Genomic DNA, 117,416 nt, shown 5'->3' with positions numbered 1-117,416 from the left:
AAATGCTGTTAAGTGTGCCAGCGGACTACCTGGCGAAGTAGTTACCATCAGGGACAAATGCAAATATTTGCAGCATACATAAATGGACAGAATTGTGTAAATGAGGGGAAAAAAAAAATGTTCTACACAAAATTTCAATTTCTTCCATATTTCCTATACGTGCATTTGTTATCCTCGCACTTGAGACTCTTGAGGTCTCATATTCTTGGGCTTGTTTCTCGTTAAGCCACGTTTTTCATATCTGTGTTTTTGTTGTGCTGTAGGTCACATTGTGATGGAGGGTCTGTGCTTATAAATGTACCTATACTATTTTTTTATTGAGAGTGGTTATCTTAAGTATCACTTGCTTCAGAGGAGTTTCAAAGGTGGTGTTGGTGAATATGCCTTTTTATGCATAATAGCTTTAAAATGAGGCCTTGCCTGTCTCATGTAAAATAACGTAACGTAGAAGGTACATATCCAAGAACATACCTGAAAAGGCCTACTCCTTTAGTTCAGGATTTTGCAATCTGAATTATCTGGGCAAAGAGATTGCTACAGCTTTCCCAATTATTAGACCTGCCATATTACACCAAAGAAACAAAACACAAACCCTTCACAGTCGAATCACTCACTAATACGCCGGAGCAACAGTTGCCTTAGCTGCAGCATTCACAAATGCTTTTGAAGCCCCAGAAGGTCAAAATGTTGTGGCATTCAGTTCTGGACTGTAGACGAGTGATTCAGCGATATAGACATGTAGACAGTTTAACCTACAGTCTGAAGCTTTGCTCAAGTTGTAAAGTTTGTTCAATAGATGAGAGTCTTTGGAATTTTTCCATCTAACAAATTTTGATTGAGTCTCAAAACTGAAGCTGTTAATAACACACCCTCGCGTGTGTTTATGCTCTGTTGGGGGGGGGGGGGGGGGGGGGGGGGGGGGGGGGGGGGGTGTTCGTGTGTGTATATGAATAGTGCTTTCAAAAACTGAGAATCCAGTAGTGGTTTAAAGTGGTTGCTCAATCAGTGTTTCGACTGCGTAACCCTTGACTTCTCATTGTTGCTGCGATGAACTATATGTATTTTTGTAAGAGCAAGCACTTAAAGTTGTATGTTTAACAAACAAGATGCTGCTTAGAATAATCTATTTTTCAGTGTAAACTGCCTGATACCATTCCTATGGAGAGTAGACATGCAGATACTGTATGCATGTTATTCTATGTGTAATCCACTGGTAAATGCATACAAATCACAAGAATTGTCTTTGTGGTGTGATTTGGATTCTAAACACTAAACTTTTTATCATTCAATGAAAGCCAGCCACGAGAACTGAAGAATTAGTCACACTTTATCATGCCATTTTCTTCTGGACTGGGCATTTGGTAGCACAGCTCCTGCCCTGGGCAGTGTTAGCCCTCAGCTGTATAATCCATGACTCTTCAATGACAGCCACATCTAAATCTGCAGCCCTGCAGTGTGCGTGGTGTTGCGGGCCTACAGCTCGGCCTCATATTTTCTCTGTGATTTCATCTGTAATTCATCTGCCAAGGATAGAGTTTCTCCTCAGCTGAATTTACATTTCAAGTCCTTCTGCTGCCTCTGCTTTTAGTGAGTGGGGGAAAGCTGCCAAAAAGTCATCTATTGGAATGGCAGTTCACACACACACATGCACACACACAGATGCTTTTTTGGAAGTTAGTCTAGGGTGGGAATAAGGGGATATAGCTGTGTATCTGCCTCTGTTCGTACTTTTCTGATGGGAAGGTCACACAGTCCGCAGCACACAAAGGAACGGCCTTCCAAAATGAGGTTCTCAATGTTGTAGGTCAGCTTTGCCTTCCTTGTGTTAATCCTCTGAAAGCAGCACTGCTCTTCGAGACGGACCTTATCCAGGCCCTGTGCTCGTAAAAATCGGGTTTCCACCACCGTCAGGACAGCGAAGACAATGTCTACGCTTCTGACCTTCAACTCAGCACCTCCAGTCCAAAGACAGTCACTTTTTCCTAAGGCGCACACCACTGTCTCACTGCTGCAAAGTGCCGGGAGAAATGACTCCTGACCCGTGCCAAATTTATTTTCCATCTGGACCAAAGGAGTCTGGAGCTTTTCTTCATCAGTACTCTCTCTCTCTCTCTCTCTCTCTCTCTCTCTCTCTCTCTCTCTCTCTCTCTCTCTCTCTCTAACTCTCTCAATCATCTTTTCTCTCTGCCGTTAAATGAACAGTGGCTCCAAGGCTCCACTGTTAGGTGGAACGGGGAGGAGAGGCCTGCATGCGTGTGCCATGCAGGCTGTGCTATGTCTCACATTGCTCCTTTGCTCAGCACACTGCAGATGTTGAGTCCAACGCAAGTCACTTCAACTGAGACTCCTGAAGCGCCTGACACCACTGCACAAACCTGTCAGATCCAGCACCTCTTAGAGGTGTCCTCAGTGTGGTCAATTAGGGCGCCTGCCAGAGTTTGTTAATAACACACCCTCACGTGTGTTTGTGCTCTGTACGCAGGGCATGTGTTTGTCGCCCAGGGATTTTGTGGTATCAGCTCAGCTGTATGCATGTTTCCGTATGACGGCAGCAGTGCTGTTTAAATGACTGGCCAAACTTTGTCGCTGACATGCCAGTGTGTACACAGAGTGCTGCTCTTTTACCCACAGCTGTGACCCTCAAACATGAATGGCCATTTGGAAATGCCGGAGTCAGGAATGAAAGTGCTCACATTTCAGCGGTGCTGACAGCTTCTCACAGGTTACTTTTTTCACTGAGAAATGAAAGATTCATGGACAGATTATTTGCCTGATGTTTGACATTCTTTACACAGCTCTGCAGCAACTCCTCTCTCTCTAATGATGTCTTCATAGCTTTTGACACCGCACCGTGCCACGCAGGCCTGTCACGTGATAAGGAAAGTGAATTCCAAAACGCTCACAGATATGTTAGTGTGTACAAAATACATCACCCCTTCTGCCCTCCGGCTGGACATGAATACACAGGCTCAGGAAGGCATGGGAAACGTCTGGAATGGCGATGGCAGCCTGTGCAGACAACGAACTTCCCAGTACAGAGCAGTAGCAGCAACACAAGAGGGATGCACCTTTTAATCAGCAGCAGAAGACTCGAACTGGGTGATAAGCTGAGGTTACTACCCTCTCTCTGTCCCTCAGATGATACCTCGTGTTAGAATTGATTTCCCCAAGGGCCTATGGGTAGAATTCTGAGAGATCAACATTACAACATTACACATCAAGCACAAGAAAGGGTGATCTACTGTTAAGTAGTTTATGTCAATGCACAGCACCATGTGATCTTCTGTATTACCTGAAATCCAAAGCAAACATTTGTTTCTGGTTCTGGTTCTACTTTAAGACAGGAGCTGAGCGAACCCAGGGATCTGTGTTCTATACACTTATAATGAGGTTATCTGCAGTTTTATACATTCTGACCTGACAAAAACAAATCTAGCCACTGCACAGACTTCATTGTCTTCCTGGGATTTCTGGATTTCTGATGTTTCTGAAAGGCTTGGGTATTGGCAGTTGTTCAGGATCACACCCACATTCACTGCAATGCTTTTTGGAATGCAAATGACCTTCTGATGATCACTGGGAGACCCCAAAGATTCCACAGACCAGCCACCACCATAGTTTAGCTGTGATTCAGACTCACTAATTCTGAGCTGAAATAATACTGATGGGTTAGGTTTACAGCATCCATTAAAGATGTACATAAATGTTAAGGGGGATATTAGCATATACATTTACCACGCAATGTAAATGTATCTGCACCTACTGATTAGTGAATGAATGAATGAATGAATGAATGAATGAATGAATGAATGAATTAATTAATTAATTAATTAATTAATTAACGAATTGTTTTCACCATTAATAAATATATTGTAAGTTGATGTTATATTGAAAATGTGTTATATTGAAAATGTTGAGACTGCTTAATAATTGAATATTATAAACTAACTGCAGGAAAGCAATGTTTAGATGTCCAAAAACCCCATATGTGTTGTTCCTGTATTCTTCCTAAACACTAAAGGAGATTAGTTATACAGTGCATTCAGCTGCTCAGGCTGTGTGGTCTGGCCAAGGCAATGAAACGTCCTGTGATTGGGACCTTACCACACACAAACACACGCACACGTACGCAGACACATTTTGGCCAAGACTAAGCTGACTGGAGCGTAGCCTGTCAAAGGACTCTTTATTCTGCTCAAATGATAACCCAACAGTGTCAGGAGTGACAGTTAGCAGGTTCTCAATGATATCAGAGTTTAATAGGGATTCTGTGGCAAAAACATAGTACATCATTCTGACCGACTGATACGCTTCTAAATTACATTAGCTGACCGTGACTGATTTACCACCAGTGGTGATTATAAAAAGGAAACTGTCCAAATTCTCAGTATTCCAAAACATGATTCAATTAATCCACCCATTCTGATTAGATTAAACAGATCTCATGACCAAGATCATGAATGGAAACTTTGAAGGAAGATTGGCATCATTTCAGGTAAACAACATCTGGTCACCCTGTGCTTGCCAATGACATCACTACCTGTGGACAATTTGTAGCTGACAAAAATGCACATGTGTGGTCAGCATTCTGCAGGTCCTGAGCAGCCAAGCCCAGGCCCAGCAAGTGCAGAAAAATGGCAGCTTGCCAGTCTAAAGACAAGCGAGTGCTCAGCTCATTCAGAAAAGGCGTGAGATTCCTCACGCGATATGATTAACCTCAGGAGGTGATAAATGCATCTAATTGGTCACTCCTCCCGGTGACCTCAAATCACATTTTCTAAGACTGCTTGTGAGCCAATGGCATGAAACAGATGGCCTATGTCCAGTACATTAATGTGGCTGAAATGCTGTCTGTTGACCTTGACCTGTTCCAGGTACTTTTCAGGAATTGAGATACTCCGTTTTTCAGTACTGTGCTTTGATCTTATTGCCAGATGTAAAGGTTCATAATCATGTATTTAAAAACTTCGAGTTAGATGTAATGGTATGAATTTTCCCCAAAAGGGGGTGGTGGGTTAGAGATGTCTACTATTTATAGATCACAATGTTGTTGCTAAGCTAAGTGAATCAGAATTGACATCACGCTGAGGGAAAGCTAGAGAGCCAGTCTTGAGTCGGCTGGCCAGAGAGTGCTGCACAAAGACTTCTCCTTTACCAGTGCCAGATCAAGGCCAGAGTGATCTATCGTACTTGCATTCTCAGATTCATTATCAAATGTATTCTCGGGCTGCCTAGCAATGGGAAGCAGTTTTTGTTGCTATGAGACAATGTGTCCAGCTGACATTATGTTTCAGAGCTGACGGGTTATTTATAGAGCCTAGAGGGACAGAGAGGAGAGTTTAAATGAAGAGGCTTAAACACTAGTGCATGAGAATGGCTATCTGGTATTCCAGGAGCAATGAAAAAGGCTGAAGACAGCTGCTTATAGCGCAAATGTTTCTGCCATTATTGGATCTCCTCTGGTAACAGGGCTGAGAAAGCACATTTGAAGCCTGGCTAATTAGCAGAAATCTTATTCATCAATTTCTCTAGGTTCTTAGTGAACTACACTGAATGTCCTCTCTAAACTGCGTCATTACATTTGAATATTTCACAACTGATGCAAGTTGTGTTTTCCCAAGACTATGTTCAGAAGATGTGAGATCACATGACCTTGAGGTAGAAAATTTAAGAGACATCTAAATCTTACAGTGACCAATATGATTACATAATTGCCTCCAAAACAAGCTTATGTATGGATATTACATCATGAGCATACAATGTCTGGGAGAGTGCCATCCCTGAGGTCATGTGTGGTCAGAAATGATCCCGATCCTTTCAAATTATTGCTGGAAACTCTTCATTATTAGAGGTACAGTAGGAAAACTCCATCATTAGAGGTACGGTAAGAAGTGAAAACTCTTCATCATTAGAGGTACAGTAGGAAAACAGTAGGAAGTAGTTCTCATAATGGCACAAGTTTAACTGAATGCTGATATTAAAGTCTTTATGCTATGATATTTTTAAAAATTACCTTTGTAGAAAATTAGAGTGGGACTAAGAACTGCTGATCATTATTGTTCTAGTTTACTATATTGAAATCAGACAAAAATATACAAACAAGAAACATGAAAAATGAATTATCATTATAATACATTGATACAAATTACATTATTATTTAATGAACTTTGAACAATAATATTTTCATTATAAGAAGTAACAATATCCTGTATGTTGGGCCATATTGTTGGAAATATTTTTTAAATATAGCCATGCCTCTTATAATAACAGTAAGATCATATTGTAAACGTGTTAATTTTTAGCCTCAGCTAGTATGTGTTAGGAAAGAAACAGGGTGAGATGCTCCCAAGAAGAACATGAAGTAACTTTCTCCTGTTTCAGTTTGCTCAAGACCCCCAGACTTTCATTCTCCCTCGGTCGATTCGGCAACCAATCTGGGGATCTCGCACCTCTCGTTTGTCTTTTATTTTCAGACGTTCATTCTCTCGCATCATTCGTCGGGTTGGCCTATGACTGTCGCCTTTTCTCCCGTCTCACATGAGACTTGTCGGGACAAATGCCTCGTTTGCAGATCGCCGCAGCCAAGAACAGTGCAGTGCTGGTGGTGTCCCGATACTGTACAGTTTAGCCCCATTAAAACAGGATGTCTGGGCAAAAGTGGCTGACAACAGCCTGGAATGGAAACACGGGAAAGCTTGTTCCAATTAAGTAGCAAAGCTAAATGTGAGTCTCTGTGGAGAGAGCTAGGCTATATTGCGAGAGGCATATATGTAACAAGGGAAAAACCAACTGCACAGTGTTGCCAACACCATCTGAGCCATGGGTCTTGGTCATACACGCCAAGGTGCAGGCTTGAATGGAGCTACTTACGTTACCACACCACTCTCTGCCCAGTAGTGACAAATGTGTAAACAGGCAATACCGCTGTACCAAATACTTTCATATCGATGAAACACCCACTACCGCGCTGCGTCCATGTCTGCGTCACTGCAATATGCTGAGAATTTGGTGATATGGACCCAAATAACATCCAGTCAACAGTGGTCCTATGGTCAGAATATGACAAGTGAGTTACGCGACTGATAAGCTGTGCATGGGAAACAGATGAGCTATAGTCTGAAACTGTACATCCATAAGACACACCTATTAGATGAACCTTAGAAACACTCTAACAAAACCCCGGCTTGCACATTAATCACCATATACTCTAATTATTGTTAATTACCATGCATTCTAAACATATTATGTGTGTTACATGTCTTTGCTGGGCTGCATGTGTGCCTCCTGCCTGATGTGATATCAGCAAAAGGTCCTGAAGTGATTCGTGGCCGTGTTCCTTCGTGCCTGATGGGATGCTAGCTCACAATCCCAAATATTTGCTCTGGTGCCTATTAAACAGGAAATAAGACAAAAAAGGCTACAAAATATGACAGTCAAATGAATGATTAAACCTGCAGTTTCCTACACTCCCAGTTTGCCTCTGAGGCTGGAGAACATGACTCCGTACTCCCTCAGCTTTCTTACTTTTCTTATTTCCTTTTTGCACCTTTATTAAAAATGTGTAACATGAGTAGTTAAGAGGTGGGAAATAAAGTTTATTTTTTTAACCTTGTTTTTTCTGTGTTCCTGGTTCCTGTGTATTATGCACAGTACCCATCTGTCAAACAGCATTCCAGGACCATCACCATAAATGTAGGGTGACCTGACATTTTCAAAATACTTTACTCATGGATGAATGTGTTCCTTATTCTCCACACTTCCTAATGCCATTAAATCTCACACACAGTACATGCACGGAGCTTTTCACGCCACCACCTGCCTTCATTGGAAGAACTTTATTATTTTTATTTATAATTCTCACTGCATCTAACCTTAAGGGGTAGAAAACATATGAGACCAACAGACAAATGGGAAATGCATATAGAATATTTTTAAGTATTAGCCACCTGCACCATTACGGGATTGATGAGTGTGTGTGTGTGTGTGTGTGTGTGTGTGTGTGTGTGTGTGTGTGTGTGTGTGTGTGTGTGTGTGTGTGTGTGTGTGTACGTATGTATATGGGTATGTGCGAGTGTGAATATGTCTTACTGCATATGCACACATACTAGATTGGGATATTTCTAGTTTATGGATTGGGTCTGCATAGTTTTATCAAAGACATCCCGTCTAGGTTAGTGGTTCTGTTACTGATTAATTCAGAGAGTTTTTCCATCAATATGTAGATTTTTCCCATGGTGATACTAATATTATTTTTAGTTTTCCAATTCATAAGTATGTTTTTTTTGGTAATTATTAAGCTTATATACAGTATCCTGTTTTTTCTATTGTCATATTGGTTGATGATTTGTTTCCTTTTATGCACATATTAACTGTTCTTACTAACTGATTTCTGCTCTTGAGGGTCACCAGTGGTTCGCTGTCATCTTGAAGCAGTGGGATAAGTTTAATTTCAACTTTGGGGGAGACACCACTCATACCATCCGTCCTAACACGTTAATATGAATAGTATGAGCAGGAAATATTGGAGGCACACATTCCCCCGTCCCAAAAGCTACGCCTGAAGTCATGCTGGTATACATGATTATTCACGATAGTCTATAACACACCTGAACATTCATGTTTTGTCTTTGCCACTCTTTGATTTTTCCTGATTTTTAATTAATTAATTTACTTATTTATTGATCCCATGGCCTGCTTTATTGATGCTGACACATTTCAGGTCAGCAAGCAACAGAAACAAGCCCCAAATGGAATATGAGACATCTATGAACAACTCTTGTGTTTTATTTCTTGTGTAGTGATGCAGAGCTAGCCAACAAATGCATGAGCAACTGGTTGGCCAATTATTTATGGTCCCTATAAATAAGAGACTATTAAAAAGCACAGTAGTTCCTACATGGTTTCCCCAGTTTAGATGTAAATCACTGACAATTTGCACATTTAGTCTTATAACAATTCCTTCATTTCAAATCTAATTTGCTGGATTACAGAATCAAAATCACAAAATTTAAATATACCAATTAAAGTAATTTCACTCTTATTTTACCTAACCTATAAGCATTTGTGTTTCTGTGAAAACAACTGTGTGTAGCTGCCATTTGTAACAGAGAAGTAACTGGGGGCTTGAGAGGCTTTTGCAAGTGCTTTTGCATAACAGTACAGTACATTGTTAGACTGCCTGCCCTCTGCTGGCTTCCGGGTTTGAATGCGATCCGTCGCGCTAAGGGCTCTCTCGCCACCTGCTGGTTGACTTTGTAAAGCAGCTATGGTGCATGGCAGACTATAAGCCTGCTACACCCGAATTGCTGATGCAGAACTGTTTTATTTTGCACGCTTTCCCCATGACGGTATAACGTGCATAGTTTTACTCGGCTCAGAGAGCCGCATGTGGATCCACTGTTGTAAAAAGGCACAATTAAAAATTCTTTTTCAAAGCAGCACAAGCATTTCCTTTGTTCCCCTCCCTTTATCTCCATCTGTATTCCTGTTTTTGGCTCTTCAGTTTTCAGTTTCTTGGTTTCATGATTCTTATTTATTCATTTGGCTCTGGTACACGAGCCATAGGACTGTACCATGTTGTCCTTTCCCCTAATAAATCAAGAGTTCTTAAGCTTCAACATACAAAGATAAGGTTAAAAAAATAACCTAACAAAAGAGAGAAACATCAGAAAGACCAAATCTACCACGGACATATTGTAGTTAATGGAGGTGTTGGTGCAGGGAGGTTTATGATGCACGTTACTGAGTTTGTCTCGCATACACTTAGAGATTTTAGCTTTTTAATTTGACGCACCATGTCCTCTAAGCAGGCGTGTTGGCCTGGTGCTTTGAGAGGTAGGAAGGGTATGAGATCACACTCAGTGTCTTGCAGCTTTGCGTATTTAATGCATCTCATGCCTCAGTCTGTTCATTGTTGGTGGTGTGTGTGTGTGTGTGTGTGTGTGTGTGTGTGTGTGTGTGTGTGTGTGTGTGTGTGTGTGTGAACTAGCTGAGGGTATAATGATAGCAATAGCAATAATAATAATAAAACCAAATTGTAATCTGATTTAATACACACACACACACACACACACACACACACACACGCACGCACACACACTGTATTACTTACAGATGTTACACTCGCCCTCAGTTGTAACGAGTAATTTTTATCTTTCGTTATTTTGTGAATTTGGACTAAACAAGTATGTTAGAGCATAAACATATCTGAGCTCTACATCTGGGGACAGCATGTAAGGATACCGCTCTGTTATATTACAAGTTACTGAACCATAATTGTTGCAGTTTTTCATTATGCCAGCTCTTGAAATATCTGAATATAGATACCTCAAAGATTTAGGTTGCTCGTATTTCATCCATAAACAGCAATTCTGTCCTGCGAATACGGCAACCTCGCTATCTATCTCTGAAACAATGTCGACAACAACATTATAGCATATTACAGTTCAGCGTATAAAACGCTGCAGAGCCGCAGCGGAGCTCTCGTTACGGGCGCGCAGCAGGTCTGACTCAGCACGTGGCGCAGCGCTTACGTCGCGTCCGCGGCCGTTTCCAAGTCCGTGAGTGCCAGCCTCATCCCCAGCAACATGGCGCCAGCGTGCAGCAGGAGAGCACACAGACCCCAGCGCTCCCCTAACGCAGCGTGACCCAGCGCGGCTTTGCGCTTCCTGCTGGCGTTTGTTTCGGTACCTACAGCTTGGCGGTCGTCTGCAACGCTCACCTGCTTCGCAGAAGGAACGGAGCGTACCGGAGTCATCCTGCCAGGACCGTTACGTTTGTTTACCGCAATCTGAAGTGAAACTTCGAGTAGAGGAGACGGAGCTTCTGCGTAACTTGGAAACGGGTTTTGTCCGCAGCTGAACGAGCCATGTGACTGTGTCCGAAAGTGTTCTTGAGCGAGAAGAACATGCATCTAAATATGAGCGAGAGTAACTCGCTCGAAGACAGGGACAGGGACAGACTTCCTCCCATCCTAAATCACGTAAGACGCTTCTGGCTTTCTCCCGGTTTACAGATGAAACTCTGTATTTGTTTGTTCGTTTGATCAACAGCTACATCATTAGTATTTTTACCCAAATCATTATGTTGTTCTTTTCAGTGTGAGGTTTCTTTATGAACTAATTACACTGATGGAGTATTGGACGTTGATGTAAATCCCTGCGTCCTCCAAATCTGACATAGTTGTTTAAACCGTCCATAGGTCGCTTAGAAGCTCATTTTCTTTGGTGTAATACCTCTAGGTAATATAAAGACATATTGTAATGAACTATACCAAACTTTGGGTCATTTTGCTCAGGGTTTAGATTCTTGTATGCACATATGCATGGATTTATTTATTTTATTGTTCAAATGTATTTGATAAATTAACTATCGCATATCATTAAACATTCGAAATACAATACCTGATTAAAGTATATAATATATAACCTATTAAACTCTTGTTTTTGTTGCCGAAAATGTAAAATTACTGATTAAACCAAAGGTGGGAACATCTGGCTAACACTTTGTCCTGTTTTGTGAGGCACCCTCCATATATTTGCTTTTCATGAAAGCAAATCAAAGAAAAGATTTTACGTTTTCACGCTTCACTGTGTCTGCCTCAAGGCTTGCGCTGTGTGTCAGACGCGATGAATAGTGACGCTGAGATTAGAGGCCTTTGAACTGGTTAAACCGCTGCTGGTCCGGCTCCACGTCTCACTCGCAGCGCTTCGCCTTTCTCAGGCTAAGAGGTGGTCCTCTGTCGCAGCTTTAAACCCCACTGAATCGTGTTCAGGGTTCTACTCCGGGGCCCGTATATTTTCGTCCATATTCGGCCGTACTGTCTCAGGTTGTCGATGTATATAACGTACATGGGGCTCGTTCCCTTTGACAGAGTTTGGATCGCGGACCAAAGATACCGTTCTCCTCATATGGCAGCTTCCTCTCCACTCTGAACCATAAAAGAGAGTCAAGCAGCCCAGGCCTGTCGACACAGCTCCTGATACCTGCAGCCCGACAAGGTCAGACCACACACCTCCCTAAACTTCTGTCAGATGTCTCAGCATTCGTTACTCATAAACGGACAACCGGCTTGGCGGATGTTGAGGTTTAAGCGCATAGCGTGATTTGGCCCTTTGTATCCTCCAAATGAGATATAGAAGTTCCCACTAATTCTCAGCTCTTTAGTAGACCGCATTTTTTATTGTTGCCAAAAAACAAAAACAACAACAACAATTACCTGAAGGATCGCTTTGAGCACAGATGATACCCTCATGCAGCTTAAACGTGAATGTCATTAAACGCAGATATCAGACAAGTGGGGGAAAATGATATATTTTTTAATGATAAAATTACATTTACATATCAAAGTGGTCCCTTAGGCTGCTTTGAATTAACAAACAATTTGGCACTCCAGGCACATGTGCTTTTCTTTCTTTGTCCCTGAGATCAAAGGTGTCGCGGGAGACTTGGGGATCAATGCATCACGCAGACGAATCAGAGAGGTAATGAGGTGCGGCCTGCTCCTCTGGGCCTGCGGCTCGAGGTGAGCCGGAGGAGAGCCGTGTGGAGCTAGCCGTGGAGGCCAAAATGGCCCAGTCTGCCCACCAAGCGTTCCCACTTATCCTCCGGGTTTATAGGGAAACTTCATATAGTTGTTCCCGCTTATGGTTGCACAATATCTGATGGAGTCCAAAGTCCTCTGTGTGGTTTTTGATGGGTTCCATCATTTCATTTTGCTTCACAGCAGTGTTCTGGTTAGCTGTGACTGAGCACAGTGATGAAAACCGTTCAGCGTGTTCAGAGATTTTTTTTTTTGTTTCCCAAATCTGTGTCCTTTAACTGTTCTTTAATAACACTTTTAAAATATCTTTTGTCATTTGTTTTTGGTAGGCCTGAAAAAGTTACCACATATTTTGTAAAGAAAATACATACAAAATACACAGGTAAAATACAGGAAATTTTGTTGACAGATCATTTGTAACCAAAATACATCATATACTATTAATACAGATACTATGAGAGCATTCTTTTATGTAATGTTTTCAAAATATTTCTCCTATGAGGCTCTAATTTTATGCAAAGGGTTATTTGCCTAAATAGGACTCCAGTCTGTTCTTATTGATGTGGAAGGGCACTTTGTTTGCACCATAGTCTGTTGCAGACCCTGTCACATACTCCATCTGCCTCGGTTTGGGTTGTGGGACTTTGTCATGTTGATTAATGAGATGATTTTTTCTTTTGGCACTGAGGTTAGTGGCAGGACTGTCTCCTATCTTGTTTTCTCGTCTTTGAGTGTGGAGGTGGAGGATCATGTGGGGAAGCTTGAGGATCTACTGCTAAAACAGGCAAACTTAGCTGGTTATCACCAAGGCAACGATTCCTGACAGGAGAAGTCGTGTCCTCCACACACACTGAAAGCACCTCGTGCTTACACAGCACAATATTTTACGAGATGGAAACGTTTTGTCTGGTGTGAAATTCAGATTGTTGTAACAGATGACGGGTCATGGTGTGGGGTGTTGTTGTTTTTTGTTTGTTTGTTTTTTTGAGGTCATGTTTTGTGTGTGTTGAGAAAAGTGGGTGTGGGTGTTCATATGTGTCTGTGCTGTACACCTGTGTTTGTCTTTTTGTCTACAGTGCGCGAGCTTCCCCCAATTTGTCCAGACGTGAGACAGAAACAGAGAATCTCTATTGACATTTTGCCTCCGGAGGTTAGAGCTCGCTTCACCTCAGACCCCGTCATTCCCATCCGGACCAAAACTGCCAAAGAGTTTCAGTACGGACTCTCCCTCCACCCTGATGACTCACGGTTTCGTTCTGTCAGGCCACTGGTCACTCCTGTGAGAGCACACTTCACTGTGTTTGTTTGTCTGAACGTAGGGAGGACATGGAGAAGGCCACTATCTCAGGTGACTGGAAGCAAGTCCATGAATTCTACTTGACCACGTTTGACTCCTTTTTGGAACTCAATGCTGCCTTTAAGGTGTGTTACAGTGTAGTTAAGTTGTTTCAGTAGTAATACTCAGATAATGGATTTTCATTCAAGCTATGTAATAAGTATTACAATGGATTTGTTTCATATTATTTTTTCTTTTTAAACTCACCCTTACATTAACTTGAACCACATATAATATTTTAGCTGTTATTTTCCAGCATACACTAATTTGTATATACATAAATGGGTAGTTCCACAGAAAGACAGTGTGGTCTTAGCAGAAGGTAGAATGTTAAGTCTCAGGACTAAGTCCAGGGCTGCTGGAATTTGGTCATGTGAAACAGTAACAGTGCAAACTGAGAAAAGGGGAAACCCAAACGTTGCTTTTTGGTCTCCAGGTGAATGAATGAGCTCATTCAGAGAGGTTAAAAAAGAGCACCTGCTTAAGGTTTCTGTAGAGAGTGCTGCCTATATGAGACCTTTAATCCTCCATTTGATAGATTTATTATGGCATTTATAACAACTGAGCAAAAGTTCATGCAGTATGTAATTAAAGTGTTTTTGCGCTCATATTTTAGGCAATAATATCTATTTTTTTTGGACACCTAATGCCTTAGTTATGAAACTGACAGTTTTGCTTTCCTCAGAAAGAAGCAAATGCTCCATTCAACACCACTGAAGACTCAGGAATAAACACCAAATTTGTCAACGCTGTTTATGATGCCTTACTTCACACGGTGCGTAGCGAAAACACAAAGTTTTGTAAAAGCGTAAAGTTTTGTGTTATTGGGATACGTGTTGCACTGTTGTGTGTGTTTTCATTGCTGTTTACTTCTTTGCTTCCTTGGGGAATTTTGTCCTTTTCAATCTTCCCAATTCCCAGCCCCCTGACACCCAGAAATCAGTACTGAAGGGAATCATTAATAGCTTATTAAGGGAGTGGAAAGGGTGAGTGCTGTTTTGTTTTCACTCACTGAACCTTCACAAGAGGACGTTAAACCTGCTGAGAGCTGCATTTTAACGCGGAGTACTTCAGCTGCAGGTTTGTCTTTTAGGCCCAGGACAAAGGATGACCTGCGGGCGTATTTCATCCTTGTGCAGGTAATGCGCTTTCTTTCTTCAGATTTTCACACTTTCTGATGTATCATGAAATGCTGTTATTAAAAAAAAAAAAAATCATAATGTTGTCCTTTGTTTATAAACTTCCCCCTTGAGGGTTCTCCATGCTGAGCTCGCCAAAGGCCAGAAGCATGCAATGAATAGAAAACTACCTCCATTTTATAAGCCGAAGACATGTGGTGCTTTTCAGTAATAGCTATAATTTCCTCCAAGACGGCTATTTGCACGCACTTATAGTTGTGCCTGTGAGCGATGCCGTGGAGCCGATTTGGCCTAAACTCGGCTCGTGTGACGGTGGCCACGTCAAGCAAGACGCAGGCCTAGTGCAGGACCAGACGAGGTGTGGTGGGCTCTGCTCTCACCACATGGACCATTGACTCCAGCCATAGCTGCAGTCAGAGCGGCTGGGCTCGGCTGCCGGTATATTGTGAGCTAAGTGTTTACTTCACACATGACCAGCATAGACTGGTTCTGGGCTGTCCAAATAAGGCCACATCCATCGACTTAAGGTCTGGGAAAGACTGGCAAGCCTTACAGAGAGGGGTGGGGGAGGGAGAGAGAGAGAGAATATGTTTAAAGAATTGTTGATTTGCTAGATCTTGGAAGAATTTTGGAACATTTTGTTTTGATTGTTCCATTTATGGCATAGGATATTTTGCATTTTATCCTGTGTAAATGTACAATTTGGTCAGGATGTTGTAGTCATGGGAGTTGATCATTTTCATATCCTGAGGTTGATCTAGTCTAAAATTAGCTTCTGATGATAGCAGTTCTCAGGCTGCCGATGGGTACCCTGACCTACATATCTCTTAAAGATGCAGTGAAATTGAAAGGCAAGAGCAATTACTGGGCAGATCTGTCTGCCGCCACTGTGCAGCAGCGTCTGCTGTTATTTGCTTTTGCGCTGTGCCGGAGGAACCGATGAGATCATGCTGGAGCGGGAAGCACTGGTTTCCGCTGCAGTGCCACTCTTTATTAAAAGCCAGACTTCTTCCTCGGCTCCCAGACGAGAAGCTGTTTCCTTTTTGAAGTGCGCTGAAAGAGCTTCCTCTTTGTTGCAGAACCCTCAGTATGCCAGCACAGCCACATATGTCATCTACGCACATTTACTGAGGCAGATAGCCGCACTGGCTGAAGCAGACCACCATTTCCTGATGCACTGGTTTAAGAAGTGAGTCTGAAACGTTCCTTTCTGTCACTGACATTTGCAGTCTGGGCTGCTTAAGGGAGCAATTCACAAAGTACAGCCATAACAAGGAAAGGCCTGCATTATGAAGACCTGGTTTACAAAGCAATCTTTATAGGCGTGTTTACATTTGTCTGCATAATCAACTCCAGATACTGTTTATGTAATTAAAAATAATTCTCAATATGCGCAAAGTTTTACATTTTACATTTAGATTTTATTTTAATGGTAGAAATGTGTCAGGGACTTTGGAAATTCGAGTAGTCTTGAGGAGTTTTGTTAAGGTGTGGTCAGAGATCCAACGCTCTGTAAGTCAGCTGCCTTAACAGCAACTGGATCTTTTAAGGCCACACAGCATTAAGCCCTAGGTTTTTGGCTGCTGTGTGTGTGTGTGTGTGTGTGGGTGTGATCTCACAGACTGTCTCAGAAGCGTTTCAAGCAGCTGGTGGAACGCCTGCAGCTCTTCATAACCACGCGCTTGTTCCCAGCCAAACCGGAGGAGCTGCCGCCCATGGCCAAATGCTCATGGTGGATCCCATCAGCCACCAAGGTCCTCTCCCTGCTCAGTGAGTAACAGCACGTTCGGAACACCGGCGCAGGGCCGAAGGATGACACACGACTCCAAACTCTGCACAGCCCGCTCTAGCTCGGCCTTCTCGAGCGATCCAACCTCATGTCTTTCTCTCTTGACAGATGGAGCAAACAGCATTTCCACTCCTCCAATCCTCCCCTTTGCAGACTTCTACAATCTCACACTGGACCACATTGACTTCATGGAGGACTACCAGACATGGCAAGCTAATGGAAATTCCAACAGGTGTGGCATGAAAATATAGTTTGGCATGAAAATATGCTTCCACCGCAGGTGTTTTCTTAGTCTTTAGTCTTTTAGGAAATGCACTAGAATAGGAAGTCCAGCTTGTTTGCCTTCAGCACTGGAGCGTTACTTACAAGTGCTGGAAATTCATGCCAAAGCAGCTGATTGTTTTTTCTCCCTCCCCACACACACAGCGAGACACAGATAAGATACAGTGTCTGTCACATTGGGCATAATTTTATAGTCACAGGGAAACACTTTCACTAGTGCAGAGGTGACCTTTGAACCTCTGTGGTCTGACCTGACTTCCCTCCTCTCTCCTCTCATCTGCTCAGGTTCACATTCTGCCAGTTTCCCTTCATCCTGTCCACGGTGGTGAAGAAGGCCGTCATACAGAGGGACTCGGAGCAGCAGATGATCAGCATGGCCAGGGTGAGCGCTCCACCGCTCCGCCACCAGTCTCTCCAGAGGCAGTGGTGCTGCCAAGCCCCCGGATTGAGCCGGGAACGTTGCCATGCAAACTGTCTATACAGCTGTCTTCAGACTTGAGCTGTTCATTTAAGAACTTCAGCACTCGTAGACTCCTCCATGAGGTCACGTGATACACCCGACCACACATTTTCCTCTACACTTAAAAAAAAAAAACAAGGCTTCAGGCCTAAAGAAAGTGAGGCCTGTTAGTAACCCCAAATCCAAGCCTCACCGATGGGACAAACCGCTGTATCTACTGAAAAATGAACGCTGGATGGGGTTTTTTCCCGATAACCGTCTTGTGAAGGGTGGGGCTGCATCAGCGAGCTGCAGCTTTTTTCCGGTGGAATTCTAAGCTTTCCCCAAACAGCTGTGCGAGCAGAGGACAAAGCTGAACAGACGCACTGCCGTCTGCATCTCAGCGTGGTGGGAATCTCCCCAGCTGTGTGCTTAAGAGCACCATGGGAGCCCACGCTCTGACCCGCGGCAACGCCGAAGTGGCCGACACGCTAACGCAGACCAAAACATCGCCACCGTTCACCAGAAGCCAACATTAATCCGTTAAAAAGAAAGCGATGAGACAGCAGGCTTAAGTGAACAGGCTTGCTGACTGACTAAACATATGGCTTTGTGTTTCGGCCACAGCAAACCCTGGTGGATAAGGTCTCTCGCAGACAGAGGGTGGATATGAGTCTCCTCTTCCTCAACATTAAAGTGAGGCGTCAGCAACTGGTCAGTGACTCACTGGATGAGGTAATCACACTTGCTCCAGCTATGTGAACCCAGAGCGCAGACAGCATCTGCCTGTTTCTTCCGCCCGCTGCTGCTAGCCCCGAGTCCCTGAGAAATGTGCAGCGCTGTAAGAATAATGTAGCGGCATTTGTACATATTTAGAGTTGGTTTTTTGCAAAGCGGCAGTGCGTTCTACTTTATATTTTCTCGAAACAGAGAGAGAGTGTACTTTTGGCCAAGAGCAAGTATAGTCTGGTCTGGAAAATTTTAAGTCTGGCTATGGCTTAATTTGGAAAAATGGCCCCATCATACATGTGTTCTTTTTTCCGTTCTTTTTTAAAAAATAGCTTTCGAGAAAGAGAGCAGACTTGAAGAAAAAGCTGAAAGTGACATTCGTTGGGGAAGCAGGCTTGGACATGGGCGGACTCACAAAGGAGTGGTTTCTTCTCCTGATTCGACAGATTTTTCACACTGACTACGGTGAGATGGTCCGGAAAAATGGCGCGGCTCTCGCAGCCGTCCGCCAGGATACACTCACTCTGCTACTGCTGTGCATGTTCTTGGCCATGATTTGTGATCATTTAGGTAGCCAAGATATCTGCCGTACGTGCTGAGGCCATGCTCACTCTTATACAGTAGAACAGATTTCCCTCTTATAAAAACCAGAGGGATTCAATTTCCTATCGTTTTGCCACATTGTATTCTTGCTCGGGGAACGTGTGATTCAGACCACATGACCAACTCAGTTTGGACTGGGAGAACCTATGACTCGTGCCCTGACTTAAGATAGAAAGTGATGACAAAACAATTATAACCAGACATCATATTTAGTGGGTTTTTTTCTTGTTTATGTATGTGTATGTGTGTGAATTGTTCTTATTCTGCAGACGCAAGCCTGCAGCTATCTTACAACTCAGAGTAACATGAGTCAGAAATGAATTTCTCAGCCATTTCTAATTTAGAAATGTGGTAAGTCTGGGACTGATTAAACAGAGACACATTGCCAAAGTGCTCTAAATGTTCATGCAATATATTACATTTACTCTTATATAAATAAAATTATTGTTCTCTTAAAGAGAAAAATAATTTAATAACCTTTTAAAACTTGTGATATATTACGTGTAATGTGAAATTAAGGAATGGATGAGAGCCTGTTGATTTAAATAAGAGTTTTTTATGCCGTTTTTTTTTTTTATGCCATTCGCTTTTGAAGATTTAATCTCATCGTTATATTTACAGGTACCTTCTTACAATCTGGAATTGGGCATAATTCCATAATACTGTTTATTGATCCACATTGTTTGTGCATTGTTCGGCGTCACTGAAGCGCGATGCTGTGTGTCTTTGGCAGGCATGTTCATGTACGTGAAGGACTTGCACTGTCACTGGTTCAGCAGCTGGAAGTGTGACAACTGTTCAGAGTTCCGGCTGGTGGGAGCTGTATCCTTTCATACGCTGCACATGCGACTATGCTGGGAGCCCCAGCGCAGCCTCGTAAACATCAGGTCTGCGTCCGCCTAGAGGGGCCCACCCACCGCTTAACGCCGCAAGTGTGTCGAGAGGCTCGCTGGCATTGATAAGTGCTTATCTTCATCAGCGGCTCGCCGTTTGAGCCGCCACCAAGGAGAAGACTGATCAGCGGGGTTTGAACATTTCAGGGCCTGTTAACGACATGCTAAAAAATGCATAATTATACCAAGCGTAGTTCATGGCCCTAATGAGAGCACCCAGCGAGATGGGGGTGAGTGTGTGGAAGCAGGCCACGCTGGGGGTGAGTGTGTGGAAGCAGGCCACGCTGGGGGTGAGTGTGTGGAAGCAGGCCATGCTGGGGTGAGTGTGTGGAAGCAGGCCACGCTGAGGGTGAGTGTGTGGAAGCAGGCCACGCTGGGGGTGAGTGTGTGGAAGCAGGCCACGCTGGGGGTGAGTGTGTGGAAGCAGGCCACGCTGGGGGTGAGTGTGTGGAAGCAGGCCACGCTGAGGGTGAGTGTGTGGAAACAGGCCACGCTGGGGGTGAGTGTGTGGAAGCAGGCCACGCTGGGGGTGAGTGTGTGGAAGCAGGCCACGCTGAGGGTGAGTGTGTGGAAACAGGCCACGCTGGGGGTAAGTGTGTGGAAGCAGACCACGCTGGGGGTGAGTGTGTGGAAACAGGCCACGCTGGGGGTGAGTGTGTGGAAGCAGGCCACGCTGGGGGTGAGTGTGTGGAAGCAGGCCACGCTGGGGGTGAGTGTGTGGAAGCAGGCCACGCTGGGGGTGAGTGTGTGGAAGCAGGCCACGCTGGGGGTGAGTGTGTGGAAGCAGGCCACGCTGGGGGTGAGTGTGTGGAAGCAGGCCACGCTGGGGGTGAGTGTGTGGAAGCAGACGAGGTAGCAAGACCTACCGAGTCCCACCAACAGTCTTCTAATTGTTTTGTCCAGGCCGGGGCAACTAACTACACACACTCACACACACTCTCCCACACACACACACACACACACACACACACACACACACAAGTGGGACCAAAGCCTAGAAGTGCTGTGTCACGTCAGGTCACTGTGATGAAAGAAGCGTCTTTTGTCTTTTTGTTTTGTCTTGCTCAGAGAGGCCCGGGGGCTGGCCTTGCGTTGCCTTGATGCTCAAGCCATCACGGAAAAAATTTAAACTCCTTCTGCTAAAATCCTGCCCTTTTCTCTTTCCCTCCTCCTCTCTCACCCCCTCATTTTCTGTCTTTCGCTCTCACTGTATGTCTCTTTTTCTTTCCACTCTTTCTCTTTTGTTCATCCTGTGTGCATGTGGGGAGCACATGGTCCTGGGCTGTCAGCTGGAAGCACTCAGGGCCAGCCTCTTCACATTCTCCACTAAATGTATTCTACACCTGTTGGGCATTCTCTCCGCCTTTCTGAGAGTGCTGATAGTGTAACGCTCACATGAGCAGCTTAGCAGCCGTTTGTCTCAGTTATCACGCATTCACAGAGTAGATGCAAAAATCGTGAGTTCAGCATAACACTGTTTCTTTGGGGTTTTTTAACCTTTCACTGCCAAAAATGAATCCGCAACAGTTTTACTTTGACGAGTATGAGTAGACGCTTTATGTGTGCTGTGACGGATCGGACTAGAGTTTGCAAGCCGTGTGTGTGTGTGTTTGCCAGGTTCGATAGAGAAGCTGGTGCCTCTGTGCAGCTGTTCACCCTTAACCCTGCCTGCCTCAGCTCATGGGCCTGGCCGTGTACAACAGCATCACCCTGGACATCCGGTTCCCGCCTTGTGTCTACAAGAAGCTGCTGACCCCTCCCGTTGTGCCGTGTGACCCTGACGCCCCTGTCGGCATGGCAACCCTCACCCTGGACGACCTGCAGCAGATTATGCCTGTATGTACGCAAGCTGTGACATGTTGTTTTCCCGCCTTCCCCCACACTGTGCTCATTAAGGGGCCCAAGCTGTCCCCGTCATTCACACATGACCGTGACAGCTTTACGTCAGGCTCTGGATGTTAAAAGCAAAAAAATACAGCACACACACACTGGTAACACAACCCTTTACCTTGTACTGTATATGAGAGAGAGAGAGAGAGAGAGAGAGAGAGGGAGAGAGAGAGAGAGAGAGAGAGAGAGAGGGAGAGAGAGAGAGAGAGAGAGAGAGAGAGAGAGAGAGAGAGAGAGAGAGAGACATCAGCATTTGAAATGGCACCTGCAGTGTTGCGGCCCCCCTCGGCCAGCCCCCCCCTCACCCCTACCCTTATGGTTCTGTTGCTAGGCAGTGCACCAGCGCCTGGGCGCTCTCTTCAGATTATTAAGATGCTCCAGATGGCACATTGTTGCCCCGGCCCTCAGGACAGCGGTGGGAGACGCCGCTGATAAATAACTGGCTTTGCTCTGACACTCTTCTGGCCACAAATTTGGCTCATTCCCTCAGTTTGACATATTTTAAAGATGGAATGGCGTATAGTATCAGATGCTCTATAATGCTGTAGTCTTATTATGAATTACCAGTAGTAAGATTTTAATCATCTGTGTAGAACATTTGAATATGAGCGGCCTGCCGTCTTTGGATTCTGGTGATGTAACTCTTTCCTTCTCCAATATAAACTTCTCTTGATTTTGTTGTCGTCCACTAGAGGGCGCCCAAAGCTTACTAAGGCCCCGCTCCGTTAAATACGTTTTAGCAACAAGTGATCGAGCAAATAAAGCGCATATATTTTGAAGATTATTGTATATTGTTGTGCATATAACGGCCGCATTCAGGCGGAAGCTTTTATACAGTTAATATTTTCTCTTCGTTCGCAGTGCTTTCAGCTTGAGTGTTAAGTGAAGCAGATGTTCCGTTTTAAGAGGCGTTTCTGGCGTCCTCGCATAAGCTCTTACCCCTGGGCAATTCTCGAGCCCCAGTTTCAGATAGTATTTCCATCAGCAATGTACAGCTGGAACCACTGGAAAGAGTGAAAGGCTGTTTAATGAGAGAGAGAGAGAGAGAGAGAGAGAGAGAGAGAGAGAGAGAGAGAGAGAGAGAGAGAGAGAGAGAGAGAGAGAGAGAGAGAGAGAGAGAGAGAGAGAGAGAGAGAGAATTGCAGCACCAGTCTTTTTTCCTCTCAGCACTTCGTAGGACTTTATTGGTAGAAAGGTTTGGATTAAACAGGCCAGTCCCATCTGTGTGAACTGTAGTTCTTTGTTATAAAACAGTGGATGGAGTTATTATTCGTTCATGGCACGTTTTAGCTTCATTTAGCCTTTCTCATGTTTTTCCAATGAACAGATAATTAATTTCAAACACAGAAATGAACTTTCTTTTTCCCCTAGTACAAAGCATGTGGTTAATTTCTTATCAGTTTCTGCTTCTGTAACTGCACCATCCCGTGGAGTTCTAGTATCTGAACGGTGTGTCTTTTGAATCTATGATTTGTGTGGGTTCGTCGATCTTTTCAGTTGCTCATGGCTCTCCCAGGTCCGCTCGATACACTAATAGTTTGTGTTTCAGGATCTTGCTCATGGTCTTGGGGAGCTACTCAGCTATGAAGGAAACGTGGAAGAGGACTTCTATACGACCTTTCAGGTGCGCTGCTCTCACAGACTTGTCTCTGTGCAGTAAAACGTTTAGAGACTACATGGTTTTGTAGCCCACATGGCACTGTGTCATGGTAGTGATGAATGTTGTGGGGGGGGGGGGGGGATAATAACCTGAGTGATAATGAATGTTGAGAGCAAAAACTCATGTTAGTGTTCATCTTTCTAGGTTTTCCAAGAAGAACTTGGAGTAGTCAAGTCATATAACCTGAAACCAGGGGGCGATAAGATCCCCGTTACCAACCAGAACAGAAAAGGTGACTAAGCTCCTACCCATAACTAGGCCTCCAGCCAAACGCCACACTGGGAGACAGGCAACCCATATTCTCAGCAGATATTGCATAGTGTTGTGATTGTGCTGGTATCTAACATTATCTACATGTCACTTTGCAGAGTATGTCCAGCTATACATCGATTTCCTGTTGAATAAATCCATCTACAGGCAGTTTGCATCATTCTATCATGGGTTTCACAGTGTGTGTGCCTCCAATGCCTTGATGGTGAGTTATTCATGTTGTGTAATCTAAACTCTCTGTCCAAACGGGCATCTTTTAAGTCTTCTGTTGCCTTAAAACCCATTTTAACACACTTGTTCCTTAGATTAGAAAAGTAATTCTTCCCCCTGCGGGCAAGCTGTTGCTAGGACAACACAGTTAAGCACTGAGGTCAGTGCACTTTAGAAAGTTCTACTACTTGCATTAAGACGCTAAAGGATTCAAACGCTGCTGTGTGTGTGTGTGTGTGTGTGTGTGTGTGTGTGTGTGTGTGTGTGTGGGTGTGTGTGTGTGTTTGTGTGTGTGTGTTTGTGTGTGTGTGTGTGTGTGTGTGTGTGTATGGTGGGTGTGTATGTGTGTGTGTGTGTATGGTGGGTGTGTGGTGTGTGTGTGTGTGTGTGTGTGTGTGTGTGTGTGGTGTGTGTGTGTGTGTATGGTGGGTGTGTGTGTATGGTGTGTGTGTGTGTGTGTGTGTGTGTGTGGTGTGTGTGTGTGTGTATGGTGGGTGTGTGTGTGTGTGTGTGTGTGTGTGTGTGTGTGTGTGGTGGGTGTGTGAGAAGCCTGCCTGATCTTCCCTCCCCCTTTCCTGGCCGGGCTCCAAGGCGCCGGGGGTGTGGTGCGTGCGCTCAGTCTGCCGCAATATCTTGGCCCTTGAGCCACTGCGACTTGTTGAAGACGTGCAAACCCAGCATCCCCCTCTCGCATTTCAGCTACAGTCTTCACAAAGCGCCCTTTCTCATGCACACTGTAACGCGCACGGCCCTGAACGCGCAGTTGTCCTTCAGGTTGCAGGCGTTGCGGTTCGGTGCGATGGAACGCACGCGGATAGGCAGCCAGTGCTGTTTCACTACCTTAATGTAGCCCTCTGCTGTGAGCTCGTGCTGGAAATTTCCTTTTGTGTCCCTATCACGACCTGCTCAGATGCAGAGAGAAAAAGCCCAGCCTGCAGAAGCTGGTTGGGCGTTTGGTGACACTGCACGTTCCATTTGCAAGCCATTGTTGCTGGTTCCAGTCGTGCTTGTGCCTATTTTTTAATTTCCTTTTTTTTTTTGTAGTCTTTTTATTAGTGACATTGGGGCTTTATGTTCATTTTCAATAGTAGGAAAGTACTTGAAGCTGAAGGTTGCTTTTGTTTGCTTTCATGGACTTTAAGGGGTGGAGAAAAGCTAAAATTGCACGTGTTTGTCTTGGATAAAAATTACGTTTCCAAATATGGTAGCGTGTGTCTGAACACAGCTTGCTCTTCCAAATGTTTCGCTAACCAAAGAGAGAAAGAGAGAGATACAAACAGGGATACCCATCTAGCTCTGACCAAGATGAGGAAATTCAACGCCTATGCTAGATCATTCCGAATCAGCGTTTTTCAGACAGCTAGGCGACGTGTAATATCACAAAGGAGCCTTATGGAAGGAAGGATTCTGGTATGTACACAGCTGCTCAGGCAACGGTGAGAAAGGTAAAAGCCAGTAGACCAAATCCTTCCAGCCTACTAATGGCGAATGCAGTCCATTTGAAACCCCCTTCTGCTCTGTGAGTTATGCAACAGTTGACTGCATCGCTGCATTGCTTATGCAAGAGGTGCAGAGATGGTAATGGCTCACCCTCTGGTGCTGGGGGAGTGTGTGGGATAAAGAGGGCGGGGCATGACAGATTAGAGAGCACCATTGTGACAACCTTTGCCATGCTTTCGCTGTTGAATGTAAATGTGCCCCACCATGGGGTGTAGCTAGGTTTAAAACTTCTAATAATGTGTTTGCACCAAGACAATAATATATGAATTATATTAATTATCTGTGGCCAATGCTCCACTGACATGCTTTGAACACTTTGGCCAACATAAACTATGACAAAGCAACATCGAAGCACAGTGGGACTGGTCCGACTGGGAATTTTGCATTTGAACTCTGCTGCATTTTGGTGGTTCATTTTATCACAGTTGCTGAGACCGGAAGAAGTTGAGATCCTGGTCTGTGGGAGTCCAAACCTGGACATGAGCTCTCTGCAGAGGGTGGCACTGTACGAAGGCTACAACAAGGCAGACCTCACCATCCGGTGAGTCCCTCTGCTCTCATAAATGTACTTCACTGAAGTAGTTTGGCCTGCTTTAATGTTTACACAAAGCGACACTTGATTTTTTTTAAATGGTTATAGTAATGTATATGAATTTGGTTTTTATTCCAGTGGCTATATTTGCACAAACCACTATGTGTTTCTGTAAACAAACCAAATGTATAATTTAATGAATGCTTTGTTTGGTGTTGCAGTGCATTCTGGGACGTGGTACTGGCGTTCCCCTTGGAGCTGCAGAAGAAGCTGCTGCACTTCACCACGGGAAGCGACCGCCTTCCTGTGGGAGGGATGGCTGACCTCAACTTCAAGATCTCCAAGATCGATGTCTCCACGGACTGGTAAGGAAGCTGCTGGAGGATAGCTCAGTAACTGTGCGTTTGCTTCATCAGATTAAGCCCTAATTCATCAGATTAAGCCCTAATTCCGGCTACTTCAAAGTGTACGTTTCTTCTGTTCAGGTTGCCAGTGTCACACACGTGCTTTAACCAGATCTGCCTACCGCCCTACAAGAGCAAGAAAGAACTGCGGCAAAAGCTGACTGTTGCCATCTCAAATGCCGAGGGCTTTGGCTTAGAGTAAACCGTAAGAGTCCAGAGGAGAGAGAAATCCCACTCGTCCTTCCACTTATCCGTCTTTGACAAAGACAGGCTCTTCCGGGAGAGAATATTAAGATACATTAGACACATGAGTTCTGGAACGCCAGATCTGACGTTTAACTGGCTTTTGGCCGTTGGATATGGCTGTGATGTGTTATGTTGTACTGTGTATGAGAGTGGTGATAGACCCTGTCATGAACCAGAATTCTAGGAAGAATCCAATTAAACCTAAATCCAAGTCAGGATTCGGACTTATATTTGCATTATGTGCATCAAGGTCCACATAGAATATTTTTTATTTTATATTGATGACAGAGAATATCAGCACTTCATATTTTCAAGGATTTAGTAAAGCACCAGCATTTGTGGGGTTATGGAGGAAAATGATTTAAATTGTCACCATATAAAAAACTTAAACTTCCCAGCATGGAGACTTTGAGTGTCTGGGTGTGGTTTTATGTAATCCAACAGTCCTGCAGTGAAGTGGGCTGAAAATAGTCCAGAGAGGCTGCCTCTGTTAAAATAGCTTGGCACAGTCTGTCACTTGCACCGCCTCTGGTCTGAATCCTTAAAGTGACAGTACTGTGGCTCCCAGGCTACACTCTTTTGTCAGTGATACAAAGCTTTTTCAGACTGCAAATGTCTCAGTGCATTCCTTCTGTTTTCCGGTGTTGGGCTTTTATTGTTATTAATGATTCCAAAGTTTAATTGGAAGATTGTCTTTTTGCTCAGATGGATTTTGTTATGTATATAATTCTGAAAATATTGACGACCCCTTTCTTACTCTGTGTGAAAGGAAGGCAACCATCCTGACACGTCTGTTTCTGTGCTTGTTACGGTGACAGTTTCTGTGCCTAGCCATGAGGAATGTTTGCATTTCTGCACTAGATATATTTTGTGATAGTTATACTGGCTCCTATTCAGTACAGAGCAGACGAAAGCAAAATCCAATAATGTGGATATTAACTTATTCTATAATGTCCAGTTTGCAATTGTTTTTCACGTATCGATTAGTAACGTCAAAAACAAATGAAAATGTGAGAATAGTGGCATTAGTTATATAACCATTCATACTAACAGAATGGTTTGATATTGAGTGACCGTAATAGTGAGAGCCTCTCATGAGCCTCCTTGCGTAAATCATTTGTTGCACCCACCAACCGAAAGCGTTGGACCTGGTTTTGGCCTAGATAGATGTTACATCAATTATTTTTATCTCCTTTGTCTCCCAGGATCTTGCAAATGTTCACTTTATTGCTTATTGACTTGTATGACTGAATACAAATGTATTTACCACATATTTATTTCTTTGCTCCTCCTTTGATTAAAGTTCTACAGCAACATCGCTGTGCATGTGATGTCGTTGATCAATCTTTCATCATGCTTGGTGTTATTTGTCTCCTTTTCTCCCTCTCTCTCTTTTTAAACAACTGAAACCCGAGTCTGTTATGCGCAGAATCTGAAGGTCAGAGGGACTCCATTCACCGAGAGACTGCTGACAGTTTACTTGAAGTTGCTGTCATTTCCTTTACAGTTTGTCACTCACTGCGTGGTTATGGGTGTCGGTAGAATAGTGCAGAGGTAGACAGTCGCGACTGCATGTTTATAGATGTGATGCTTTTCACTGGAAGATTTCAGCATCGCAAGAAAACAATTATTCCGTGTTTGTGTCTTTCCTTCATTACTGGAAGCTGTTCAGAGGCCAAACCTGCTGCGTCAGAATAACCAGTCAGTTGCATGAACTCCATTCAATGTTAAATAAATTTGATTAGAACTCAGAAAAGGAATGTGGCTTTTTGTCTTGGCTGTGAGACAGAAGTCACTCTGTGAAATAAGGTTCTACCAGTTTACAATCTATGTTGATGCCTAAAAAGGCAAAGCAGAATGTTTGTGTTGCAAAGTTAATGTCTAAAATGGTTGGCTGGGCTGTTTTGTAATTATTTCCAGATTGTTCCAGTGTTAAACTTCTCACTGACTCACTGGCGTGGCTTATGTAAAGCTCCGTCACCAATTCTGAGTTAAGTGATTCATTCATGGCTGCTGACCCCAACAGCTCTGCAGAGGTTCTGTTAAAGGCCTTGCTGATGTCTGCCTCTGGCTCCAGGGTCTCTGAAGCCTATATTTACACAAGGCTCAGGGCCTTATCTAGGAGGCCGAGCAGCAGACTGGGCCTCGCTGTCATTACGGTGGCCTTCCCGAACCTCGCCTCTTATCACAGTCACCTGTCCACGCCTCAGGTTGGGTGTGGGTGTGGGTGTGTGTGTGAGTGTGTGTGAAGAACCAGCAGAGAGCTTTTTTTCAGGTCAAGGGCATCCGTTTTGTTGGGCATACCACCCTTGCGGTGTACGAACAGTCGATGGGCAGGAATGTTCAGCGCATCCTGTTTGTGGGCGTTGGGGAGGGGATGAGTCAGGAGGCTGGGCTTTGGAGACACACACCCCGACCAGCCACTCGTCCGACAGCCACAGCAGGTCGGGGAGACGTTCAGGCAGCAGAGATGGACCGTGGCCAAAACCCTGTAGGTGATGAACTCAGGCAACAGGTGCCCTGTGCACAAAGCTTGTAATAAGGGAGGTGTCAGGTGTTGATCATTGCGGCAGTCAGGCACCGTACCTGTCCGTTCTGTTGATCTGCCCCGGACTGCGGCTATCACAGCACAGCAGGCTTTGGACAAAGGTTCAGTCCGCTGCATGCAGTTCCCATTAATGTCTCATAATTTGAATACACATCGCCACTGGCTAAATGGTGTTAGCTGTTCTAAGCATTTTGATCTAATTACATGTCATTATGGTCATTACAGCCTCTTGTGTGTACACAGTTCTGTTAGTGCAATAAATGTAAAGAGAACTGGGCATGGATTAAAACCAACTAATCGCTTATAACAACTAACATATCCATCCTACCCACATCTTAGTGCATTTGTTAATGAACATAAAATAAAAAAATATAGCACTCCATAAAAGATAAAAGCACTTTCTTCAAGCACCCAAACTTAGGATATATAAAATGGTATTTTTTGTCAAATGCACCTTATTGGGCAACACTCCTCAGAGCCATGTGAGGATGGTGTTTTAATTTGACACAGGCCATTGGGGTGAGAATAATTTTAAGAAACATTTGGCATTATTTTAGTGCTTCCAGTAGCACAGTTAAGACCCCATATAGATTTGCCATGGCAGAGTTCCCAACAGTAGCATGGAAGACACTTCCGATTGAAATACACTCAGTGCTTCAACTGAAACACAGTCAGTATGTAATTAATTGAACCATAAACAATGTTAAGCGAGTTTCAGTGTGTCCAGTGTGTCCTTTCCAAGTGTCCTTGGCAGCTCTTACAGGGTTAATCCCCCCTCAGCAACGAGCCAAGATGTACTGCTAGGCCTGCACCAGATATCCAGCGCCTCTTTTGTTTCAGGAGGGGCTTGGGCCATTATTGCTGTACTGCAAGGCTCATTAGACATCCCAGCATGCACTGCTGTGCAGCCTGGTTATGTCTGCCTCACCCAGCCTTACAAGAAAGTGCTGAAACTGCCATGTCTGTGTAATTTAAGGTGCTGGGGGGTTGAGAAGGGGGTGGAGGTAGGGATATCCTTGTAGAACAGAGAATAGATTCGGGTCATTACCAAAGGGGGTTGTGCTATCCTTTATCTCTGGATGTAGGTGAAGGGGGAAGGCGGGTGTAAAAGTCATCTGTTAGTTAGACAGAAGAATTGCCCCAAGTTCAGATATAGCAAGCTTTTATCTGCTGATGGCTGGTCTCAAGGCTATGCTCACTTCCGGTCTCGTTGTAAGCACACGGCCAAACATAGCCTTGTATGCTCAGTACAGCAGCTCAGTACAGCGGGGTGCAGGGGTTCTGTGAAACGGACCCTAAAATTGGCCATGAACAACCCGCACTGTGCGATAGTTCCACCTGCTGCCCCCTACTCCAACAGGTCCCACCATAGCAGAGGGTCCGATCCCCCCCATGTTATCTCTGGCTCTATATTTAGCCCTTTTCTGATGTACGGCGGAAAGGTCACGGGTGCTGGCTGCACGTGAGCATGTGCTGTAGGCAGCCTCAGCAAGGTATGAGAGGCACGTGACTCCAAACACTCTCATGCATTTATATAGGCTCACATTCACTTGTGCGAACCTTTTCCAAAGTTCATTTCACATGAATTAGTGATGACAGGAACTGTTCATAAATAGTCATTGAAAGTCACGTCTCATTATGAGTTTGAGAAATATGAACTACATGGGAGGGGTACAGAACTAGTAGTGTTCTCTACATAACTTCTACTGGGTGATCTGTCTTATAATGCAAGAAGGTCTGCGTTTGACTGTTTGTGCACCAATGTTTCATTTCAGAATGGTACATTTTCTGTCTGCTTGAATCATAGTTCATACAAATATACAAGCACAGACACACAAACGTATAAATGTAAGATATGCATTTAAAATGTAGGTATATGTATATAGTGTTTACAGGAATCTGTATCAGAAGAACTATAGTTATTTCAGAACTTTCTCTTAGTTGAGTGAAAACAGAAAATAAAAATAGTTGACGTTAGAGACACAGGAAGAAACACAAGACATCCAGGAAGGAAATATTTTTGCCAATATTACTGTTACATTCTTTAGCAGTGCTATAGCACTTAGTAAGGCAGATGAATATGGTTGTTGAGGCATCAGTCTTAGCTTGCTATATCTGTCACCGTTGTCTAGGAAGGCAATACATCAGTATAGACATATTGATTGGGGACAGTATGAACAGTATGACCCTGGTCAGATATCGTGCGCTAGTAACAGGTGGATGTCTCTATGAAACACATAGAGTCTATCTTAAGATGGTAAGAAGCACTCCACTCTCACTGGCTTTTCAGTGGGAGGGTATATATTCAGTACAAAAAAAGAACAACACAGAAACTCTTGCCTATCATCTGCCCTTGGCTGGATGGGGGTTTCAGGTACACAAAAGTTGTTGTTGAAAACTACTGGTAAACAACAATACTTGAGAGCATAATGTTATAATTTAGTATATTTCCTCTTTTTTGCCAGTTATTTTGTGCCAATCAGATTGCTGGCCATCCCTTGCTATCAGGTTTGCTGGTTTAGATCAGTGCAGTGCAGTTTGTCAGAAGAGGCCAAGAAGAATTTCTACATCCAGGGAGACAGCATTCCATTTTGCAGATGTGACTAGAAAAAAAAAAATGGTTTTTTTCACATTGGTCATAAATAAATGTTTGTACAGTGGATTTTGTGTGTGTGTGTGTGTGTGTGAGTGTTTGTGTGTGTGTGTGAGAGAGAGAGAGACTAATCAGAAGAGCCAAAGCTGTACTGGCGTTGCACCGAGGGTTTCTGTTCGGGGAAACCCGACCAGTGGCGTGCTGCATTGATTACCTAATGTTGAAAGATATTAAAACATTAACCAACACTTTTGCCCTTATGCATCAATATGGCATATAAATGTTTCCTTGGCAAAAATGGCAACCGACACTAGTTTTAGCTGCACTTAGTGCACTTAGCAAAGTTTCTGGAGAGGGTGTAGTCAGCATCTCACGATGCCGGCCTGGTTTTAAAAAAAAACAAAAAACCTTTCTCTTTGTTCTTCTGGAATGAATAAAACCGGGTAAGATGGAAGGAAAGTTTTGTCCATTCCCCCATGACCGTGCCTCGCTCATATGGCGTCCAGGCAGTCCTTTGGTCAAGGATCAGCTTGGCTAAGGCTGGCTCCATCCTGGTGCATTCATAGATCCCCAACTCCAAAATGTCTCCAGGCTTTGCTGGCTGGAGCATCCCGCCACAGGGAGAAGCAACAAGGAAAGACCTTCTCTATTCAAACTTTCAGTACCTGCCTCGCATTTCAATATCTGCCTCGCCTCCTGAAGACTAGCCTGACTTGCACATGCTTTTGTTTCTGTGCGCCACTGATCTTAAATCTGCAGAGACCTGTTCACCCCAGCTAAGAGAATGAACCCAAGGTAGAGCATCTTGGTTGGATTTCTCATGGCATAAAAGTGAGCACTGTTATGATTTTGAAGTATAAGAAGTCCCACTTCCCAAGGCTTGGACTGATCTTTGTCATAAGCTAAGTAGGTTATGGTTAAGGGTTGCGACCTTGGTGTTGATCTTTAACGTTGCTTTACGCACTTGAAGCTCATTTGTTTTCTAAAGTAAACAAACAGACTTGGCACCCCATGGAGTATGTCTCAGTTGGATTGTTTTCATAAGAAAGACTGATCCCACGTGCTATAGCCATCTATGCTGACTGAAACCGGCTGACTTCCAAACCACTGATGGAACACCATGTATTCACTGTAACTCAGAAACAAGAGCTTGTCTAACTGCATCATATAAACAGCTGACACAGAAGATTAGTGATCAAAGCACCTTCTGTCATAAATGTCATTAAAATGACTCCAGATGATTATCTTAGATGATCATCTTACATCTAATACACTACAGGAAGTTGCCTCATCGCAGCATAAGCGCTCTGAGATCTCTGTCTGTAGCCTGTAAAACACGGAGGGCCAACAGTGCCGGATTGATTTTCACTAATCTGTATCCCGGGCCTGGAACTGTGACGCACTGAGCCTATAGCCGCTGTGCTACAATGAGAGTGCTATCCCAAGGGCAGCGTTCCAGGAAGGCTCTGTTAATCCCTCAGTGTGTCCTATTTTATCCCCCCTCCCCCTATACAAGGGTAGTCCATCATATCACACAATGGTGAACAGCCGAGTGGAGGACGCCCTGTAGGCCTTGAGCACTAATAACGCTGCAGGCAATGCTGAGTGCAAAAGAGCAGGTGAGCTCGTGTTGTGGTTACGGCGCTAGCGACAGCCCTGGAGGTGATTTACAGCAGTGGAGAAGGCAGCATCCACGTCTTTCGCTTCTACACACAGAACAACTGCATGCGCTTCCTTTTCCGTCTGCTGCCTTTTACGATTATAGATCGCTGCGAGGGCTGTAACAGCAAGACAAACTGTTATAGATCAATAATGTTTATAAAGGTATATTCATGTTGATAATGTCTGCCCAGGCTGATTAAGTTTGGTATTAATAAAAGGGTGTGTTCGGAGGGTGTGTACGTGTACTGCCGGTGCAGCGAAATGGCTGATTCACGAGCACAACTCAGTTGCAGCGAATCCAACAGCAACGTAGTCATCTGTTGTTTATATTGGGTCTAGGCCGCCCGCCCGCCTGAGTCATACTTGCGTTTTGAGCTGGGCATCATTCTAACACAAGTATGCAAGACATGCAGTATGACCTTAAAAGCATGTGGCATGATCATCCAACTCTGTTTAAACCACACCCTCACATCCTCCCAACCCCCAGGTCGAATTTTACACCCTTCTGCTATTCACTTTCATATCCATCAATATTCTTTGATATTGTAGTTGTACTTTAATGAAAAAGTCTTTATTCTCATAATTCAAAGAATGTAAAAAAATAAAAAAGAAACCTCAGAAAGGACTGAATTCAGTTTGAGATGGGGAAAGTTGGGGAAGGTCTTTATAGAACTTTACCTCAGAAGCTGCTGGGGTGGTATGACCAAGAGCCTCCGTTGAGGGGCAGCTTTGCTGTTTAGATCAGAGCACACAAGCTCGAGTTATGCTTGATGCAGCCGTTGCCAACATGTGAAGCACTTCCAATAGGAGCCAAGGAGCGAAACCATATCCGAGGTCATCACCTGTGCGACGTTCCTGCACTGAGACACGGTGGGTCAGGCAGGTGGGGGAGGGGGGGGCTAGCCTCTGCAGTCCCCTCCAGTATCAGCTATGACCTGTGAGGTCAAAAGGGACTGGAGTTATGTGGCGGTTAGCGGAGGTCACAGTTCCAGAGCCGGATTGGGATGCCGCATGCAGTGATGTGCATGACCCCAAGCTATACAACACCGTTGATTAGCAGGGAACGCTGGTAGAACGCTCCAAGAAGCTGGGTGTTTACACTTTATTAGCACAGTAATGGGTTTCCGGCTGCAATAAAAATAAAATGTAAAATGCATAAAAACTTCTAATTTAAATATCAGAAGAATTTATGAAAAACCACAACATACTGTTATCAAACGGTTATAGATTATGGTGTAACCAAAATGGCAGGAGGAATGTTAATCAGTGCTCTAAGCACCAGCAGATCATGTCTAATCAGACAGAACGGGTGATAAAGCAGTGAGGTAGAGCTTGTTCACTTCTACTGGTTAAATTTAGATGCTCTGATTTCAGGACGAGCCCCATCCATGTGCTTTCCCATGTTTGACTCCAGCAGGGCTGAATCTAGTTCAGAAAGATTTATGCTAGGTATTTGTTCATTAATTGAGAGCTGTTTAAGGAGCAAGATCAGCCTCGTGAATGTGAAGGAAACTGTGTCTTTTGTTGACAAGTAAGCAATTGTCCATGTCAGTAAGAGCAACAGAAGGAAGGTGTCAACACTCACTGCCAAATAGGGGATGAAACTTCCTGTTTCCAAACACAAACAAACAAACAGCCACATGGTGGTGTGCACTGGATTAAATGCTAGTTTTCAGCAAATAACTGTAGACATCTGACCAGATCCATGGCCGTGATACACCTTAAGCAATCAGTGCAGCCATCTATGAGCAGTAGCTGGTAAACAACGGACGTTTTTCCTCAGTTCCCAGACAGCCATTTACCATCATCTGTTTTAAATAACAATCACTGGATAGCTTAATAGCATGCAAGTCACAACCACCCCAACCATGAAGTTAGAGATTAAATCAAGCCACAGTCTAAAGGCAACAAAACCGCTCAGGACTTGTGCTGTGCAATATGATAACAGCTTGTAAGAGTGTGTTATGAAATACAAATGGTGCTGCACATGACTAGATATATTCAACAGATGGCAGGAAGACTGTCACGTGGTACACAAACAAAACCTGAAGTGATATTGCATAGTGCACATTTCATAATAGTTTTATTCAGAACACACCTCTGTTGTGCAAGTTTAATATTAAAAGTGTTTCTCACGGTTGACTTGCATACAGCAACAGACAAGCACTTTACAGTAGAAATTAGGTTTTATTTTTAAAAGGAACACAATACAGTGAATAAATCTTTTCAATCACCCTTCCTCGCAGTAGGAACAACCAGGCATACAACAGTTTGTGCAGCCTCTATACATTCAACATACTTGTGCCACCTTTCAAATAAACAGCAGGTAACACTTCCATCCAAATAAAATCATTCATGTCCAAGGCTGACTACAGCCTACCCCTCACAGGAGAACGGGGAGGAATACAAGCAGGACAAGGGTCGCAATTAATCCCATTCAACACCCTGCCAAATCCACGGTTTTAAACCTGGATTACCACACTTACCAGCACGCATCAAGTTACATTCAACTTCCTTGTCCAGTTCCCGGGTGGCCAGCAGGCCTTTATATCACAGGTGTGCAAAACACGGGAGAAACGCCAGCATGAACAAAACCACAGCAGCAAACGCCCAAGAGGCATGGCAAAAAAAAAAAAAAAAAAAAAAGTGCATGTACAATGAATCTTAAAAACAAAACAGATGTATGAAAACGTGCATGAAACAGAACAGTGACGTGCTGTGGCCTGCAGAATCTTACATAGGATTTAATGATTCGGTTTTGATTATTGCTTTTGCTGGAGAGTGGTACCACAAGATATACCAGCTTCAATATGAAGCAATTTCATGTTGTACCAAGTTATTCCACTTTCACATTCTTCGGTTTAAAGGCATCCTACACTGTGCAAACTCTTCCGTACTCATGGCAAAACCTCCTTAAAAACAGTCACACTGCAAAATCTGGACAGAGATGCCCCTTGTTAACTGCAAGCTTTTGTAGTTTTGAGGGTTAATCTCTTTCATTGTTGTACACTGATCAGGTTTACAAAATAACCATTAAAATACAGAAAATATTCAGGGGGCAGGAGGGGAGTGTTATTTTAGCAGGTGTAAGTTACCTTTGAATATTTCAAGTGTTTAAGTCATCATACCATGAAATTGACTGACAATGAATCACAAAGGAAGGTAACCTACGTCATGACAACTACTGGCTTAGAACATCTTAAATCTAGAAGATACCTTAGTGCACATCAAAATTAGGAAAAAGAAATTATACATTAGCATTAACTCACCTTGAGCACCTACCTAAATCAACAGTAACAGCGATTTTACTGTATTAAAATGATTAATGAACTCAAACTGATTAAAGCAATGCACCAAAATACCAGTCATCAAATTGGTAGTTTCATTTTGAACAACATACAGCCAATTCAGGATTTGTTGGATTCTGTGTAAAATTTGGGAATATTTCTTTGATTTTCCATTTATTTATCAGCACAGTCTTCTTATATAAATATATATCCATGACCACAAAGATGGAAAAGTTAGGAACTCCATTTTCAGTGTTCTTACCCATGATGTTACCCATAGTACTTCCTTTGTCAGGAGGTGCACAGCACCACATGGCTTCACCAGTAGGGGGTGCTGTTCTCAATATGCCCCCAGCTCTGCCACTCTGGAAAGAAGCCACTGGATGTCCTTGGGCTTCCAAACTGATCAAACTCCATGTCTGACTTTTTGGCAGGACTCTTGACTTCAGATGCCGTTTTCTGAGTGCCATGGCTAGTGTGCTCACCCTCACCATCATGTACCACCCTGTAGTTCTTTCCGTCATTGTTATCCCAATACATCTGGTCATGTGTTTTGTAGGATATGCAGAACTCCACATGATTTTCTTGGGATGCTGAACTTGGAAGCTCAACAGCAAAGGAGAAGGTGTCAGTCTCCGTGCAGCCATAAACATTATTCATGTAGGCACAAGGAACATCCATGTAGCCTTTCCATGAATCGAATGTTATCCGGACATGAACCGACTTCTCAAAACTTATGTTGCTCACCTTCACTGTGCCTGTAAGAGACCTGTCCTGGATCACACAGTTCTCCAAACAGACTTGGTTCTTCTTGAGACGGTTCCGGAAGTCCAGGTAATCTGCCGCGGGCTGAGGGAAGTCCAAAACCAAACGCTTCTGCTTCCTCACCTTCATGCCCACAATGGCATCTTCCAAGTCAGACAACTGGAACTGCAAGTCTGAAAGTGGGTCCTCTTCAAACTCCTTGAAAACATGGATCACCGTCAGGGACATGCCCTTGGAGTCCGCAAACACCACCCTCTTCTTGCCTTTGCTTTTTGAAGTCTTCCATCCTCGGCTTGCAGCCTCCACCTTGGCCTTCGAGCTGATGCAGGGCCTCAGGGGTTTGTATTGGTTAATCAGGTTTCTGGAGTTATAGTCCTCATACGGACCCAGGAAGCTGCGAAGGGGCGGGGAGTGTGCCAAGCAGATCCTCACGGCCACATCCACAGGCATTATCAGAGATGGCATCAGCCTGGGGTTCAGGATGTGCAAAACACTGTTAAAAACAATGAAAGAAAAATCACTCGCTCAATTACGCATGACCAGTTCCAAGCCATGATAAAGGAGCAGAGAACACTTAAAGCCTGCATTGTTTCACGTCTCCCTTTCTTGCCGTAATTTACATACATTAAATTCTAACTTGTACTGTTTGGAAACCCCTTATGAAACGTGAAAGGGCATGCATTTATACTGTAGATGTTTTACGTTTCATGACTGCGTGTCATTAATTTGCTACAATTAAGCCACAATTTAAACATTCATTTTTAAAAGTGATGAGGGAGAAGCGTCATACGTTTCCGAAGACCATTCCTCAAAAAACTGTACTAATGAGGGCACAGTAGACTTTGCTTTTGTTTTTTTGGGGTTTTTTTTCAAGCGAAGGCATCAAGAGTCAAATGTAGATTTCAGCTTTTCGATACAATTATACTGGAGAAAAACAAAACAAACAACGAGCAGCAGTCTATTCTCGGACACGGCGATAACGATGTACAGAATAAATGTTGACGAAATTGGTTACTTTTGACCAATTTGTTGTATATACACTGGATATAAGCTACTAGTTTTTCGAAAGTAGCCCGTTGACGTATTAGTCTTTATCGTTAACATTTTTTTACGATATCATAACTGCGCATGCAATCGGTCGATTTTATTTAATTGCTCAAAAACGCATGCTTCAAGTTAAGTTTTCGGTTAAAATTATACTGGAGAATCAAGTGTCGCAGTGTGGCTATTTTAAACGTCCCCGTAGGCCTAGTCGTGTTATATAGAAGAAAATATCAACTTCATTTGCATCGTAAGCAGCAAGTAGCCACGTGAAGTAGAAGTGGTGTTAAACTGAAATGCACATACCCACCAGGGCGTCTACCTGTGCCCTACGGAGCCTAGCCAATGGCGTAAATTATGCGTGCGTTTTACATTTTTAAAAATCGGGTTTTAAAAGAAGTGGAAGACTGCCACGCCGGAGAGCAGCGGTGTCGTGCGCGAAGTAATCGACTAAACTCAGCATTTCGCGTTTACTTGGGCGAGATCGTGACGCTCACGCACTACTCTTACCTGGCGCAGTTCATTCATAAACGCAACAGGCCTGACCGAGAATCAGCCGATGCTCCGCTCCATAAAAATATGCAATCAGAAGAAAACACTTTCCGAATGTTTTTAAACCATCGCGAAACCCAGCGACGAGCCAGCGCTGCGCACACACCCCCGTGCAGCCCAGCCGAGCTGCAAATGCCCAACGCCTTTCAGCTGGCGCTCGAGCCCTTTTGGGCACTGGTCGCTGTGAGCCCATCCCGCTGACCAATGAGAACACAGGAAAGAGAAGCGCTCGACCAGTCAGAGACCAGAACGGGATCATTCGCGGTACACATGCAAGGGATGTGAGATAGCAAATGAGAGGGCAGTAGGCATACTAGATAGGGCGAATAAACCCATGACTCGGTCATTTTAACGGATTCTCAACCCCCTCTCTAAAAGAGAGGGACCGGGGTGCAACTCTTAGATTAAAAAAGCAGATACGTTGTTATACTTGAAATGAATACTAGTTTTGTTTTTCACCTACTGAAAAGGGGCCGACAGGACATGACATGACATGACATGACAAAGTCATGTAACTACCCTGCATACACACATGCTCTTGGAGATCACTGTTTCTTAGGCCATTTTTGTGTGGGCCACTGTGACACACCCATTTTTAAAGAGAAGGGTTTACTGATGAGTTGCCTCAGGTGTGAACAGCAGGTGTGCCATAGGCCACACCTAGGACAGGAAAACACCACGGTAAGCTAAAGCTGCTGTGGGATCAGACTCTGCTGGAGTCCAGAGAATGTTATAGGTGAAACTGGGTGATTGAGGGCACTAAACCAGCATCTTATAGTTTGTTACTTGGCTGCTTTGTAACATGAACCGACCTTGTAAATTCTCCTTTTTGACTTCTCTAAATTCAGCTGGCCATGTCGTTTATAAGACTGTACATTCAAACCTCTTCCTTTTCAGTAAGATGCCAGTATTTATGGTGAATTTAAAAGTTTAAAATGCTCCTGGACATATCACAGAGTCGTTTATCATATACAATTTGAAAAACATGCTTAAAAAAAAAATCTAAAACAGGAAAGGGATGTAAGGTATTGCATACAAACAAACTCCCAAACTTGTACAGACTTAATTATTTATATGACTACTATGTCTGGACTTAGATGTCCTTGGAGAACTTGTATGACTGGACTTGCAGGCCCGTCATGGAGAGTACATTACTCCTAACTGCATGCCAGAGGAGGCAGACATGCTTTGGAAAATATGTTCTGGTCACTGTGCTTAAAGATATGGCTCGTTTATCACCAGGCCTCAAAAAGGGAAGACAGTGGTGAAATGAATGGTGTTCGATAATTGCATGTTTCTGCTATGGGCTTCCGCCTGTACTGCCTTGCCCAAACAAAGCAATGGTTCTCCAAATCAGAGTACATGACAAGCTGTGTAAGAATGCATGTCTGTGAAACTCTGAGGAATATGTGCAGCAAAACAAGATTTTAATAGTAGGTTGAACAAATTAGAGTTCCTGCTGCAGTGTATTGGACACACCAGGATTACCTGGAATCGGTCGTCAGCCACACTTTAGACACTTTTGAAGCCTTCTGGATGAAAGTTAGAATTTAATACATTTATATGGATTACATATGTTGAAGTACAAATCAAATAAACTTAGGAAATATTGTGTATATTTGATTCTGAATCTATTCCTTTTATAAGCAATACAAACAAATACAATGTTGATGAAAACCAAAAACTGTCTATAAAGAAAAATAAAGAGCAAAAGGTGAATTAAATCATGTATAAATATAGATAGGAAAAATAGCACAAATTAACTGAATGAATATTATCTTTCCTTTTTGTGCCTGGGCTTTTATCTGAACGTATTTACTTCTAATAGTACTTATACTCTTGCTCCAGCTATCATAATGGCAAACCAAAATGGTGCAGTTTCCAGGTTTTCCTTATGGTGCCTCAACCTGGATAGCCATATGACCAAAGTTATAGTTTTTAAGTTTAGAGTTTTTTTAGTCCTGTGAGCTTTTCTATCCCTTATCACACACTTGGTGTTTCCATGTCTGTCATCTGCATTAAGCCTGCAGAACATGCTTTGTACCAACCGTTATTCTGTATTTTTGATTTTTATCGTGGATGATGTTTGAAGTTATTAAATGGCTCAATGACCGTCACTAACATATTGTAATATCAATTATATTATAATATTTTGTCACATTAAGGTCACGTTTGTGAAATATTTTCCTTTGTACAAACTGGTGTGGGTAGTTTTGCATGGCATGAACAGAAAGCTGTTCTTGCTTCTTCCAGGGCACCAGTTCCTGGAGCTAGAGAGTATTACAACAAGTTAGGCCAAAAAAAAGACAAATTACTTACTGTCCTCCTGAAAAGGGGTTTTGCAGATCAGAGGTTTTTTCTGATTTTCTTTCAACTGTGCAGAACACAACAACAACAGCAGGATCAAATAAAGGTGCTATTTAGTTGAAGAATGCCTAAAACCCACTCTGTCACCAGGTGATGGTTCAGCCGCTTCTTCGACAGTCTGCAGTTTGCTTTGCACTCTGACGCAGCAATTGAAATCACAGATGCTCAGCCCAGATTCAAAACAGGAAGTTTATAGGCAGAGTGCCTGCTCTGAGGACATGCCTCAAACACTGCTCACAGTTTCAGCTGCACTCACCACCCACTTTATTAGAAACAACTGTCCAGTTAAAGACTCTAATCTGTTATTAAGCGATTTGTGCAAACCGTCCACCAGCTCTCGTCAATGGTCAGGTTCTGAGCAGAGGACTGCAGTTGGCTGATGGGTTAGAAGGTGCCTGACAAACTGTGCATGACAGCAGTGTATAATGGCATGAAATATACGAACATTTGACAAAACCCGAAGGAGAAATTCTGTTTGCACTGCAGAGGGTGATATAGTATAGATGTCAAGGCATTTCAACAGATGGGTCACAGTATCAGGTCTACAAGTGGTTAAAAAGTGATCTTGCAGTCCGGTTGTTGTGAACTGTGCAATGTTCAGGTATGAAAAGGCTCACATGGGTTTTATGGTGTAACATTATTGATGCATTTCTGAGTCAACAGGAGAACAATAAAGGATTGGAGTTGGTGTCACCTTAAATCAGTGTAGCAACTCACCCAAGAAGAAAGCTGGTATTAGCAAGCCAGTACACGCCAAGAAGTTGGCAGAGAAAATTCCCTCTTTACGATGGCCTAGGGGTATTGACATGTCAGCCTTAAAATGGGAGGGGGGGTCGTACTAATGTTTAAAAGCCACACTTTGAAGCCGCCTAAACAGCCAAGCAGCAACCAGTGCCAAGTCCCATTAATGCCATTAAACAGCTCATATATTTGTTTTCTTACTATTCCATTATGTTTCAGTGGAAAATTCTACCAAAACCTAATATACCGACAAGAAAAAGCACAGGCCTTGCAAAATCTGAGCAGTGATCAGAAAATGATCTTTAAATCTGAAAATATTTACAGTTAATCTTAATGCAATCACTTGTGATTATAGACAGTTCTTTTCCAAATAATAACGAACATGATATTAAGCTATCCCATACTTCTTTTTGAGTGAGTTTCTGATGATCCAGAAACATGCAAGACATCCTCTTTGCAGTGTTTCACTGTCTGCCTCACGCTAAGCGAGAACTCTTCACTACATGCCAGACAAGTCTTCTCCTTTAAGCAGAGGTATGAGCCCCTGCCTCACACACACGCACACACACACACACACACACACACACACACCCCTTACTGGAAAATGAATGACTAAGCATGTGCAGGTAGGCAGGTCTATTTTTTAACACGCTTTGTTCTTGGGCCATTATTTGGGCCCTTTGTCACCACTTTCTCAGACGATTGTGCAAAGTCACCCCACATGGGAGACTGCTTGTCCTGCCCTGACATGATGACCTGAAGTAGACTCGGATCTGGGAGGCTGTTTCGTGTGTGTGCAGCATACCAATATTTGCACAGCTATTGCACGGATGAGATTGCACTTAAAATGAAACTACAGAGACAAATTGATCTTGGACGTAGACTAGACAACCATGTGCCAAAAACATCAGAGATGGTCTTAGACTGGGCCCTAAACTGTAGGTTATATAATGAATGATGCCTATGGCAACACAGAGCAACTTTCCAAACTTCAGAATTAGGATAATCAGATTTTGGCCACTTCCAAAACTTTCTCCCAATAAATTTGCCATTTTCCTGTCCGCCAATTCAAATTTAGAAAAAAAAGGTTAAAGCATTGTATCTCGGCTGTTCAGTCATATATTTTAATCCTCTACTGCGTGCCTTATAAAATCACTGTTTGGTCACACTTACACAATGACCAATGCTCTCTGTAATCTACTGCAGCCTGTCTGCAACACTGCAAAAATGGTAATGATGGAATTATCATCAATTTTATATATTACAACTGACATGACATGAAAAAATATAAGGAAGCTAAAATATAAAAAATATTAAGACTAAAAACATAATCTGGTCATTTATTTTAATCTTGGTGTAGCTATACCTAGAAGCAACACTGTCCAACAAAGGAACATAATTTGAAAAGCATTAAATACACTATCCACTATCGCTGTGAAGCACCATGTCTGTTTTATCAATTTACAAAACATGTTTTTGATTAAAAAAAAAAACCATTACACATTGACAAAAATGAAATCAGAACTTACTTGAGATTATGAAATTGTAGTCATAGTCAAAAACCTTCAGATTCATGCTTTTTAGAATAATTTTATGAGAGAAAAAAATACTGCTTCCATACAAGCCGCGTGTCCAGGAAAACGCTGCAAAAGGGACATAAAGGTCATGAAAGCACAAGTACACAATTGATCATATTTAACTCTCCTTTCTGAAAGCACATTTACAGTTAGGCTGCATTTTCTTGTGTGTGATGCTGAGGGGGAAACGTGGTGTTACCCTGAGGCAGCACCATGGGTTATATCTGTAAACTACAGAGCGGTTTGTGGGGCAAATACCATACGTGAAATTTTGGAGAAAAAACATTGCTAACTTTATACGGCAATCTAGATAGAAAACATAGCTAGCTGGGTTTGATCAAAGGCCCTTTTCAGAGTTGGTCCATCTCACTCTCTAGGTAAATGTGTCATTCTGTAATATCCATAAATGACAATGTGATGAGGAATGACATGTCTTTCTTGATAGGCAGCACAATGAAGGAGAGGAAATGTGTCTTTAATCTTGAAATGGAGTAAGGTTCATTTTTATTACACCCATTTGCTAAATATGCACTTATTTCCTCTTGAGCCCCTGTTGCCTAACCTAGTGAGCTAATGGAACGACCATGCGATTAGAAAGCACGGGAAAATGTCACATTTCTTTTGTGATTTATAAAGTCTATCTGTATTCATTACAGTTGGGTTGTGGCTACAAAGTTTGTTTGATCGTCACCACTTGTATCTTGGTGAGGGTAGAGGTGCTCTACCAAGGCTAGAAGCATGAAAGGATGAAAAACAACAAGCCTTCGACATTTTGGTCTGACAGTATGGATGCTGTTTATCCGAAAACAGCTGTTAGTCTAAAATGTATCGAAGGATAACGAGATTACAGTTTTTATTGAGATGGAGAAAAGTAAGCTTCTGCACCATGGCCCGCCCCTTGAATACTCTGAGAGGAGACACCTGTATGCAGGTGAGCTCAGCTGCTGAACATCTGTAGGACTCCATATCCAAACACATAAAGAAGTAGTGGTGACCTAACCAGACATCATGATGTACATGCAGATATGCAGAATACAGCAGCGGTAATAGATGTGCTAGTTCAAAGTGATGGAAACGTCCAAAGAAAGGAATGTGAGAAGTTGGAAATATACCAAGGACTGAAAGAAGAAACAGAGAACGCAGAGAACTGCAGAGCAGTGGCTCCAACAGATCTCCACAATGGCATCAGTCTCAGTCCAGAAGAGTCCAAATACTGTGCCACACCCTCAAAGTCCCAAGCTTCTGGTAGAAGTGTGAGAATAAAAGGATAACCAGTGACATTGGAGGAGTGAGACGTGTGTGTGTGTGTGTGTGTGTGTGTGTGTGTGTGTGAGAGTGAGAGTGTGTGTGAGAGTGTGTGTGAGCGTGAGAGTGTGAGTGAGAGTGTGAGTGAGAGTGTGAGTGAGAGTGAGAGTGTGAGTGTGAGTGTGAGTGTGTGTGAGTGTGTGTGTGAGTGTGAGTGTGTGTGATTTATTTGTCTAAGCACATTTTCCTTTGAATGATAAATATGTCCATTCTAACCATTTTCTTTTCCTAAGACTCACATAGCTGTAAGTAGTTTGTTCAAGTTTATATAGTTTTTCTCCATTTTAAACAGAAATATGTTAAAATACATTTACTACATGAAATGATATTTGGATGATTCATTTATATCATGTATTTATAGTTTTCTTTCCAAAGATTGAAATTGAGTTAAAATATTTGAGTCTAAAATGTCACCTGACATTCAGTATCCTAAATATCAGGGTTTGTTTGGATCCTGTATACACTCCTAAACCCCTGTCTTATTATTTAGTTAATTATATTAGAGGATTTTTGTAACTAAGTGGAAACTAATATATATATGTGTGTAGGTACAAGTGTGAGGAAGCAAAGGTCTTGACCCAAGAGATACGAAGACACAGGATACGGTGCAAACAAACAGTACGTATGCAGTACTGCCATTTAGTGTTGATAGTGAGGTAAAAACCGTAAATTATATTTTTACATCAGCAATGAAAAAGCCATTGCTTTAGTGTGCCCAGATAATGTGCCCCTCACCCACAGATCTTAAAATTACTTTGAAGATTTTGTTATTAGTTAATTTGTGTTATGTGTGGAGTTCAATTAGTGTAAGTGTTAATTAGCATTTGTTATGAAATATTTTTGAAGTGTTGGAACAAAAAGATTAGCATCAGACTGAGGCTTCAAATGCTAAATACTCAATGAATTTTTAACATGTCCATACAATTCTGAAGAAACTGCATCTGACTTCTAAAATTCATATACTTTTATTATATTTCTAGGATCCATACACAGTTATATGAAAATAAGAGAATTCCAGTGTCATACCCATACTTGTTTTAGCATACTTGGTAAGAAGAAAGATGAAGTCACAAAATTAACTAATTATAGAGGTGCACAATATATTTGTGGCCAATATTTACTGATAAGGATATAAACAATAAATGTATTGTTATCGGTTTGATGTTAAAATTTTGGTTGATAATTACAACCAATAATTTTTTTGTAGTACTAAATAATTGAGAAAGGTTAGAATGTAGAATGTAATGAAACTGTTTATGTTTACAATAATTGTGACATCTGATTTACTATGTAAAATTAATTAGTGATCTATTTTTAAAGTTTAACATATTTACACTCAAGCACTTCGTATATAGTTATAATTTCAACTTTTTAAATGCATAAAATTACAATTATTGGGTATTAATATCGGCCACAACATGGTGCTAATTATTGTTTATCTATCAGCCCACCCAGGAAATTCAATATCGATGCATCAAGTATCTTTTTTTTTTTTTTTTTTTCCTTCCCCCCCCCTCACGGAATTGTACAATATGGACTCTGTTTAAAAATAACCTCAATACCAAGGCCTGCATGGTCATAACATGTCATAGTAATACATGATCCCAAAATTTAATCATGCCACATTCTTGAATGGTATTTTGGTGAGTCATTTTTAATGAATTAAAATATTAAAATCCTCTTTTGACCAGTCACCAATACAATAATATAATCTCCATTTCAGTTTTAAAAGAATATAGGTTACAAAAACAATAATAATCCAATTAAATAAAATAATGCATTGTTCTACATAGTATTAAAACCTGGATTTAATTGCAAAAACCATAATCTAACACACTCATTTATGTTTAGCTAAATATAAACAACCTCCACAAATGAAAACAGTACAAAATGTGAACTGAGATTTTTACATTTACCATAGCTACAAGAAGATAACGTTTGTTCCAGTCATTCAGTCTAGGGGTCATTTTCTGGATATTACTAGTAGAACACATTAGGCTATTGATGGCCGGGGACTATTTGTGTGTCCATGGATGCAAAGTGCACAGGTGATAATTCATGCAATTCCTAGAAGAAACGAGCCTCCACTAGTACAACTTGGCTACAGGAATCAACAGTGTTTTAGACAATCAGACGACCCCCTATTGTTGCTTTGTCTGAGAAACGTACAGGTGATGGATTCATGCAGTGAAGTTTAGACTGTCGGCACAGAGACTTACAGAGGGAGGGAGACTGAATCAGGGATGGACCCAGCTGACTGGCACCCATTGCGGTTCCTCCTCTAGTTGTTCCAGAATGTTCTGCAGCTCCATACAGGCACCAGTAGAGTCCTCTTTTACCAGGACCCTGTCCACCAGATGGCCATATTGTTGCTCCATCTGTTCTGCAGAGTGACGCATTTCCTGAAGGTCTTCATCCTTTACACAATGAGAGTGAGAGGTCAATCATTATTATTATTATTATTATTATTATTATTATTATTATTATTATAAACAAAGGGGACAAAATTGAATGGAGTGGCTGTTAAAGCATGTGAGCATGTGTATACGTATGCCTGAAGGCTCTAACCGTGCTGTATCCATTGTCGCCCCCTGTTGGTGACTTGGCAGTGGTGCGATGCCGGCGACCCTCGGGGATGTGTGGCTTGACAAATATCACATATGGCTTAAACTCTGCTGTGCGCAGGATTTTCAGAGCCTGATAATCAATTTGATCAAAAAAAAAAATTAATTACCTATCAAGCATGACAGTGTGGGATATGAGAACCTTTACCAACACACAGCTTAGTAGACAAAATAATTTCAGCATAAATGCTTTCACTCAGTACCCTCAGTGGCAGTAAGAAACAAAGGGCACAAGTAAACAAACAGGTCAAGCTTTGAAGAAGATGGCTTGGCTTGCTTTTGTGTTGTGGAGAGGAATCCTGCCACACTCCTCATTAGTGCACGCTTTAGCCTGATGTGTGGCTTGACTTGGAGAAGCACGCGATGAGATACATTGCTCACAGGGAGGGAACATATTGCTTTTACTTTCTTGCCAAACTGGCTGTGAGGAATTGTGGGAGTGTGTTCCCAATTGGGAATAAACACATGCTGCCTCAAGATGTTTTTAAAATATGGATTTTATGCACAGGAAACTTAGAAGTGTTCATTTAACATTTACATCTTGCATTTAAACACAGCTTGTTTATACACATCTCAAAAGTATGTTTTAATCAAAAGTTCTAAGAGAGTGGGCAATGTTTTTCCAAATATTTATTAATCCAATTAAGGATTTATTAATCCAAATAAAGATTTGGAATAAAAGTTTTTAAGTCTTTATTCCAAAGAATACACAACAACAGAAAACAGTGGACAACATGAGATTAGGAGAAAAATGTACTTCAAAGAGTAAGTCTGACCTCCGGTTGGACATCCACCAGACACATGGTATTCCTGGCAAGTACACTCCGAATAGATTCCAGACTGGTGCCATACTGGTTAGCTTTGTATTCCCCATACTCGACGAACCTAAAGCAGTAGGAGCAGGTGAAATTTCTAAAGTAAATAGCAAATCTGGAAACCCTGTAAAATGTCTTCTGGACTCCTCATGAAAACACACTTGTTGGTCTGGATGTCTGCCTCGAAGGTCTGCTTGGAAATGAAGTGATATTCCACGGCCTCTTTTTCATGGCTCTTCCTGGGTCGCGTGGTGTCTGGCAGAACACATCAACACAGTGAGCCTCATCTATGGAGTTTAGCGCTCATCACTGGTACTAACACGAACGACACAGAAGTTCCTGACTCATGGTGCCGACCTTCTCCCCAGCTCTGCGACGGACCCAGCTGAGGTGGTCTGTGCAGTAAAAAGCAGACTCACGTGGCACGGCTGCTCCGTAGCGATCAGGGTTCTCCGCAATCACCTTCTGTTTCAGCTCATTGATCCGAGCACCCAGAGACCCTAGAGGAGAGAGAGAGAGAGAGAGAGAGAGAGAGAGAGAGAGAGAGAGAGAGAGAGAGAGAGAGAGAGAGAGAGAGAGAGAGAGAGAGAGATACTGGGAGTCCACGAGATGAGACAGCAGCAAAGCACTATTACATGGCTGCATCTCAGCCCGTGGGTCTGGTTCTTCACCTATCAGCACCACCAGTCTGGGCTTCTCCGAGGGGCTCTGCTGGTAGCGGGTCACCTCTTCATAGACGAGAAAGTCAGGTCCTCCGGCCTCTGCATAGCAAGACTCCCCAGGAGTGCTCTGCCGATCCTTACGGCTCAACCGGAAACTCCGTCTGAGACCAGCTGAAATGCATGGTCACGTAATAAGGACAGCTTAGCAAAACCAGACAGGGTTACACTGGAAACACACAAAAAGATGTAAACTAGTGAAGATGGAAACACCACAGGACTAATCTGCCACCTTTGCTCTCTCCGTCAGCATCTTAAGGACTGAAAGCCTAAAAAGTTACAAACCTTAACTAAAGAAACCAACCACACACCAGCTGCCACTCAGCTGCCACACAAGAACACGTGTATAAACATGGGAGTGGTACCTGAATAGAACTCCCAGGAAAAGGCCTGGCCACAGGAGGGTGCCACCGCCTCACAGTTTGGAGAAACTGCAACTAACATTAGACCATCACACAGCCAGTATTGCTTCATTAGACGGGCACGAGCTGGCAACCATAACCTTTGCCATGCCAGATACGTGACGCCGCATTCTAAGCAAAGCTCATGAAGCTAAAAGCACACGCATCGACGATCAAAGGTAACACTGAGGCATACAGCCAGGCGTCCAAAGGTAACAGCAGAGCAGTGAGCCAGTGGATGGTGGCTGTGGGCCAGGCTAGAAAAATACCAGGGTTCTTGCCCTTTTCAGTCAATTTCTCTTAGTTTAATTGATATAGCAGTTTTAGCAATATTGTCAGAGCAACTTTACAAAAAAATCATTTCCAAAGCTTGACTTTTTCCATACTTTTTAAAAACTACTTTCCATCTTCACTCTTCTTACTATTTGTAAAAGTCTGTAAAAGGGTGTGTTAAAAATTCCTCACTTTTCCAGACAGCCTGCACAAGAACCCTGGCTACATAACCCCGGCAGTGGGAAAGCGCATGCTGACAGGCACCTCGGCCTGTGCCTCGCAGGCCAAGAGGGGGCGGATCTGCCCACGTCGCAGAAAGCATCGCTAATTGCCAAAGCCGCGTCCAGCATGAGTATGTGTGCGTGCGTGCGTGCGTGTGTGTGTGCGCGCACCCAGGGGTATTTTCTCACCTATGTGAGGTCCGTTTCCACTCCCCTCGCAGTCACAGTCCTCTATAGGAAAGGGGGGAGAGGAGGTGAGAGGAGAGGGGAGGAGGGGAGCAGAGGAGGTGAGAGGAGAGGAGAGGAGGAGAGCGGAGGAGAGGAGAGAGGGAGCAGAGGAGGTGAGAGGAGAGGAGAGAGGAGGAGAGGGGAGGAGAGGGGAGGAGAGGAGAGAGGGAGCAGAGGAGGTGAGAGGAGATGAGAGAGGAGGAGAGGGGAGGAGGGGAGAGGAGAGGAGAGAGGGAGCAGAGGAGGTGAGAGGAGAGGAGAGGAGGAGAGGGGAGGAGGGGAGAGGAGAGGAGAGAGGGAGCAGAGGAGGTGAGAGGAGAGGAGAGGAGGAGAGGGGAGGAGGGGAGAGGAGAGGAGAGAGGGAGCAGAGGAGGTGAGAGGAGAGGAGAGAGGAGGAGAGGGGAGGAGGGGAGATGAGAGGAGAGGAAGAGAGGAGAATCGGTGAGGAGGTGATAGGAGGCTACTAGGGAAAGTCCCCGGCTGTTGTGAGGGGACAGGCAGTGGGGGGAGGGGCTTAGCGAGGCAGACTGGTATGAAAGTGCAAGGTGCACATGAGCAGGAGCAGCATGCATCCACTGCACAGACTTGCTGCAGCTAGCAGGCGCAGCATCAACATTGTCTAATGTAGGGTCTGTCTGTGTCTGGTCCTAATTGGGGTGACCAAATAATGCGCAACCAAACCAGAGAAATCAAATATGTTGCTGAGGTTTGAAGATAAAGCCAGATCGCTCTATGGAAGGCACAGGTCTGAATTAGTATACTGCTTTTGGAGCATATGAATACAGTGGAACCCATATATACAGTATATGGACAACCCACACTCTGTCGGCTTTGTGTTGTTTATCCCAGGTCACGTACCTTTATCACAAGGGTGGTCGTCTGCGGCAAGCAGGGTGGAAAAAACAAACAGCAAAACAGCACAACTGAAGCGTTTGCCACAAGACAAGGCAACCATTACTGCCTCCGCTGGGCAAAGTGAAGATGACCATCATGAGGTGACGTGATGCTTGGACTATATCTGCTTTTTTCCCTTATATGCCCTTCCATCATTTAAGAAGGGAGAAATGCATGCCTATGCTGGATCAAACAACAGATGCTCTGGAAAAGCAGGGGGTGGAGAGGCTTGAACAGAAGGGGATTAGTGCGAATGTTTTGGCTTCCTTGTCATTTTAGCAGCAGCAGGAAAACTGCCATATTCGGGGGAAAAAAAGCCCTTTTTCCACTACTCTCAGCACTATGCTGTCAGATTAGGGGGACCAAAAAAGCCTTACACAGGTCATAGGTCATAGGAAGATGAGCAGACAGACAGGGCTAATGGTGAGGCAGTCAGTGTGCGATGGTAGTTAGATGGCCAAAGACTTACAGGGTGGCGCTCGTGATGATTTAGGACTCTGATGAGTGCCCGTTTTCATCCTGTGCACCATGCGCCTGCACATAAATACGAAGATGGAAAAGTCCAGTTGTAAAGTTTGCTATCTGTGGCGTTATATTGTTTTAGCTGGTGTCAACTCTAGACATCAGACCTTTTCCCCAGGGCTATGAGTGAGAAGTAAAAAGAAGAAATCGCGCTGAAATAAAGAGCGCACGCGCACCTCTCCTGGAATTTTGTGGAAGGGATAAGACCGGCTCGCAGGTTGCTGTCGCCCACGCGCTTGGCCTGCCACCATGTGTGGTCGTCCTGACTCACCACCTGCAGAATGTCACCTTGCTGGAAAGGAAGTCCCGCCTCCTGACAGGGTGTGGCCTTGTCCTCAAAAGGGGTGTAGTCAAACAAGGCTCTCAAGTAGACCTTGCACATAAACCAGAGGAGATATGAACACTGGGCCGCAAACTATTCCAAAGGTAGTCTGGGAAATGCTACATTTAAACTCTAAGGATCCGGTGGCAAGTTTTACTGAAAAACGTTTTCAGGAAAACTTGTGGCTATGACTGTCTCAGTGTAACTTTTAAAATGACTCGCTGAAAGTGAATGTAGAATATAAACAGTAATTTCATTCACCGTATTCTCCTTCAGTCTGTCCTCTTCCTTCACAGCTGGGATTATCTTCAAAGTGATGGATCCCTGGGACTGAGACTTTAGCCAGAAATAAAAACCAAAAGGAATGAGTCCAAGTCCTTTCTCTTAACAGTGACAACCGTGAAACAAGGAACAACAAACCAAGTATGTAAGCAATGACAAAAACCGCAGTCGTCAGGAACACGCACCAAAATCTGGCTGATGATCTCAGGCCCTTTCTGGGTGATCAGGTTTCCATTGACCTCCCTTAGCTCATCTCCAACATGCACCAGTCCTGCAGGCACACCCAGTCAAGCCACTGCACACTCACTTCACAAGCACTAAACTCCAGACTAGAGATGACATACAACAGCCCAAGAGCAGTCAGCCGTCTGGCATGGAGGCTGTTCACGCACAGTTGGAACGTTTCAGTGAGGCGAGCACTTAAACTGCAGTAGGCTACATTCAAAGACAGACTGCAAAGTCAAACAATTCCCTTCCAAACTCTTATAAAGAGTTGTATTTATATGGCCTTGGACAGATTTTAACAGTGTAATAATCTGGCACAGGCATAAAATGGAGAACTGTAGTAATTGAATTGTGGTGGCTGAAGTCTGCCTCAGTTGGTACTCTGAACTAGAGTCTTCCTTCAAGATCCGCTTCAGTTTTGACTGCTGCATCTCCGTGATGTTGATATACAGAGGACGTACGATATAATCTGCTTCTAATCTGACAGTTAAGAGAGATTTGTCTATTTTCCAACACCTTAATTAAAAGGTTTTTTTCCTTTTCTGGCGTCTTTTTTTTTTTTTTTGAAAGGGTGTGGGTTTTTTTTCGGCTCTGTTGACTGAGTCTAGTGTATCTTTGTGGGCAGGAGGGGTCAAGGAAAGTATCAGCTCACTGTGTTGTGGGGGAGGGGAACCAGCTCACCACTGCGATCGGCGGCCCCGCCCTTCATGATCCTAGCAACGACCACTGCCCCGGTTGTCTCATCTCTTCGGATGGTCGCGCCCTGAACACAAAACTCTCAAATCAGGTCACAAGAAAAACATAAAGTCCCACTGCAGTATATGGTACAGCAACAGTGGACACCTTACTAAAGTTGGCAGGCTTTGATAATTTATCAAAAAGTATCAATACAATTATTGTTACATGTTATCTAACAAACAAAACCCACATTTGACACCAGATGGATAAAAGTGTAGAATAATGACCTCATGAAATGAGGATAATTGTAATCAGGTGTTCCAATCAGTGTAGGTGTGAATTTGATCTTTGTTTGTTTGCTTTTCACATTTTGGTCAACTGCAATATGACCACATCAAAAGAGATTTTAGGCGACCTCAGGGAAAAAGTTGGGTAAGTCCATAAACCTGGGAAACGTTAGAAGGATTTCTAAAAATGTAGGCCTGTATTACTCCACAGTCTGGCAGATCATTAACAAATCAGTGCAAATACATTTTAAACAATCCTCAGACACCTGGCAAAAAACCCCAAAACTTTGGGTTGAAAGCAGATATGCAGATATGGTATGCACTTGCTGTGAAAGAAGAATTGAATAGGAGCGGTATCATAAATAATGAAAAGGAATGAACCAAAAACTGATCCTTGAGGCACCCCTTGTGTAACAGGTGCAGTAGACAGTACATTGTGAGGTAGGAAAGAAACCAACCTGCTGTTCCTGATGGAGGAAAAATGAGGAAGTAGTACATCATGATTTACTGCGACGAACGCAGCACTAAGATCACGAAGACGTATATTAAAGCAGCCTTCATGAGCAGCGAGAAGAATGTCATTTACAACTCCTAAAAGTGGATTCAGTATTATGTTGACTGTGAACACCTGACTGAAACGGAAAAAATCATATATTGTGAGAAGTTTGTGAAGTTTGGCCACCTTCCCCTTTTCCATCACATTGTCTAAAAAAGGAAGCTTGGCTGCGGGCCTGTAATTTGCAAGGCGGGTTGAGCCAAGGCCAGGTTCCCTGAGAAGGGAAGTAACTGCAGCTTTTTTAAGCACCACGGGGACAGAGCCATGACAGACAATATATATTAATTGGGAAATGGGGAAAAGATGGCTGATGCACAAGCCTTAAGAAGGGAGCCCAGGATGGCGTCAAGAGGAAGGGCCACACTTACTAATGATTTCAGACATAAAGGGGATTGGTCACAGTAAAGTTAGTGAGCTTCCCTTGAGGAGCTAGGGTAAGTACGTGAGAAGAAAAGGAGCAAATGTTGATATATTTTACCCCACTGCACTAGGGTACTGAGAGTCAGGGGTGGAGGGGGTTGAAGGAGTTTGTTTGTAGCACTACAACGAGTCCACCCTGGGGTGTGATAATCAGTGGCCTCGGAGTTAATGCTGACCGTACATAATAAGACATTGATGTCACTGGACATGTGGTTCAGTGAAGACCGTATTACTGTTTGTTTATTTTATGCTGTGATGAGAAGCTTTATTTCTTCCATATTGTCAGCCACTGGATGTAATAACTGCATCCCTATACTGCTTTCATCACCTGGCATTTAATGGCTGACCTTTGAGAATGTGATCGTGTGATGTGATTGTGCTGCCGAGGCTCACGAGAGGCTCCTTGTTCTTCACCAGACGGACGATCTTCACCGACTCCTCCTCCAGCTCGTCGTCCAGGTCATCAGGCAGTGGGGGTAGCACGGGGTCGAAATTCTTCTGTGCCACTGTGTCATGTACTGTTAGCACAGCCTGGTGGGAAAGTGAGCGCACAAATACACACACACACACACACACACACACACACACACACACACACACACACACACACACACACACACACACACACACACACAGGGGGAGGAATTCAGAGAGAATCTGACATACTGCTTGACTGTTGCCTAAGATAAAAGAGAGTGAGAGAAAGAACACTGAACACAACAGGGTTCAAAAGATCCCCAGGATACATTTGAAAATCATTCTAATTAGGAGGTCATATAAAACATATTTTGATGCCATTCTTTCATGGCACTTTCCATAACTCTGGATCTAATTAAGTATAATTACTACAAGATCCATTTAATGGCAGGGATTATGCAAAAATGTGTGTGTGTGTGCCATTAAAATCTGTGCATGTGGATTAAAATAGCCTCACCTCTGTAATTAACTGCACTCGAATAAATTAGAATGTCAGAGAACTGTCAGAGAACTGTGTGTGTGTGTGCGTGTGTGTAAGTGTGTGTGTGTGTGTGTGTCTGTCTGTCTGTCTGTCTGTCTGTGTGCATGTGTGTCTGTCTGTCTGTGTCTGTCTGTCTGTGTGTGTGTCTGTTTGTGTGTGTGTGTGTGTGTGTGTGTCTGTGTCTGTCTGTCTGTGTGTGAGTGTCTGTGTGTGTGTGTGTGTGTGTGTGTGTGTCTGTCTGTCTGTCTGTGTCTGTGTGTGTGTGTGTGTGTGTGTGTGTGTGTGTGTGTGTGTGTGTGTGTGTGTGTGTGTAAGTGTGTGTGTGTGTCTGTCTGTGTGTGTCTGTCTGTGTGTGTCTGTCTGTCTGTCTGTCTGTGTCTGTCTGTGTGTGTGTGTGTGTGTGTGTGTAAGTGTGTGTGTGTGTGTCTGTCTGTGTGTGTCTCTGTGTGTGTGTCTGTCTGTGTGTGTGTGTGTGTGTCTGTGTGTGTGTGTCTGTGTGTGTGTGTGTGTGTGTGTAAGTGTGTGTGTGTGTGTGTGTGTGTCTGTGTGTGTGTGTGTGTGTGTGTGTGTGTGTCTGTGTGTGTCTGTGTGTGTGTGTGTCTGTGTGTCTGTGTGTGTGTGTGTGTGTGTGTGTGTGTGTGTGTGTGTGTGTGTGTGTGTGTGTACCTTTACATGTGGAGTAGTCAGAAGTGTAAGCAGCTCTCTCTCATCTTCTTCTAGTGAGCCACTCTGGAGTTCCTCAGTCACCTGCCAGTCACAGCCACAGCACACCACAAAAACACCCACCATTTCCAAACATACCGTCCTCCCCCATCACTGAAAACGTGGATCTTAAAAGCACAGAAACTACCACGTTACAAAGATTTCTCTGATGTTTATTTTTTTGCTCACCAGGGTATCATTATGTAAATTATTTATAGAGAATGATTTCAGCCACTCAGTCATACCCGCAGGTCTCAGTACCGAGGGAGCTGAGCATACATTTTAGAAAGCCACACACTTACGTCCTCCGCCAGGCAAGCAGCGCTGTGGAGCACTGGGGTCGGGTTCTGATGCATGTACTGCCTGAGGCGCTCATGGATCTGTGATTAGAACAAGGGTTCAGTGACCAGTGCTCGCATTACACAGACACAGGCACGGGAAACTTCTCTTAGATGAAGCCAGATGAACTTGGCGAACCAAGTTTGCTTTTAAAGTGTAATATAGTTTAATATATCGTTTGCAACTAAGATATTACAGTAACAGAGTAAGCAGTGATAAATGATTGTGATACGACTGGTTTGCTTGATAGCTATAATGTTCTGGCTCCCGCTACCAACGGTATAAACTGAGAAGATTGTTGCAAGTAAATGTTTGCAACTGCTTTGAAATTATATAGATAATCACCTATATCGTGATGCTATTAATGATCAATAAAGACTCATTACCAAACAACACACATATTTCACACTGCTGTGACAGAGATTGTCACTCAGGAGGGTGAGTGTGCGTTCTGGCTGGTGTGCTTTGCTCTGGTGATCAGAGCACACGTTTACAGACCAGACAACCCAGTGTTGAGGCTGCGTGTGGTTGCTCATGCTGAGACTCACCCCCGCCCCAGGAGGGAACCATAAATTTAATGATCACTAGGCCACGGTGAGAGCCACTGGAAAAATGACCTCTTCAACAGAGGGTAATTGGAGTTTCATTCCAATCAGTTCAGCTATGGCTTTGACCTGTCCTGCCGTATATTAAAAAAAACCCCACACACCAGCGTCTTTTGCAATATGTGCAATATTCCCCAATCAGAAGAGATTTTAGAGGACTTTTAAAAAAGGTTGTTGAAACTAGGAAATCTACAAGGGGTATAAAAAGATTTCAACAGCAGACGTTAAAGGAGACTGTGTTGCAAAAGATCTTGGCTCATGTGGAATTTCAGTAATGCAGAAGCAGACAAGAATGCAGAGGAGTAAAGCATGGACAGAGAGGTTCAGACAGAAGAAGTGGGAGTCTGTCAAAAGCTGCTGTGTTTCCTGAAGCAGGCAATTCAAGCAGTTCATCCCAAAATGATACATAAACTGAAACAATCTGTATAGAGCCATACACTGAATCACCTCCTAACTATACAGAACTCCTCTCAGAAACATGATTAAAGTTAGTGTCAAAGAAGAGGTCATGCTTGTTATGAAATATTAGTGTTCACACATTTTTTTCAAAATCACACCTTTTTTTTATTGTTTAACTATTGGTTCAATAAATATATAAATGTTATTTTTGTTGTTTGTCAGATAAGACTAATAAGACAATGTGTATTATGACGTAAACGATAAAACCACAGTTTAGATGTCATTTGTGCAAAAAGCCAGGTAATTCCAAAGACTTCTCAATCTTTTTCTTACAACTGTGGTCTTATGGCGTTCACGTCCTATTAAATGAATTATAGATTAGTTTAGCAGGCTGAGCCTGAAGGTTATGCGTAAAGTTGTCCATTTCTGCATAAGTAACCTAATCTCATAAGACTACAAGACACTCATACTCAAGTAACGCACGCTGGAAGACACACCTTTGGTAAAAGATTTAAGGCATTGGAGTATTGAAAGTGGGTTTGCAGAAATTAAAATCGTAATAGGTTCCAAACTGTGTAGGATTTCAAACAATAAGACACTATTAATTTCATATTTCATATAAAAAATGTATCTAATGATGATGATTGATGTTTAGTCATTAAACTGACATCAAATTTGTAAGCTCATTTATAAATAAGGTTCCTCATCAACTAGACTGCCTTTGCAAAGACAAGAATTTCTCAAATATGAAAAGGCCAAAAAATCGGTGGAATTAAAAGAAACCCGTTTGCACTGGAAGCGCAGACGAGGCGTGAGGCTGTACACACTCTCACAAGATAGCTCAGGCTTCTCTCGCTGAAGATCTCGCGGAGAAAAACCAGATCTTCTCTGTGGTTGGCATCGGGGTACAGCTGAGCTGTGAGCAAGGCTAGCATCTCGTGCAAACCTGGACACGAAGCAGGGAAACAGAGCAGTACATATAAACGTTATGAAGTGATATCAATATCCAAACAAAGCAGGAGACACACGGTACCGTGATCACCAGTATGAGCGCTGTGACCTGCATGCAGCTCTTACCTGTGCTAGGTGAGAGGACAGGCATGGCGTCTCTCGTTACAGACAGACCGGAACACAGACAACGGGCCTCTGTCTCTCTGTAGCCCCTTTCAGTCAATCCTTACAGAATCATCACACTGGATAGCCCTGCCAGTCAGAAGGAACAGAACCTTTTGGCCACTGGCTTTCATAACCATTAGAAAGATCGGTAAAATGATTTAAAGAAGAAAGAAAGAAAGAAAAGAGAATGAAACTCCTGAGGGAACAAAAGAAGCAACTAAATTGCGGATTTGGCCTTACCCTTCCAGCAAGATGCATATCTTTGTTTACTGAAGGTTTGAAACAGCCTCCATGGTCAGCATACACGCGAGCGAAGCAATGTGTGAAGTCAGGAGAAACACCATCACTTTAAAACCACTCCCAAGAGGAGGTTTCCCGAGGCCCCTTGGCAACGATAATCAATGCTTTGTCACTGGTTTCCTGCTCAACAACTTAGAAACTCATAGCTGGTCGTCTTAAGTAGCTTTTTGCTGGTTTAGAGTCATCCCTGGAAACCCTCAGTGTTCTCCACTGTGACGCAGCTCCTGTGCCCAGCCGTCGAGTGCTTTAACATTCGTGTATGGGCAGGGCCAAACGGTCTAGATTCTTTCTCCATCATGCAGACATTGTACTCCCAGAGTGATAAGCCCACCGTCTTGGAAAGAGTGCACGAGTGTAGGGGAACGATACAGCAGCTCATGACACGACGTGACATGGCTCTGCCCATGACAGGAAAGTCCTGAAGAAGTCAAGAAGTATTCCACATAACACAGCAGAAGCAGGGATGATACACAGCTGGTGTGGTCCTGACAGAAATTGCTTGCACTGTGTGGACCCCAAAGCATTAATTTTATGAACACACTAATCACCTAAATTACACCGGTTCCTTCCAAACAGATGTTTCATCCCTGAGGCTTCATTCTCAGCAGAATTTCAAAGACCAGTGAAGGTATTTGTCCAGAAATGCACATGCTCATTTGGAGAGGAGGAGAAATGGACAACTTCTGAAAAGTCAATGCAATCTTTGGAATACAGAGGATTGGGTGAAGAGCTTGGAGACATCTCTATCGTGACCAGTGTTTCCTCAGTGAGGTTTGTGAGGTTAACTTCTTCAGCCCTGCTTTCATCCTGGCCTGAATGTAATCTTGGTGCACACATCCCTTACATCCTTTTTTTTCAGTAAACATTAATCCATATTGATTCCCTCTGAAGACTCCAAACTCTCTCTCTCTCTCTCTCTCTCTCTCTCTCTCTCTCTCTGATTACACTGAGTGGTGGAGAGACTACATTGGTGGGCTCTGGACCCCCATTATGTGGCATGCTGCAATCTGGAGGATTCCTATAGGCCCATATGCTGAGACCTGGCTTGACCTTTTACCGGTTCGCCATCCCAGCCCTGCAACCTCAAACCTACCATACAAACACCGTGACCACCATGTTAAGAGGTGTAGCATTTTCTCTCCATGAGTGTGGCCATTTTGCTTTCTCTATGTTCTGAAGCATCTTTGCTCAACTGCTATTGTATTGTAACCGCACACGGAACGGTTTTATGCCGTTCATCTGCTAACGATTCCGTTTTTTAATTGCCACCTTTCACAGATGGCACAGATCGCTGTTTCTTTCCCTGCATGACATTAGTGTGGAGAATGTTCATAAGTCTCGTCCCAGTGTTGTTCCAGGATGAGTGACTCAGGAGTGGCGTGGGGATACTGGGCCACAAGGTCACCCTGCCGCCGTTCTGTCACCTTCCAACCTCTTCACCAGCGAGCCCTCCTTTGAGCACTTATTACCACTGACAGCTAAGTTTTATTTAATCTGTTTACTCCTCACTGCCTTCTTGCATGCATGAGCAGGCACATATGATGATTTGAAAAATTATGATGTTAGTGGACAACAAATGTTATCCAACTAAATATCTTTAAATCGGATTACTCAGTATGGCATCCTTTGGAATTAATGAGTCCTATAGGATCATATGGCATTTGAATCCAGCCATGTATGAAAGTCACAAGGCAGACATCTACACAGAGAGCATATTTGCCAGTCTCCATATGCACAGCTGGCGAGAGACAAAACACACCACACACAGGAGCATGCTCAAACATAGTTGCACACGCACGTTGCTGTGATGTCTCAAAAATCCTGTGCATAAAAGGCTAATCAATGCACAAGCAGGAATGGAGAAGAGAGACAGAGATTTCAAGAGAAGCAAACCAGTAGAAGTGACTGCAAACGTGTTATCTGTCGTCCGTCACCCTCGATAAATAACAGCACCAACTCCATCTGTGGTCTGTTCAGTGCACCCTAACACCAGTTGACATGGGCTTCACAAACGTGAAGGGAACCCCTGCCTCCGTGCTGCACCTCAGCTGCCGGTGGGGGAGTGTCCGTCGGGAGGCATGCCCACCAAAACACACAACGCACGGACCTCAGACCCCTCTGTCAGATGAATCCTCCCCCACCCGCTGGTCCCCATGTCTGAGGAGTGGATTACACACCCAGCTGCGCAAGAGAGAAAATACCCCAGTGTTGCTTACCTTTCGCTGCCTCGTCGCATCTGTATGTGTGTGTGTGTGTGTGTGTGGGGGCGGGTTTCCTCATTGGACAGAAGCTCTCTGTTGTGCGGTAGAGATTCCTTCTACACCGGCTCAGTTCACTGTGAGTGCATAGCCGATGCTGCTCTAATACTGTGATCCCCATCCCCCCCCCCCCCCCTCTCTCTCTCTCTCTCTCTCTCTCTCTCTTCCTCTCCCCTGCAAATATATTCTTCAGCCTACTCTTCCCTAGTCTCTCACTCCGCTACCATCCCCCACTGGTCTCTCTCTCTCTCATTCTTTCTCCCTCCACCACATGCTCTTCAGTATGTTACAGTGGAGGGGCCGATGGGTAGTGGCTCTACCACTGGGTTTGGAGAATGTGTTGCAATCCCAGACCTCCATGTCCATCTCTGCGGTTCACACTTCCTCCACTCATTTCGCTGTTTGCCCACAATTGCGTCTGTCGCGGGACCCTGCCTGACTTGGGGAGGCAGCAGGAGCTCACGTCAGGACGAGAGCACCAGTTGCCCAGATGGAACATCCTGTTTATGCAGACAGGCAGCGTGTAGGATTGACTGAGGACCTTCTCTTCATGGCTCCCTCTGGCCTTTCCGTCAGCCTTGTGCCTCCGAGGCGACTGGCCAGCCTGAGACGTACACGGACACAGCACATGCCTCCATGTCTGGGTCTCTGTGAGGATGGAAGGTCAGCACCATGGTGGGGAAAACTTCAAGGGAGGAAAAATGCTTTTAAAAAACAATGTTTTTTTATGAAAAAAAAAGAAGAAAAGAGATAGAGGACTTCTTTGGTTACTGATAATTGGTAGTGTGTGTGTGTGTGTGTGTGTGTGTGTGTGTGTGTGTGTGTGTGTGTGTGTGTGTGTGTGTGTGTATATGTGTGTGTGAGTGTGTGTGTGAGTGTGTATGTGTGTGTCTGTGAGTGTGTATGTGTGTGTGTGTGTGTGTGTGTGTGTGTGTGTGAGTGTGTATGTGTGTGAGTGTGTATGTGTGTGTGTGTGTGTGTATATGTGTGTGTGTGTGTATGTGTGTGTGTGTCTGTGTATGTGTGTGTGTGTGTGTGTGTGTGTGTGTGTGTGTGTGTGTGTGATCTTCAAGCACTGTTGATTGTCTTTCTTTCAAATATTCTTTGCTACAAGCAGGTCTTAACCGACCCCATTTGCATGCTATAATTACTTTTTTATCAACTACAGATCAATCTTTTACTTGCAAACCATTAACACAGAACGTCAGTGATTGTCTTCATATAATAATTATAATATATACTTTAAGTAAAAGAAACACCATATGCCCCTAATAATCTAATAATACATGTCTTTAAAACATGTCTCCAGTATTTCATATGTAAATATAAAGTGCACTGTATGTTCAATAAATAGGCAAAACATGTATTCAGTTATTGATACAGTACCAAATTATGACTTGGGTTTATTACCAAACACATAAACTTATCGTTCCTAGCCAGGGGCATTTCTAGGACTGGAAAACATCTGGGGCTGGCAGGAGCTCCACAGGCCTCAAAGCAGGAGTTTTTATATATATATATATATATATATATATATATATATATATATATATATATATATATATATATGCAGAATACCAAAGAAAATTCAAATTCCTGTGTATATACGCATATAGGAATACACAGGAATTTTTCTCAGACTATACAGACCATACCACTGACAGGAGAGGGGTGCATTGACATTACTGGCAGCTGGAATAAATACACAAAGCATGGCTAAACACACAATTTACAATAGGTACCTAGTAACATTAGGGATAAATATACAAGTCAGAACAAACAAAACTCAATTTACAGTATAGAATTCTGTGCGCATACATATTTTGTGCATTGCTTCCATTATATTAATATAATCTTCATTCAGTTAAACTACCAACCCTACGCTCTACAGCCATGGATTTCACAAACTCACAATTTATTGTCACCATAGAAATGTAGCACAACATATAAAAGTCATCATTAGAATATTTGTGCTAAAGAAGGATATTACATCTGTGAAATGCTTTAATCAGGGTTTTAATGAGCTACGTAATTAATTCAACAATTTGTTCTTATAGGGTGTATAGCAACATTCACTGAGTCTAAGCTAAGTGATAGCAAGCTTATCTGTCTTAAGTAGAAAAACAAGTTTTCTTGGCAGTTGGGTTTTAGAAAATGGCCTGCCTAGTCAGATCAGATCTTCTGTATAAAATTATAACAGGCTGGATTTTTGTTGAACACCCGCCCCACCCATTTCTGATTGCCGCTCATTTTTCAAACCCCCAGTACATATAAAGAATAACAAATGTAACAGCCTCCTCCGTAAAATGATAATGAGCCACTGTTCACCACACCCATCTGTCCTGAACCTCCGCATGTGAACCTTGGGAGAAACACTGCTGCGTGGAATGTGCGACCATACCACAGTAAATTTGGCTCAGTATTTGATATTTTCCTGGTTATTAAAAAATACCGTTTACACATTACAGATGTTGAATATGACTTCTATTTACTGTGAAGTTATTCCTTCATAATACATTTCAATGTTAGTGAACTACATGATCTGTAAAGACAATATAACTGTTTTGCTTGCTACCTGATAAGCGCTTCCGCTCTGTGATGTCAAAATAAAAGTCACATTTGACTACTGCACCACAGAGGTCAAGTGGGTGTTAAAGGTAGGGTTATATCACAAAGGTCCTATGTTTTACATTAATGGTATACTAAAAACAGACCTACTGCAGATTCACACAGGAATGCCTCTGCTAACAATTTTGTATGACTAGCCACATTGATTCCCCTTTTACACAGAACTGAACCACTTTCAGCACCAATATCAATGTGAATTTTTATATTAAGAAAAAAATTACTATTAGAAGATATACTTTTGTAAGATATTTAAGTGCGAGGAAAAGTAAACCATTGATGAGCAAAAAAGAAGTTTCAGATATACTGGACATCTTCACTGTTATATGCTTACATGGAATGAACAAGCCAGATCTATACCTGGGTCACATATTTTAGGCAGACGTCCTGGGCCGGCCCTCCCACCAGTGGAACCGAGTCCAAACTTGAGCTCTGAATATGAGATGATCGTGATTTTGCCAGGTTTTCTACTTATTCCAAATATTCAAATTATTCAAATGTGCAAATTTTCTTGTCCCCTTTAAATTGCCATCACTTAAATTCACTTGGTGATTGGTATCTGAAATCCTGAAATCCTGAAATTCTGTCTTTCTGTTAGAATAACAGCAAATTCTGTTAGAATGGGAAAATTGAGCAATCTGAGCCACTTTGAAGGAGGTGAGGTAATCAGGGCTAAACAACTAACCTTGCGGGGTTTTCTCGCGCTGCAGTGTTGAGAGTACACTGAGAAGGATGTGACTGAAGAAAACATCCAACCAAAAGGAGAGCACGTGGATGTAAACAACTCATTAGCAAAAACGGTATCGAGTATATTTCTGACGAACAGGTGCGTAGTCGAGCAAACTGCAGCAATACTGCAGTCCTGGTGCTCCAACTGACGTGTCCGAACGTGTCCAGTTTGAGTTCCATTGCTCGCTAAGGGAAACAGAAAGGCAAGACTCCAGTGGGCAAAAGCACACCAACCGGATCACTGAACAGTGGAGAAACATCGCCTGGTCAGATGAATCCAGGTTCCTGTCGCACCGTGCTGACAGTATGTGGGGCAAGCAGCATGAATCGTTGAGCTTTCCCAACACATCAGGCTGGTGGAGGTGGAGTAATTGAGGTGGATCAAAGCAGTTCTTAAGCCATTGGCCATTCATTGTATGTACCCAATTCCCTGTATTTTCCCAATATTCCCTGTATTTTCCCAATATTCCCTATACTTCAAACATATTAGCAAACCTTTAAAGAGGAAGTTGTCAGTAGTGTTTAATTTAAACTGAATTGCTTCTATAAACACAGACTACTCATTTCCAACAAAATCCCTGTCACGTCATGTGCTCTCAATCCCCTTTCCAAACCACTCCACCAGTAATTCACCAACAAAAGGCCGTGGTCGTCCTACCATCAGTCAGGCAACTGCTCCTGTTCTTCCAGGGCTCTGTCACGGATCACCGGCTTTTCCACGCAGCGCCCCAGTCCCACCTCTCCATACAAATAAGTAGCGTAACCTCAAGCTTCTCTGGGAGGACTGTGTGCACAGCAGCACCAGAGAGAACTGCATTACAGCTCGGCCACTAACTCAGCCCCCCACCACCACCAACAACGCCGCCAGTCTCCTGAGTGTGCTTGCGGACTGCTGCAGGGTGAAGCACACGTGATCCATCAGGTGTCAGAGTTTACTACTTGCCTGCTCTGCTCCTAGCGAGCCGTCTTTCTGGTACTGCTCCAGGGGTGATGCGTGCTCGCACATGCATGCAGCTTCCCTGCGTGTCTCTAATGATGCTCAGGCTTCACAGCCCGTCTATATTTAGCTCACGCTGTATGTCAGCTCGGAGGACATATTGGCACACGCTGCATCTGGGTGAGGCTGTGATGTGCCCACCTATATGAGCTGGAGTGGTGAGGGGTGGGGAGGCCTGAGGCTCGTGCACCTTTCGTTTGGTATAAGAGGATAACGTGATTTGCTGGACTGTTTTATTTCACAGCTGGCATGCTGTTTCAGTGGCAGCAACTGTCAGTAATCACTAATCTACATCTGCATGTATCGCACCCCCCCCCACTCTCTCTCTCTCTCTCTTTCCCTCTCTCTCTCTGTTTCTCTCTCTCTCTCTCTCTGTCTTCTCTACCTCTCCTGCACACTCTGCCTCTTTCCCCTCTTCCTAGTGCAGACTAGAAAAGCTCCTGGTGCGTGGGTGTGTTTCACGCCTTTATTCTCTACATCTGCAGAAGGTATGAGGTCTAATACAGTTACTAAAACACCGGGCAGCAGGATTTTTTTTGTTTTGTTATCTCCTACTAAAAGAACAAGCAAGTAAACACGCTTCCTGTAAGTGTAATTTAGTAAGTGTAATTCAGAGATAGTCAGGGAGATAACAGTGTGACGATTGTTACCTTTGTTTCATTTGGCTTGCCTGTCCGCTCCCTGCACCTCCCTCAGTGACCTAAAAGCAAATCAACAGATGTACAAAATTGTTTTTTAAACTGCAGTGCAGTAGCCTGGGACTGTTATGAGCAAACTCACATTTCCAGGCACTGTGTGCAGCCTGAGTGAGCTCACTGAAAGGTATGACTGCACTGTCAGGGTATCGCCCACGCACTGGTGTCCTTGGGATGAATTCTCAATGTATGTTCTCCTCAAAGGATGAGGAGCTCAACTAAGGATAAGTTCATAAATTGGACTCTGCTGACAAAGCCCAACTGGAATTTGAGCCATAAATGAAATACAGATGTTTCCCTCTAGAGGGCAGTCATCGTTCAGACAGACCATTAGCGTTGTCAGAGTCAGGAGCAGAATGGTGAAGTAAGGAACTACAAATACTGGTATTACTGTAATTATAATAGTAATAGTTACTGTTATTAATACAATTAGCAAAGTACATTTGATACTTTCCCCTTGATTTTGTTAAGCATGCTATTTTTGTTCTTTTAAATGATCAAATCAAATCCGGTCAGGATGGACGGTGAGCGTATTGTGAAACTAGCTTACAAAATGTGGCCTTGTTAGGTAATCATCCATGCAAATTGCTGGAAGCGTATTACAGCACATATTCTGTGTAGTCTGTGGATCAACAAAGTTAATTGTTAATCACACTAAACGCGGGTGTTAATCAGAAAACAATCAAGATGTTGCTCCTGGTGTAGCGAGTGGGCACACCAGGGGAACATTGATTCCGGAGCTGTACTAGCTGGAGCTTTGGTGCCACAAACCTGCTCTTCTTCTTCTTCTTCTTCTCTTTATTAATCACTCAATTAATTAATTAGTTTTTCCTATTCTTAGGTGAATCATATAAGGTGTTAACTTATCTAAGAAATAAACATGACTAATATGTTAATCACCTTTATTAATGAATAATGAAGATAGTAGGTAATATTCGCTGGCTTAAATAATAGCATAGCATTCGCTTCGCGCATATTCTGGTCGTGTGACGTAAGACCAGATAATAAAATATGTTCTTGAATCATGGCTGTAATTATTATAAAGATGAATGTGATAAAAACAAGAAAACGATGTAATTTTATCTAGTAGCCTCTTAGTAGTTTATCACAGAACATTTAAGATCATAAGTGAACTTTGGAAGTTAAATATGTAACGTGTAGCTAAACATTTAAATCTATTGTCAATGATGGTTAATAATTATCAAACAGATGTATAGGCATCAATTCACTTAGTACAATTAGAGTTATTATAAAACATTTGCTTAACACAACATAAAACTTCAACCTTCTCTAAGGGGCAGGTAGGCCTATAGTTTGGTTGTGTCTCTATAATTTTACCGTGCGTGACGGACTGAGATAACGTATCGTTTTTGTTATATATGTGACAATAAAAACGCAACAGCAAAACATTTACGTTATAAAAACCAGTTGTTGTTGTTTTTTTGTGGCAGCGTTTGTGGCATTTTAAGATAGTAATGTGCTGGAATGTACCCAGTTTTCCTGACTAGTTAGATAAGCTATGTACAGTCATGTGTGTACTCATCAGTACCATCAGAAATGCCTCCACTAAGTGCCCTTTGCTCCACTGCAACCTCAGCCCTGGCCAAAGTCTGTGCATGCCACAGCCTTGTATCAATGCCTTAGTAACCTTAGTAACAATGAGTCATTTTTCCATTGTAAGTAGTATGAAATAATGCAATAATAAATGTCTTTTATTCATTATTCATTATTTCTTCATGTATTCAAAATTATTTAAACAAAAGACTCTCTTCTGGAAAAGGCAAACTGAACCTTAACTGAATCGTTATTTATATACAGTCCGAGAGTCTTTGGCATATTTTACATATTTATGTTACGATAATCACCACTTCACGAGTGTACTCCAGTATTTTGTAAATCCCAGCTGAGATTTAGCCACGTTAACAATTAATCACAAAGAAAAAATGGCTCTCAGACAGCCATACAGCGTGAAACAGCGCCATCTTCTGGCGCCAAAACCCCTGAACTTAATTTTCATTCTGGCCACCAACAATTTAGACACGATAACCGATTTGACGTTTATTTTACACTTTTATTTTATTGTTTACCTTTTGAAGGTTTCCCAAGACTAAAGTGTCTGAAAGATATAAATACAAAAATGACATACAATTGATCATATACATGAGATCAGACACACAAACACCTTTTGAAACCACGCACATCTACTCAGGTCGTCATGTTACTACTTTGTTTCCATTAGACAAACATGGTTTATTAAAGATATTTGTTGATTAATCTACTTTGTGTCAAGTAAAATTACATCAAATATTAATGATTTTGTAAAATGGTTCAAAATGGTTCTTTTCAATCTTTCAACTTTGGCCATGCTGTATATGTATATGTATGCATAAGTATATATGTATGCATAAGTATATTTGTAAATGTATTCTCCTTCTTTCTAAATGTGGCATTAGTTACTTGTGTACCAGTTATAACCAGTTATAACAGATAGGAAGCAAAGCTTTGCCCCTTTTATGTATAAATTAATATCTGCCTATTGTGTCCTCATATTGATGGAAGTAGGGGTTCTTGTTGGCTCTGGAGACATTGCTCAGTCCCACAGCCCCGTACGCAGACCTGCGAGGATACTGACTCCTGTAGCTCTGCATGTCACTGTAGTCATTGTAGCCGTTCATCTGTAACACACACAACAAGCGACTGGGTGGTGAAGCAACTGTTTGGATCCCCCTCCTCCATTTAGAAATACATGAAGGACGCATGAGGCATGATAGTTGTGCACTAAAGTAAAATGTTTTAGCTCAAAAAGTAAAACTGGGACCAACAGCAAGGTAGACCAGGCTGGGTCCCTGACAATTCTTTACAAAATTATAAAGTAGAAAACTGTAAGTAGACATCCTCTCATATATACTGGAGTACAAGTACATGTATTGTGATTTCAAAATAAGCTTAAAAGTACAAATCCTAGTTTGTAACTGGTTACTGTTCACACACGCTTATTAAGCCTTGGGGACAGAGGCTTACCTCTGTTTTCTCTGGGCTGTCTCTGTTCACCAGAGCACTTGTGCTTCCACTGTCTGTTTCTTCCAGATTGGATGGTTGCCAGCTAGTATTAGGGATGGCCTGTGGGATCCTGGGAATTCCTGATATCTTACGGACTTCCATACCATATTCATTGCTGTCATGGGTAGTTTTCTTTGACTTTCTGGAAAGGCAAAAATGTAAATGCAAACAGCGTTATTCATCTGGTACTCTTCTACTGCTGCTGAAATGTGCATTACACGCAGGCTGTGTGTACACATACTGAAATGATGGACCATCACCTGGTGATATCAACTATCACGGTCACAAGAGCGCTGATAAACAGTACGCCCAAAACACAGGAGACCACAATCATAACCAGGAGATATGCTGGTGAGAGAGATCACACAGAGAAGTGCCACTCATATACTGCACTAATGTGCAAGTCATCTTATGCATACAGCATGTCAGTCATGCATACTTAATTCATCACTGCTTAAAATGAACTTACGTTCATTACAATTGAAACCAGAGTAACCAAAAGGACATCTGGAAAGAAAAGGTTTTATATTTTAGAGTACGTTTACACGCTGTAAAACAAATTCTATAGCTACACAGAAAAAAATGGAAAAAACACGGTTTACTAAGCAACAGCAATTACATTTGTTTTGTGCTTTTATTTTATATATGTGAAATCTTTTCACAGTCGGTGTATGAAAGTGTACAGAGAGGAACTCACGGTTCGCAGATCTCTGAATTCACTGCTTTCTCACCACTGGGACAGGCTGCGGAAAGAAGATATAGCCGGACCAGAATTCATATTGAATGAACTGAGAGAGGGTGCAGATTTGTGTGTCCTTTAGAAAATGGTGCGACCGGATATAAGTACTGACCTACGCAGGCCCGGCTCATTGCTTTCCACGGAACATATCCTACATTGCAGTGGCAGCTTGCTTGGCCGTCTTTGCTTGTGCAGTTCGTGGTTGTTAAGTCGCAGTATTCGACGGTGCACAAGTCCTTAACTGAACACGGTTCAAATGAATGAAACCTCACATCTGTCCTTACTTACAGAAACGATGCGATATGCCCTATTACAGTGTTCTGTTACTCCCCACACTGCTTTAATGGCATGAATTAGAGCAACGAACGCGTACGTACAGATAGCCTGAGCACCGGAAAGAATGCCGTCACTCGATTCGGTTGCCGTCTGCACTGCAGTCTTGACCGACTCATCAGTGGCACTGGATGCGCTACTGAAGAAAGTGTCCACGTCTGCTGCCACCCCGGCTGCTCTCTGCCATGCACTGTGGACAACAAGCACAGCCTCGCTAGCTCCTGGTGCGGTCAAATCAAAGGCCACCCACCACTCCACCTTGTAACCATAGTTACCGTGAAGGCAGTGTTCTATCATCTTAATGATAATAGTCGCACATGTGAGTGTTGCTCACCTTAGCTTCAAAACAGTGGATCCAAGATATCCATTCTCAGTATCAAGTGATGCGCGTAGCTGAGTTTGGAGAAATCAGAATCCCATGTTAACTGGTCAGTTTGGTCTCCTCCAAATGTACCAACTTCAAAGCCATTATGGCAAACATTAGCTAGATTAAGCAGGGGTTACAAAGTATGAATAGTGGCTTAAACAATAAAAAAAACTATTCAGTAGATTAAAAATAAACACCGGTCTCTTACTGCATCAACAATTTGGTCGGATATATTTTTGAATACTTCCGAATCCGTCTTTTCCATTTCTGGATTATACTGAAGTTTAGCGAGATGTAAATCACTGGGGAAACCCTTTGCTGTAATTGACAGCAAATGGATTATGAATTACAATACTTAACCATTATTATTACAGCACATGAAATATGAATGTACTATAACTACTGTGCAGTTAAAAATATAGTACGTCTGTATAATGCATGGACTGTTATTAAACTACAGAACACAGTCCTGTGGTCTGTGTCAGGCTTGGAAAAACATCAGCGCAGAGGTACCTTGGTAGCAGGAGTTCAGCTGGATGTCATAGTACAGTCCTGGCTGACAGATGCACTTAAAGCCATCCACAAGCTCCATGCAGGTGCTGTCAGGAGGACAGGGGTTTGAGGCACAAGGAGCTGCCAGATATGTGAGTAATGAGAACATGGGGATGGCACAGAACAACACACTGGAGTTTAGAGACTCTTGTAAAAAGGCAGCAATGGTGTAAAAGCACCTTAACCCTTCTGACAGTTACACTGTTTGCAAGTTCTAGTTGTGTAGAGAACAGTCCTGGCAGCTCCAGGTTCAAAGACAGAAACGAAAAATGAGTAAGAAGCAAAGGGTGATTTTGCCATGTGAAGGGATGGTGTGACATTTCATGTGAATAAATAAAAAGAGGATTCCCTTTGCTCAGTACTAAACGTGGCACTAAATGTCACAGATATACTTACTGTAACATGCAGGAGAATGAGAGCGGGTAATGGGAGGCTCTCCCTTTTAGTAATCAAGGGTTTTTTTTAGAGCCATGACCAGTTCCTAATTCCTAACTGGTTAAAGCAAATGAGGGATCTATTGTCCGTCCTAAAGCAGACAACCTATAAAAAGGTTTCTTTTGGCAGCAGTCTAAGTTTCAATTACTATTGTGTTTTTGAGGGAATGATTTAAATTATCTACAGAATAAAACATGTTATTCAAAAATGTTAATTGTCTTGTTTTTGAAGTAAACCCTAGATCGTGTTTTTCCCTGTTTAATTATATGTCAGGGGTGTTATTGCATGTAAACAAAACAAACCTCTTCATTTTTGTTAGTCCATTATTTGAAGTCTAACATGGGTTTTAAATAACAACTTCATACTGTACCTTTCTTGGTATCACAAGTCTTCATACTACCTTTAACAACTAAATTGTAAGGTCAAAATGAAGAAGTGTTGTATGCTCCCTGTACACTAACAGATCCATGGAAAATATTGATAATGTTGTACAATAATGTATGATTGCCTGTGTTTGACATGTAAATCATATTTCCCATTTATTAAATGCATCTGTTATTAAATGCATCCCGTTTATTAAATGCAACTGCCCTGTAATCTGCTGCTCCTCAGCTTCCATAATTTTCAAACTTGTATATGGAATCCATTGAGAAGTAAAATTTGTACCTTAAAGCGATAACTGGAGAACTTGTAAGGTGTGAAGCATAAGTTGGTAATTAATAATGAGTAGAAAGTTTTTGGGATAAGCATTCATAACAGGAGGCTGAATTCCCACCCAGGCCTGAGCACTTTTTACCCTGCCACCGGTGACACGATCACACAAAGAACATGGAACTGAACAGAACCTGGAGCAGAAGTGGGTGTAGGAGTTGTAGTTGTAGGAGTTCCAGCAGAAGTGGTTCCAGTCGGAGCAGAGCCGGTGGGTTCAACAGAAACGGGGGGAGCAGTAGTGGGATTAGTAACGGGGTTGGTAGAAGTGGGGGGATTAGTAACGGGGTTGGTAGAAGTGGGGGGATTAGTAACGGGGTTGGTAGAAGTGGGGGGATTAGTAACGGGGTTGGTAGAAGTGGGGGGATTAGTAACAGGGTTGGTAGAAGTGGGGGGATTAGTAACGGGGTTGGTAGAAGGGGGATTAGTAACAGGGTTGGTAGAAGTGGGGGGATTAGTAACGGGGTTGGTAGAAGTGGGGGGATTAGTAACAGGGTTGGTAGAAGTGGGGGGATTAGTAACAGGGTTGGTAGAAGGGGGATTAGTAACGGGGTTGGTAGAAGTGGGGGGATTAGTAACGGGGTTTGTAGAAGTGGGGGGATTAGTAACGGGGTTGGTAGAAGTGGGGGGATTAGTAGCATGGTTAGCATTTGAATCTGTAGTGAAGAAAACAAAAACCTTTTAAAAGATAAAGCAGAAATAAAATCCTTAGTGATGCAATAAAATTATTTTGTGCACTGTCAATAATAATATCTATAACCCGTTTTTTATATAAATGTATTATGTGTAACTGGAATATGAAATGGATCTAAAGTCTTAAGAGTGTATAGCAGGTCTTTTTCCTTGAGTTTCCTCATTTCATAGCATCAACTGGCAATGCACTGAGATGTGTCAGTAATGCAATGTACACTAGAACTGAAATGCCTTGTCACTGGAAATGACAAATCCTTTAGTCTGATGGTCTGAAGCTGTTCAACAGACTGATCAGCGAGCCTTGGTTTCTTCATTATAAAGCCAGCTATATCTCTTTCAAGTAAAACAGTAGGCAACTCCTGCAATAATGCAAGGGGAGTGGGTTATAAAAATGGATCATTAGTGCCGGTTATTTTAGTGGCTGTGTCAATAAATGTACATGTGGCACACCTAGAGCGATTGCAGGCTACAGGACCGCAGTCATTATCTGAATGATCATTCAATCCACTCTTGACGAGCACGTCTGACGTTTTTGACTCATCTATAGGAGAGTTTGTGGAGGATCCTTAAAAACGGATGCGGTCTCCACATCATCCGAAATGTGTTAGCCACTGTAGCCATTTGTAGTATGACAAGTCAGCACCAAAGGAATTATTGTTGTCTTAAGAGTAGATTTGTTTATAGGCCATCCTACAAATAAAACAGTGGTTACTCAGAAAGCTCCTGTCTGGACAGCATAGAGAGCGATCTCCTGGGCTTTACACTACTGAGGGGAAACGCCACACAGCGCTCAGTGCACAAGGATGCGTTTCCACCCGCTTTTGTGTGCACAAGGGACACATGATTTAGCTAAAAGGAGATTATGTGCAGTGAGATTTAAGTAACAATCATGTCAAAAACGAGCCCATCACTGAGGCGCGAGGAATCAAATATTAAATAACTTGTGACAAATCAAACACATTTTTTTTTCATCATGACAAAGTTTTCTTTTTAAAATTTTTGTCGAGATCTTTGACTGAACACCCTAAAATGAGCGCACGGGTGAAGTCAAATAAGGATCTGAGATGTATACGCAGAGCTCACTGGATAGAATTAAACACTATTATTCAAAGACAGATGCTTATTGGGACAGTATTTTTCAAACACCAAGTGAGATACTGGTATAAGTGGAAACACACATATATTTATAATTAAATAACGGTGACCCATGATAGTGTGAACATGTTTTGTAAGGTTGTTCTGGTCAAAACCGAAAACTTTGCAATGCTATTTTCACTCCCATATAATGGCAACCGCCTTGTAACGCTAACTCTATTTAAACTAGCAATGAGCCACATGCACTAGTTGACAAGTCCCCACTAACCTGTTTCTCCTGTCGCTGCCGTTGCCAACAGGCATAGAATCAAGAGTCGGATCCCTGTGTCCATCATGCTAGTCCTCGGTTAAAGAAGTTCAGGGAATGTACGCGTAACTGTCAGGCGCGGTTCGCTTTGACGCGCTTTACGCATAATGGATCAGACGCGAACGTACGCACAGCTTTAGCGCGGCTCGTACAGAAGAAAGGGGAGGGCGCATAAACGATAGCCACGCCTCCCGAAGCGCACCTGTCAGGTGTAACCAAAGAACAGTGAAAAACAAATGGCTGTTGGCTTAGCTTTATTACTTAATTGCCTGGAACTGCGAATAAAACTTCGAATATGCAGCTATTTAAGCAGACATTTGGGTTACTTAAGACATGGGGTGTTTTTGGACTCAGGCATGATATGAGTAAAGTTAAATCTATTTATTTAGCACCTTTTACAGAAGATGCTGTCACACAGCAGCTTTGCAGATGTCCAAGTCCAAGCCCCCAGTGAACAAGCCAAAGGCAACAGTGGCAAGGAAAAGCTCACTAAGAAAGAAACCTTGAGAGGAACCACGACTTAAAGGGGGAACCCATCCTCCTCTGGTTGGCATGGACAGAACTACAAGAACATAAGCAATAAAGCAATCAAGAACAAAATAAGCAATAGAGATCTAGTCTGGTTACATTTCATTTGGAAGGCATGCATGTGAACTGTCAGTCAGAACTTTTTATCTAAATTGGGATAATTTTATTTTATAAATAATTGTAGATAAGGCAAGGCAAGTTTATGTATATAGCACCTTTCATACACAATGGCAATTCAAAGCGCTTCAGATAATAATAGAACAGGCTTATTGCAGCCTGACACCTGTCACGTTGAGAACTGTCCTATGAACACTCCTCCAAACCTTTCTAGATACCCTAGTAAGCTTCTTTGTCAGCGCCATACAAGAGGTAGTTTTTAAAAAGTATTCTATTTTCTAGATCACAATTAAATTGACCACAAAATGTCATTATACATTGATCTACTGTATGAATGTATGTAGGTTGGTTTATGAAAGGTGTCAGCTTAATTAAACTATCTGATCTTAATTCTAATTCTAATCAATTAACTAATCAACTGAGAATCAATTTCAGTCAGGGAAGCCTGATAATGGATGTGGATCATATTTTTATATTAATAATTCCATATTTTATAGTTCATCAAGAGATAGGACTGGATTTTGTACATACATTACAATTTGCCAGTTTCACAATGAATAAACATTGTGGTAAAGTACACAGAGTTCTGAGTTAGTAGGAGGAGGAGCCAGTTTTTCAAAAGTACAAGAATAAGTACAAGAAAAATACTTTAAGAAAAAGTAGATGTTTAAATCATGTTTAAATCATGTTTAAATCATAACATTCATTCCCCGGGGTTCTAAAGTTCCAAGATTGTAGTTAAGTAGATCTTTTTTTTTCATTGCTGGCAGAGCAACAACTGGCGATGCCAACAGATCATTACTGGATATCATAATGTCATTAATACAGTGTCCATTAGTGTTTACAGTGTTCATTGGCGTTTAAATGCCTCGTCACTGGAAACAACGAATCCTGAATTCTGAAGGTCTGAAGGTGTTTAACAAACTGATCAGCAAGTCTTCTATTGATATAAAGCTGATTACATCTCTTACAAGTAATACAGTAGACAACTCCCGCAGTGATGCATGAGCAGGAATGGGGGATGACAACTGATCTGTTTGTGGGGCCTGTTATTTCAGTGGCTGTGTTAAAACATTTTATGTAGCACATCTAGAGCGGTTTCAGGCTACAGTACCACAGTTATTATTTGAATGATTGTGTATATCACTCTTGACAAGCATGTCTTTGATGTTTTTGTCTTGTCTGTTGGAATAAACAGATGCAGGATCCTTATGAATTTTAGGGAGAAACTCTAAACGCCTACAGTGAGGATTATCTACAATAAGATTTCATCCAGGATCAGGGAGGTGTCCTCCTGAAATGTCATGATTAATAGTGGATTGAAAGGTAGACTGTAACTGGAGTGATGTCAGGGCTGTGCTGCCTATAAACACTAGTATCATAAAGCTGCTTGAGTGCTTCCTTCCTGTAATTTCTCAGAACAACACAACCTCCACCCTTATCAGCAGACCTAATAACAATCTCATTTTGTTTAAAATTTTAAGTGCAGAATGTTCTTCCTTTCGTAGATTAAGTATTTTAGTAGGTTTTCTGACATTTATATTACTAATTTCTCTTTCCCAGGTATTAATATCCATACCATCACACCTTTCATATTCAGTACTAGCATATATCATAACAGCAGTTGGCATGCACAATTCAACAGTCACCCTCCTCTGCATTCAATGCTACCCAGTCTCAGACTACAGGACCACTGCTGAACAGATTATGCATCAGCATAGCGTTGCCACTGCCTGGGAGTGCTGTGGATGTGGGTTAAGATGGAACAACTTTATTAGGTATATCATGTTAGTTCATCACTCATGCTGAGGTCAGTGCTGGGTGGAGAGTGGTCTGCCACCCAAATGTTTATCAGGTACACTTTTTTTAGTGAGTTCTTTAGTCAGTCATGCCATGTGTCCAGTGGCCTCTTTCATGAGTTTCCTTTTTTCATTTAAAAACCAAATGGGCAGGTTTGGATGTTTTATGCATGCATATATACATTTATATAGAATGTTTGAAAAAATTAATGCTGTATAATTCAGTGTTTGATTAAACACTATGTACAAGTGCATTTACAATATAAATGGAAAAAAATGTCTCCAGCTAACTCCTACTGTTTGGTTCGACCAGGCCAGTAGACAGAGGCCACTAACGGCAGATGTAGCATATACGGGGTAGTCCGTTGATTAACTTCAAAGTACAGTAGTGGTGCCAGTGGTTGTGGATTCTGTACCCAGTACTACTCTAATACATTATGCACTCTGTTGCAAAGAATCCATATATATATATATATATATATATATATATATATATATATATATATATATATATATATATATATATATATATATATATATATGTGTGTGTGTGTGTGTGTGTGTGTGTGTGTGTGTGTGTGTGTGTGTGTGTGTGTGTGTGTGTGTGCAAAGAATCTATATATATATATATATATATATTATCTGGTACACTTTTTTTAGTCAGTTCTTTAGTCAGTCATCCCATGTCTCCAGTATATATATATATATATATATATATATATATATATATATATATATATATATATATATATATAGCTCTGGAAAAAATAAGAGACCACTGCAATTTTTTGCATCTCCACATGTACAGCAGCCATTCCATTCAAGTGTTTGCTGAATTCCTTCACTGACACACCTCATTCTACTTAATGAGATGCTGAATAGGTGATCAGCTTAACAAAATCCTGTTCTAACGAGAAACAGTATAAAAACTACTGCTGCTGTCATCACTGTTCGCCTGTTATAGAACCAGCTGGATGGGAAAAGCAGTGCTAGAACTACCCAAAAAGTAAGTGTAGTCAAAATACAGCAACAGACCGTGCCAAGAGAGTTGAGAAGAAGGGTTCAATTGTAGCTTTACTGGCAGAGGGATACGGTGAGCGCCAGGTTGCTTCCATCTTGAAAATTTCAAAAACTGCAGTCCAATAGAACAAGGTGAAGCAGCAAACACAGGGACAACAACAGCTACACACTGGCAGAGGTGGAAAACGACCGTGATGATCACCAGCTCATTCAAATGTCACTTAACAAGTGTAAGATGACCAAGTGACCTACAAAAAGAATGTCATGCAGCAGCTGGGTGACTTCCACACTGAGGACGTTTGAAACAGACTTCTGGAGGCTGAAGTTGTGCAAAGCTAGAAAAAGCCATTAATCATTGAGAAGCAAAGAAGAGCCAGAAAGAAGTTTGCAAAAGACCATAAGAATTAGAACATAGAGGACTGGAGTAAGGTCATCTTCTCTGATGAGTGCAATTTTCAGCTTTGTCCAACACCTGGTCCTGTAATGGTTAGACAGACAACTGTTGAGGCCTACAAGCCAGAGTGTCTCGCACCCATTGTAAAATTTGGTGCAGGATCAGCAAGGCTGGAATCAGACAGATTTGACTTTGTGAAGGACACATGAATCAAGCCACTTACAAAACTCTGCTGGAAGAAAAATTGCTTCCTTCTGCTCTGACAGCGTTCCCCAACTCTGATGATTGTTTTTTTCAACAAGACAATCAAAGTGTGGATGAGGGACCACCAGATCAAGACCCCATCATGGCCAGCCCAATCTCCAGACCTGAACCCCATTGAAAACCTCTGGAATGTGATCAAGAGGAAGATGGATGGTCACAAGCCATCAAACAAAGCCGAGCTCCTGGAATTTCTGGGCCAGGAGTGGCGTAAAGTTACCGAACAGCATTGTGAGGGACTGGTGGAAAACATGCCAAGACGCATGAAAGCTGTGATTGAAAATCAGGGTTATTCCACCAAATATTGATTTCTTGACTCATCCTAAGTTGACATTAGTACTGTGTTGTTTATAAATGAATATGAGCTTGTTTTCTTTGCAGTCTGAAATTTCTGTAACTGTTTTGATATTTTGACTATTAGTCATTTTAATTAAAAAAAAAATGCTCTAAAATACAATATTTATATCTGGAATTTGGAAGAAACGTTGTCAGTAGTTTAAAGAATAAAACAAAACTGCTCAGCCTGGTCAAACACATACCCATTAATTGTAAAACTAGAGAAATTAATCACTTTGTAGTGGTCTCATTTTTTTTCCAGAGCTGTGTGTATATAAAGTATTAGCACAGCAATGAAGTCAATGTATATATTTTTGATTTCTGCTGTATTCTCAAGCTGTTTGTTAAAAGATGAGGCTAACTATTTTGGGAGAGCACAAACCTTTAGTTCCTTGAGCTGTGTTTTAACTGATTAAATGTTTGCATGAACTAAGCAAACATTAACAGAGCTGTAAGTGTGTACTTGGATTTAGCTTTAACTCTTGACTGTGGTGTCATTATAATATATAATAATAATAATAATAATAATAATAATAATAATAAAAAAAATAATATTCTAGGAAATAATAGAAAACAACCTGTATACATAAACAGGTTTTATCAGGAAAACTAACAGTACAGCAGAGGCTGATAAACTTTTGCTGAAATGTGATATTTCAATATTGTATGTAATGGCCAAGGGAGGAAAGACCTTCTCCAAAGTCTTGGGTTCTTAGCATGTGCTTCAGTGCCTGGTACGCACTGGTTGTAATGTTGGTCGGCAAAGTCAGACTTTTTTTTATATGCTGCTTTTTACAACACATTTTGTCACAAAACAGCTTTACAAACATATGGGTGCAGATTCCTAACAAGCAAACCGAAGGCAACAGTACAATGAAGAATTCCCTGGGCAGGAGAAGAAACCTTGGGAGGACCAAGACTCACCCATCCTCCACTGGGCAGGCCAGCTAGCACGTTGTGATGGAGCCTGGCAAACTATCATGTACTGAACAGCAACCTCAATGATCAACCTTTACGCATTTATTGCCTCTTGTAACAAGTTTCTGTTTATTTTTAACTTTGTCTGAGAGCTCTTTATGAGGTCTGGGCTCCAAGGAGCATTTGATCTCTCTTACAACATCTTTTCCATACAACTCTCTGAGCTTCTGCTTGGCTTATCGCAGTCTTATCACGGCTAAGAACCTGGAGCTAGAGGACAGGTAAGGGTGCTTGGAAGGTATAAAATACCTCACATTCAAACAACCCTTTTCCCGTTAATGACGCCAGGTTAGGTTTGACATTGGCTACAGCTGGGCTCATTCCTGTTTCTGGTCTAAAGCTTTTAAATCAGATGGAAAATTTCATGCGCCGTTACTGAAACTTGCTGTGATGTGTCCCAGGGTTTAGGGTGGCCAAAGGTCAGGTATCTGAAGTTCTAACAGGAGTGGTAGAGGAAGTGTCACAGTGACAGTCTCTCAGCTGTCAGGAATCTCAGGGAATGTCCAGTCACCATAGCGCTGGGTCCAAAGTTCCTAAAATGCGTGAGGCTGTCTTACACCCAACCCATTTCCAGAAGACAAACAAGAAATAATCATTGATGAGAAACACACAGCCTATGTTCTCGACACAACCCATTTTGACATTTGTGACAAGTTATGCAGACACTCCCTACAGAAGTTATTAGTAACATTATAGACTACATAGGTCACTCATCACACGCACAGCACATTTCAGATGGGCTTCAGCACGGTATAGCCCAAGCTGTAAAATAAACGCAGCCATAGATTATGGGTTTCCACACCAGCCTTTAAAGCCAGGAGCAGAAACAGGATGGCAAATACAGTTATAGTCATTATAATTCAGTTAGTATACAAGATGCAAATGCAGATCAATGAATCCAACCAGTTCAATATGGATGTTCAAACAAAAGGAATTTACTTTAACGAAAGTTGGGGTGGACAATCTAAAAGAAAATCAGTTGAGTGTTAAGCATACTGACCAATAATCTAATAAATAATTTCATAAATATAACGGTAGTAAAATATACAACAACATAGAGGTAGTTTTACTACTAGAAATCTGGATGCATGCAGAAGTCTGGGGTTTGATGCCTGTGTCAGGGCAAGTGCAAGAATCACTACCGGTGCCAATAAGAGTCCTTGGGCAAGATAAAAGAAGAAAACTGAGAACTGATCAGAACAGAGGGAACTGAACTTCCACAAGGCTGCATAACAGATCTGGGGAACTCCTACAAATTCCTGGGGATTCTCCAATCATAAGCGAAGCATGAGGCAGAAACGAGGATTACAACATCCAAGTACCTCCATGGGGTAAAGCATGTCCCTGAGAGTCAGTTGAATGACAAAAATAAGATCATGAGAATAGTTGGAAGCTGCTGACATGATGGGGCACTTCATCCATGATCCAAAACCAAAGACTGCATGCCAGCTGGAAGGAGCAAGGCAGCCAACAAAATGTAAGATCCACTGTGCAGGGTGAACCACGAAACATCAATAAATACAACCAAGACTGAGCTTACTGAAGGACAGCAGTATCACCAACCATGGCAGTACAAGATCAAGTACTAGGGTCAGTCAAAGCAGGGGTGCATCACACCAAACAAGACCAGTGATGAAAATTGTGCAAAGGAGTCTCTGAAACAAACCAGCACCTAGTAGCAGGACGCAAGCTAGATATAGTGGCAGGGATCATATACAGGGACATATGCAAGACATATGAGCTGCATGTCAAGTTCAAATTGGAGGAACTACAGAGCAAAGAAAAGACCTACAGTGTGAACAGGACAGCAAGCCGATGACTTTGAAAGTCAGGTAGCGAATCAGTAGCATTACGGGTCACAACCACAAGTGCCCCTTACACCACTTCTTTCAGTCCCTGGTATTTTCCCAACTTCTAATGTTCCATCACTTCGGACTGCCGCATGCATTACCGCTGCTGTTTTCTGCATCGCGTCCACTCTCAGCATATGTGGTTGGTTTGCTTGTGCTAGTGTTGTGGTTAAAGACAACTGACCTGCATGCAGAAAACTGGGGTTGGATCTCTGGGTCAGGCAATTAAAATTTTTTTTTTAAAAATCACTTAATGGCAAGAGTCCTAGTGCTATAGCTCCTCTACCTCTGAAACTTGAAAGCAAAAAGGGAGTTGTACTGGCTCAGATATCACCTGGAATAACAAGGTGTGTGAAATGTTGAGGAACCAGGACCAATCGATGGCAAGTGGGCTACTGGAACAAAGCATAGATTGATGGGGTTGGACAACATGGATCAAATTCCTGTATCACCCTCCCAGTGGGTTGTTTCATATTTATACAAAGGGAGAAACATCAATTGCATATTCCAGCCTTTGTGATATCAGTATTGGAAAGTCTAAAATTGTAAATACAAATTGGAAATGATGCATCAAGTACAGACCAGGGTATATTACATTTTTTTCTACATAAAATCACACAATCCTGACCCTTTAAAATGGACAAGATAATCTATGCATTAACAATGAGCAAGACTGGCCACGCTGCACTTGCTTTATCTGTGCTGTGTGGGGGAAGTTAGACTCATCATAACTACACCACTCTAATAATTAAGATTACTGTGCTTACTTTACATCAGTTCACCTTTGATAAGTAATCCCCAAGGTCAAAGTGCCAAAGGATCTCCACCACCCCCTACTGGAGCAGTGAGCTTTGGCGTCAGAAATAAAACTGCCGTCTGCCATGGCCGCAGTGGTCATAATAGAATAAAGCAAGCTGCCATGCATGCTTATTTTCTTTTATACAAACTGAAAAACCGCCAACTTGTCAAACTGGAAATATATGCACTTAAACCGTGTTTCCAGCACCATTGCATTTCTACTGTTAGATCACCATACGGCTTCATTATCTTCACTTCAGGAGTAATCTGCAATAATGTGTATAATGATCAGATTAAGGGCACAAGAGCAGAGGTCATGGAAGGTAGAACCTGAAAATCATTTAGGCTGAAAGGTTTTCATAACAAAAGGTTTTATTGGCTTAATCTAATGATATATAAAGTCATCTGACATGTACAGCCCTGTAGAGTCATGAAGAAAGAATCTGAAGATGAGGACGCATCTGCTACAAAACATTTGGTGCAACTGTGGTAATCAGGAAAAAAACTAAACAAAAACTTCATATCATGCATTTCAGCCAACAAAATCAAAGTGAAAAAAAAATAAAATCACACATTTTAGTGTTTTGTACATTATTGTAAACAGTCTTTTTAGAGATCATATAAAAACACATGGCAATAAACAAAAACATGGGGAGAACAGGAAACAAATTCATGAAATCGTAAGGGTCAAAACTACCATGAAACACTGTTCGGCATGGCTGCTCAACAGAGAAAGAAAGGGAAAAAAAACCCAAAACAAAACAGACCAACATGAACTATAATCGTAAACACAGGAGGCATTACATGATTATACAATGACTGATGTATACTACTACATTACCACTACATAGGCTACGTGAAACGCATGTCCCTGGGTTTTTTTTTTTCCGTTTGTACAGCGTTATGAGGTATATTAAGGTCAATTTATTCTTTTTGCCACCATTTTTCCTTTTCCTTTTTTTTCTTTAAAAGCAACGGGGAGTGCAGCATTCAGGCTTTGTCCGTCCCCCCACCCACTCGCCAACACTGGCACCAAGTCGGTGACTCCCAGTGTGATGTCAGGGAGCAGAGCCAGAGGCCACAGCTAGGCCTGATTCATGACAGATGGGGACAGTCGGAGCAGAGCAGAGGGAGACTCAAGAGGCTCACAAACCAGCCTTTGTTAACCTCACCTCTGACATAAAAGTCTCTCCTTACTCAGTCATTTCAGATTCATCTCAGCTAATAGCAATAACAATAATAAAGATTAAAAGATTCAGGTCCACCAATTTCGATGTGCATGTCTTAAAGGGTAAATGACTCAGAGGTTTCTCCAAGCGAGAACTTGCAAAGTTTTTGTCCATTGGGTGTCAGATTCGTAATTTTGCTCCGAGAGGTAGAACTCCAATTGCAGCTATTCACTCAAATCAGATTTAATACTTAAATACACTTTCAGCACTTTCACAAGAGAGGCCCTGAACTTAGACTCAAGGCTCCACAGCACAGGATATTTGTATGGCATCCGTTTCGACAGCATAACTAACCCAACTGAAGCATGCTAAAACCCCTCCCATCCCACTAACTCTAAAGAAAGTTTCAAATGCCCACATCCAAAAATTCAAACACCCCTTTTCATTACACACATACCAAAAAAACAAATAACCAAAAAAAAAAAAAAAAAAACAAACCCCAGCTTTTTCACCAAAAAGCTAATTTGTATCTGTAATTTAACAGTTTTTGTCTTCATTGGTTGAAAGTGCTAATTTGATTCCTTGAGAAATAATATAGAAAGGGATGAACGCCAACAAAAGTTGAACAAAAAGGGTATGAAAGTGTTCAACACACCCTGAGGCCATTTCGCAGTAGCTCTAAAGACACTACTTCAAAATATTTACATGCATGCACATAAGTTTGTATGACTACTCGCGACTTGTATGTGAATGCATGCACATATGTAAATTTATGTATGTAAGATTCTCTGTTCCTTACATCTGGCCCTTAGTGATTGAAGTCTCCAAGTGTTTTCACATTGACATCAAAAGTACCAGTCTCTGCATATGTACACGTAGTGGAAAAAGTCATCAGTGTGATCAGATGAAAATAGGCTATTTTGAGTCTCTCTCCTCAAGGAATTTCAAAAACAAAGATTCGCTGTAGTTTCAAAGTGTATTGTTTAAAAATAAAAAGAAGAGTGCAAGTTGCACCGAATTATTTAAAATGCCTTTTCCTGAGTAATACTTTCAGTTATTGTAACAGACATTAGGCTGAGATTTTTTGCCATTGAATACTGGGCAAGACCCTGACAATTGTTTTATTACTATAGATCATCTATTATTTTTTTAACTCTATGATTGCTAAAACACAGGGTTCGTGAAAAGTCAAGCCAGTCATTATCTACCATCTAGTTTTGTTGAACATTACACATCTACTCCTGAAATCCTCCACACTAATAAAACAAAAGACTAAAATACAATTAAAAACAAGAAGAAAATTAAAAAAAAAATTGCATTTGAGGTCTTGCAGACCTTCCCTGGTAGAGTCTTGTATTAACATTTAATGGCAGTGTAATAATTAATATTGTGTTTAAAAAATTTTTTTTAAAATAAGGGTAGGTTCTGCGGGGGGGGCACTGGGTAAGAGTCTGCATCCCACACTACGGGGTTAGGCTGGCTACCAAAACCTTTACCTGTAGCTTTGGCTTGTGGGCGTTTTGCTTCCTGAGCTAGCTGGCTCGCTGACGTCAGCTAACAGACTAGTATACCCTGAGAATTCCGACACGGAAGTCCGCGATATCCGGGGATCAGCATCCCCGACCCCAACCTGGGGGTCAGCGCTGTACGGCAGCGGGGTCCTGCGCCCCGATTTGAACTGGGAGCCAAAGGCCTGGGCGAAGTTCTCAATCTGGTATGTGGAGCGCACATCCACTTCCTTGGAGGGCTCCAAAGTCACCATATCAGGAGTTGGAGCCAGGGTGTAGATGGAGGAGCTGCTGCCAGCATCATTCCTGCAACCACCGTTGGCTGTGGCACTGGTATTCTTTGCTTGCTGCTTTTTTTGCCTGTTGGCGAGCTCCTGGGTGGCAAGAGGGTAGGGGGGGGAGGGAGGCTTATCCAGCTCTTGCGACGGGGTTAGCTGCTGGTGAGCAGGGGGCTCCAGGGCTGCCAAGTGGAACCCCTGCTGAGGGGAGGGTGAAGCATGTGATGGTGACGGGGAACTGACGAGCATGCTGAAGTGGGACTTTGGTAGAGCAGAGGAGGAGGAGGGGGCAATGGGAGAGGAGACGGACTGACCGAAGCTGCACTCCAGGGGAGAGGTGGTGTAGACATGCTTGTCGAGGAAGAGGGAGCTGGGGAAGGCGCCGCCAGGGCCAAGCGTGAAGCCGCCGCTGTGGCTGGTCCTCTCCAGGGTCTGCAGCAGGAACTTGGAATATTCACTCATGATCCCACTCTTGTCTCCAGATCCGCTCGAGGAGCCCTCGTCTGCGCCCAGCTCTGGCGTGGCGGATGTGGGGTGCAGCTCCACATGGTGCTGGTCAGAGAGATCGAAAGTCACATCCTGATGGGTACCGTCAGTTTTGTGCGAGTAGTGGTCCAGGAGGCTCTGCAGCACTTCGTCAGGAATGCCTGACTTGTCGTGCTTGCTGTCGACACTGACCAGCGGGGAGGTATCCAGCAGAGCCAACGTGGGCTCTCCAAGGCCACCCTGGATGACCGTCTGCTGAGGCTGCAAGTGGACTGAACCATAATCGGCCCCGCCGCCGCTGTTTGCTGCGTTTAGATATCTCCTCTTCTTCAGAAACTGCATGGCGTCGTCGTAATTGCTGCTGGTCCCCACCTGCTTCGACACGGAGGCACTCTGCAGGAGGCCCATGCCATCCATTCCGCTGGCCCCTGGCAGGTCCAGGGGTCCTGACTTGGGGCCCAGCAGCTTCTGCTCATGGGAATCTGAGCTGGAGCTGGCCTCTCCGATGGAGAGCAGGCCCTTGTCGGCAGCCTTGCGCCCACCTTTCTTGAAGACAAGCTTGGGGCCACTGGCGTGCTGGTTCTGCATGTTGCCGTCCACACCTGAGGAGGGCGCGGCGGAGCCAGAGGGAACATCCACAGCATAGTTCTGCAGGCTGAGCCCGTGGCTGCCTTCCCCTCCTCCTGTTTTCTTCCTGCGGCGCTCGCTCCCCTCTCCACTGTTCTTAGACTTGCCCTTTTTGCGTGGCGTGTTGGTGCTTCCCTGAGTGTGTAGGTAGCTGCCGTGGGCCAGTTCCTCATCTCCGAGGTCCAGCATCCCTGGGTCCAGGCCCTTCTTTATGGCTTCACCACAGGTTCTCTTGTGCTTCAGTAATCGGTCAGTACGAGAGAAATACTGCAGCCAGAGAAGAACAGCAAAAAATGTGAAGCAAGCTATAAAATACCCTGAAATTGCAAGAATACACAGCATATTCTTGCATAAAGTCCAAGAAGTAAAAATGGATGTAACCTACATTTTCCGAAGGGCTGCAAATGAGCTCATTCTCACCTGTTGGCAGGTATCACATTTATATGGCTTTTCTCCACTGTGTGTCCTCTTGTGCCGCTCCATGTGATACTTCTGAATGAAGCGCATGTTACACTGGTCACAGCTGAATGGCTTTTCCCCTGTTAAGATCAATACGGGAAAAATCAATACAGATTTGATCTTAGCCTAGAAATACATCACCTTATCTAAATCCCGTCCCCAGTGTCTAGCATCTAACTCTCAGATCAGTACTTCCACAGAGAAATCCATTTTTAATGCTTCAACTGATTTGACAACCCTCTATGTACACAAAGGTACCCCTCTGATAAATATGTGCTGGTTTAGAACTCACCACTGTGGATCTTCTCATGTCGCTGGAGCAGATACTTCTGGATGAAGCTCATGTTACACTGACTGCACCTGAAAGGCCTCTCACCTGTGCAGTCAAAAATGAAAAAGGCCAACACCCACCCCACATTAATGGAACATCCCACTTTTAAAGCACAGTCTCAGGCTGCCTTCATATTGGACCGTTGTTGGTTAACAGAGGCGATCTTTACTAATTATTTTCACCGGGAGCAATGCTAATCATCTCGTTTCAGGTGACCCGAATTGAAAAACAACTGCGTGGCCTACATCATGTGTGCATAAATAAGACGACGGGCCTTTGTTAAAAATGGCTTATTACAGTGACGGATCATCCCAACCATAAACAAATATAGAAGCCTCAGAGGAGAGCTGGCAGCAAACATCTCTCACCTGTGTGGATGAGAACATGCCTGCGCAGGTGATATGAGCTGCGGAAGGCGGCGTTGCAGTGTTCACATATGTGTGGTTTGGAACTCGGGGAGAGGGGGCCTCCGTCCCCATCCAGCATCAGTGACTGAGTAACAGTGGGAACCATTCAATCACCACCATGTCATAACCTTTTTATAAAACCTCTAGCTCAAAGCCCAAGCATCAGGTAATGAGTCACTTAAATTTTCTAATTTTTGGTATTTACTACACAAAAACACAGTAAAGGAATTCTAGAAAATATACTTAAAATGTGAAGGAAAAAAACTGCACTTCATTGTTGGCCATTCCTTTGGACTAACCCTCCCAAGATATTAAAAATAAAAGAATGCTTGTACTTTAATCCAAAGAAAGTTCAAAGTGAGTGAGTGTGGTAATAAGAGATGTAAAATATTCAAAATTGTGCCGAATTACACAAAGTTTCCAGAAGGACAGAGGTCCTTTGTCAGCTTTGCAAGAATAGTGCATCTGAATTTGTACGAGGACAAACCAGTTAATAGTAGGAAACGTGGATGTTCACATCATAACATTCAACCCATGGATTGAAAGGTTCAAACCCTGTAGTGTAGTACTTTATTTCCCTAATTTCATTGCTGCCATACTGACTTCAATGTCTGCATCATCATCATTGTTACAGCAGCAATAAAAATTAGAAAACTTGGACAGCTGATGAAGGACCTCTGTTTGAAATGTTCTCTGGAAACTGTGTAGATTAATATCATTTTGACACACAAAAAAATAAAAATAAATAAATATCTCGCTAGCTCACAACCTGAAGTTCCTGCTTGGAAAGACACATATATACTCAACACTACAACCTTATCAAGAGCCGAGTGATGAAATGAGAGTGTAACCGGAGCACCTTGGTAGAATCCCCTCGCTTCCTCCTGGTTTTGCCTTCTGGTCCTTCTCCATTTGCCCTCCTTCCTCTTCTGTGTGATGAGTCTTTTGGGTCTTTCCCCAGTCTTCCTGGGAACTACCAACACCACAAAAATCATTCAAATGAAAACTTTTGAAAGTCACACACAAATTTCCTTAAGAAGTACTCAAAACACTGATGGTCTGTTATGCACCTGTACACCTGATAAACACAGCATTCAGTATGCGTGCACGAGCACACACAGCTATACACTTCCAAAAGTAGAATACCCGTCGCATTCAGTGCTGTTTTAAGCTTACATTGCTAAGGCTGATGTCATGTAGAAGCATGTTCTGGTGGTTGCCCATGGAAACGTCGAGCATATCTGTGCCCTTTCCCCCTCCTCCGGAGCCCGTCTCTGGGCCAGCTCCATACAAAGGCAGGCGGTAGTCGAACTCGCTTAATTTCTCCTGCTTTATACCCATGCTGTGGAGGAAGCCGGCACCGTGCTCTGGCGAATCTCTCTCCTTCTTCAGGATCATTTCTTGGGGCAGGTCTGCCACCACCGACTGGGAGGTGAGCCGTGCAAAGCTGGTGACTGGCGGCAAGTGGCTGAACATGATCATGCTGGGGGGGAAATTGGGGTCCATGCCACCGTTGCGCAGAAACTCATTGCCAAGCTTGTCCTGGATAATGCTCATGGTCGCTTCCTCAAGAGGGCAATGTTCTCGTCTTTTTAGCTGAGTGATGCGCTGCAAACAGAAATAATGAACAAGGAACGTCTTAGTTTTTAAGAAAATGTTACACAGGGGAGTGCTCATAAATGATTTTATTTGTACATAATGTCTAACTACATGGAAATGTTTCATTTTCCAGTGAGATATTGCAAGTTTCCAGTTATGCAACATTAATTTAAAAATTTTAAATAATCCATAAAGAATAAAGTGCCATACTAATACCAAACTGCATACTATGCTATTCACTGAGCTAGTGTTTTATAATTGCTGGTTCAAATAAATTGGGTTTACTACACTGTTGTGCATTATGGCTCTAGCAGAATGATTGCTGATCCTAGGAAACTTGCATTAGGCCTTCACACCAATGACACAAAATAACAAGCTATAAAACATGCCTTGGTACTGTCGCAGTCCTACACCGCCGTTTGAAAACTAGCATTTAGGTCAAAAGCAATTATTAAAGCTCAATGAAATCAAGGTCATAGCTGCGCATGGTGATAATTTCTATCTCTACGTAACACTGAAGATTAAAGACTACTCATGAGAGCGTCCCTCTCTCCTCCTTACATAGCTCTGTCTAAATAAGATATTGAAACCGCAAGAACAATTAACATAAAAAAGGTCTAGGATCTGAAGAGCAAGGACTGGTCAGAACAGAGCGACTTGTTTTCTGCATTTGGAACCACAAAGGAATCGAGATGGCGTTTCATCTCAAACTGTAATTCAATGCGGCAGCAGTTAGTTTTTTAGGTCAAAGAGACTGATTAGTTCTCACTGCGACAGATAGCCACAAATTTCATGAAATAAAATTAAGTTATCTAACCTAGCTATCTTCTGATAGGCAACGTTAGCTAGCAAACAAGAAAACGAAAGCCAGTGGCTAGCCTTTGCTAATCTGACCCGCTAGGCTGCTCTCAATGCTGGCATTCAATTTGATCTTTCCATAAACAATGAACAGCATAAGCATTAAAAAACAGTACTTGGTGGCTAGTTAGTCGAAGCTACGTTTAACTGCGCGACGCAGTCTATGGACGCCGCCGCAGGACAAATGAACTGGAACATTGTCTGGAGAAAAAAAAAGCCTACTACTCCCAACAAGCTAGCTAGCTGCTTAACAAATAAATCACTTTTAATAACTGCCTATGTAGTTACTCAGCTATGTGCCTAGCTAACAAACCTTTAACAGGAAAACGAAACAAACATTCAAATTAAAGCATTAAAGATACGTTGGATTCAAATATTTTAGCTAGGTAACTAGCCAAGGGTAGCTAAGGGAACTAAAAGAAAAAAGGGCTAGCTAGTTAAGTTAGCTTAGCTATTTCCCAGGGCCTAGTATTACTTCAGCCAAACATGGAGGCATCCACCTCGCCAATCTCAGCCAAAACACTACACTCGCATTTAAACCAGTCCTAGGGGACATCATATTTAAAAAGCACAGCGACTTGCCATCCGAGTACTCATCGTTACCGCTACCACCCTGCGATGGCCAGTTAGCGAGCGTCAGTTACTAGCCAAGCACACGCTAGCTCTCTTAGCCCGTTTGAATTCCAGTGAAAAGGACAGTTGGCTAGCATTAGGCAGCTCGCTAACCACAACCGGTTAATTATAGCCCTTTAATGGCAAACGACTACCTCAAGGCAGCATTTCAGCGACTCGCCATCAACGTTACTGGTGTCGAAGACTTTCTACGGTTCACTTTGAAAACGGCAGTCATTTAAGGTCGCCACTGAGACGAGTCTACACGTCGGAGGGCTAAGCTAACCAGTTAGCATCCGCGAGCCCGGATGAAACAATGATGCTCTTTCGCCCGAGCGGCTGCGGTTGCATCTTTTGACGCGACTACGACGCGTAATTCGAAGTCTTTCAACGTTTCGAGACGGGAAAAAACGGCTCAAAGCAATACCGCTCACCTGTACATGTCCACAGCGGATTCTCGACGTCCGAATGAACACCAACGCGCGACTCTTCAGACGTTTACTGCCAAAACATTGTTCTCTTGCAGCTGTTGCCCTCGTCCATCTTGTCTCCACGCGGGGAATTGTGGGTCCACGGGACGGGTCGTGAGAAGAGACAGCCGAGCCACGCGCTGAACAGAGTTGTGCACTGCAGCTTCCAGTAACCAAATATTGATTAGTTTTCTCCCAGAAGATTTTTTATTTATTTACATTTTTTTAAAATGTTTTATTTTCATTCCTTTGCATTTTTGTGTTTATTGTTATATACTATTTTAGGCTGGCTGTAAAATTCGAACATATAAGCATACGTATTAATACATCGGGATGTAGCTGGCTCATCTCCAAAATTAATGCTCGACCTTGGCAGGGCTCAAGGACACACAGGGATGCAAATATTTTTCTGCACGTGTCAAAAAGAGTAAATCAGAACGTATTCCTTTTCTGCTTTAAGCAATAGCAAAACAATATAATATGTATATTATTATTGTAAATATAACATTTCAAGAAGGTCAGAGATATGGTGCAAGAAACACAGTGAATGAAGTGAAAGCACAGCTTTATTGAGTCCTAATAAAGAAATGCACTGTTATTGTTTTAGCAGAAGTCGACTATAGGATAACTTGATCCAGGTTTAAATTCTATCGCTTTTAAGATTAAGACTGGTAAATAATTCTTAGAATGTACATTCATTTGGAGCTTAACTGACAAACCAGGGCAAGTAAGATGTGAGAAGGAAGAACGTTAACTGCATAAAACCTCTCTTGCTTAGCCATGCCAGAGAATATGTTTCTTTGTTTTCTTAGTTTGAAAAGACCTTAATATTGATCATAGGAGACTTAAGAGTATGACCGCAAGACCTCAAATATCCACTTTAGTGATATTCTGGCATACAAAGCCCAATATTGACAAAAAATACTCATCCAAAACCAGTAAGATCAAGATAAAATGAACTTCCTGAAATTGTATTTATTCAAGAAACTTTACTGATCTCTGAGGAACATATGGGAGAAAAGTGACATGTAAAATTTGACAAGACCAGAAGAAGACCAGACCAAATTTTTCAAAAGATGTTTAACCTTGAATCCTAGCACCCTAAACCTCTTAGACAGCACATAGAATTATATGGCAAATAGAGCCATTAGCCCTTCTGTTTCCATACATAGTTTGTCAATCATATTCTAATTCATGATTGTTCGGTTTCTGAGCAAAGGAATTTGAGATCAGCTAACACAAACTCTATATGGCACCAGACAGGCTGCAATCTCTATGAGCTATATCTAATAAATAATAATATATATATATATATATATTTTTTTTTTTTTTAACAAAGTGGGTGGTGAGTTTATTTTAATACAAACATCCTGTTATTCGCTTATTGAAACTAGGAGTCACTACAGATGTCACAAGCAATTTTAGATCTGCCGTGTGTTTAAAACCGGCTCAGACACCACATGGCATGAACAAACCTAGGACAGCATCTGCTTCCAACTACCTGGATGAACTGTGAAAATGCTTGAATCACTAAAAACAACAACTGGAGAAAGACTTTCTCTAAAGTCACCTCACTTAAGAGCACAGAGATGCCTGATGACTCATGGTCAAGCTGTTTAGAAGGGTAAACATGGCCATGCTGTGGACTGCTCTCCTGACATGGCCTAACCACAGCAGTATTTCTTTATTTCAGTATTTTTTATATAATGTGCAACATAGAGTCTCAAAGTTTGCTTTCTCCTGGTTCCCCCCCACCCCTGTTTTCTAGGCAGACTCTTGTACCTTTAATTATTACAGGTGTATATTCAATTCAGATCAATTTATGGACCGATACATTTAGCAGAATAAAATACCAACAGAATTACTTGGTTTGATGGCAAGAATATTACTCAGCAGCCAGTACCAAGCTTTTGTGTGCTATTTAATTCCATATTCTGCTACAGGTCACGACAACTAGTCCATGCAAGGCTTTCACGACTAGTCCATGCAAGGCAGTTCCCTGGACATGTATTGTGCCTACTTTTGAATGACATTGTACTATCAGTGGTAAAGCACCACTGGAAATGCTTTTTAGTGCAGGCTTAGGGTTAATTTGCGTCTGGGAAATCGGCCAATGGTGTGTTCTCTATGATGAACTAACCCATATTTGCATCACATAATGTTTTCCAAATTCTTATAATTTCCCGAAATCATATTTATAAACGAATCTAATATTTAACCCGCCTCTTAGAAACGCATATATATTTGTGTTGTATTCGTGTTTTATGAAAATTCTCGTACTGAATTTCAGTCGAAGTACTTTCTTTGAACGGCAGATGGCAACACACGATTTGGGATCATTGGCCACAGCGAATGCGCTGCAAGTCTCCAGTAAATCCATTTGCTTGGAATACCTGATTGGTTTGGCAATAGGCAAGTACGCTTGCACAACATCCCTTATTCTCAGCGCGGGCACCACGGGCACGAGTACCCACAAGTGCCGCAGTTTGGCTACAGTTTGTAATACGTTAGTCATTGCTACGTGACCGCATGTTGGAGGTATTAAATGAGTGAACCGGGCACTAACGCACCAGACTGAGGAGTTGGAAGACTACGGAATAAGATCATTCATGCAATAAAGAATTTTGGCGTCTGCTGTTTTGTTTGTGCCGCAATTAAATGACTTTGAAAACAGAACAAAAGAAAGAAGAGCTTTATTCAAGAGGATGTATTTTTTAAAGTTGTGGACCAGAAGAAGCGCCTAATATTTGACAGTTGTACTACTATTATTTCATCACCCAATCTACAAATTTGTACTCCAATTGTTTTTTTCACGCAAACTGTAAATTTCTTAATATAATTAAATAACCTCACATGGAACTCAACTGAGGTGTTTGACGCATGCCATGCGTAAATAGCCTTACACGAAACTTGAGCAATACTTATGCGTTATTCTAATATAACCGCTTGGTAATTATGTCAGCTATTAGAAGGAAATTCGGTGACGACTATCAGGTTGTTAACACGAGCCGAGGTGTTTCTTTTTCCGCACCAGCCAAAAGAAAGCGCCAACGTTTTGTGGAGAAGAACGGACGCTGCAATGTCCAACACGGTAACCTTGGTGGAGAGACCAGCAGGTACCTCTCCGATTTGTTCACCACGCTGGTAGATTTAAAGTGGCGCTGGAATTTACTCATATTCCTTTTGACCTATACAGTCGCATGGCTCATAATGGCATCTATGTGGTGGATAATCGCTTATATCCGCGGAGACCTTGGCCGTAGCCACGACGACTCGTACACCCCGTGCGTCGCCAACGTTTACAACTTTCCTTCGGCTTTTCTGTTTTTCATTGAGACCGAGGCAACTATCGGGTACGGATACCGATACATAACGGAGAAGTGCCCCGAAGGCATAATACTTTTCCTTTTCCAGTCGCTTTTGGGCTCAATTGTAGACGCGTTCCTCATCGGATGCATGTTCATTAAGATGTCCCAGCCGAAGAAGCGAGCCGAGACGCTCATGTTCAGTCAAGACGCGGTCATCTCTCAGCGCGATGGCAAGCTGTGCCTCATGTTTAGGGTCGGGAACCTTAGGAACAGCCACATGGTCTCAGCACAGATCAGGTGCAAACTCATAAAGGTAATTAATCATGTGTTCTGTATGAATCGTTGTTGTATCTGTCCATGAGCACCCACACGCATGTCCACAGTGTAATACATGTAAACCGTATAGGTGTTTGTCGGTGTGTGCGTGCTCGTTTAGATCTACTTCTCAATTACTTTTCAGTGCGTCTACCAAAAGTTACACTGATAAGAAGAAAAGTGTATATAACCAATTTAATGATACACCACTGAGCAGAATATAATGATGTAGTAATCTGTGGGACACTGTTCTCACAAATAGACAATATACTAGTACAATTGTGTCTATTGTCTACTAATTGTACTAGTGTATTGCCTATTTGGGAGAGTAGTATCTCACAAATGACTATGTAATTGTGTTCTTAGAAGCATGGATATCCTAGTTAGATTAAAATGATTAGTGGTTAGTTCATTATTGTTTGTTCATCTATGTCCAAATGCAGGTTAAAAAGGATTTATTCGCTGTAAGAATGAGCACAAAAATCCAGATCAATATTACTAAACAAATCCCAGCATGCATGTTGATGACCTTCTTGGTTAGTTGTATGATTCCAGTGAGATCTCCACTGTGATGAATATGTATTAAACACAGGAAATTAGATAGAAGGGAAAAGTATTTAGAATGTTTTTTTTATTGATCTTAAATAGAGTCGGTAGGCTACAGGGTTATAAGTTATGTGATAGGAATCCAAGATTGTCCCATGATGTAAGAGAGAATAGATTCTTACCAGAATTGGCTTTTAAGAACAAAAACAAACCTTCAAATGCACATTAGACCATTTCATACCAAGCACTGCTTTCGCATTAAAACAGCATTGTAATGCAGTTTGTATGTTTCTTATATTTAGCAGAGTTTTTTTCCTGTTCTTGGAAAGCAGTAGGGACATTTTGGAGACTGTGCTTTGTAAAGAGAATGGTTCGTCATAGCTCTGCGCTGCAGCCTAGAGCGACAGTCTGGAAGACAGCGAGGAAAGATGCAGTATTTCATCAGAAAGTCTTTCTTAAGTCATCACTATAGAGACTTCACACAAAAGTTAGAAAACATAAGCAAGACACGTATTGTCACACATTCAAAGATTGAAGAGGTTACATATACTTTAGGTATCACATACAGTTTAGCTTGTATGGTCAAGTGAAGTGAAATTGATCTATATAGCACTTTTTGCACACAAGTCACAAAGCAGCATTACAAATGTATGGGTCAAAGGTCCCTAATGGGCAAATCAGGGCTGACAGTGGCTAGGAAAAACTTTGGAATTATGGGGGAAAAAAAACCTGGGAGGACTAAGACTCAAGAGGGAATTGATCCTTCTTGGGAAGCCCAGCTAATAAACAGTCCATGCTGTTTTATATTAAGTTTAGTCCAAGTAGCTACTTCAGTATAGAGAACCAGTTCTCTGTGATTCTCCCCAATTACTCTTTCCATGGAGAGTAAGATAAAATAGAAGAGAAAGAGAGAGAACACGGGATCAGAGGAAGAGAAGACGGAGCCTGTGGAGAGAAGAAAGAAATGAGTGAAGTCTTGAAGATAGGATTTGATCAGAGCAGGAAGGAGTTGAATGTTCAGAGAGGATCTGTGTGTGTGTGTGTGTGTGTGTGTGTGTGCGCAGGTGCGGTGGGGGTGGGGGGGTTCTAAGGGCTGAGAAAAGGAGAGGGTGATTGACAGCTGGTTTCTCGCCTCTTGCTGACAGCAGCAGATATGATCGGGCCCACTGCAGAGAAGGACAGGCTGACGGATGGCTGACTTCAACAGCTCCTTTACTCTTTGCTGCTCTCTCTCTCTCCCTTTCTCTTTCTCTGATATATTAGTGCTCTGTAGTCCAAAACAGTGTGATGGGGTAAAGGTCTATTGCTGAAGTGTCCTCAGCAGTAGCCACACATCTTTTGGCTAGAGTGTTTCTGCAGAGTAAGCACTCTACGCTGCCTCACTCATTTACCCCCAACTCCCTCCTCTCTTAACACGCACATGAGAAGTGAAACTGAATTAACTATGACACTGACCAGACCACAGATGTGGTCTAATCAACAATATATGTACAAGTATCATTTAGACATTTAATTAATCTGGACTATGAGTAAATGAATGAGGCACATTTCATAGACTTGGTTTTGCCTATTTCAATGATGAAATGAGGGGACATGACGAAAAATTGTAATGCATAGATGCTCTATTTCTAAATGTTTCACATTTTATTGTGGTTTTACATTGGAATCAGACAATAACAATTCATAAGAGCATTTTTTTTATGGTTCCAACATGAAGTAGCTGTCTGACAGTGCTTGCTTTACCCTGTGACGCCGGCCATGTAAATGCTGTATGACGCATCCTTCCTCTTAAGAGCTTTGTTTACTACAACAATGAATATGAACAATGTGTCCCACATATGTGGTTTCCAGCAATTAAAATCTTCAGCACTTTTAGGACATTCTTTCACAAGTTATATATACACTCTCAAAAGAACTTTCCACTTTTTGGTTAACAATCTGTGCGTGCCACATACGGACATACTGAGATTTCCTCTCCGATTTTCATTAATTTCCCTAAGCGTTTGGGAATTATATGTGCTCAATAAGCCTTGAGGCACTTTAATGGTTTTACCGGATCTTCGGATTTCAGTTCGTGTTTGCACGTTATGACATGGGTTCCCTCTACTACACTTTGTTCCACTGCGAAGATGTGCCTCCGGTTTTCCCTATAAGTTGCCCCGTTTTGTGTTTGGGACCTTGGAGCTTCGCTGTGTATTGTGTCAATTTTAACACTCCAGTGCTTTCCATCATGCGGTCACCCTCTAACACTTAGTTATCGCTTGTCTTTGTAGTATCCTTTCTGGGCGTTTTTCACCTTTCACTTTTCTCAGCTAGAGCTATAGCTTTGTGTACAGGTGCGTGGTTACTTCACCTTGTAGAGCAGATAGCACAGGGTACTAGTCTGTGGGTTTGATTAACAGGTTGCACACATTCTCATACTGATGAAATATAAGTAAGTTGTCCTGTAGAACAGCGTCTACCGCATGCTGTAAATGTAGTCTTCTTCTGTTCACTTTCAAACATCTTTGGCATGCAGATCCTGAGTTTTTCTAAACAGGAGTTCTGTTGGCTGCTGACCATGTGACTGGGAAGTTGGTCTGTAGTGCAGTTATGCTAAGTGAGGTTGACAGTTTGAATCTATTTACCTTTTTTCACCATTTTCCATGAACCGATTCACAGATTTTGAACCTGTGACGCAGTGTCACAGGTTCAAAATCAAAGGTCTTTGCAAAGTTGCAGAACTCTTCACAACTAACCCAAGATCTGTTATCGGTTATCACCACATCAGCAATACCATGTTGTGCAAAAATAAATGTGATGTTTAAAAGGGCAGTGGGAGCTCAATCGTTTACAAAGAGCTTGCCTTTTAATTGGAAGGTTGCTGGTTCAAACCCCACCACTGCCAAGTTGCCACTGTTGGGCCCCTGAGCAAGACCCTTAACCCTCAATTACTCAGGGTGTACTCAATCATAATGGTAAGTTACTTTGGATAAAAGCATCAGCTAAATGATGTATGTTATAACCTGGGTGACCAAGCTAGTAGCACATAGTTTTCCCCCATTTAATTTAAACACATCTATACCTGCTTCACTCCATTGTGTACACGTCACATTGTTCTCAACCCACAGAGGCTCTTTTATGCTCAGCCATTTCCACAAGACTGAACGGCCCTCTGAATGTCAGAACCCATACCTGGCCAGTACAATATTGTTTTGGCCAATCTCATGGAGTTCTGTAGCAAGGTATCACTCTGGGGTTTTTAAAAACAGCTTATTACCACAGTTCTTGAGCCCTTAAACAGAACACCACCTGACAACACATCTCAGTACTGGTTGTCTGAGACTGTTACAAAATGCCCTGACCAACCCTGTGTGATTGCTTTAAAAACACGTATTGAATACCTTCCTGAAACTGTACTTGTCACAAGTGTTGACAAGAGTGTCAACATTTTTGCCATATATAAATCCATGTGGTGGGTTTTCATCCATATGCAGGATGTAGTGTTCCCTTTTCTATTTTTGTGCATAATTGCACTCTGAGGCTGTCAGCTCTGAATGCCTAGGCTATCAGGTTCCAACTTGTGCCATATTTCGGTAACAACACTGCACCTATGCCAGATTTGGATGCATCTACTGAAATGATCTTAAGAGATCTCCAGTCAAAGGTTTTGCAAAGTAAGCTTCTGATACTAGCTGGTTTTGGAATGAATTTGTCTAAATAGTAAATGATACCCTCTTGTGTCAGCTTTGCACAAAGGACTTGTTGGCATGTAATTTTGGGCCATTTTCTCTAGCTGTGTCATTTTCATTCTCTGATCATGCGCTTTGATTATCCTGCCCCAGGTCATCAATATAAACTGCCATACCTTATTATTTTCTAGAGATCTGCTGGATAGTCTTATGGAACATATCTAGTGTACAGTCCATCTCAAAAGGTCAATCTTTTTAAAGAACAGCTGCAGAATAGCATTGTTTTGGTAGAGAGTTTGGTTCTTTAACTGTCCAGACCAATTTGCCAAAACCATACTGAAACATCTAGTTTTGAGAAGTATTTGGAACCTGCTGTGCACCAAAGATTTGTCACCTCATTGGCAACTGGTAGCACTCACGATTCACATATCTATTCAGCTCTTTTGGGTCTGTGCTTAACCTTAATGAGCCATTTTTCTCATTAATCACAAGTGGCTCTTGCGCGTTCTCTGTTGCATCTTGAGACTTTAGTCTTTGCTGCTCTGCCTTTCACTTTCTTCCGACTGGCTCAATATCTAGCCTGGCCCGCTTCGTTCCGGGCCACGTGTTGGCCTGTGCTGTGTATCTACATTTGAATGCAATGACTCTTCTTGTGACCCTTCCATCGACGGTATACACAGCAAATCCATTCCTTATGCTGTCCCATGTCTGAGACCAGTCGCACAAAGAGATCACCATAGCGGACCTGTTTATGGTCCACACACTGTACTGTACCATATTTATGACATTCCTCGCCACATGTTGAACACTGGTGTGGTTTGTTTTCACCTCCACATCACAGACTGTGCGTGTTCTCCTCACTCCCTTTGCGGCACGTTTTTGCTACTTTTCCATTTTCCTGTTATTTCCGATCATCTTTTATGTTCGGATCTGTCTGGCTAGAGTCCACGCTTTCATTCTGTTTTGCTTTGCTTGTCTTGCCTTGCAAATCTGCATTTGACTTTTTCTAGCATCAGTTCTCACTTTCTTTTAAAAGCATTTTTTTTTCTTTTCTTCTCAGTCCCCTATCACTAATACACCGTCCTGCTGCAGATCAGAGAGTTGGTGGGAGTCCCAAAATTACACAACAAACATTTGAACCTCAAGTGCACTTGAGGGCCACAAATTTGAAATCTGACTGTGACTAAATTAAAATATACGTTTTCCAATCTGTGTGTGTGTGTGTGGTGTGTGTGTGTGTGTGTGTGTGTGTGTGTGTGTGTGTGTGTGTGTGTGTATATATATATATATATATATATATATATATATATATATATATATATATATATATATATATATATATATATGCTGTTCCAGCATTAGTTGCATGCTACTAGGTCTTCCAGGGAGTTGGCTACTGCCACTGTTAGGAACAGTGCAATATTTTCACTTTTCTCATTCTAATTACCATCAAATACAGGATGAACCTTTTCCACTCTTCCTAAATGTTCCCTCTAAACTTCATTTTGGTCGGAGGCTTTAAATACAGCTCCATTTTTTTATGTTAGGTGCTAATATTCCAGCTATTACATAAATATGTTAGTCTGATCCCAGCCAACGTGGCCACAATAGTCCATAGTCTCTGTGTGGGATCCGCACGTCACCTAATTGGGATATCTTATATTTGCCATTTTTAAACATATAGCCTAGTTTTTTTTTTTATAAAAAACTATTACAAAGCAGACATTCATATAGTACATAATTTTCTGCCATAGTTCATGCAAAAGAATAAGAACCTGAACTTGCAATGGTACACAAACTTAAAGAGTTGCATAAAGTATATGGCCTACATGCCTCATAGTACAATTAGTGAGCCAAGGCCAGTTTTAATGATGGTTAAATTGTTAAAATGTTGCAAGAATTACAGGTCTAATAATATCTAGTAATTTAACAATTCTTCATTTGTTTTTCAGTGTCATACAGAGTAAACTGCTTGTCCACCAAAGAATCAACTTCAGTGACTAGTGGTACCATGATATTAATTATATAGTTGCTAACAAAGCAAAACAGATCTCCTGTTTTCTTTGTAAGCTAATTTTGCTCTAGTGGCACACTGAACATATTAAACCGTGTACATGGCCATTTTTCATACTCTCCAGTAATCTGTGTAGTATGCACGATTTAGGAATGTTGCTATAAAGTATGTGGTTAAAAATCTATACTACTGAAATGCACTTAAAGCAAATTAACTCATATGACAACTAATCCATTGGGCAACTCTAGTTAACGATAGCTGGAGCATTTCAAATATCAGCTTGTAAGGTTGTATGATTCCCAGTCTCCTTCCTTGCGGAGTTATATGCAGTATGCTTAGTAGTCTCCCAGCATAGTATGGTGCCAGCTACATATTACGCCTGGGCTGCTGAGGACTGATGAGCCAATGTGGTTGTTTTTAAGTATTGTTTTTTTATTTTGTATTTAAAAAAGGTTTAATATAATATTGCAATTAATATAATATTATACAAAAATATATGTATATGCTACAGTGTGTTCCCTGGTTCTTGAAATATGACAGCCGTTGTGAAGAACTTCCTTGTGCCTGCATTCAACCTTGGCAACAGAAAATAGAGGCACACGCGTGAAGATCAGAGCTGCACACCAGCATTCCAGAGCTGCTCTCTGTAGCCTTTCTGTCAGGGCATAACTGACACACGGTTCACACTGCGCTCTTCCCAGTTTCTTCTACAGAGAAGACCATTCCGATGAAGGTGAAATGCAGAGCGGATATTTGCAACAGCAAAACGTACGTGGCAAACGATATGTTTATCAGATTTTGTTATGAGGAACTGCTTTACTTTCTCGCTTTCAAAATAATGGAAACACACACAGTTGGAAGCTTCTTTGTGTGTGCGCAAAAGCATGCTTACGTGACTGCGATAAAGTATCCAGGTGCGTGGAAATGGCTTGTATGTGAAAGCCGCGTGGGTCCTCCGTCTCTCCTGTGAAAAGTCGCACCCCTTACACCGGGTGCACCACAACGACTGGAGCTCAGTCTGCTTGCCATCTGGGGATGATGGGTGATGGAACCAGCTCGCGCTGACTGTCCCGCCGGTCCCTTATGTTCACACAAAAGACGGCGGGGTCAAAGGGACATACAGTACAATTGTCTAAAGCAGTCGAGCAATGCTTACTCATGTGCTTACTAAACGTACTGTAACTTGGCTTAAAACCCCTGAGCTTGCAGAGTTAGGCAGCAGATGAGTGCAAGCAGTTGTCAGGTTTTCTCCCGTGACTTGTTATGCAGTCTGGCTCTGATGGACTTGATGCTGTATGTGGGCTGCCGGCAGGAACAGTGTATAGTGCATTTTCGAAAATAATCGTACACTTATACAAACTCTGTGAAATTTCACAACGGATTTTAGTCAAATAGTGTACGGGCAACGTTTTTGATTGCAAATTAGATTTAAATTCTTCCCTTGCCAGGCGCATGGCCACAGCGCTGAATTTGCAGTGTTGATGATGATAATTATGGCATGAAAGGGGCAAAAACATCCTCTCCTCAGATTTGGCCTGAGAAGCCTAAAGGTATGTTCCTAAATTAATAAACTCATTTGAGATTTGTGGGCCAAATTAATGTTGAGCCATTTTGGGGTTAGAGGAAAAAAATGAGACAAACGTAGTTGCAACATAGTAGGAAATTTCTATAAAGATTATATCAGCATGTATCGAGTCTGGCAGTAACTCTGATGTTGAGGGTGAGATGATGATTTGTTGATTCATCATGTAAAATCCTAATTATGCTAATCATTTCAGTACGTCACATGGATTTGTTATTTTCACAGTCAAGCAGAGGAGTTGCTAGATGTAGTGTTTTGTTCAGAAGTCTTGGCCAAATGCTGAGGCAAACAGCACCACTCCAGTTCATGCTATATTCTGCCTTCACATTTGGAGTTAATAAATCACTCCAGAACAGCACAGTAAGCTCGGCATTGACTTTATCCACACATCCATTTAAGTGGTTCCCTTGTGCATTCAGAGACATTTGCTTTAAGAAAATGTGAGTGGAAATGCAATTTGACAAATGGCCCCCGTGTAGCTTGTATGTGATCAGACACCAGCAGGGGAAAAAACATTTCAAAAGAAGTTTCGGAAAGAGTTCTCGAGTACACAAGAGCTGAGCCTTTCTTTTCTCTTTCCGTCTCCGTCCTCTCTGTCTCTCTCTCTCGCTGATCCAGTCACGCCAGACCCCTGAGGGGGAGTTCCTGCCTCTAGACCAGAGGGAGCTGGATGTGGGGTTTGGGACGGGTGCCGACCAGCTCTTCCTCGTCTCTCCGCTCACCATCTGCCACGAGATCAATCCAAAAAGTCCTTTCTTCGACCTGTCTCAGCGCTCTCTCATGAGCGAGCAGTTTGAGATCGTCGTCATCCTGGAGGGGATCGTAGAAACCACAGGTTAGAGTCACGCTGATGGACCGAGCCATAAATGATTAATGCAGAGCCATTTTGTGGTCAAAGGGGGCAGAGAAATGAGACAAATGTAGTTGCAATCAGAGGGAAAAGCAGGGTTGTATTGCTGTGTTTACTCTCAAGCTTGACTGATTGCATCCCCATCAACCCCCTGCCATCTTCCTACATCTTTCTATTTTCCTCTCTCTCTTTCTCTCTATCTTTGTTTTCTCTCACTCTCTGTCTCTGTCTGCCTCAAGGTATGACATGCCAGGCTCGTACGTCCTACACGGAGGACGAGGTGCTGTGGGGCCACCGCTTCCTGCCTGTCATGTCCCTGGAGGAGGGCTTCTTCCGGGTCGACTACTCACAGTTCCACAGCACCTTCGAAGTGCCCACGCCACCCTACAGCGTGAAAGAGCAAGAAGAGACATCCTGCCTGCCCTCGCCGGCGCCACCCCTCACGCCGACCCCCGGCGACCCGCGCGGCCGCAGAGAGCGTATCTTCTCCCTGGACGGCGTCCCCGTCGCCGAGGGCACCGCCTGCAGGCTACCCAGCAAGCTGCAGCGCATGAGCTCCAGGAACGGCAAAGGGGCCCTGAAGGCCGCAGGAGCGCAGCCCGCCGAGAAAGCTTCCAGCACGGGCGACCTGCCCCTGTGTGTGCAGCGCCTGGGCTCGCTGGCCGGCCCGGACGAGCCCGAGACCCGGCTGGAGCTGAAGGCCCTCCGTGTGAGCTCAGAAGCGCACACCCAGTCGGCGGGAGAGCTGGAGCACCACAGACCGCCTTCGGTGGCGGCTCCCGTCCCCGGGCCCAACCTCCACCCGCTGCCGGCGCCCGGCGGCCGGCCCGAAGACAACCTGCCGGCCAAACTACGCAGGATGAATGCGGACCGCTGAGCCGTGAACCGAGAGGTGTACAATGTCGGCCACGACTCGGATGGACAGAGAGGCGTTTTGGGGGGAACGGGGAAACGGGACTTTACCAAGATTTTAACATGCTCCTATATGCTATAGGGAGGCTTCAATTGGACTATACTGTGATTCTTTTAAATTGAATGCAAAGGAAACAGCCATGTCTCGCCCTGCTTTGTTCAAGAATAACTGATTACTGTGTCAGCGATAGCAGCAACTTAAGTTCGGCCAAGCTGAGAAGAAATGTTCAGTTTCATTGCTGCAGTGCAAAAATATTCACATAAATGACACCATCTTGTTGATTTACTCTTGACTGGTCAAATTGAATCATAATCTGTTTTCACTTCTGACAAATCTACACTTTCAAAGCATTGTTGAGAACTGACTTATTTTAAAGATGCACTCTGGTATGTAAAGGCTGTACAGAATGAAAGGTTAATGGTATGTGTAACTTTAACCAAGACACGACTTAAATGTCCACATAACTGTGCTCGTGGCAACAGACTGTGAATTGTGCACCTACTATCACTGCACCTCGCGAGGTGACACTACACTATGAGGCAAAAACATGGACTTCAACATGCTTCTCCTATCTTTGCAATATAGAACTGCCAAACGCAGGGTGTTGAGCTATGTAAACTTAGGCGTTCTCTTCTATACTGAGATCACATTTAAATAATATTTTCATCTATTCAAAGGTTATAATAAATTATTTGGGAAGTGTTGTTTTCATGTTATGTTAATTGACATCCACCAATCATATAGCGCATGCATGCTCCTAAGCATGGAACCCTTATCAACGAATCTACAAAATAATCAAATTTGCTTGCTATGTGTAATTGATGACATCTAAGCGACTTTTTGCATTGGCTGTGTAATAGGCAACACTTATTTACATTAAACACAGTCGGTGCACAAGTATAAGAGACCAGAGCAACAGATAGCTATTAGTAATTAGTGTCACTGTAGCAACCTCATGGCTCTCACCTCAGGCCGGGGGAGGGAGTGAGAGTAATTTGGTTAGCCCCCAGCAGGACATCCATCACAGCCCGCATCCGCCGTATTACTTCATTATTCTTAATTGCGGCCTCGACGGCGCGCCGTCTCTGGTTCCGTCCCGTACCGCTTCGGCCAAAGACGGTGTGATGAGGGAAGAGGGCAGTGTGACCTCTGGCATAGGTGCATAATGTCCTGCTGGACAGACCTGCGTCTAGCATGCCAGTTCAAGTGTCACAGCTATTTCATGCAGCTGTCCAGGAGACATCTGACCATGCACATTAGCGTATTAGCACTTGAGCAAACTTTCAAGTGTTTGAATTTCACAAGCAATGACATTTCCTTGCTAAGAGTGATAGCTTTGAAACTGCAATTTATCATGTTCTACCGTGCCAGCAGGGAGCATAAAACTAGAACACTATGTACAGAAATGAAAAATGCGGTCATAAATTGCAAATGAGGTGACCTGCAACTGCATCGCCAGATGAGCTGGAGAACGCGTTCTTTTTATGGAGAGGCGCAGCTGACCCTGGCGTAGAGGACAAGGATATTTCCTGACGTTTGAAGGCCCTTCTGAGACACCCTATTGATTGGCCGGTCCCATTGCACAGGGCTGGGCAAATGTTACATCTGAATAAATCAGGCACAGTATGTGCTGGGAGCTGAGCGTGCAGGAGGCAGTGCAGAGTCGTGGAGGGACTGAGAAAAAAAAAACAGAAAAAGTCTCAACTGTCTGTTCTGTAGATACTGCAATCAGCTTTCATAGTTCAGTTTCATCGAAAGTTCGGCCAGATTAACCCTGCTGGGTTTGATTGACAAGGACGTGGGTTAGCGCGCGATCACACGGCCGACGAGCGTGAAGGCCGGGCTGGTCGCCCTGTGCAAGGCCCGCCTTGCTATCCCGCATGGCATCTGCAGCACGCTTTTGCACGAACTCCCACGTACATGCTCATCGTGCCCAGATGCTCATAAATATCTAGCAAACGGCAGATATTCAGGATCAAAAAGACTGGCAAGCCAGCATGAGAAGGTGACATCTTCTCTGAAGCAAGCTGGGGACCGTGTGGGGAGAGCCACTCAGGGTTGGGGGGAATCGGTGGGTGGATATAGAGCGGAACAGGTATCTGTTTATTGCCATTCTCCACTTTCTTTCCAGGCATAGCAGATGTTGAGGGGACGAGCGCCGCAAAGAGCATTTTTCATCTTTATACTGAAATGACCGGGGAGTGTGTTTTGTTTAGGTTTTCCAATTAAAGGAATACGAATGGCATCAGTTTGAAATAAGTGCGCTGTGTTACTCCAGCTTTGTTGTGTGGAAAAAAAAACCAGGGTTGGTTGTAGCATAACTGTGTCCTGTGGTTGGCCTTTGTCTGTCTGGGTTGTGCATAGCAACCGATGCATCCTGCTCTCCTGTGGCATCCTTTGTCTTATAGCGTTCCTTTGTTCTAACCTATCACATGGTGCTTCCCGTGGAATAGCCGAGTGCGTCTTAGCAGAGGGCTTCAGTACCAGCTGTTCCATCACATGCTCTGGGTGCTTGAGGGGGTCTCCACAGATGCAGCGCATTGTTAGATGGAATGGTTTGCAGTTTGAAAAGAAGTGGTGCCCATCTGTGATGCAGGTACTGCAATAAACCCGCCCCCCCCGTGCTTACCGTAGAGGTACACGCATATCGGGGTGGTGATACTATAATTCCTAATAAATTCATTTACTGGCCAAAATGATATATCTGAAGCGTCACATGGTACGGGCAATTAGCTGTGTTACAGATCGAGTCAGCTGTGAGTTCAAAAGACCTTTTGACTCACCCTCACTGCGTCAGTGCTCATCCATTGATGTCGCTAATAATGTCTTAGTGTATTTCCACCAGGAAATGTGTAAATCATTACATTCAGAGGGCAGATTCCACACCAGCAGCCTAATTTAACTGATGACTTCCACCAAATGGTCCTTTTCACGTCAGCTGGATAAAATCAACCCTAATGGGAAGGGAAGAGATGAGTGGGCCATCGCGGTCTCGGAGACAAATGAATGCCGGTTGAAGGCTCACACCTGTGAGTTCAGCTTTACCAGTGATAGCCTTTCCAGAAAAAAAAAAGAGATCTCTACTAAACACCACAGCGACTGGGCGACAGACGCTTGCCACTGGTGTCTGTACGCAAGTCCCACACCGAAGCGTGACCGAGGTTGAGTCAAACTCTCCGTCAAACGTTACGCCAGAGGCTACCGAAGAGAAGCAGAGCAACAAAGGTTGACCCAGTGAGCCGAGGGAGTACGGCTAGACCCGGCCTGCTTTCAACGATCGCAAGTTACGACCAGCAATGTTCCTCTGACCTAATGGCTTCCCTATGGAGGGATATGCAGAGAGAGGCAATACGTAGAATTAACGCGCAACTGATGTGGCACAGTGAAGAAAGAAGGGCCTGTGAGAGGCTTGTGCCACTGAACTACAGCAGACATGATCCAGCACAGACCAGGACCCACGGCATGCAGAAACCTATTCAACCTTGTATACTGTCTGAAACAGCAGCGTTTGTCTAAACATGCACAAATATGCATAATGTAATTTCTTTACCCTTTCACTCTCATTTTATAACCTCTTTACTCATTCATTCGTGGCAACGCCATGGAGAATTGGAACATTTAATGAGCGTTTTCTGTAAACGTGCGGCCCAGTCACCAGGGCAACTGATGAAGAATAACACTAGTCCTCTGGTACTAGGTTCACCTTCCTGGTGCCAACACAGAGCATGGACCAGAAACCTTTCAGCTCTACAGTGTTTCAGGTCCTGGGGCGAGGGTCGTTATTCATGAGCAAACAAACTTAAAATCACGTGCTATTCTGGTTCATTGTAAACGTGCATTGTGCTACACTAAATAATGCAGTTAGGTTATAATTGATTGACTTTTGTCCTCTTTGTGTGATATCTACTACTACATATACAGGCCAACAGACCAAACTGAAGTAGCTGTCAGGATCTGGTACATGTTTTCGCTAAAACATCCACGGTAAGTGCCTCGCAAAATTCTGTGAAAATCATAATTGGAGTACCTCTAGGTTAAATAAGTGCTTCCTAAGCTTTCAATGTGCAAAAACCCGTTTGGACATGTGAGGCGCCTGCGCCACTAAAGAGCACATGCAGGCCTTTAATCGTTAGAGTGGAACGCCTGGGTGGGAGGCTCTCCAGTGGATGACGAGAAGCTCACTTTTGCGACGAGGAGGGGCTCGCTATGCGCCCGGGTCCTCGAGCCTGAGGAACACACTCGTAAGGACCGTGAGCGAGAACCTGGAGTCAGCGCGACACACCCGCCACGTGCACTACACTGCGAAGCGGGAAAGAGCACAGCTACGAAAGGATCGCAACCTATGGGTGAGAGAAACAACATCTGCTCCACGCATATGGCGAAATACATTCTGACCCTCCAGTTCTGTTCCCCGTGCGCATATTTACCATAAGGCTTAGGATATAAATAACTATAAACACAGTGTCCAGACTGGACCAGCGTTGTTACATTTGGGTCTACATGCCAACTTTCCTCAGCTGAACAGCTTGGCCCCAGACTTCCTGCTGACCATAGGAATAGCAGGGTGACATGGAGGCCTATACCAGACGCTCTGGAAGGGTTTCAGCCACCTTCACCGGCCCTCTAAAGTTCAGCCAGCCAATCAGGGACGAGAGCGGGTCCGGAGGACGAGGCCTGGCACAAACCTGCCCTGAGGGAGTCTTGAAAGCTAATGTTCTGACTGCTTATGTATCTGTAGTCACTAGGCAAGCAAGAACTGCAGCAATTCTTGCAATTGTTTATAACAGAATTACTGCCCGATCTCACAAGATGCCCTGCATCACTCCGCATAATAAAGAGCTATTATCCGCCAGTGCTGAGGCTGTCGAAGCGTTTCCGACACTCTGACATGGAATCATGAGTCAGATGTGCTCCACATACTCAGCCACTCAGTTCACGTTTCACTGCCTGTGCCTTTTTGCATCTGATCAGATTAACCTTCCCGACTTGACTCCCCAGACGAGCCCACTGCGCGCTTCCAAGCAACTGTGGCCGCAAATTAGAAACGTGAAGGCAGCTGGGCGGTAAGAGTGAGATATGGTCTTTCAGACGAGTAAAGCTAGGACACTTTCTCTCTGGCGGTCTGTTCTGACTTGGCTGGCGAGTCCAGTTTCCAGGCAGGAGGCCGAGTGCTGCTGTGAACAATCGGAGGGGTGGGGAGGTGAGCGCAGAAGAACGGGAGGAACACCAACCGGCGCCTCGCTCATCTGTATTCGGAGAGGAACAGCGCACGCTTCTGTTGCTCATGCATTGGCAAGAGCCGCTACCTTCTTCACTTAGCTGCCAGGAGGAAAGTACACGTTGTATGTCACAAGCAACAAACGATGGTAGAAGTGCTTTATGGAATTCTGCGGGTCCACAGCGAACAGCATGAGCAAGGCCTCTGTAAAGCCTCGAGAAGACACAGAACACTCGCCTTCGCCAGCAGCGTTCCTTTTTCCTCATTTATGTCCCAGTTGTGAAACCAGTACGTGCCAGTTTATCTGTGAAACCTAATTAGGTCTCATGTCGTAATTTGGTGAATTGCTCCAAGCTCTGTCCTATACCCAAATAAAACAAAGGTTTGTTATCAAGGGCAAATCTGATGACATTCTTGATATCACTTCCTTTAATAAGAACTTGGGCTTTGATTAGACAGCTTACTGTTTTATAGATGGAGCAGGATATTAATAATACACATCTCCATTAGACTACCGAGTCTGACATAGCTCATAAAGCCCATACCTGCAGACATGAGTGATTTCCTACAGCAAGTTCACTGTGATATAAGTAGATTAAAAAAATTCTGTATAATTGATTATATTAGAGCCATGCATGTTCACAGGCAACACATGCAGCAAGAGGCTTTTCAGTAGACATGAAAAGGGGACGATATTTATTGTCTTACACTACAGCATTGCAAGCTTTTGTAATTATGGGACAGCAGTCACTATGCATAACATGTTCTCATGCATAAATAAAACATTTTTATCACCAAACAATACAGTTATACATCAGTTTGACAGCCATTGGCCTTTTCGAATGTAAAACACGGCATAATGACTTTCTGAATCATAAATACTCGTCTCTCTTCTGTTGCGTGTGTAAAGAACACAGAACATTGAAAACGCCAGAGGCACATTTGGCCCGCTGTCTGTGTGTGTGCGCGCTTGCATACAAACCTACCTTTCTGCATGTGATTTAATGAGCTGTCATTCTATTGATCTGCGTAGGATTCATGAAACAGATGGCTAAGGTTGGCGCAGTTTCATTCACTCTGAAGGTTACCGACAGGACACCCGCGCGCGGCCGGGCCCAGGCGAAAGGCCGCGTTCACTCTCCCCTCTGGCGAGGCACCGTGCCGGTCGGCGCGACGTCCTGCTGAAAGCCGTTGACACCCCATAAAATATACCACCCAGCAAAACACCCAGCTCTTACGCTCAGCTGCTCCCGTGCTGAGGGGAAGCCATAGATCGTTTCAAGAGGTGATGACAGAAAATGTGATGACCAGAGAAGCAGAGGGTTATAACTCTGTAGCAACAGGCTACATGGCATTCGGTGCCAAAAAGAGCAACAGTAATGAATCCCGCAGTATATGCTGAAGCTAGAATCTGAATGTACGATGCTGGCCAGTGTCTTTCACTACACTAGACTTGCTTTTCACGCACAGAGACGATACATCTTGTACACTTGTAAATAAACGTCTGTTTTAAACCAGAGTGGTCGTCGTGCTGTGCAGTACATTCTGAACGAGCTACACAGCCCCACACGCTCCCCACTGCCGGTATGTAGCCTGGCAAATAACAGGATGTGCAAAATCAGACATGGATGGAGTCCCAGCCCATGGAGCACTTACCAGACGATCGATGGCCGCTGGGCGGAGGCGTGAGCTCAGAGTATAGATTTGAATATTGAATAGTTATCTATTAAATGCTTGGCCATTAGAGTCATGGTCTATCTACCACATCTTAAAAAAATCCAAACAAACAAACTAATGATAATTTAAAAAAAAACAAAAAACGAATTCTGTTTCCCCAGGACACCCTGATGACTCAGCACCTGTGAATCTGTAAATCTTATTTGCTATGTTTGATACAGTGCAGTGAAGGAGGCCCATAGGAATCAGCTGTGGAGGACAAGACCATTAATCAACTAGGAACAGAGAACAGGAAGGGGCTGCGTCGGCGTCCTGAGGCGGCCACGCACCGAAGTGTGTCCTGCGGCTGAAAGACGCCTCGGGCAATGCTGACTCCCATCGTTTCCTGTTATTATTGCGCACCGTGTAATGGCCATATTGTCCCTCTGGTTCCCGCGTAAATGCCACATACTTTTTCCACCTTCAAGATAAATTCCCTGTCCTCTGAGCCCGAACTTGGCATGGGCGAACGTAATCTGACCCCTCATGCTCGGAGAACCCGAGGGAGAGGTCAGACTCAAGGTCGTCACTCACAGAACTATAGCTTCTCACATTAAATTCAATGTAGTTGCTGTATAATTCACAATCGTTACTGACGACTGAGCCTTAACACAGGCCCAAATCATAGTCCTGGGGTTCATAAGAGGTTAATAACAGAAGTATTGCTAAAGACCATGGAGATGTAGATAATCGACAGCCGTTTTTAATGCCGAGGCAGAAGGGCTCTGATCCCTGGCCTTTTAATAAATGGATTATGTCGCGAGGAAGGACACAGGTAAACACCATCTGCTCAGGAGCAGCGAGCATGCATAAGGAATCCCCCCGCCGATGGGGGGACTCCGGGTCTAAAGGTCAGCGCAGGGGGCATGGCCACGTGCCGCGGTGAACACAGGAGGCGCTCAAGCTCCCTCCCCTGTTTAATGGAGTCAACATGGGTGTTCCTGGGGACCAGTTCAACTTCCAGCCCTCTTTTCACACCGGCAAGCTGGCGTTCCCCGGTCATCCCAGAGGGGTCAGCAGATCCCTGGAACATGTTTCAGTGGAGCCCATGGATTATTCACACATCAGCGCTCATATAAAATCACATTCCTTCTTATTATTAAATGGTTATTATTAAAGGTTATTTAAGGTCGTAGGTTATTGTACTTTGAGCCCCATGATTCCAAAATGAGACATGAAATCTAATTATGGTAAGCAGAATATTAAAAAATAAAATAGGTCCATTTATAGGCTTGCAAAAAATGAATAATTTGAGACTTTGCTCTTTAGAAAGAGAACAACAGTTTGTTTTCTCATATAAAAAGTCTTGAAATGCTGCGTTTGACTTCACATTTGCTTTGAGGTCCTAAATGACAGACAAGTCCTTGTTAACGTCACGGGCCACACACCACTCCCAGCTCCTTTGCACGTGCCCGCTCACAGTCACCCGCTCAGTGATCACTGCGCGTGTGCACGGGCTCTACTTCCCCGTCACCTGTTCAGCCTGCACAGGTGCGCGAGGCCAGAGTTCGGCGCTGACGGCGCTGACGTCACTGGCGCGAAGGAACGTGCAAGCCCACAGAGACGCTCGCGAAACGCGTTTGGTTTTCCGTTTCCTCCTTCAAGTTCCTATTGTGTCCACTCACAACTCGCTCGTGCTTCTAACATGTCACAGTTCATCGTTTTTGGAATAACAAAAATGAATAAAACAATATATTTTTTAAATAACCAAAGTTCAGTGATCAATTAACCTGTTTACAAAAATTGTTACTTCACCAAACAATATGTGATAAACTACATTAAACCAACGCCAAGGAACAGACCGAAATCCCACGTAATGTACAATTGTAAAAGTCCAAAATATCACCGGTTTTATGCTTGTAACTAAGAAATTTTAGTTTTTAGCTTTTGCAAAAAGAAAAAATAGAATGAGCATGGGGCAATCCCTGAGAGAAACAGGTGCACAAATTAGTTCTAAAGTGGTTAAAGATCCTTGTTTGTTTATGTTAATCGGATCTGAGAAACTGGGGCCACCAGGGGGCAGCACTCAGTTTGCATTGGGCCCATTTTTGTGTTTCTAAAGGTCTCTTAGGAGTTTAGTCATTTTAGCTCTTGTTGGTTAGATTTTTTCTCCATCTGTTACCCTCCACCACAGCCAATGTTCAGGGTCCTCGAAATTGAGGATAGAGCTGTTCACAAAGCAGTTACAGCCATAACCATACAAATGAAGATAGAGCTGTTCATATAACAACTAGAGCCGTAACCCTAGAGATCTGGTCATATAACAGCTAGAGCCGTAACCCTAGAAACGAGGCTAGAGCCATAGCCGTGTGTCCTCTTTGTCCTTTCTCTAGCCAGTATTTCCTTTGAAGTACTCAGACCTCCACTGAACCTTTCATGCTTTTAGTTATTTCTACTACCCACACACCCACACATCTGTCCGGTAGAGGTAATGTCATTTGGATCCCCACTCAGAGCATGAAAAAGACTGATCTGAGAACAGGAGCCTGGTAATTGTATGCGAAGCAGCTAGAGGCGCTGGCCCTGTACACAACACGCCCTCTTGCACAGATACGGAGCTTCCCTTGGAAAAAAAAACCAGTGTCTTTATTTCACGCTTTGTTACTCTGATATCAGCGGGCAGGATAGGTGAAATGTTCTGGAACAATCCAAGATAAGACCAGAGAAGAAGTAAAGCAAATCAAAGGCAGAGAGATGGATTCTGAGAGCCGCTGCAGGGGTGAGATAGTACCCCATTCCACTGGGGGCTATTCTCAGCTTCTGTCTGCTTCTGCCGGTCTCTTGACAAAATGGCACTCGGGAGCTCACCTGCTCAATGCATTTAATAGTAATGATTCACTCAGCTTGTGACAGAGTGGGCGGGGCTATAGGATTCCATGCTGAAATGGAGATGTAACTCAAAGGACAAGCGCTTAAGATAATAAAATTAGCTTGAAGGACTTGACCTTTACCATAAACATCCGTCTGCCACTGAATGTGAAACTGAGGATGAAAAACAACCCACATGGTTCTCTGAAAAACCTCACTTAATGCCTTGTTATTTGGAATATCTCAAGCTCGTATATGTTTGATATTTAAAATAAAGCCCATGCTTGTTTTTAAATAAATTAGTTTATTCAAGAGTATCACAGCTATGTGATGACTAGAGAAAACTGCTCAATTTCTCTCTCTCTCTTTCTGGTGACATTTAATGACACAAGTGTTATTTTCTCCATGGGATGATGTAAACAGAATACATATACAAAGCATGGAGATTTCCCCCAGCACCTACAGACCGAACCAGAATTCTTTTTCACAAGTCTGACAGGAAAAGGGTTGACACACACACACCCACACACCCACACACACACACACACTTTGGTTGGTCTGTCCGTTATCTTCCCTGAACTGATTAAGGTTATGAATGTAAGACGTTGTTTGGATATCCCCCGCCCCCACCCCAGAACATCAAACCTCAGGGTGGCACAGATGGTCTGTGACATGTTCTATCACATGTGCTGATGCAAGTCTACTGACAGATCTGGAGTCTCCCGGTGCAGGCAGCAAGAATAAACAACCATCTTCGCCTGTGTGAGAGAAAGCATTCTGACTGCACATGCTGGGCATTGGCACTTAAATACAGAGCTACTGGCAGCAGTTCTGATGAGCCGCAAGGTGAGTTACAGCCTCCTGCTGTAGCTTTAAAATAATTCAATGCATTAATGGCACTCACCCATCTACCTACCCAAACACACACACACAAACATACAGAGTTTAACAATGCAATCCCTGCTGAATTTGAGCGATAGTGTTGCTATTGAGTTTTTTGTTAAATGCATGCGATCAATGGGAGAGGAGGTGTGGAAGGAGGCGGGTGCACATTCAGAATCAGGGAATCAGGAGCAGGGGCACGTCACGCCATCAGCCAATCCCGTTCCTGCCCAGCCGATTATGGTAAACGCCATTTATACAACCATCAAGTGTTAAGGCGAAGGTGTTGGCGCAAAGATCATCAGTTACTGTAATAAAGCTGCAGACGTTTTACGAAAGGCCCTGACGCTCACGTAGGGTTAAGGACCTACGGGATATGCTCTCGCGATAACAGAGCTCCAGCGAGACAAGGAAAAGGACTGAACAGAACGTGTCATTTAAAAACATCAGAGAGAGAGAGAGAGAGAGAGAGAGAGAGAGAGAGAGAGAGAGAGAGAGAGAGAGAGAGAAGTAGAGAGGGAGCGAGGGAGAGAGACGGAAGCACAAAGAGTTAAAAAGAGACATTATGCCCGGAGGAGCATTGATTAGTGGGACTGAGCATTTAGTAACGTACAGCACATGTGTACACATGGAAAATCGAGTATTACATGAATATCTCAAGTGACATTATTAGTAATGCAGTCATATAGTACTTCCCTGCTTTTTAAAATTTATTTATTTATTCATTTTTACTATTTGATATATATTTAGAATAAGGGTGAGGACTGTGGAGTAACACATATGGAATTATATAATGGTAAAACGTGTTGCACGAATCAAAACTATCGCATTTACGACGTTTCGAAACAGCCCTTCTTTGGGCCGATGGCAGCTTTGCACACTTCTGGCGTTCCCTCGACCAGCTGCATGAGGGAGACAATCAGGACGCTTTTAGCAGTCCTGAAAGAGTTCCCGCGTACGACAGGGTCTTCAGGGCTGACGGACTGAAGTTACAGCTACGTTAAAATGACTTATTTCCTCTGGTAGTTTTATTCAGTGTTCCACTGAGCCCTCTGAATTTATGTAGCAATAAATTACTTTTTCTTCAATCTTTTATAGCTTGTAGGCCTTTAATTATCCAGTGGAAATAACCAGTTCTACTCAGGATTTCTCTTGCTTGTCCATTTTAGTGTCCTTTAAACTGGAAAAATATATATATATATATATATATATATATATAAATAAATTATCCACTCTCAGACGTTAAACTCGTAAATTTGACAATATCTGGCAACCTCTTTTTCTTGTATCAATTACATACTACTTATGTGCATAAATGGGCCATTTCTGACCTTCTATATCATGCTGATTCTTTACTGCCCTTCATCTGGCCACTACTGAGTAGACATTTGTTCATTTGTTCAATGAGTATTCATGTAAAAACTGGGTCGATGTATCATAGCTGTTTTGATGCAATATTGTAACACTGCAATTGTCTAATTAAAAACGTATATTTAAAAAACAAAAAAAGAAAATTACTTGTTGACAGGGCATTTAAAAAATTGAATGTAAAGGTTTTGTTTTGTAAATAAATTCACACAGATACATCTTTCACTACTGATAAATGTCTTAGTAACATTTTAGCGTTACAATCTTTAGATATACCTGTCTCTAAGGTTATGAACCACCTAAATTTAATCAGACATTTGACTGGTACTGGTAAGGTGGTAGGTTCATCCCGTAGGAGTACAGGTACCCTCTATAACTGTGCCTCCACACACAGTTTGGGCCAACCATCCCTTATCCCTTTGTAAATCTTCAGGAAATAAAACCACCGTTGGCTGCATATTATGGGCTGGCAAACCACTCTCAACCCAGCAGCGGCATATGGAAAAACCCAGCAGCTCTGCTGCACCTAATAAATGTCCTCCAGCTTAGCATCCGCAACCTGTCACTGCGGCAGCCATCCTGTGGTCACAAACTGGCCAGCGAAGAACGACATAGAAGCTCTGTGAGAAATTGTGCATCCCAACAGACTGGCAACATTTGGTAACAGTACATTTATAAAGTGCTTAACTGCCTCCAAATTTCATTTGCGCGTAATGAACTGGCCTGTGTGCACAGGCACAAGACGCGTGTTTCCAATAAAGAGATGAGTGACTGTGCAACACCAAAACTGTTGGTATCTTTAGAACAACTCTTCGCCAGTTACAAACATGCACACCAAAAAGCTTTAACGATTAAGAAGAAAGACGCGTGTAACCTTTGTCTTCTGTCCACTAATCTCAGCCAGGCCTGCGTCCACAGAGACAGAGGTTTCAAGCTGAACAGGCATCAACCCTGAACTCA

The 117,416-nt window shown here is 43.0% G+C and overlaps 6 protein-coding genes across 11 annotated transcripts; 2 read left to right on the top strand and 4 right to left on the bottom strand.

The window, feature by feature from the left end:
• Positions 1-10,133: 10,133 nt before the first annotated feature.
• On the top strand, positions 10,134-27,814 carry hectd2 (HECT domain containing 2). The gene is made up of 21 exons (XM_027013479.2): positions 10,134-10,981; positions 11,873-11,999; positions 13,618-13,756; positions 13,861-13,963; positions 14,563-14,652; positions 14,799-14,863; positions 14,971-15,016; positions 16,096-16,205; positions 16,638-16,786; positions 16,914-17,037; positions 17,373-17,469; positions 18,154-18,261; positions 18,588-18,720; positions 19,592-19,680; positions 21,429-21,587; positions 23,191-23,265; positions 23,446-23,533; positions 23,670-23,776; positions 25,707-25,822; positions 26,035-26,178; positions 26,299-27,814. The coding sequence occupies exons 1-21, from the start codon at positions 10,907-10,909 to the stop codon at positions 26,417-26,419; spliced, it is 2,265 nt and encodes a 754-aa protein (XP_026869280.2). The 5' UTR covers positions 10,134-10,906; the 3' UTR covers positions 26,420-27,814.
• A 7,619-nt stretch (positions 27,815-35,433) lies between these two features.
• On the bottom strand, positions 35,434-41,401 carry ppp1r3cb (protein phosphatase 1, regulatory subunit 3Cb). Of its 3 annotated transcripts, none has more exons than XM_035533837.1 (2): positions 41,231-41,401; positions 35,434-37,811 (listed from the first exon to the last, which is right to left on the bottom strand). In XM_035533837.1, the coding sequence occupies exon 2, from the start codon at positions 37,781-37,783 to the stop codon at positions 36,872-36,874; it is 912 nt and encodes a 303-aa protein (XP_035389730.1). In that variant the 5' UTR covers positions 37,784-37,811; positions 41,231-41,401; the 3' UTR covers positions 35,434-36,871. The 3 variants fall into 3 exon arrangements, with proteins under 3 accessions (XP_035389730.1, XP_026869312.2, XP_026869313.2); XM_027013511.2 differs by lacking the exon at positions 41,231-41,401 and adding an exon at positions 38,870-39,038; XM_027013512.2 differs by lacking the exon at positions 41,231-41,401 and adding an exon at positions 38,870-39,038 and having other exon boundaries at positions 35,434-37,787.
• Positions 41,402-45,850: 4,449 nt separating this feature from the next.
• Positions 45,851-61,158, bottom strand: mpp3b (membrane protein, palmitoylated 3b (MAGUK p55 subfamily member 3)). Of its 4 annotated transcripts, none has more exons than XM_027013513.2 (20): positions 61,004-61,158; positions 58,449-58,574; positions 58,199-58,317; positions 56,331-56,408; positions 55,993-56,073; positions 54,762-54,899; positions 53,109-53,190; positions 52,388-52,473; positions 52,182-52,256; positions 51,775-51,971; positions 51,546-51,610; positions 51,041-51,061; positions 50,144-50,185; positions 49,425-49,496; positions 49,012-49,173; positions 48,760-48,840; positions 48,502-48,595; positions 48,302-48,410; positions 47,470-47,598; positions 45,851-47,318 (listed from the first exon to the last, which is right to left on the bottom strand). In XM_027013513.2, the coding sequence occupies exons 2-20, from the start codon at positions 58,471-58,473 to the stop codon at positions 47,139-47,141; spliced, it is 1,836 nt and encodes a 611-aa protein (XP_026869314.2). In that variant the 5' UTR covers positions 58,474-58,574; positions 61,004-61,158; the 3' UTR covers positions 45,851-47,138. The 4 variants fall into 4 exon arrangements, with proteins under 4 accessions (XP_026869314.2, XP_026869317.2, XP_026869315.2 ...); XM_027013516.2 differs by having other exon boundaries at positions 58,205-58,317; XM_027013514.2 differs by lacking the exon at positions 61,004-61,158 and adding an exon at positions 58,728-59,194.
• Positions 61,159-68,185: 7,027 nt separating this feature from the next.
• Positions 68,186-72,846, bottom strand: muc13b (mucin 13b, cell surface associated; the record flags this gene model as incomplete). Its single annotated transcript, XM_035533529.1, has 11 exons — positions 68,186-68,766; positions 69,113-69,293; positions 69,412-69,499; positions 69,621-69,658; positions 69,849-69,894; positions 70,003-70,131; positions 70,268-70,413; positions 70,558-70,616; positions 70,799-70,908; positions 71,104-71,223; positions 72,423-72,846. Coding segments are annotated over 11 exons (1,494 nt in total), but the record flags the coding sequence as incomplete, so codon positions are not given.
• Positions 72,847-82,813: 9,967 nt separating this feature from the next.
• znf281b (zinc finger protein 281b) lies at positions 82,814-91,346 on the bottom strand. The gene is made up of 7 exons (XM_027013505.2): positions 91,230-91,346; positions 88,903-89,334; positions 88,586-88,699; positions 87,688-87,811; positions 87,281-87,364; positions 86,950-87,068; positions 82,814-86,796 (listed from the first exon to the last, which is right to left on the bottom strand). Exons 2-7 carry the CDS (start codon positions 89,281-89,283, stop codon positions 85,123-85,125), a joined length of 2,496 nt encoding a protein of 831 aa, XP_026869306.2. The 5' UTR covers positions 89,284-89,334; positions 91,230-91,346; the 3' UTR covers positions 82,814-85,122.
• Positions 91,347-93,688: 2,342 nt separating this feature from the next.
• Positions 93,689-105,158, top strand: kcnj19b (potassium inwardly rectifying channel subfamily J member 19b). Its single transcript, XM_027013518.2, has 3 exons — positions 93,689-94,886; positions 103,320-103,536; positions 103,791-105,158. Exons 1-3 carry the CDS (start codon positions 94,221-94,223, stop codon positions 104,426-104,428), a joined length of 1,521 nt encoding a protein of 506 aa, XP_026869319.1. The 5' UTR covers positions 93,689-94,220; the 3' UTR covers positions 104,429-105,158.
• Positions 105,159-117,416: the final 12,258 nt, after the last annotated feature.

Source organism: Electrophorus electricus, chromosome 14, assembly GCF_013358815.1.
Source record: "Electrophorus electricus isolate fEleEle1 chromosome 14, fEleEle1.pri, whole genome shotgun sequence".
In the NCBI taxonomy this organism is placed as follows: Eukaryota; Metazoa; Chordata; class Actinopteri; order Gymnotiformes; family Gymnotidae; genus Electrophorus; species Electrophorus electricus.
This window is presented reverse-complemented; position numbering and strand designations above follow the sequence as displayed.

Excerpts from the sequence above, each read along its gene's own strand:
- kcnj19b (XM_027013518.2), top strand. The coding sequence starts at position 94,221 with ATGTCAGCTATTAGAAGGAAATTCGGTGACGACTATCAGGTTGTTAAC. Across the intron at positions 94,887-103,319 it reads TCAGGTGCAAACTCATAAAG|TCACGCCAGACCCCTGAGGG; the intron begins GTAATTAATCAT and ends TCGCTGATCCAG. Across the intron at positions 103,537-103,790 it reads GGGGATCGTAGAAACCACAG|GTATGACATGCCAGGCTCGT; the intron begins GTTAGAGTCACG and ends GTCTGCCTCAAG.
- mpp3b (XM_027013513.2), bottom strand. The coding sequence starts at position 58,473 with ATGCCTGTCCTCTCACCTAGCACAG. Across the intron at positions 49,174-49,424 it reads TTCCTGGGAGTTCTATTCAG|CTGGTCTCAGACGGAGTTTC; the intron begins GTACCACTCCCA and ends CATGCATTTCAG. Across the intron at positions 48,841-49,011 it reads CAGACTGGTGGTGCTGATAG|GGTCTCTGGGTGCTCGGATC; the intron begins GTGAAGAACCAG and ends TCTCTCCTCTAG.
- hectd2 (XM_027013479.2), top strand. The coding sequence starts at position 10,907 with ATGCATCTAAATATGAGCGAGAGTAACTCGCTCGAAGACAGGGACAGG. Across the intron at positions 10,982-11,872 it reads TTCCTCCCATCCTAAATCAC|AGTTTGGATCGCGGACCAAA; the intron begins GTAAGACGCTTC and ends TCCCTTTGACAG. Across the intron at positions 12,000-13,617 it reads GATACCTGCAGCCCGACAAG|TGCGCGAGCTTCCCCCAATT; the intron begins GTCAGACCACAC and ends TTTTGTCTACAG.
- znf281b (XM_027013505.2), bottom strand. The coding sequence starts at position 89,283 with ATGAGCATTATCCAGGACAAGCTTGGCAATGAGTTTCTGCGCAACGGT. Across the intron at positions 87,812-88,585 it reads AGCGAGGGGATTCTACCAAG|TCACTGATGCTGGATGGGGA; the intron begins GTGCTCCGGTTA and ends ACTGTTACTCAG. Across the intron at positions 86,797-86,949 it reads AATGTGATACCTGCCAACAG|TATTTCTCTCGTACTGACCG; the intron begins GTGAGAATGAGC and ends CTCTGGCTGCAG.